The following is a 144,179-nucleotide window of genomic DNA, read 5'->3' on the forward strand; positions in this document are numbered from 1 at the left end:
CCCTGGCCCCAACCACCTCCTCTTCACCATGGACGTCCAATCCCTCTACATCTCCATCCCCCACCAGGATGGTCTGAGGGCTCTCTGCTTCTTCCTTGAACAAAGGCCCGAACAATCCCCATCCACCACCACTCTCCTCATCCTGGCTGAACTTGTTCTCTCACTGAATAATTTCTCCTTAAACTCTTCTCACTTTCTCCAAATAAAAGGTGTGGCTATGGGCCCCAGTTATGTCTGTCTCTTTATGGGGAATGTGGAACATTACTTGTTCCAGTCCTACTCAGGTGGCGTCCCACAACTCTTTCTCCGGTACATCGATGACTGTTTTGGTGCCGCTTCATGCTCTTGCCTGGACCTGGAAAAACTTATCAATTTTGCTTCCAATTTCCACCCCTCCATCACTTTCACATGGTCCATCACTGACACTTCCCTTCCCATCCTTGAACTCTCTGTCTCAATTTCTGGTAATAGATTGCCCACCAATGTTCAATACAAGCCCACCGACTCCCACAGCTACCTCAACTACCACTCCTCACACCCTGCTTCCTGTAAGGACTCCATCCCATTCTCTCAGTTCCTTTGCCTCCATAGCATTTGCTCCAATTATGCCACTTTCCAAAACAATGTTTCTGACATGTCTTCCTTCTTCCTTAACTGAGGTTTCCCACCCACTGTGGTTGACAGGGCCCTCAACCATGTCCGACCCATCTCCCGCACCTCTGCCCTCATGCCTTTCTCTCCCTCCCAGAACCATGATAGGGTCTCCCTTGCCCTCACTTTTCACCCCACCAGCCTCCGCATTCCAAGGATCATCCTCTGCCATTTCTGCCAACTCCAGCATGATGCCACCACCAAATACATCTTCCCTTCACCACCTCGTTGGCATTTCATAGGGACCGTTCCTTCTGGGATGCCCTGGTCCGCTCCTCCATCACCCCCAACACCTCAACCCCCTCCCACGGCACCTTCCCATGCAATCGCAGAAGGCGCAACATCTGCCCCTTTACTTCCCCCCTGCTCACTGTCCAATGGCCTAAACACTCCTTTCAAGCGAAGCAGCACTTCCCTCAATTTGGACTACTGCATTCGCTGCTCCAAATGCGGTCTCCTCTACATTGGAGAGACCAAACACAGACTGGGTGATCACTTTGTGGAACACCTTTGGTCTGTCCACAAGCATGGTCCAGACCTTCCTGTCTCTTGCCATTTCAACACCCATCCTGCTCTCATGCCCACATGTCTTTCCTTGGCCTGCTACAATTTTCCAGTGAAGCTCAACGCAAACTGGAGGAACAGCACCTCATCTTCCGATTAGGCACTTTCCAGCCTTCTGGGCTTAACATTGAGTTCAACAGCTTCAGACCATGAACTCTCTCCTCCATCCTCAACCCTTTTCGATCCCCTTTTTTCAAATATTTGTTTTTAAATTTTTATATATATATTTTTTTCCCACCTATTTTTAGTTTTAAAATTTACTTCCATTTTTATTCATTGCTTTACCCCCACCTTTTAACCTATTTCGATCTTTCTTCCCACGTCATCCTACCCCTCAACCCACCCCCACTTAGGGCCGTCTGTCACTTGTTCATCCTGCTTTTTACTCTTAATGTCACCATTAGCACCTCCTTTAGCCAGTATCACCACCATCGACACCTCTTCTCCCTTTTGTCTATGACATCTTTGGCAATCTCTCCTTTGCCTCCACCTACCACTGGCCTTCTATCCAGCTTTACCTGTCCCACCCCTCTTAAATATATATATTTATATTTAATATATATTTAAATATATATTTCACCATATTTTTACCTCTCCTAAGTTCTGAAGAAGAGTCATACAGACTCAAAACGTTAACTCTGTCTTTCTCTCCACAGATGCTGTCAGACCTGCTGAGTTTTTCCAGCACTTTTGGTTTTTCTCTCAAAATGCCTGCCATTCTTTTTCCTGATTATTGCTTCTAAAAAATTAACCACATGTCCTTTCACACTTTCTTGAACAAGGGTGTCACATTTGCCACTTTCCCATCCTCTGGCACCTCCCCCATATCTAGGGAAGATTAGAAGATTATGGCAAGCCTTTCTGCTATTTCCATCTCACTTCCCTTAGTAACCTGGGGTGCAAGTCATCTGCATCAGGCAACTTATCAACATTAAGCATAGCCAGCCTTTCCAGTATATCCTGCCTATCAATTTTCTGCCATCTCAATTCTACCGATATTTTTGTCTGTATCCTCTTAATAAATCATTGTTCCTTTAGATTTTCCAGTCAATCTTTTATCCTGGTTGATACATTCCATTGAAGTTAGCACTTCTCCAGGTTAGAAGTTCTACTTTAGCTTGTTCCTTGCTCTTCTGCATTACTAATCTAAACCCAATGTTACGATGGTAACTCTTGGCCAAGTGTTCTCCCACAGATACTTTAGTCCACTTGGCCCACTTCATTTCCCAGCACCACTAGTTGGAGTGAGGGCACACTGGTCAAGGAAGTTTTCTTGAACACATTTCAGAAATTGCTTCCCCTCTTTTCCCTTTACTCTAACATTATCCCAATTGATATTTGGGCAAATATGGTACCCGGTATCCCTACTCTTTCGTTCCTGCATGCCTCTGATCTCCCTACAGATTTTCTCTGCCATCTCCTTCCCGCTATGTAGATACCTATGGAATAACTTAAGTCGCATGATTGCCCCCTTCTCGCTTCTCCATTTTAACCAAATGGATTTGGTCCTTTCTTTCTAAAGGACATTTACTCTTTTCACATTACATTGGACGGAATCATCCCAGATTTGAACAAAATGCAGCAGTGGGAAAAAGGATGTTTTACCTGCTGGTTGTTATGGTTGGTTTTCATGCCATATCGTCCCATTCCTGGTGTGTCCTGCCTCATTAATAATGCATTCCCAGGAAACACACCAGATCTCTGTTGGGGCAGCCTCTGGTTCACCCGCCCCGTCATCACCTGAGGTAGGGCAGTAATCCAGGCAGTAATCCAGACACCATATTTAAAGCATGTCCCTGCACAGAACTGGCACTCTCTAAGGGATTGGAAGCTGCTGCAAAGTTATGGTTGCCAAAGGGAGGAAACATGCCACCCCTAAATTTGCTGCCACCTTCCTTGGGGGCTTACTGGACATGGTGGATGCCTGCCATGAAGTCCTCTAACCCTGCTGTGGATGAAGACCAGCAAGGTCACCAATCCAGCATGGGAAGCGGTGGCAGTGGTGGTCAGTGCCAATGCCCTGCGAAAGAGGACAGCCATCCAGTGATGATACAGGATGAATGATCCCCTCCGCTCCATCGGGGTAAGCCACTCTTGTCATCACTGTCAACTCTCACCCTCACAACCCCTTCACACATCCACAAGGCCTTCACTCACTACCAGTTCAAGGAACATCACCACTTACTCTCAAACACACACTTTTATCGGCCTATGGATCATGTCCTCATCCCGTCCATGGTGCCACTCACCACCCATACAGTCCAGGCATCCTTGTCACCTGGCCTGGCAGGCATCCTGCTTACACTGTCTCCATCTGTCTTTATGCAGGACAAGTTGGTGCACAACAAAAGGGAGAGGCCGCAGACTGGTGGAGGAATGGCTTCCAAAAGTATGTACGCGAGAGGGCTGCATGGTGCCCAGCAGCTCAATCTTATGCCAGCTTCACCTTCTCCTCAAGGAGTCAGGTAGGGCCCCTCGGGCACCCATAGGGAGGAGGATCAGCAGGTGCACACCATCCATCCAGGTGACTCCAGGAGTGCCCGGCCAATCCGAATCCTATCTTCTTGTGACCCCAGCAGATCCAGCTCCACGGGCTGAGGGAGGTGTCCACTGCCACATAGCAGGACTCCGAAAGCAGGCCAGAGCCCTCCAAAGAATGCCCGCCAAGTCATCACGGACAGGATGTAGCAGTCAGCAGGCTGCCTCCACCTCCACTGTGGATGTCGGGGGAGCACCAAGATGTAGCGGCAGGGTGAGGAAGGTTAAGAAGTTGTAGTTGCACAGCCTGGGCACGGGTGTTAATCACATGTACTTAATGCTCACTGTTGTCAATAAACTCCTAAAAATGTCTCCTTGCCTATGGCTCCTTGTTCTGATGAGCAGTGTTCATGCCATGCAGATATGAAACTTTGGTTCCTGCACAAGATAAAGGCAGGTGTCTCAGTCCAGGGCCTCTTCCCTGTGCAGTGTGTAACCTTCAGAACACAGTGATGGTCCTGCTTAACACTCACTGGACACACCTCGATGATGCTTGTCATTGCTGCCAGAATGTCGTGGGCAGGCGGCACAGAATTCCGTCATTATGTCTCTGCTCTCAGCACCTTTAAGTGAGGGCTGCCCCCTATTTCTTCAGCATCTGTGACTGGTGGTGCCGTGCTCATGAAGGGGTCAGCTGCTAAAGGCTGACAAAGGATTAGATGCATTTAAAGTTTCACAGCTGCATCTTTATGATATGGCCCTGTGGGCGCCACAGCCGGACAGGAGTCAAACATTCACAGAGGCTATGTTAAGATCTCTGGAGTGTCCTCACTGCATGTTGTCATCATTGTCCTGGAATCTAGCAAGTATTAGGGCCTCCGTGGTGTCTCTAGGACATGAGCCTGGAAGCTGAGGGTATGTGCACTGCCATCAGCCACACAGGAGTTAAATGTTCATAGATGCAGGATGAGGATGTCAGGGCTGTCCTCACTGCATCTCATCATCATCCTCCACGAATCTTGCGGCTATGAGGGTCTCCTGAGCGTGCCTGCTCCGGCCAGTGCGATGGCCTGGTCACTGGCATCCTCACATTTGGGGACCTCATTATCATTATTACCTTCAAAGTCGTCCTCATCAGAGGATACATGCTGCTCCTTCATCTCTTCCTCAGCCATATCCTCCCCCTGTTGCAGCACCAGGTTGTGGAGCACACAGTGAGCGATGATGATGCGTGACACTCTCTGGGGACTGTATTGCAGTGCTTCACCGGACCTATCAAGGCACCGGAACCTCATTTTCAAAGGGTCGATCATTTTCCCCACCTAAGTCCAGGCATGAACCTCCTTACACCATCACTCTGCTGCAGTCTGAGGCCGCTGCACAGGCATCATCAGCTAGGTCCCCTGTGGGTAGCTCTTGTCCCAGAGGAGCCAGCCTAGCAGCCTCTCTGGGTCCTGGAAGGTGTCAGGCACCTGAGACCTACTAAGGATGTAGGAGTCGTGGACGTCCCTGGGAATTATGTGCAGACCTGTAGGATGCATTTGTGGAGGTCGCACACCGGCTGAACATTCAGCGAGTGAAAGCCCTTGTGGTTAATGTATTTGACTTCTTGTTGCCAAGGAGATCTAAGCGCCACATGAGTGCAGTTGATCTTGCTTGCTGGCTTTCCTAATTCTGGGCGAAATGGACAAAGTTCTGTCCTTCACAAAGATGGTGCCCATGACCTCCTGGATACACTTGTGTATGGAGGCTTGCGAGATCCTACACCAGTCACCTGCACAACCTTGGAAGGAGCCACTGACGTAAAAATTGAATGCTGCTGTCACTTTCACGGCCACTGCCACTGGAAGTCCTTGTGGTGCCAAATCCTGCAGCAGGTGGCATATGTGACCCAAGACATGCGCAGTCTTCAGTGACACTGGTTCCTGGTCATCTGCAGGAATGTCAGGCGCTGTCTATAGACCCTGGGTCTAGCAAGGCGCCAATGAGCGATGGTTTGTTGTGGATCTTCAGCTGCGTGTGCAACAGGCCCTGCCTCCCCTTATCATTTTGAGGGAGGTGCTCCTCCCTTTGCTGAGTCAGGCACCTCCGCTGCTCTCTTCTTCTTCTTCTCTGCTCTCTGTTAGCCATGAGGCATAACACTAAATCACCAGGCTCCATGATCCTGATGTTCTCCTCCTGCAGGATCAAAGAGAGACACATGGGTTAGCATGGATGCACTAAGAACCTCTCTTGGTTAAGTCTGAAGGTCTCTTCATGCATGCAGGAGAGTGCTGGCCACCACTTGGATGGCCAGTGTGTAGCGCACTTCATGGCTGTCCGAAACCCCATCCTCCTCCACCCTACTCCACCTGACCAATTGGCGGCAGCTTTGCCCACTGGACTGCATGCTGTGCTCTCAGCTCAGGCACAGGCATTCTCCTAACCCGCACTGCAAGGTCGCACTGTTAGCTTGAAACATAATGGATACTGGTCCAAGCCTTAATAAAGACAAGCAGTGTGAGCACCTCCACCAGTGACTGCACCATGACCACCTTTTGCAAGGGGATTGTACAACTTGCCCAGTTGGCCAATTGCTCTGCTGCCCCCTAAAATGCACATTAATTTTCAGTTTGCACCCAAAGGGTGAAAGGTCTGGAACGTTTGGTGGCACGTTCATGCTTTTGCGTTGGTTGAGTGGCAGGAAAGCTTTACAGGCATGACTCCAAGCATGTCAATGGAGCTGCAGCTGAACGGTCTCAGCTGAGGAAGAATGTTCACTTTTGACAAGCTTTTCCAAGTATCAGGCTGCTTCTATCAACCACCACCCCCCACCAACCCACATGTACTTGACTATTTCCTTCAGCCTGTGCTGCCATGCCCCACCACTCCCACTGTCCTGACCTGCACTAGAGACACTGCCTCAGCCCTGCACTGATATCTGGCTGGGTATAAGCGACTTGCCTGTGTCCCCTGCGAATGTGTGGCACCTCTTCCTTGATGTCCTACAGGCGCTGCTCATGAGTGCTACACAAAGTTTTGTACACACACCTCCGAGTTCCTCTTGAAGTTCAGCTCACCAAGTGCACATCTTTGAAAGGCAGTCATGAAGGACGCCATTCTAAAGTCACGTCAACACATAAATTTGTCGTGGCAGCATGATTCCAGTGAGTAGGGCTTATAAATAGATGCAAACGTATTAAAATGATGTTCCCGAAATGTGGCGGCGTGAAACATGGCCCGACATTGATGGGTGGAGTGGACGTTCGCAAACTGGTTTCACAACAACGTAAAACTGATTTTTGGCTTTCTCGCAATAATGTTCCCCCGCGGTCCGCCATGATGCCCGACAATGGGGCCGGAAATTTCTGACCATTGTGAATTTTGAGCATGCAGTTTTCAACATTTTTGAGTTGTTTTTCCATGATTGCCGATACATCATATTCCCACACTGTTATTTGTGCTGACAGCACACCAACCTTATTCACTGCACTTTCTATGTTTACATACGTGCATTCCAACACTGCCTTTGTATTCCTTGTAGTCCTTCTTAATCTGCTCCTGTCTAATATGGTCCTACTTTCTTCTCTGGAAGCTATCCAACATTCTCACTACTATAGGCACCTTATTTTTCTTTTCTTCCAAATGCAGGTGCCCAACCCCTTGCCAATTTACTTTAAACCTGTTGTATGTTGCATTGAGTAAGACTAAGGGCGGAATCATTGCAGATTTGCACTAAGTGCAATAGTGGGTGGAAAAAAGGATGTTTTACCCGCTGGCTGCAACAGCGAGTTTCAATGATATATTGCTCCAATCCTGTCTCATTAATCATGCGTTCCCAGGAAACACTCCATTTCGATGGCAGGCGGGCTCTCATTCACCCACTATGCCGTCACCCTGCTGCTTCCTCATGCCTGGCACCAAATTTAAAGTGCAGCCACACGCACACCTCTCAGTGCTTCCAGCCTTGGACTGCTGCACAGGAGACATGGCAAGAAGGCTGCAGACCCCCAATTTAATGACTCATCCCTCGAGCGCCTTTTGGACGCCGGGGAAGCCTGCTGTGATGTCCTCTACCCCCACTCTGAGCGAAGGCAAGCAATCATGGGAGGCGATGGCAGCGGTGGTCAGTGCCAATGCCCTGCAAAAGAGGACAGCCACCCAATTCAATGGTCTCATCCATTCTGTCAGGGTAGGTCACTCTTCTCATCACTCTCAACTCACACAAGAAGACTGCAGCCCCCCGATTCAGTAACACCTCCCTGGGATACCCTCTGGACACTGTTGGAGCTTGCCGCAATGTCCTCTACCTCCGCTCTGACCAAAGGAGGCCTATCAGTGTCACCACTCAGGCTTGGGCGGCAGTGGCAGAGGTGGTCAGTGCCAATGTTGCACAGAAAAGGTTCACCATCCAGTGCAGAAAGAGGATGAATGATCTCATCTGTGCTGCCAGGATAAGGCAACTAGCTCATCCACTCATCCACTCACAAGTGCATCACACATTCACTGGCATCTCACTTACTGCCAGATCATGGGACATCACCAATCACTTTCTAACACACACAGCCTCACATCTTCACTTGGAATAATCTCCTCTGGAGGCTGCCTCCTCAGTCCTCACCCTCTTGAGGCCACTTACACAGATCAGCATATGTCCCCACACACCCCCTTCCCCAGTACAGCCATCGCCCTGCAGCCTCTTCCCTTGCCTGAGACCACTCCTCCCCCTTCCCCAAGCAAGCCTTAGCCCTGCAGCTGTTGAAAAGCTATCCCCACCTTATGGCTGGTCTGGTAGGTAGACACCTGCCCTTGAGCCTCCCTAAAAGTGATGTGGTGCTGCCTGCGAAGCATGGTGCTGATGACCGCAAGTGCTGCCAGAAGCAAGGTAGGCAAAAAAGCCTCAAAGTCCTAAGCAAAGGGCAGTTCACTTAGTGCATGTTGCTTTTGTTCAGTTATGAAACACGCTGGCGTGATTGGATGATCCAGCGTGGGGGAACGGTTCTGGCGAGCTGGGCTTATAATGATATACAGATGTATTATAATGAAGTTCCCGATGTCTGGGCAGAGTGGATAGTCATAAACATTTTCACAATGGCATGAAACCAATTTTTGGCCTCCCCGCCATATTGTCCACTCACGCTCACTATGCTTAGCTGCAGGCAGTCATTGAACTAACTTTATTTGCACTTCCCCAACCAGAGAGGGCAGTAGAGAGGGCAACATAACAACATGTTCAGATCTTACAATATACTACACTCCCTCCCCATTTAAGAGAAACTATACATTAAAATGTAAAATGGTACATGTACATAATTTTCCAGGTACAATTTGACTAAAACAATATCAAAAATATTTGAAAATATAACAGGTTGGGTTGCATGCTTGTTTTCACTGTAATCACAACCAAAACATATATAACCAATAATACCAGTGTAATTTACAAGTAAAAAATTGTTTTTTTTTTAACACCACTGTGTGTTTAACAAAAATATCATCATTTGACAAGAAATAATGAAAAGAACATTTTTTCTTTTCCTTCCTACAAACTTTCAATTAACCTATCTGGCTTCTTTCTCTTTCTCTCTGGGTATCGCCTTCCACTTCCATCAGCTTGACTCGGCTCGCTCAATACCTCTGACTGTGTCAAACCTGAACCTTGACTTTGGCTACCAACTCCACTTAATGGGTGGGACTGTGACATTGATTGATTTGTCTTAAAGACCTTGAGTCACTTTGCACTACTGTTGGATTCTGTGAAACCAGCAAACTTTCAGTTTCTTTGTGACATTCACTTTTGATTGCAGGAGAATTTGGACCACAGGACCATAGGAACAGGAGTAGACCATTCAGCCTCTTGAGCTTGCTCTGCCATTCAATTAGGCCATGGCTGATCATCTACCTTAACACCACTTTCCCGTGCTATCTCCTAGACATCATTAGTCTCCAGAAATCTATCGATTTCTGGCTTGAATATACTCAACAATGCTTCCAAGGCCCTCCTGGGTAGAGAATCCAAAGATTTATCACCCTCTGAGTGAAGAAATTCCTCCTTATTTCAGTCTTAAATGACCTACCCCTTATCCCGAGATTATGTCCCCTGGTTTTAGGTTCACCAGCCAGGGGAAACATCTTATTTACATTCACCTTGTCACACCCTGTAAGAATCTTTGAAGTTGCAATGAGGTCACCCCCTCTTTCTTTAAAATTGAAGGGATCTCTCCTTAGAAAAGGGGACTAAAACTGCACACAATACTCCAGCTGAGGTCTCACCAAGGCTTTATATATCAGCAGCAAGACACCTTTACTCCTGTACTCAAATCCCCTTGTAATGAAAGTCAATGTACCATTTGCCTTCCTAATTGCTTCTGCACCTGCATTTTAACTTTTAGTGACTCAGGTCCCTTTGGATACCCACACTTTTCACTCTCTCACCATTTAAGAAATATTCTGCCTTTATGATTTTTTCTACCGAAGTGAATAACTTCACACTTATTCACATTATATTCCCTCTACCATGTTCTAGCCCATTCACTCAGCCTGTCCAAGTCCTCTTGAATCCTCCTTGCATCCTCCTCACAACTCAAATTCCCATCCAGTTTGGTGTCATCAGCAAACTTGGAAATATTACAATTGGTTCCCACATCCATGTCATTTATATAGATTGTGACCATCTCCTAGCACAGATCCTTACGGTACCCCATTAGTAACAGCCTCCCATTCTGAGAAAGGTCCATTTATTCCTACTCTCTGCTTTCTATCTGTTAACCAATTCTCAATCCATAAAAGTATATTTCCCCCAATCCCATGTGCTCTAATTTTACTTACTAACCTCCTGTGTAGGACCTTAACAAAAGTTGCCTGAAAATCCACATCTACCAGTTCTCCTTTATTTATGCTATAAGTAATATCGTCAAAAAATTCCAACAAGTTTGTCAACCATGATTTCTCTTTCATAAATCTATGTTGACTCCCCCAATTTTACAATTCTTTTCTAAATGTGCAGTTATCACAGTCTTTGTACTAGATTCTAAAATTTTCCCTACCAATGACGTCAAACTAACAGGTCTGTATTCTCCATTCTCCCTCTTCCTCCCTTCTTAAATAATGGGGTTACATTTGCTACTTTCCAGTCCACATGAACCTTACCAGAATCTATAGGCCAGGATTTTATCTACAGCGGGTGGGCTGTTCAGGAGCAGGTTTGGGCGGGCGCGGAACCAATCGCCACCCATGGGACCAGGCCTGGCAGGAGGGTAGGTAGGCGGGGCAGTGTGCTCCGAGATTTTCAGATGAATGCTTCGCTGCCCTCCTCGAGGAGGTGGCAGCATGCTGCAATATCCTTGTGCCAAGGGACAGGAGGAGGAGGCCCTCCCACATGATGAAACGTGCCTGGGAGGAGGTAGCAGAAGAGTTCAGCTCCCACAATGTGGTGAGATGCACCTGGGTGTAGTGCCACAAGCGGTTTAATGACTTTTTGCGATTGGGAAGGGTGAGTACCATGTTGGCATGGGTCACTTAGCACAGCAGTTAGGTTGCCCCCCCCCACCCCACCACCCTAAACTCAGAATTTTGTTTTTGTATTCATTTGTTCACGGGATGTGGTCTTTGCTGGCTGGGCCAGCATTTATTGCCCATCCCTAGTTGCCCCTGAGAAGGTGGTGGCGAGCTGCCTTCTGTATCTGCTGCACGTGGTGCAGATACACCCACAATGCTGTTTGGGGGCGAGTTCCAGGATTTGGACCTAGGCACAGTGGTGGAACGTCGAAACATTTCAAAGTCAGGATGCTGACTGACTTAGAGGGGAACTTCCAAGTGGTGGTGTTCCCATCTATCTGCTGCCTTCGTCCTTCTAGGTGGTAGTGCTTGTGGGTTTGGAATATCTTACAGCGTGAGTGGCAAATGTGATGGAGGCAGCATCTGGGCAAGGGGGTCAGCCCTGCCTGCTTTCAGTGAGTGTATGGCGGCTCCAGGATCACAAATCGGATGAGTCCTGCAATGTTTCACTCAGGTGGGGGGGGTGGGGGGGCAGGGCTGCAATGGCAATGCAGGTACAGGGTGGACTAATCAATGCTCCTCTCTCCTTTCAGGAGAAGACAGTATACAGTAATGCAGAGCGGCTGTGGACTGATGGAGGGCAGCCCCACCTACACATACTGGCCAGATATAAGCAGGAGGCACTGGAGCTGGAGCTGGAGAAGGCACCATGCGCCCAGGTCAACCGGCCGCGGTGAAGTTGGGGTGTCACTGGGAGGTAAGAGTGCTATGCACTGAGGTCACCAGTGTCTGTCTGCAACCATTCCACTGTTGACTGTTTGGTGAATTCAGCATCCAACATGGGTTTCCCATTGATTATGGAAGGAGGAACGCATCCTGATCCGGGTGCCAGGCATGCACATTAACAGTGTAATGACTCCGACTAATCAAATGTCCTTGTTCTTCCTTTCAGCCTCACCAGAGCACGCCTGGACTCAGGAGGCAGAGGGACCGCTACTGACCCCTGAGGGCCCAGAAGATATAAACGCATCAGCATCACTCCATTTCAGCCAGGCAGGCACCAGCGCAGATACTGGCACTACGGTGGGGATAAGATCATCGGCTAGTATCTTGGTGCACAACGGTGAGGGCACTTCACACTCGCTTGAGGTGCAGGCGGAGGCAGAGAGCACCCAGGGCACCGGCAGTCAGAGGAATGCTGGGGGCCAGGAACATGCTCAGTCGGTGGCTGTCGATGAGCCTCTGGACTCACCCCTGAGGCAGCAGATGCTGGAAGTCCAGTAGGGTGTGTGGGAGGATCTGGTGGAGATTCATGAGGGAATGTGTGCCATGGTCTCCTTGATGGAGGAGTCCACGTGGAGCATGAGCAATGCATTGACCCTCATGGCCGAGTGCAATGCCTCCTCCATGGAGAGAGAGGCGACTCTTATAGAGAGGCTCCTCCAGCAGAACAATCAGGGCTTCCTGGGGATGCATTCGGACCTGCAAGCCCTCACACCGGCATTGACCTCAGGTGGTCAGTGTCGGTGTGGGAGATGGATTGGGCACCCAGTATCCGAGCTAGGTGCCCATCCCTCAATGGTGGCAGGGAGGTCCAAAGCGACCTCATGTTGGCACACGAGCTACCTGTTGTCTCTGCGGGCTCTCTCGGGGTGCTCCGGATGAGGGCAGCAGCTCCTCCAACCCTCTGCCAGTGGCTGTGGCATCCGATGAGGCTGCGGTGACTGGGGAGATGCCAGCCCTGCCACTGGCCGCTCCCTCCCATTTAGGGCCAGCACAGATTCCACAGGCCAGAAGACACCTGCCGAGGTCATCAAGGCCAACAGAACAGTAGAGTGAGCAGGCTGTCTCCAATGCCAGTGCCAGCAAAGAGGGAGCACCTAGACAAAGCACCCGAAAATGTAAACGTAAATCACCTTAGGCATGCCATGGGCTTATCACTGGTGGTTTTCTTTTGTCCCCCGTTTCAGTTGTTTTTCAGTAGGGGTGCTGCTCAACACGTTTTAATGGACTTTCATTTCTGTACGCAAGTTGGCAATCATTAAATGTTTTGGTTCTCAACAAGCCTCTGGGTGCTTCATTAGTTCTGCAGCTGAAGGGGAAGCCATGATATAATGAGTGATTTGTTTGTCATTGAGCTTTATTGACAAGGCACATAGTTAATGTTGCTAACCTGGTAAATGTTGCTTTCAGGTATCGATTATGGACTCTGTGTTGGAGGTCCATCTGTGCTGAGCCAGCTGAAGAAGCATTGGATCAAAGCCTTCCTGGTGTCCCTGCCTCCCTGGAGATTGCGGGGTCAGTGTCTACCCCCTCAGTGTTCTCCTGAGTGTGCTCATCTTCGGACTCACTACTGGACTCATCGTTTCCAGCTGGAACATCTGGGTCAACATCTTCCTCCACTGCATCTCCCCTTTCCAGCACCAGATTGTGGAGAGCGTAGCATGCAACTATTATCAGTAACACATGATCTGGGGAGTATTGTAATGCGTCCAGGCATAGGAAGTGCTTCTTGAGAAGACCTATGGTTCTCTCCAGCACAGCCCTTGTGGAGACGTGACTCCTATTGTACCGCTGTTTGGCCTCTGTTCTTGGGTGGCGGAGAGATGTCATGAGCCACTTTCTGAGGGGATAGCCCTTGTCACCCAGCAACCATCCATTCAGCCGGGCTGGAGCACTGAAGAGCCTCAGCATGTGGGAGTGTCTCAGGATGTAAGCGTCATGGGAGCTGCCTGGGTACCTTGCACAGACTTGCAGAATCTGCATCCTATGGTCACACACTATCTGCACGTTCATGGAGTGGAAGCCCTTCCTGTTGATGAAGGCACCAGGCTCACCTGCTGGCACCTTGATGGCCACATGTGTGCAGTCTATTGCACCCTGGACGCGTAGGAAGCCAGCAATTGCTGTGAAGCCTCTAGCTCGCTCCACCTGGCTGGCCTCATCCGAGCAGTAGTGAATGAAAGTCAATGCACGCCTGAACAGAGTGTCTGTCACCAGCTTGATGCAACTGTGGACAGATGATTGGGAGACTCCACAAAGATCACCCACCGACCCCTGGAAAGAGCCGGAGGAATAGCAGTTGAGGGCAACTGTGACCTTCAGTGCCACTGGTATGGCGTGTCTATCCACACAGTTCGAGCTGATCTCTGGGCCAATCGTCTGACAGATGGAGGTCACTGTCTCGCTTGAGAGAAGGAGCATCCTTCGGCATTGAACCTCAAGCATATTGAGGTAGCTACATTGCTGCCTGTAAACACTGGCAGCAGAATAGTGGTTTTTTCAGCAGTCCCTTCCACCTTACACTTCCTGTTGGCCCTGTGCCCCTTGTGCCTGTGCCTGTCCTCCCAAAGATGTCTCCCTTGGAGGCTGAATATGGACTTCTGGCCTGCTCCCCCTTCTGGCCCTTTCTTCCTCCTCAGAGGAGGTGCCTCCAGTGGAAAGCACAACTCCCATTCTCAGAGTAAGGGAAGGCTTCCTCAAACCTGCAAGGCCCCAAGAATGATGTTTCCTCCAGGGTCTTGACCTGAAGCCTGTTTTTTCTGTCAAAGAAGCTCTGAAGAGATTTGAAGTTCTCCTGTTCACACAAGCAAGTAGCAGTAAGTTTAAAAAGTAAATTACCAACAACTCGCAGTCGCGAGTCCACTTACCCCTCTTATCCCGCCCGTGGATGAGGTTTTTAAAAATGTGGCCTACCTGCCTGCCTGTAGCACTGTGCATGCGACACACTGAAAATCGCACTGGCTGCAAGAATTCACAGTCTATTACTGCCTCGAGGGCCTTAACTTGCCCATTAAATAATGGCGGGCACGCCTCGGAAGTCATAGCCCGCTCACCCTCCGAAATATCGCGATGGCCCATGGTGGCACGCCCGACGTCATCACGCATCATTTTACGTGTTGGCATGTCGGGCCTGCTGCTGCACGCCAAAAGCACAATTCTGCCCATGGAATTTTGAAAGATAACTACATATGCATCCATTACCTCTCTAGCCACCTCCTTCAACACTCTGAGATGAAGCTCATCTATTTCAGTGGGTTTATCTACCTTCAACCCAGTTAACTTTACTAATACTAATTTCTTTTACTTCCTCAGTTTCCCAAGTCCCTTGGTCGCATTGTATATCTGGGAGATTATCTGTATCTTCTTTCGTGAAGATAGGCACAAAGTAAATGTTTAGTTTCTCCGCTATTTCCTTGTCCTCCACTATAAATTCTCCTGTCCCCACCTGTAATGGACCCACATTTGTCCTAGCTAATCTTTTCCTTTTCACATACCTGAACGAGCTTTTACAGTTTGCCTTTATGTTCCTTGCTAGTTTGCACTCATGTTCTCTTTTCCCTTTCTTAATCAGTTTCTTGGCCCTCCTATGCTGGGTTATAAATTGCTCCCAATCCTCAGGCTTACCACTTTTTGTGGCATCCTTATAAGTGACTTCCTTTGATCTAATGCAATCCTCAACTTCTTTTGTTAACCACGGTTGATTTACCTTTCCCTTTGGGCGTTTGTGCCTTAGAGGAATGTATATTTGTTGTAGACCATGGAGTATTTCTTCAAATACTGGCCATTGCCTGTCTACCCTCAAACCTTTTAGTGTATTTTCCCAATTCACCATAACCAACTTACCTCTCATACTTTCATAATTTCCTTTCTTCTGATTTAAGGCCCTAGTTTCACAATGGACTATATCACATTTAAACCTAATGCAAAATTCTAACATATTATGGTCACTCTTTCCCAAAGGCTCCTTTACAGCAAGTCTATTAATTAGCCCTTTCTCCTAACACAACACTAAATCGATAAGCAAATGATCTGCAAGTCATTGACAGAGTGTCTCTCCAATCTCCACTAGAATATGACAACTCCAATCACATATTTCTCTTTATTACCTTGATGGTTTTTCATTAAGACCTTCTGACCAGCATTGAATTCTCTAAGTTTCATGCCTGGTGCATCATGACTCATCTTCACTTTGTCTTGCTTTTCTCTTGCTTTGCTTTTTATGTCAGGCTTAAGCAATCAAAACCTTGTCCTAGGAACATTTAAACACTAACTTGTAAGATGAGCAACCTGCTGTAGACTGTGGGGTTATTCTGTAAGAGAACAGAAAGTTGTCCAGCTTGTGTTGAGAAGCATGGAAATTACAGCCTAGTTATTTACCTAGCAAATACGTCTACAGAAGTCTCTTCACACTCTGTTCCCTTCTTTCTGCAGCACCGTTCAATGCTGGGTGATATGGTGGTATTCGAGTGCGTTGGACTCCTTGTTGCTCGGAAATATTTCAAATTCTTCTAAAGTAAACTGCAGATCATTATCTGACACCAATACTCTGGCAACCCATAAATTGCAAACCAACTTCTCAAAATCTCAATAGATTTGACACTAATGGTATGGGCATACTCCACATTTATCCACTTGCAATAGCTATTGACCAAAATAAGATACTCATTCCCTTCCACTTCAAAGAAATCAACATGTTCCCACAGTTTTTGTTGAATGAATATTTCACATCAGTCTTCACCCAAGAGAATGAGGATGAATGTATCGAACTTGGGGGAGAGACTGCTAGGTTCATGAGCAAATTGATACAGGGAGTGACAAGGTATTGGAGGTGTTGGCAGGCTTAAAATTCGACAAATCTCCAGGATGATTTGTGTCCCACACTGCTGAGTGAGGCAAGGGAGGAGATCGCAGGGGTTCTGACCCAAATTTTTAATTCTGCTCTGGCCACAGGGGAGCTGCCAGAGGACTGGAGAACAGCTAATGTTCCGATATTCAAGAAGGGTTGTAGAGATAAGCCAGGGAACTACAGGCCAGTGAGTCTCACGTCAGTGGTAGGGAAACTATTGGAGAAAATTCTGAAATAGAGAATCTATCTCCACTTGGAGAGGCAAGGTTTGATCAGGGATAGTCAGCATGGCTTTGTCAGAGGGAAGTCATGCCTAACAAACTTGATTGAATTTGTTGATGAGGTGACCAGGTGTGTAGATGAGGGTAGTGTAGTTGATGTAGTTTATATAGATTTCAGCAAAGCCTTTGACAAGGTCCCACATGGGAGACTTATAAAAAAGGCAAATGCACATGGGATACAGGGTAACTTGATAAGGTGGATTCAAAATTGGCTTAGTTGTAGGAGACAGAAGGTGATGACAGAAGGATGATTTAGTGACTGGAAGCCAGTGTGCAGTGGCATACCACAGGGATCTGTGCTGGGTTCCTATTATTCGTCATGTGTATAAATGACATAGATGACTATGTGGGGGGTAGGATTAGTAAGTTTGTGGATGACACAAAGATTGGTCGGGTGGTTAACAGTGAGGTTGAGTGTCTTGGGCTATAGGAAGCTATGGACAGGATGGTCAAATGGGCAGATAAATGGCAGATGGAATTTAACCCTGAAAAGTGTGAGGTGATACACTTTGGAAGGAGTAACTTGACAAGGAAGTATTCAATGAACGGCATGACTGAGGAACAAAGGGACCTTGGGTGTGTGTCCATAGATCTCTGAAGGCGGAGGGGCATAGTATTGGGGTGGTGAAAAAGGCAAATGGGACACTTGCCTTTATCAATCGAGGCATAGATTGCAAAAGTAGGGAGATCATGTTGGAGTTGTATAGAACCTTGGTGAGGCCACAGCTGGAGTACTGTGTGCAGTTCTGCTCGCCACATTATAGGAAGAATGTGATTGCACTGGAGGAGGTGCAGAGAAGATTCACCAGGATGTTGCCTGGGATGAAACATTTAAGTTATGAAGAGAGGTTGGATAGACTTGGGTTGTTTTTGTTGAGCAGAGAAGAATGAGGGGCAACCTGATTGAGGTGTACAAGATTATGAGGGGCATGGACAGGGTGGATAGGGAGCAGCTGTTGCCCTTAGTTGAAGGGTCAGTCACGAGGGGACATAAGTTCAAAGTGAGGGGCAGGAGGTTTAAGGGGGATGTGAGGAAAAACTTTTTTACCCAGAGGATGGTGATGGTCTGGAAAGCGCTGCCTGGGAGGGTGGTGGAGGAGGGTTGCCTCACATCCTTTAAAAAGTATGTGGATGAGCACTTGCCATGCCATAACATTCAAGGCTATGGGCCAAGTGCTGGTAAATGGGATTAGGTAGGTAGGTCAGGTGTTTCTCATGTGTCAGTGCAGACTCGATGGGCTGAAGGGCCTCTTCTGCATTCTGTGATTATGTGATTCTGTTTTCTTGTGTTTGACATGAAATGAAAGGAATATTGGTTGGATCATTTCTCATTCTGAGACATACTCCACAACTTTTCATCAACTCTTCATTATAACTATTTACATTTGGATACCAAAAATAACTTCTTGCTAGAGCTTTGATACGGATTATCCCTGTGTGCTCTTGATGAAGTTCCCCTAACAATCCCTCTCTATACCTTGGTGGGAACTCTTGAACCCCATAAGGGACAGCCTTGACCTAAACTTAGTTCATTTCGATGTGTAAAATCTCTTGCAAATTCTCATCATCACACTCTTTAGACCAGCCATTCATGACAAAATAGGACACTTTACTGAGCATCACATCCTTTCAGGTTTCTTCACTAATTTCTCTGGCAGATACTGACATGCCATTTGTAAATGTAAAGAAATTCACAGGCAACTCAGCGGCTAAAAAGTGAATCAGCCTTCACGGGAAATCTTGAAAGAATGTTTACATTTGCATGACCTGCTGACTTATGATATTTAATATTGTACTGATGGACCATCAAAATCAATCCCATCTCTGAAGTTGTACTGCCACTAGGGATGGTATTCCCTTTTGTGAACCAAATATAATTGCAAAGGCTTGGTGGTCCGTTAACAAAGTGAATGTCCTACCATGCAAGTATTTGTGGAACTTGTTTTGACCCTTGGCCAGACCCCTAATTGTTTTGGCAAGATCCAGTTAGAGATAATGTTTAGTTTAAAGTAGACAAAGCTTGAGATTCAAGACACTTGCTAATAAAACAAAGCCACAAGATTCCATAGGTTTGAAAGAAACAAAAATAAGCTTTACTATACAGGTCAGAAAGATAAAACAATTTACAATGTTTATTTAATACTCTAACATTCAGGGTAAATGTGAGGTACATGTTAATCAACAAGCAAACTGTGGTCGGACACTCCACACTACTCAGTAAATGACAGATGTGACCAAAACAGGTTCTATGGATTTCTGAACAATCCATCCAGACATCAGTAGCACTAAGATAAAAGCAAAATACTGTGGATGCTGGGAATCTGAAACAAACCCCAGCATGATGCCACCACCAAACACACCTTCCCTTCACCCCTCCATTGGCATTTTGTAGGGACCATTCCCTCTGGGACAGCCTGGTCCACTCCTCCATCACCCGCAACATTGCATCCCCCTCTCACGACACTTTCCCATGCAATTGCAGAAGGTGTAACACCTGCCCCTTTACCTTCTCCCTCCTCACTGTCCAAGGGCCCAAACACTCCTTTCAGGTGAAGCAGTGCTTCACTTTCACCTCCTTCAATTTGGTCTACTGCATTCGCTGGTCCCAATGCGGCCTCCTCTACATTGGAGAGTCCAAATGCAGACTGGGTGACCTCTTGCGGAACACCTTCGGCCTGTCAGCAAGCATGAACCAGATCTTCCTGTTGCTTACCAGTTCAATACACCACATGTCCATCCTTGGCCTGCTGCAATGTTCCAGTGAAGCCCAACACAAACTGAAAGAACAGCACCTCATCTTCCGATTAGGCACTTTACAGCCTTCCGGACTTAACACTGAGTTCAACAACTTCAGACCATGAACTCTCTCCTCCATCCTCACCCCCCCTTTTTTATCTCCCTTTTTTCAATATTCATTTTTATTTAAAAATTTTTTTTTAATCCACTTATTTTTATTTATCTTTATTTATTTTAATTTTCATTCATTGTTTTATCTCCACATTTTATCCTATTTTCTATCTTTTTTTCCCACCAGCGTTCCCTCCCCCCATCCCATCCCCACAAGAGCCATCTGTCACTTGTTCATGTTGTTCTTTCCAGAGTGCTTACCCTTGTCCTGCTATTGCCACATTCTGCTTTCTGATCTTAATGCCACCATCAGCACCTCCTTTAGCCAGTACCACTACCATTAACACCCCTTTGTCCTTTAGTTCATGACATCTTTGGCAATCTCTCCTTTGCTTCCACCTAACACTGGCCTTCTATCCAGCCTCACCTGCTCCACCCACTTAAACAGTATAAATTTCATCAAATTTTTACTTCTCCTTAGCTCTGAAGAAGTCATACGGACTTGAAATGTTAACTCTGTCTTTGTCTCCACAGGTGCTGTTAGACCTATTGCGTTTTTCCAGCATTTTCTGTTTTTGTATCAATAACACTGTGAGTCAACCAATCTCACTGAAACTCCGCCTCCCTCATTAGGTTTTCCAATCTTCACGTTTGAAGATCTTGCCTTGGAATTCTCTCCAAAAGTCACTCCAACTTGAATAGCTTCAACGATAGCCCACCTTGCAGGGTTTCAAGCTCTGAGATTCTGTTCCCCTGGATTCCTCAAACATCAACTTACAAGCACAATATCAGCTCCTCAGCTCTGCCAAGCAGAACACTTCTGCTCCAAAGGGGTACCCTTGCCCCAACAGCTGTCAACATGGAGTTGCTAACCATTTGCTGCCTTCTCAGATCTTCAGGGCTTCGCTCAAGTTCACTTCACTTGAAGTCTGCTAGCTTCAGCCTTTTCTCTAATTGGAGCCTGTTTCTCTGCTCCTTCCAATTAACAGAACTTAACTGGGACCTCTTTCTGTCCTCTGTCTTTGTTCCTTACCTGAGGCTTTTCTTGGGACCTCTCCTTGTCCCCTCTCCCTTGTCTCTTACTTGAGAAACTTCTTGGGACCTCTCCTTATCCACTTCCCTCGTCCCCTGTCTGGGACACTTGCTGGTTATGTCACTCCATACTCAGTCACCTGACCTGGGCTTTTCATGGCCTTCTGCTTTGCACAAAAGGACTGGGCCAGTCCTCAGCCCAAAGAACGTAAAAGTGTCGATCTGCTCGTGTACATGCACAGGATGTTCGAAGTTTGTCAGTGCTTGGAGTTCCTGGCCTCCGTGCTCAAGATTAAGGTAAGTTGGGTTTCATAACGCACCATATATGATCACTAAAGCCCCTTTCTCAACTTGTGCGTAATTTTGCTCTGACTTTGTGAAAGCAAGTGAAGTATATGTTCCATCCTTCTCCACACCAACTTCCATTATGTGAGATAACACCACACCTAACCCCTGTGGCGAGGCATCGCATGTTAAAACCAATTTTTTCTTGGGATCATTGTGGCGTCACTGCATCACTAGTCAGTACTTTCTTCACTTCTTCAAATGCTTTCTGACACTTCATAGGCCACTCCCAATTTATTCCATCTTTGAGTAGTTGATACAGTGGAGCGAATGTATTAACTAATTTGAGGATGAGCTTAGAATATTACACAACAATCCCTATGAATGCTTTAGATTCTTCATTGTCCTCCAGTCTCTTTGCTTTCAAAACCCCCTCAACCTTCTCTTGTGTGGGGTGGATACCTTCACCATTTATTTGGTGATTCAGGTATGTTATACTTGACACCATGAAGCAACAGTTGTGCTTTTTAGCTTTGATGCCATACTTTTGAAATTGATTTAAGACATTGTTCAACCTTACAACATGCTCCTTCTTTGTCTTACTGTTAATTAGAATGTCATCTCAGACCTCCCTGTCGCTTGCCATTTTAACACTCCACCCTGCTCTTTTGTCCACATGTCTGTCCTTGGCTTGCTGCATTGTTCCAGTGAAGCTCAATGCAAACTGGAGGAACAGCACCTCATCTTCCGATTAGGCACTTTACAGCCTTCTGGACTGAATATTGAATTCAACAACTTTAGATCTTGAACTCCCTCCTCCATCCCCACCCCATTTCCGTTTCATCCCCCTCCCTTTTGTTTTTTCCAATAATTTATATAGATTTTTCTTTACCCACCTATTTCCAATATTTTTAAATCTATACCTTTTATGCCCTTTTAGTCTTATTTCACCCTACCCCCACTAGAGCTGTACCTTGCATGTCCTGCCATCCATTCTTAGTTAGCACATTCTTTTAAATAATATCACCACCTTCAACACCTCTTTGTTCTTTTGTCTGTGACATCTTTTGATTATCTGCTCCTATCACTGCTTGCTTGTCCCTACAACCACCACCACCCCCACTTCTCTCCCCCCACCCCCTCACCTTAAACCAGCTTATATTTCACCCCTCTCCTATTTGTACTTAGTTCTGTTGAAGGGTCATGAGGATTCGAAACGTCAACTTTGTTCTTCTCCGCCGATGCTGCCAGACCTGCTGAGTTTTTCCAGGTAATTCTGTTTTTGTCCTCAATACCTGTCCTATTTCTATATCCTTGGTACTAACATGTACCTCAACTTCTGGCTCATTCCCTTCTCCCTGCAGAAAAACTTTCACCTCTCTGTGGCGTCCTTTACTCCGGTACCTGGGAGGCGATGAACCATGCAGGACTCACGATGACGGTTACAGAAATGCCTGTCTGTCCCCCTAATTACAGAATCTCCTATAATGACTGCATTTCAATGCTCTGCTGTTCTCCCTGTGGAGCACAAAGAAATACCGAGTGAACCAGGCACAACAAAGGCAATGGACCGCAATAAATATAAAAATTCCTCCTTATGCCACTTTTCTATCATTGTAATCCACTTGCCTCTTACACCCTTGGGTAATTCCTTGTTTCACAATGCTGCAATATTCCTTGAAACCACTCCTTGAGTCACTGGACATTTTCAGCTGTTTACATCATTTCATTAGGTTTTTCTAAAGATTCTGCCAAAAGTACAGCAGGAGTAAATTATCCTTTTTATGCCATTTAAGTATTATTTTTCCATGGGTTCTGCTAATCTTTCATTGAGCTTACAGTGGGAGATTGGGTGTATTCCCATAGATGTTTTAGATGTATAAATTTGTAGCAAGTTTCTTATAAGAGGAAATTGTTAAAAGGGCACATATCCTTGTTAAACCTCTTTTGTCCTGTGGTCTCTTCAACTTATTTTCTAGCAGAATCCCTATGGCCCCAACTTTATTTTTTAGGAGGTCTGATCAAGAAACCCCCTTAGTCGCTTTGATCAAATTGAATTCCAAGGATGTTCAGGCTTTTTAATTGTGATAATAAAAGCAAAAGAAGAGTCACATTCAACTCAAAATATTAACTCTGTTTCTCTCCCCACAGATGCTGCCAGACCTGCTGATGTTTTTCCGGCATTTTCTGTTTTTATTTTATTAATAGGGAGTTCTACATCTGCTGAAATTGGAAAACTTATGGCAATATTTCTTATATCAAGGGTTTGTAGTCTGGCTGGATACTATAAAAAAAATTTGGTTTTCTTTCTTGTAACTTAAGTTCTTCTTGAGAAATTATTTTCTATTTCATTAAAAATCCACAACATAATTTGGAAAGAAACACCTAGCCTTGTTCCATCATGTTCAATTTATCACCCGGAAAACAGACATTTGGAAATGCTTGCTTGTGGAAAATTATTAAGGCTAAGTTTCAGTCATAAAATAATGAAGCAATTCAAGTTCCAGTGCTGTAAAGAGTCACTAAATTGTAATGCATGAATTAATTATTAAGAATTCCCGTCTCCTATTCCCTCGGTCTCTTTGGAAAGCCAGTCCATCTTAATTATTGTTACATCCATTCTCCTGATCCTCAATAATTGTTGGTAGTATTTGCACAAGTAATTTTAAGTAACACAGTTATTCACCCATTTCTAATTGTTGGTCCTCAATTTTTTGCTAAAGCCTTTCAATTTTGCATTCCCATTGCTTTGAACCTTTCTGCATGTATCCCATCAGTGGGCAAAATGATCCCAGACAACATTCCTATTGTACAAGGCTACCATGACTCCCTATGGTGTCTACTGTTGTGTGCCCTTTTGGTCTTGATTTCCTGCATTCTCCTATAGTGATAACAGGTTCAGAGGCAACTGTACCATGAACCTCGGTGGGGGGGGATTGTGGCGGTATTGTTGTAGGTTTGGTTGTGGGCTATTTCCTCATCACGGGCTTCCATTTGTTGGGGACTAAATGTAGTCCTCCATTTTCCGTTTAACTCCTTTGTCAGTAACTCCTCAACTCAAGTGCTTTAAAATTATGGCTTGGTTCCCTGAAGATGCAGCAGCAACAGACATTGCACTGACCCACCTGGTTACAGGCACAGAAATGGCTTCCTTGGCCCTATCAGCTACAGCAGCAACAGTGCTTGATTTTCCTCCCCACTCCAGAAGCAAAGAGTCCTTTCAGAGTACTAATAACACTAGGAATATATGGGCCCAGATTATGTGATCAATGGTGAAGCAAGGGCACTCACTGTTAACATCGAAGAAAGCTCTGCTGATAGATCTGATGACTTCTGCCATAATAGCTTTAATTCCTTCGCTTTGCAAATGATCATAATATTCTTTACTAAGGACTTCCAGCATCAAGTTGCAGTAATACCATCACAGCTGTCCAATCAGCCAATCACATGAAAGAATTCTCACAGTCAACCAGGAAATGAAAAGCACTAACAAATCACTTTTTAAAAACTTTATGGAGAGTGAAATAAAGATTGTGACATAGACTTGGGGTTAGGGCAGAAGCTGAAATGTCATGCAAAAACAGTAAATAATCATAATGGAGAAATTTAACAACACTCCAGAAATATAAGATCTTTTTCAGTGCCAGATTGATTTAACAGCAATAGTTATTAATTCAGATCACTGTTAAGAACCCAGTTAGACATTATTGAACAAGGTTTAACTTTTTTTTAGCAAAGGTGTGACTCACCAGATCAATTGATTTTGCTGATTGCTGGCACTGGGGTGGAGGTAGGGGTGGGCCCACAGCATAGGCTGTGGTGGAGCAATGGATGACAGACTGCAACTTCAGCATTTACGCGTCAACCTGCGTAGTCATATTCAGAAGGGTAATGATGGCAAATGCTGACAGTTCACAGTCAAAATCCTCACAAATTCTGGACCATAACGAAGGTTCAATGAGAAAAATGAATTAGGTATTACTTGTGATTTCCTGAGGATCACCTTCAAAGTGTACAGCATAACTTTCACCCTCTGTAAAGTGGATTCATTGAAGAGCTTATTTCCTGAACTTTGGGAGTTACTATATATTTGATGAAAGAGTACTCCTGGGCAGAGTTACACATGATGTGAACACATAATGGAAATTTGAGCACAGAATAGAGTTCTGAATGACATAGATGATTTTCTGCCTCAATAATTATGCACTCCTGTCTCACAGGAGTCTGTGCTGGGAAAACTACTTCATAAGGATTAATTTATGATGAAGTTTGATTCTGTAGGATTTATTTTGCTTTTTGCTTTGCACATTTGTTTTTTTTTTAACATTTTTTGACTTCTTAGTTCACTTGTTTGCTCACCCCATCATTTTTTAAGTCGTCATGGGATGTGGGTATTGCTGATTAGGCTAGCATTTATTGCCCATCCCTAATTGCCCTTGAGAAATTAGTGGTGAGCTGCCTTCTTGAACCGCTGTAGTACATGCCATGTAAGTAAACCTACAGTGCTAGTAGGAAGTTCCAGAATTTTGACCCACTGATAGTGAAGGAACAGCAATATATTTCCAAATCAGGATGGTGTGTGGAAACTTGCAGGTGGTGATGTTTCCATGTATCTGCTGCCCTTGTCCATCTAGTTTGTAGAGGTTGTGGATTTGGAAGATACTGTGGAAGAAACTTTGGTGAGTTGCTGCTGTGCATCTTGTAGGTGGTAAAAATGCTACCACTGTACATTAATGGTGGAAGGAGTGAATGTTTAAGGTGGTGGATGGGGTGCCAATCAGGTGGGCTGCTTTGCCCTGGATGGTTTTAAGATTCTTGAGTGTTGTTGGAGCTGTATGCGTCTCGGCAAGTGGAGGTTATTCCATCACACTCCTGACTTGTGCCTTGTAAGTGGTGGACAGGCTTTGGGGAATCAGGAGATGAGTTACCTCTGCAAATTTCCCAGCCTCTGACCTGCTCTTCTAACCACAGTATTTAAATGGCTAACCCAGTTCAGCTTCTGATCAATGGTAGGCGCCAGGTTGTTGATAGTGGGGTTTCAGAGGCTGTTGAATCTCAAGTGGAGAGTTAGATTCTTTCTTGTTGGAGATGGTCATTGTCTGGCATTCGTGTGGCGCAAATGTTACTTGCCACTTATCAGCCCAAGCCTGAATGTTGTCCAGGCCTTGCTGCATTTGGACATGGATTGCTTCAGTATCTGAGGAATGATACTGAACTTTATGCAATCTTCACCGAACATATGACCTTATGATGGAGGGAAGGTCATTGATGAAACAACTGGTTGGACCTAGGACATTACCCTGGTTAAGTCCTGAAGTGATGTCCTGGAGCTGAGATGATTGACTTCCAACAACCACAACCATCTTCCTTGCTAGGCTCCTTGATTCCACACTCAGTCAAATGTTGCCTTTATGACAAGGACAGTCACTCTCACCTCACCTCTTGAGTTCAGCTATTTGGTGCATGTTTGGACCAAAGCTGTAACAAGGTCAGGAGCTGAGTGGCCCATGCAGAACCCAACTGAGCCGCAGCGAGCAGGTTATTGCTGAGTAATTGTGGCCTGATAGCTCTGTTAATGACCCCTTCCCTCACTTTTCTCATGATCAAGAGGAGACAGATGGGGCGGTTATTGGCCAGGTTCAATTTGTTCTGCTTTTTGTGGACATACCTGGACAATTTCTTCAATTGCTGGCAAGATGAAAGTAATGTAACTGTACAGGAACAGCTTGGCCAGGGAAATGGCTATTTCTGGAGCACAAGTCTTCAATACTATTGCCAAAATATTGTCAGGGCCCATAGCCTTTTCAGTATTCAGTGCCATCAACCATTTCGTGATATCACATGGAGTGAATCGAATTGGCTAAAGATTTGTATCTATGATGCTGACCACAGGAGGAGGCCAAAATGTATCATCCACCTGGCACCTCTGTCTGAAGAAGATTACACTGTTTGAAAGAGTCGAAAATTCTTTATTATCAAGGAGCTTGGGGGTGAAGATATGTTTCAGTACAATGAGCAGAGTGAGATCTGAGATGGACTGAATGGATAACTATTATCCAAATATGTGGTTTTATAGAGAGCTAGATAGGCATGTTGTAGATTTGTCATTGTTGCCTATGTTTCACGAAGGACAAAATCTTAGAAATAATCCTTTTCCTCCAGTCTGACCTTCAAACTAAGTTGTACTGATAAAAATGACTACAGCTGTGAACTCTTAATGGGCTTATTTCAAAATGCCTCGGGTGAGATGCAGATTCAGCTAGTCTGCAGTGCAACACAGCATACATCAGAACAAGTGATTTCATCACTTTTCTTGTGTAAGATCATCAACAACAGGAGATTTCACTGCACTTTTTTAGGGTAGCTATGCTTCCAAAGAGTGGTGGGCCTCATCAGTCAAGCTCATGAGGCTATTTAGATACTTACCAACAAATCTGCAGTCTTAATGAACAACTTCCAGGTAGGTTGTTGCTATTGGCACAAAACCGTGAAGCATTATATTTTCATTCTGCTATGATCTTCACCTGATTATTTCAAATGTGATAGAAGGTTCCTGGGTCACTTCCTTGCAAGCTGTGGTTAATGATGCCACTGTGAATCCTGTGGACTGCAATGGAAAGAAAATGACTCACTTGCTCCTCCATACTCACTCATTTATGTGGGGTGGCCAGTAGTTCTCTGGCAGGTACCAGTCTGTATGCTCAAGAAAATGGCTACAAAGTTTATTTTAACTGGCAGGAGTTGATGTTAATAGACCCACTTTCTCCTTCCAGCTTACCTGAACAACATGAACATGGGCAATGGTCGTAAGGAAATTCTAAGCCCTTCATCTGGTTTGTAGCTGAAGGAGATCCAGCTTTCATCTACAGCAATAATTAATTTTATCACCTCAATTTTTGATGTTACCGACCATAGTTTGGCACCCATGGCAATGGGAACTTAGCCAAAAGCTGAGCAGAGAAATTAACTTTAGGTTTGAAATAAAGTATCACTGAAACTTTTGAGCTGCACTTCAAGTGCATGCTAGTTAAATTCATAAATTAAAAAACTAACATAAAACTCTCATTCAAGCTAACTAGACCAGTAACTATAAACTTGGCTGGGAACACTTTAATCCCTAAGCTACTTAAAGGTCTTGTGAAGCAAGGAAACTGGCATAGATGTCAAAAGTGATTCAATATTAAGTATTCACCCTTATTTTGATGTATAATAAATTCAGCAGCAGGTTGTTGGCAACCTTTGAAAAAGCACTGAAAGGACATGTTAGAAAAACCCATAAAAATATTATAAATTGTTTCAACCTGCTACTTAGATAATTATCAATGCAATCACAGAGAAACCTTTCCTGATGAAAGGATGATTGTTTACTTTGAGATGCTGTTGACTTCAACTCTGTCATAAGAATATTGTAGAGACTGTCAACCATGTTTTTAGTTGTTGGATTAACAGTCTCATTCATACACATCGTACACCACTGTTCAGTTAAAGATTCACCTCTATTAAATTCTCACTTATTTACGGTTCATTATATCTTTGTAGAATCATTGCTATATTTCCTCATATGCCTAGGATTTTTAAAAAATGCTATCTTTCTCTGAACAAATGTTCAATCCATAGGGAATTGTTTCCTGAGTTCAGCTAATATATTGGGCAGAATTTTCCAGGCCTTCAGCAACCTTACATTGGGATCAAATGGAGGTCCTGACCCTGCACTTGCTGGGAGGGACTCCAGCCAAGCAATCTTCCAGGAGGCAGCCTCTTGATTGGCCACCTCTACTCAAGCCACCCAATTAAGTATGGCAGGTGGGCTCAATGCTGCAGGCCCAATCACAGGGCCTGCTGGGATCACCTTGGAAGCCCCAGTGGGAGAGTTAATGAAAAAACAGTAAAAACTGGGAAATAAATAAATTGGTCCAAACTGGCCTTGTATACATTAAAACTGAGCACCAGTAAAAACTGGGAAATAAGGGTACAGGCCCGAACTGTTTTTTGGGAATTGGGTATTGCTGGGCAGGTGACATAACATACAGGCACCTCAACATGAAAGTGCCCTCATTGGCATAAATCTAAGTTAAAATTTCAGAGGGGCCAAGCTGATGGACCCCTCAGTGAGGATGGAAAACCCCTCTAGTGGACTGCAGATCTGCCCATTCCTAATGGTGGCCTTCTTTGGGGAATGGAGCCTCCAGCTCTGATGGCCCCCAGCTTGCCATACCAGAGTGCCTCCATGAAATTTGTGTCTACCGCAGGGGTGCTGCTCCAACAAAGTAGCACCACTACGGGACATAGGTGCTAGGCTGGGTAGAGGCAGGTGGTGAGGGACCAACAAGAGGGAAAAACATACATGACCTCATCCTCACCAACCTGCCTGCCACAGATGCTTTTCTCCATGACAGTATTGATAGGCATGACCACCGCACAGTCCTTGTGGCAACTAAGTCCTGTCTTCTCATTGAGGATACCTTCCATTGTGTTGTGTGGCACAACCACCGTGCTACATGGGATAGGTTTCGAACAAACCTAGCAACACAGAGACTGGGCAACTATGTGGTGGTGTGGCCTTCAGCAGCAGCAGAATAGTACTCAATCATAACCTGTAACCTCATGGCTTGGCATATTTCTCATTCTACCATGACTACCAAGCTAGGGGATCAATCCTGGTTCAATGAAGAGTGCAGGAGGGCATGCCAGGAGCACCACAAGACCTATCTAAAAATAGGTGTCTACCTGGTGAAGCTATAACACAGGACAACTTGCATGCCAAATAGCGTAAGCAGCATGCAATAAACAGAGCTAAGTGATTCCACAACCAACAGATCAAACATAAGCTCTGCAGTCCTGCCAAATCCAGTTGTGAATGGTGGTGGACAATTAAACAACTAACTGGAGGAGGAGGCTCCAAAAATATCCCCATCCTCAATGATGGGGGAGCCCAGCACAGCAGTGCAAAAGATAAGGCTGAATTTGCTACAATCTTCAGCCAGAAGTGCCGAATGAATGATCCATCTCGGCATTCTCCAGAGGTCCCCAGCATCACAGATGCCAGCCTTCAGCCTATTTGATTCACTCCACATGATTTCAAGAAATGGCTGAAGGCATTGGATAGCGCAAAGGCTATGGGCCCTGACAATATTCTGGCAATAGTAGTGAAGACTTGTGATCCAGAACTTGCCGCACCCCTAGCCAAGCTGTTCCAGTACAGCCACAACACTGGCATCTACCCGGCAATGTGGGAAATTTCCCGGGGTGCCTTGTACATAAAAAGCAGGACAAATCCAACATGGCCAATTAGCGCCCCATCAGTCTACTCTCGAGCATCAGTAAAATAATGGAAGGGGTCATCAACAGTGCAATAAAGTGGCATTTGCTTAGCAATAATCTGCTCACTGATGCCCAATTTGGGTTCCACCAAGGCCACTCAGCCCCTGCCCTCATTACAGCCTTGGTTAAAACATGGACAAAAGAGCTGAACTCCAGAGGTGAGGTATGTCACTGCCCTTGACATCAAGGCAGCATTTGACCAAATGTGGCATCAAGGAGCCCTAGAAAAACTGGAGTCAATGGGAATCAGGGGGAAAACTCTCTGCTGGTTGGAGTCATACCAAGCACAAAGGAAGGTGGTTGTGGTTGTTGGAGGTCAATCATCTCAGCTCCAGGACATCACTGCAGGAGTTCCTCAGCGTAGTGTCCTAGGCCCAACCATCTTCAGTTGCTTCATCAATGACCTTCCTTCTATCATAAGGTCAAAAGTGGGGATATTCGCTGAAGATTGCACAATGTTCAGCACCATTCGCAACTCCTCAGATACTGAAGCAGTCCATCTCCAAATGCAGCAAGACTTGGACAACATGCAGGCTTGGGCTGACAAGTGGCAAGTAACATTCGTGTCACACAAGTGTCAGGCAATGAATATCTCCAACAAGAGAGAATCCAACCATCGCTCCTTGACATTCAATGACATTACCAAAGCTGAATCTTCCGCTTTCAACATCCTGAGGGTTATCATTGACCATAAACTGAACTGGACCAGCCATATAAATACCGTGGCTACAAGAGCAGGTCAGAGGCCAGGAACCCTGTGTTGAGTAATGCACCACTTTCCTGGATGAGTGCAGCTCCAACAACACTTGAGAAGCTAGACACCATCCAGGACAAAGCAGCCCGCTTGATTGGCACCTCATCCACAAACATTCACTCCCTCCACCACTGATGCATAGTGGCAGCAGTGTGTCCCATCTACAAGGTGCACTGCAAGAACTCACCAAGGCTCCTTTGACATCACCTTCCAAACCCATGACCACTATGATCTAGAAGGACAAGGGCAGCAGATAGATGGGAACACTACCAACTGGAAGTTCCCCTCCAAGCCACTCAGCATCCTGACTTGGAAATATATTGTTCTTCCTTCACTGTCGCTGGGTCAAAATCCTGGAACTCCCTTCCTAACAGCACTGTGGGTGTACCTACACCACATGGACTGTAGTGGTTCAAGAAGGCAGCTCACCACCACGTTCTCAAGGTCAATTATGGATGGGCAATAAATGCTGGCCCAGCCAGCGACTCCCACATCCCATGAATGTGTAAAAATGATTATCTCTAAATGGGGCCTTAATTATTTAAGTTGTCTGCCAGTTTCTGTGGCAAGCGGGCAGGTGATCCGATACCCAGACCATGCGGAAAAACCTCCCCAGAGACAGGAATGCATTAGAAGCTGTCCCATTATGGTACCCCCTCATTTTCCTGGCCGCCACCCTCAAACACCTATGAACAAAGAACAAAGAACAAAGAACAAAGAAAAGTACAGCACAGGAACAGGCCCTTCGGCCCTTCAAGCCTGTGCCGATCATATTGCCCGTCAACTAAAACTAAAAGGGGCTGGAAAAAATGAGCGCATGGGCCTGAAGTTTCAGCTCTGTGGGCCCGCATGATCGGTGGGCCCAGGAGCGGATGGGAAACGGACCACCGACCACCATCGGCCCCCAACCAATTAACGGCTAGCCAGCGTGAAGCGTGCACTGAAAAGGTCAGCGCTGCTGGGGTGAGGGTGGGAGGAGGATGGGCAATGATGTCAACACAGGCATGGAAGACCCATCACAGCGCTTACCCACACTCTCTACCAGCACAGAGACACACACCTCGGTGGGACCTAGATCTAGAGCAAGCCCGGGTTCACAGTCTAGTGGTCACCACACAGAAGCGTGTCAGCAGCAGGACGGTTCAGCCAAATTCTCCGGCACTCAGAAGACTGCTGGGGAAGAGGCATCTGTGAGTCCAAGTTAGATGACAAGCCTCTGGATTTGGTCTTCCAACTTACCATGGATAGTCAGCAGAAGGTGGGGGAACATCACGCAGAACTGTTGGAAGCCCTCACCAGAGTGGCACGTGAGTTGAAGGAGTGCATCTGCTTGCTCTCTGATGAAGTGGTGTCCACATGTGCACGTATGGAGGTCTCCATGGGGAGGATGGTGGACATCTTGGAGACCCTGGTCTAGCAGAATGCGGAGACGCTTGCAGATCTGCACTCGATCGTGGTAGCCATGGTTGAGTTCCTGCAGTGACAACGCAAGAGGGAAATGGGGCATCTTGACATACCCCCAGGTGCTTCTTCCCCTTAAGGAGTTAGGCCGGGCCCTTGGGGACCCAAAGGAAAGAGGACCGGCAGCTGGGCACACCCGGGGCCATCCACTCAGGCATCGCAGAGGCATCCTCTCCCTCTGAGTCTCCTTTGCCTGCGACCACCCCCTCCCCCACCCCCTCAACCTCATCCCCTGTCACTGCAGAGGGAGCAGCTGGTCCACAGGAGAATTGCCGAAACAAGCAGGGCCCCACAAGGCCTCATCTCTTCAGAGGACCCACGCCAAAGTTATCAGAGGCAACAGGGCCAACTATTGCATAGGCTGTCTCCACCCTTGCTGCAGATGTCAGGTCAGCACCTAGAAGTCTAAGGCACGGAAAAGTTAAGAAATTCTGATCACGGTTGCATGAGTGAACACATTTTGTCACTTTTCGAATTGAAAGTATACTTACTTTCACTGAATAATGTGTAATGGTGTCTTTCAGCTTCATTTACAAGCTTTTCAAGCTTTACGTCTTGAGTTTATGAGTTCACTAGTTGAGTAAACCTGAATTGCACGCCTTCATATACACCTGTTAGTTGGTGCTCACTATCAATAATGGAGAGAGACCGACATATGAACAAAATATGATTGTTTATTGCAACAGAAAGCAGAGCACTGAATCCTTGTGTGCTCCCAGAACCACCTCCAACTCTACACTTAGTTAACCAGTAGCCCGCGCTGTACATTGAGTGGTTAGTCCACTTGCATTCTCTTAAAGGTACATGATACTCCACTTTACCACATCCCTCCCGCTTTACTTAAAAAATACAGTTGACAAACTTAATAACGTGAACTATTTACAGTAATAACTATATACAAATCAAGTCTCTCAGGAGGGTTTCTCAGACATGTTAAGCATTGCAGTTCAACAACCTTGGCTGGTTTTTCCAAGACCTCCTTTTCAGGGGACAGTTGTCCACTAGGTTCCTCAATGGATGATTTCACCATCTTCCGGGTGCAGTCTCGTTCACTCCTGGTGTCCCTCCCCTCCAACCTGAAACAGATAAAGCACAAAGCAACACAGAGAAGAAACGAATTATTTTTCTTTTAGAAGATTGTCAATAATTCCTCTTTTCCTTTCTGCGTGTCCTTTTCTTGGTAGCACTAATCCCTGTCTAGGTCTTCTCTTTAATTTTGCTATTAGCTGGGCTAGACTCAGGCGTGAGCTGAATGTGAGTGAGCTCAATAGTTGGGTTTTCCGACAGCTCTTCTGAGAACTCAGGGCCTTCTAGTTTTAAAGCTTCAGGGCTTTTACACAGTTGTGCTTCAGCTCGTTCAATTCTTTCCTATTCTCATTAACAGTTTTCCTGGAGAATCTCATATCGTTGCCCCTTCTCAGCTAATTTATTCCTTAACTTGGCCAGAGGCAGGTTTAACTCTTCCTTTTCTCCTTCATATCTTTTCGGTGGCACAAATTGGGAGCTGATTGAATTTTGTAGCGCACAAAAGTCCTTTAATAGGTTTTCCTTTTCTTTCGAAGGATGCTGATTTCAGCTTGAGCTCTGTCCTGGGTGTAACACTTCTACAGGCTCCTCCCGTTGGGTCTTCGTGCTCTCATTTTTTTCTGCAGGAACACTTCTGTTTTCCAATTGGGAACTTTGTGGGCCTTCAAGGTTTATCTCTCCCAGCCAGTTCCTTCCGGGGAGACTCGGTCCCCTGCCTGACATTACAAGTAGGGGTAATTTTGCAGACTGCTTCGCATACTGTGCTTTGACTTGACATATCCCTTTCAGTCTTATTTCCTCAACCATATATGTTTTCAGTTTAATATCTGAAACTTCCAATCTTAAAGGATGGGTTCCTTTATTCAAGTACCTGAATGTATGTTCTCCAATGACAGACATCCATGTTTCAGTATCAACTTCCATCTTAATGGGTTGTCTGTTGACTATGATAGCGACTTGGATTGGCTCGGTTCTATCCACTTTCAGGTTATATAATGAACGGATGTCTGATTCTATTTCTTCTGGTTCTTCCATGAGACATATTTCACGATTCTCCATTTGTCTTTAAGATGCTGCCTCAGCCTATCTCTGTAGTGCTGCCTTATGTGACCATAGCGGTGGCAGGAAAAGCATTCGACTTGTTTGAATTGTTAATCACCCACTGGATGCCGGGATGCATTTCTCTCATTCATTTTGTGGGTTTTCAATGTGATATTGCTGTTTTTTACTGATCTGTACATGGGGGCATTTCCTGCCTTTCTGTGGGGTCCGATGTTTTTGCACCTTTTGTTGCCGGCCTGTCCTGCCTTACCAGATGGACGTGCCATTTTGTGCATCTCTAATAGCTTCTGAATTTCTAACAGCTCTCTCCATGGCTCTGGCTAATTCTAATGCCTTATTGAAATCTAGATTAGCTTTGGCTAACAAACGCCTTTGAATAGTATCATCTCCAATCTCGCATATTAGTCGGCCCCTCAACATAACATTAAGGGACGTTCCCAACTCGCAATGCCTTTAAAACGATAACATAGTCAGCTATTGTCCCCCCTGGAACTGAACTTGAAGCACTGCATAGTGATTGAGGGCTTTGGTCTCCGTTGGTTTTGTACAATTTTTATTAACTTGTTGAAAGTCTATGAGTCGGGGGTGTTAGGTGATGTGAAGCTGTGGATCAGCCCATATGTTTTGCTCCCACATGTAGACAAAAGAATTGCCCTCTTCTTTTTCTCCCCGCAATGTTGTTAGCAGTAAAAAAGAACGCTAAGCGTTCAACATACAGAGACCAATCATCTGAAATGGGGTCCAATGATCAACATGCCTGAACTGCGGCATCATGAATGACTGCAAGGGGACTGCACTTCCAATGGCTTCCCAGTTAATGATGAATTCAGGTGTTTGGCTTACTGCGGCTTTCTTGACTGCCATCGATCAATTCGTGTTTTGCCTTCCGCAGAGTTGCGTGCTTTCTGGGATCTCTTATAATTTTCTGTCCATAGTCATTTTTCTTGCATGTACCCCTTTAAATTTATTGCACCTTTAAGAGCAGGCACCTTTATTTTTAACTCCATCTCTGCAGCTGTTGGCTTTTCTATGCAGTGTTTTGCGCTCTTTTTGAGTTTTGGCAGGATTCCCATGATTGCGATTCTGCAGGGGTTTTTTCTCATTTAAAATTGCAGCAATGCTTTATGCTCTGATTGCTGCCTATGTGATAACATAAGTACAGATTCTCTTTCTAATGTTTTGCTGTCGTGTCTTGTGGATTCTCACTCAGGGGTCCTGCAATTTTGCTATTTTAATCCTCATCACCAGTTTTATGTCTTGAGCTAGGAGTTCACTGGCTGAGTAAACTCAAATTGCATGCCTTCATATACACTTGTTAGTTGATGCTCACTATCAATAATGGAGAGAGACTGACATAAAAAGAAACTGTGATTGTTTATTGCAACAGAAGGCAAAGCACTAAATCCTTATGTGCTCTCACAACCACCTCCAGCTCTAGACTTAGTTAACCAGCAGCCCACACTGTATTAATTGGTCAGCACTGTCACATGTTAGTCCATTTGCATTCTCTTAAAGGTACATGATACTCCACTTTACCACCAGCAAGTCAAATCTTTGCATACCCCCTGCCCCCGCCACTAGCAGTAATAAGTGATTAAGGTTTATTCCATCCTAAGGCTCAAGATAATATACTTTGAAGGAGAGGTGAATGAGACAGGAAAAAAGGGTGGATCGAGAGGCCTACCTGCAGTGAGACCAGCGGCAGTGTGATGTCATGAACCACATCGAGTGCAGGGAAAGCAGTTGATTAGTGAATAGGTTTGGTGAGTATTTCTAGTCTTTAAAGTAAAAGTAATGTCTTTAGTTTGTGTTTAGGTCTCTAGCCTTTTTTTTCTCTCTTGTCCTTAAAAATAGTTTGTTAAGTATAAGATCGACACTGGGGAAAAAAATGACAAAGTGTAAAGAGTGGGGCATTCTTCAAGTGTAAAATATGATAGTGATGGCAGGGTAGGTGATGTGTTGCAGCTGCAGCATATGGGAACTGTTGGACACCAAGGCGATCCAGAGTGAACACATCTGTAGTAAGTCCTTGCATCTCAAGGAATTTCTGATGCAAGTTGGAGGAGCTGGAGTCCGAGCTGCAGACATTGGACCACATCAGGGAGGGGGAAAGTTACCTGGACAATTTGCTCCAGGAGGCGGTCACAGCCCTCAGATTAGGTCATTTCAATTTAGTCTGTGATCATGGAGAGGATCACAGGTGAAGTAGGTTTCGGGACCCAGGGGGTGCCGTTTGAGGAGCCTCGGCCTCTGCAATTGCCCAACAGTTATGAGGTTCTTGCAAACTGTGTGGATGAGAGCGGGGACAGCAGGGAGGATGAGCGAACTGGCCACAGCATCGTGGTACAGGGAGACATTCAAGTTGGGGGAGGAAATAGGAATGTAATAGTGGTAGGGAACAGTATAATTAGGGGGATAGATACTGTTTTCTGCAGCTGTGAGCATGAATTCCGAAGGCTGTGTTGTCTGCCCGGTGCCAGGGTTAAGGACATCTCCTCAGAGCTGGAGAGGAGCTTAGAGCGGGAGGGGAGGGATCCAGTTGTTGTCCACGTTGGTACCACTGACATTGATAGGGCTAGAAAGGAGGTTCTGCTGAAATAATTACTACCTCAGCCACGGGCCAACTGGCATAGGGTAAATAAAGTCAGGGAGTTAAATGCGTGGCTCAAAGATCAATGTGGGAGGAATGGGTCTCAGTTCATGGGGCACTTGCACCAGTACTGGGGTAGAAAGGAACTATTCTGCTCCCTTCTGCTCTAAGTGACGGGGGTTAAACAAAAGTAACTACATAGGTATGAGGGCAGATTTGGCTGTAGTGGACTGGGCAGGAAGACTACAAGGTAGGACAGTTGATGAACAGTGGCAGATATTTAAGGGGATATTCATTTCCTCCCAAGTAAAATATATTCCATGAGGAAGAAAGATGGTAAGAGGGGGAAAAAGCATCCATGGCTAAGCAAGGAAGTTAAAGATAACATAAGGGCAAAAATTAAGGCATACCAAATTGCAAAGGTCAGTGGCAGGCTGGAAGATTGGGAAACTTTTAAAGATCAACAAAGGGTTACTAAAAAAATAATAAAAAGAGCAAAGGTAAATTATGAAAGAAAATTAGCACAAAATGTAAAAACTGATAGCAAAAGCTTCTACTAGTATATAAAAGGAAAGAGAGTAGCTGAAGTGAATGTTGGTCCCTTGGAGGATGAGACTGGGGAGTTAATACTGGGAAACACAGAAATAGCAGAGACTCTTACTCAATATTTTGCCTCAGTTTTCACAGTGGAGGACACTACGTACCACCCCAATAGTCACAGATAGTGCAGAGGATATAGAGAAGGAGGAACTTAGAACAATCACCATCACTAGAGAAAAAGTACTGAGCAAACTATTGGGATTAAAGGGCGACAAGTCCCCAGGACATGATGGCCTACATCCCAGGGTCTTAAAGGAAGTGGCAGCAGAGATAGTGGATGCGTTGGCTATAATATCCCAAAGTTCCCTGGATTCTGGAAAGGTTCCAGTGGATTGGAAAAATGCTAATATAACACTTTTATCTCCCTTAGTCTCAGTGAGCTGTGCGCTCTTTTGTGCGCATGCGCGAAAGTGTGCACTTTGATAGTTGGGGAATCCCTCCCCCCACTCATTGGGTGGCCTGCTGGGTGGGCCTTAATAGGTCTGCCCACTCAAAATAGTGGTGGGGCCCGTTTCAGCGATGGCAATCGTCTACCCGCCCGCCGCTGAGCCAGTGGGGCCCGCCTGCCCATCAAGGGAAAAATTCTGCCCATAATATGGCAAAGATTAGTGGTAAACCAATGGGTTGGGAAAGTTTTAAAAACCAATAAAAAATGACCAAAAAATAACAAAGAGGGAGAAAATAAACTTTGAGGGTAAATGAGCAACATAAAAATGGACAGTAAGAGCTTCTTTAAATGTATAAAAAGAAAGAGAGAGGCCAAAGTGAACATAGTTAGAGAATGAGCCTGGCAAATAATAATGGGGAACCAGGAAATGGCAGAGGAGTGGAATAAATACTTTGCATCAGTCTTCGTGGTAGAAGACAATAATAGCATTACAAAAATACTAAATAATCAAGAGGCAAAAGTAAGGGAGGAAATAAATATGATTACTATCAGGAGAGGAAAAGTACTAGGGAAACTAAGGGGATGAAATGCTGATAAGTCCCCTGGACCTGATCGGCCTCATCCTTGGATATTAAAGGAAGTAGCTGCAGAGATAGTGGGTGCACTGGTAGTAAACTTCCAAGAATCCTTAGGGCAGAATTTTGCCCTTGGCATGTAGGATCGATGGGGGTGAGAGGGGGGGCTGGGAAGCCGACCGCCACCCGTGAACGGCAATGCTGTGCAATTTTACGCGGGTGGGCAATTAAGGCCCGTCCAGCGTGATAAGGAAGTGGCAGCGCTGAGCACTGCCTGTGCAGGCATGGGGAGGAGTGCGAGCTGGCCTCGCATACACTTTGTGCATGTGGCGAAAGAGCGCTGAGTAATCTGCCTGAGGCACAGAGCTGCCTTGAGGAGATGAAGAAAATATCGAAAAAATTATTAAACATCAGAAACATTTATTAAAACATGTCCTCTCATGTAATCTTTGATGGAAAGTGGCCTGCCTGCATATTTTCCAGATTACTATTCATTTTTATGTGACTGTATGAATTTGGGTCCTCTGTAAATGCCTACTCAAGATTAGTCACTCCCTTAAGTGAATCACAAACCTCTTATTTTGCAGGTAAAAACAAAAACAAAAAACTGCGGATGCTGGAAATCCAAAACAAAAACAGAATTACCTGGAAAAACTCAGCAGGTCTGGCAGCATCGGTGGAGAAGAAAAGAGTTGACGTTTCGAGTCCTCATGACCCTTCAACAGAACGGGGTGAATCCAAGGAAAGGGGTGAAATTCAAGCTGGTTTAAGGTGGAGCGGGGGTGGGGGGGAGAGAAGTGGAGGGGGGTGGTGTGGTTGTAGGGACAAGCAAGCAGTGATAGAAGCAGATAATCAAAAGATGTCACAGACAAAAGAACAAAAGAACGCAGAGGTGTTGAAGTTGGTGATATTATCTAAACCAATGTGCTAATTAAGAATGGATGGTAGGATGAATTTCGGGCTCGGCACGATGTTGAACTTTTCTTCCGCTGTCTTTGTCTCCCGGCTCACTTCTTTGGGCAGGAGTCCTCTCCCCATTCAACGGATCCTTTCACCCACCTCCAATATTCTCCCTCCACCTGGACCCCTCCCTCTGGATTCTTACCTTCTCTTGATCTTTTCATTGAGAACTGTCGGCGCGACATTAGTCGTCTCAATTTCTCTGCTCCTCTCACCCATTCTAATCTCTCTCTCTCTGAACTTACTGCACTCCGTTCTCTCAGGTCTAACCCCAACATTGTCATCAAACCCGCTGACAAGGGTGGTGCTGTTGTTGTCTGGCGCACTGACCTCTACCTTGCAGAGGCTGAGCATCAACTCGCAGACACTTCCTCCTACCTCTCCCTGGACCATGACCCCACCACTGAACATCAAACCATTGTTTCCAGGACTGTCACTGACCTCATCTCTTCTGGAGATCTTCCTCCCACAGCTTCCAACCTGATAGTCGCCCAACCTCGGACAGCTTGCTTCTACCTCCTACCCAAAATCCACAAACAGTACTGTCCTGGTAGACTGATCGTGTCAGCTTGCTCCTGCCCCACGCAACTCATTTCTTGTTATCTTGACTCCCTTCTGTCTCCCCTTGCCAAGTCCCTTCCCACCTACATCCGTGATTCCTCTGACACCTTACATCACATCAACAATTTCCAGTTCCCTGGCCCCAGCCAGGACGTCCAATCCCTCTACACCTCCATCCCCCACCAGGATGGTCTGAGGGCCCTTAGCTTCTTCGTCGAACTGAGGCCCGAACAAACCCCATCCACCACTACTCTCCTCCGTCTGGCTGAACTTGTTCTCACACCGAACAATTTCTCCTTCAACTCCTCTCACTTCCTCCAAATAAAAGGTGTGGCTATGGGTACCCGCATGAGCCCCAGCTATGCCTGTCTCTTTATGGGGTATGTGGAACATTCCTTGTTCCAGTCCTACTCCGGCCCCCTTCCACAACTCTTTCTCCGGTACATCGATGATTACTTTGGTGCTGCTTCATGCTCTCGTCGAGACTTGGAAAAATTTATTAATTTTGCTTCCAATCTCCACCCCTCCATCATTTTCACGTGGTCCATCTCTGACACTTTCCTTCCCTTCCTTGACCTCTCTGTCTCAATCTCTGGTGATAGACTGTCCACCAATATCCATTACAAAGCCATCGACTCCCACAGCTACCTCGACTACAGCTCCTCACACCCCGCTTCCTGTAAGGACTCCATCCCATTCTCAGTTCCTTTGCCTCCGTCGCATCTGTTCCGATGATGCTACCTTCAAAAACAGTTCCTCTGACATGTCCTCCTTCTTCCTTAACCCAGGGCCCTCAACCGTGTCCGGTCCATCTCCCGCGCATCCGCCCTCACGCCTTCTCCTCCCTCTCAGAAACATGATAGGGTCCCCCTTGTCCTCACTTATCACCCTACCAGCCTCCGCATTCAAAGGATCATCCTCTGCCATTTCCGCCAACTCCAGCATGATGCCACCACCAAACACATCTTCCCTTCACCCCCCCCGGCAGCATTCCATAGGGATCGTTCCCTCCAGGACACCCTGCTCCACTCCTCCATCACCCCCTACTCCTCAAACCCCACCTACGGCACCTCCCCAGACCCACGCAAAAGATGTAACACATGTCCCTTCACTTCCTCTCTCCTCACAGTCCAAGGGCCTAAACACTCTTTTCAAGTGAAGCAGCATTTCACTTGCATTTCCCCCAACTTAGTCTACTGCATTCGTTGCTTCCAATGTGGTCTCCTCTACATTGGAGAGACCAAACGTAAACTGGGCGACTGCTTTGCAGAACACCTGCAGTCTGTCAGCAAGAATGACCTAAACCTCCCTGTTGCTTGCCATTTTAACACTCCACCCTGCTCTCTTGCCCACATGTCTGTCCTTGGCTTGCTGCATTGTTCCAGTGAAGCCCAACGCAAACTGGAGAAACAGTACCTCATCTTCCGACTAGGGACTTTACAGCCTTCCGGACTGAATATTGAATTCAACAACTTTAGATCTTGAACTCCCTCCTCCATCCCCATCCCCTTTCTGTTTCTTCCCCCTTCCTTTTGTTTTTTCTAATAATTTATATAGATTTTTCTTTTCCCACCTATTTCCATTATTTTTAAATCTTTTATGCCCCCCCACCCCCACTAGAGCTGTACCTTGAGTGCCCTATCATCCATTCTTAATTAGCACATTGGTTTAGATAATATCACTAACTTCAATACCTCTGTGTTCTTTTGTTCTTTTGTCTGTGACATCTTTTGATTATCTGCTCCTATCACTGCTTGCTTGTCCCTACAACCACACCACCTCCTTCATTTCTCTGCCCCCCCAACCCCCCCCCACCCACCTTAAACCAGCTTATATTTCACCCCTCTCCTTGGATTCACCCAGTTCTGTTGAAGGGTCATGAGGACTCTTATTTTGCAGGGTTGTCTCACATTGCCCAATACCTAATTATATAAGTTTGTTACCAGGGAGTGTAGCAATGCTTCCCCAAACTGGTAATCGTGGCCTAGAAATTCACTGGGGCCACACCAGCTTTATAGGCTTAAAATAGGCATCTCATCCACTATGACGGTCTTTCTGTGCATCTGCCCCACATTGGAAGTCCTCTTCTCACCATATTGGTTTGGCATAGTCTGTAGTTGTCCAGGATGTGCACCATTAGTATTCAACCCACAGATTAAAATATTTAAGTATGAGTCTTGCAATTACTGTTTAGACCCTTTTGTGAAATTGGCTGCCCAGTGCCTGACTCACTACCTGATAATCTTGTGGCATTAACAGGTAGGAAGGATTTGTCAGGAACACCATTTGAAGGACTCATCCACTACATATGGATTAGATGCTGATTTGCCCTCTTAGGCTGCTGGTTACATTTTGTCCTTTATTTTCTCCTTTCCTCACTTCTACAAGCGATTTCTCATGTCTGAGAAGATGTTTTAGCTGATACTGCATCGTTTTTGGCTGCCTTCAAAACATGTTTTACTGTCGTCATGGGTGGTGGATGAGGTTATGCAGCTAAGGTAACGAGAGGGTAGGGGGTTCTGGGAGAAGAGGGAGGAAGGGGACATGCCTCTGTATATTTAACACAATATCAAGATATGTGGTAGTTTGCATGTCGGTCTGCCACTAACTGCAGTTACAGTGCAGTGACAATGCAGTGCTCTTATCCTGAAACCAATCCGTAGCAGCAGTTTAGTTGTAATTATATTCAAAGGAGTGGAGAGGAGCCCTGGGAAGTCACAGACTTTACCTGAAGGCCCTGCTGTGGGATCTGAAGAACTGCAGTGATGAGAGGTATCCCAAGATTGGACAAAGAGGGCAATCTCTTTGTCCAAGTAGGATGGAAGTAGCTGAGGAAGTCAGCAGCAGGAGTGTGACTCTTCTAACTTGATACACCAAGAAGAATTAGGACTTCAAGAAGGCATGACAGGTCAGTGGCTCAATGCTTTCAGGTCTCTAACCCCACAATCAGACTTCTCCAGTATTGTCCTACATAGTACATCTCAGGCCAATATACCTTGTGGCTCCATTAATTCCTCTGCCTGCAGGTACCTCACATCCCCATCTGAGCAGCCAAGATTCATACTCACCCTTGTCCTCTTGCACCTATGCTTCACAGTCATCCTCCAAAAGTGGTCTCCTTTCCTTGTTTGCTTCCTAAGAAGTTGGCAATCATCTGTCAAGCAGTGATAGCACTCTCTGAGAGATGAGATGTAACAGCAGCCTCTCAATGACTATGGCTGCAGCTCTTCAGTGTAACTGATCAAAGGCTTTCCAGATTGTCAGGTTCACTGAAGAAACCCTTGCCACTGTAGTCCTGGCGAGTTGCTGTCGCATGGGAAACAGATACCATGGCTGGGAAATTCAGAATTCAAGGCTAAAGCACCTCATAACTGACTTCCTACCAACCTCAATAACTGCTTAATTACTTAAAATTCAAGGGAGTCCCCAGTCTCCTTCAACACTGCCCTGGGGAAAGCCAGAGTAGGGTGGCATCACATCAGGGCCCTGACTCAATGTCTGTTTCTGGGACTTTCCCACCCTGTGTGTCACTGAACCTTCCTCTCATGGGCTGGAAAGATTCTGCCAGTGGCTTCTGTTTCAATCACTGACCTCTGTAGCGCAGTCCATAGCCTTACCATTTTCTGTTTAAAGAAGTTTCTCCGAGCCCTGTGTTCCAAATCTTATACATTTAATCTGGTAACTATAGCCCCTTGATCACTCAACTACAGAAAACTTTGATTTTTTTCATAATTTTAAACACTTCAATTGTATCACCATGTAATTTGTTCAGTTTTTTAAATTCATGTTCATAATTTCACTTCTCGTTACTGGTCCGCATGCTAATGAACCTGTGTTGCACCCCCTGTAAAACCTGGGGCTGAATAGTACAGAGGTGGGGGGGCTTGGTGGCCGGACATGGCACCACCCCCCTCCCCCCACCCACCTGAAGGCCACATCAGCATGGAGCTGACATGCTCCACACCGACCTGCCCCGCTGCCATAAAGTGCTGCGGGGCTGATTAATGAGGGATAAGTGGGACTTCTGCCCCTCATTGGGGTGTTAGTCCCACGCTCTTGGCCAGCAGCGCCATCAGTCCTGGCAGCGCCAAAAAAGTGTCAGTGACCATGGCTGGGACTACTGGTGAAGAGAAGGTCCCGAGGCCTTGGATCCCTGGAGCAGATAAGTCCGGGGTCTTGGGCCAGGAGGGTTTGGATATGCTAGGGAGAGGGGTAGTGGTGGGGGGGCAGGGGAAGGGGATGGGTTTAAGGGAGGGAGTGGGTAGGAAGGAAGAGAGAGGGGTCAATCTAAGGGGACCGTCCCGTGATCGGCAAAGGGCAGCCTCCAAAGAGCGACCTCCCCCCCAACCTTCCTCTCTGCCCTTTAACAACTTGATGTGATAAACCGGCTTCCCATTCCCACCCTGCTGCCCATGCTGAACATTTTATGGGATTATCAGGGTCAGTTGGTTTGATAACAAACCTAATTGACCCTTAATTGTTCATTTAAATATATTGGGCAAGCTGCCGATTTCGGACCCCCTCCCTCCCCCTGCAGAAAACAAACCTAAATATCCTTCCTGTGGTTTGGAACTCAAAATCACTCCATATAGATTGTATAGATTCACCATCATATTTCAACTTTTATCTCTAGTCATAAAACCAATATTCCATTATCTTTATCTCTATGGTCTTTTACACTTGAGGTGTTTCTTTTAAGTTTTTGTGAACATGAATCTTCAAATTCCTCTGCTCTTCAGTATCATCCAGCTTTTCCCAATTTAAAGTAAAGTGATTTTCAAAAACATTCCACCTCACATATCATAGACATTGAATTCTATCTGTCACTATTTTATCCATTATCAGTAGCTCCTGCAATTTCCTTTAGTTCCCACAATTATTTATTACAACTCATACTCTCCTACTTCTCCACCTTGTATCATCTATGGCCTCCTGCCCCAAGATTTGAAATACTTCATTCTCATAGGACGTTACAAGAAAAATAGTACAGAAATGAGAATTATCTTTTGTTCCTAGAACATGCACCAAATCCAAGTGCAAATATGCAGTCCATTATGGGTGCCATAACAGTCGAGTGCAACAAGCATTTAACTTCCATTTGTGGAGTAAATACATGTAAAGATGTGAGTAAAGGAACACTACCGAGTGCAGTCTAGGGTGCGCATGGCAATGTGTTAACGTATGGGAAATGATAGTAAATAATTCGAGCAGTTTAAAACAGTATGAGGCTCCTCATTAAACTTTTCCCAACATTGACTGACAATGTGTGGATGTTGCGTTGGCACTAACTATCCTGTCCACCTCCTTCCTTTGGGCCTGAGCAGAAGCTATTAGGGATATTGCATGATTCTAATCCATAGAGGCTCTCCCTCTCATGCAGACTTTCTTGCAACAGTATTTCCTCAGCAGAATCCATAAAGTCAGGGTGGTAGTGGTGAGGGGAGGGGGTTGGTGGGGGTTGGTGGTCAGGCATTGGAATTGGAGAGTGGAGGAATATACAACACTGTAACAGACTTCATAAATATTTTCAAAGTAAATGCATTTTCTGCAGGAGTGACAGGCTATGGTTGGCCTTTAAAATTGCTACAAGCTGTAACATCTTAATGGCCCTCATTCATCTTCTCAGTGTATTCCTTTCACGCTCAGTTTCAGACAGTCAGTCACAAACTTGTGAACTGGGGAAAACAAGCTTTTAAAAAGAAGTTAGACAGAATTAAGATTTTTAAAAATTTTTCTCATTCCAGGGGTTCACTAAGTTCTAAGTCATGAAGAGTTCCTGATCAGTAAACTGTGACATACATTTTGAAATGTATTAACAATAATGGAAATGGCACAAAGCATTGAGCCATTTGTGCATTATTTAAATGTTAATTAGATGCATATTTGCATGTAAAAGATAAATCAGCATACAAAGTAGAAAGCTGGGTTTCCATTTCCCAATGAGGGAACAATAATGCAAGTTTGAAGATTGTCTTTTTATTATTGAACCATGAGCTCTGTTGGATGGTTTCAATGGACTATGCTGGATATTGTACTCAAAATGTAGAAGGGAATTGTGATATTAAAAATTGGATCAGAGTTTATATTATTGCAATATATGTTTTTATACAGTGGAAGTGTTACTTGAGTTATTTTGCAATATGCAAGTTATCCCAGGTGTGATGCACACGTGACCTTATGTGCTGTTGTTGAGCCATTGAGAATGGAGAATGTGAAAGTAACCAATGTCAGGAACTAGACATTTATTGTTTATATTTCATTTTCATAAAGTCTAAGGTGAACAGTTTGAAAGTGTTTTATAGAAGTGATGTTATAGCTGATGTAGCAAATCCTGCAATGTTTGTGCTATGAGGAACAGGAGAAAGGAAAGGTTAACATATGATGCAAGACCTGAGTTTCCAGAACTGAGCTTCTTTGAAAATTCCTATTGAGGTGATAATACTCTTCTTAAGGGTTATATTTTCTGTTTTTCCTCTTAAAATAACATGCATATTAAGGGAACAAGAATAGGTTAAGGATTGCATTCCACAATATCTCATTATGTGTTTTGTTCCTACCACCTACCAGGAGATAGAACTTTTACTGTCAGCATCTTGGCATAGAGCTTCACATGCCAGGTGTGCACATAATCAATTTGGGTGCATACCCACCTTGACTTTCCGTGCACTAAGGCAAAAGTTTCTCTCTAGGTAGGTAATTAAAGCAACAAAAGCTGTTTCTAACATGAGTTGCTTCATAATCAAGAGAGCTATGAATGGTGCTGAACACGAGCTTTTTATCAAAAACAGAATGAATCTGCCAAAAAGAAAAGGGAGATGCTTTTTCTCTTCTGTGCACCCAGGGAACAATCATTTTTTTAATCCTCATTGCATTGCCTGGGGATCCCCTGGGACTGTTGAGGTTGAACACTTGTGTCAACAGCAGCTGCATGCAAGGAAATCCCATGCTAATGAGGGAGGAGTAACAGGGTATCTCCCATCTCGTTTTCAATGGTCTATTCAAGGAGTAACCTATTCAGTGATGCACTTACAGCAAATGCGCTTTGTAATAGGCATGCTCAGGCAGCAAGTAGTTGGAAACCAAAAGATTTAAGTGGATGTTTTTCTTCGCCTGGATGCCTTGGAGGTCTTGAGCTCCCATGGAAGTTTGTGTTAAATATTTCGTGCTTGGGCCCTCAAGTTTAGATGGTTTGCGGCTAAGCAGCTGATCCAGACAAAAAAAATTTGAAAAGCTTTGGAATGGCTTTATCAATAAATTCATTGTGAATGGATGCTTTATGTGGATGGTTATGTGTCTGTTCTACGCATGTATGCAAATTCGATTCCTGTGCACACACTGTTTAATTGTCAACTAGGATATAGTTTTTTTTTAGCCAGCCGCTACCATCACCACCACTGCTGAGCATGAATTTTACGTACTGCAGTATGTAATAAATCTTGTGGAATAATAAAATTATATTGCTGCATTATACTTAAAGCAGGTAACAATTAATGTATGGAGGTGAGGTGAGTTTTTGAAGTGCTGCACTGAAATATCAACTTGCCTTAGTAATATCACTCTAATCACTGAATTAGACGATTATATGTTCAAAGTCCAGTCCTGAACTTGAAAATGTAGAATTCTGGGTTAATAATTATGGTAATAAAATAGTGCTGTATGCTATGATGTAACAGTGACATCAGCAGTCATGTGCATGAGACTAAGAAGGTAAAATGGAATAGCCTGCACAAGAGAGCGATGTACTTACCTAGAGGCTTATTATGTATTATAGCGCAACTAAAGTAGTTTTTGAAGAAACCTACTGGAGTTAGACCCAAGTCACTTATAAGTAGAGGGAAGCCTTCCCAATATCAATTAGGCCACAATTTACCCAAAGTGAGACTCAAATACTGTTAAAAGTGGAAAGCAAAGCACAAACCAGTTAATCCATAGAACCATAGAAAAGTTACGGCACACAAAGAGGCTGTTTAACCCAATCGAGGCAGACACTTCAATATTGAGAAAGTCAAAGGTTCTGCCTTTCCAATAAAATGCTAAACCAAAGCACTGTTCAGATGATTGTAAAAGATTGCATTGCATCATATGAAAGAGGAGATATCCTGATGAACATTTATCCTTTAACTAACTCCATCAAAAGCAGAATGTTTGGGGACAGTGTGGGGCTGTAGAAGGTTACAGAGCCAAGGAGGGTGGCACTATGGAAGGATTTGAATGGAAGAATGACAGATTTAATTTGAGGTATTGGATGACCAGGAACCTATATAGGTTAGTGAGGAGAGGGCTGATGAGTAAGTGTTACTCGATATAGGTAGGCAGCAGAGGAGGATTAGAAAATGCAAAGCCAGCCATAAGGCCATTGGATTCAAAAGCTGACAATTAGGCACAACTGAGAGTTTAAATGGTAAATGGGCTGTGGTGGGGCAGAGGTGGGCATTGCTACGGATGTGTAAGTAGGTGATCTTCGTGATGAAGAGGATACGGGGTCAGATGTTCAGCTTAGGGTCAAAAAGATTGCAGTCTGATTCAGTGAATGTGGAGGACAACTGATTCGATTGCGAGAATACAGAGTCTATGGTGGAGCCTGAAGACCATAACTTTGATCTTCCTAATGTTTAGCTGGAGAAAGATTTTGCTCATCAAGGTTGGATATCAGACCTCAGTCTGTCAATGTAGAGACAGTTGAATTATCAAGAGAAGTGATAAAAGGGGTCAAAACAAAATTGATCTGAGAAAGACTGTAACCAGAATAGCTTCAGCCATGAAATAGTGTGTTTACGTTACTTCGTAACTTACTATCTCATTAAATTTAACTTGACCTGCTGAACATCATGCACTCTTCATTTGCCACTCTCTGAACTCTGCTGAAAATTTGCTTGGTTAAAACTCCTTTTTTATGTTCTCTATTTTATCAACTTCATCTGCTCTACTGAAGTCCTGAGAATTTTTCAATTGTTGTTGGTTTTCCTATAAATGAGAGAGCAATTTGGCTAGTTTGGGTTCCCATAAACCTGATAATCTACCAGCAAAATTGGCCCCAATAATAACAGGGAATCAGGGAGTAGGAAAGGACTGGATTTAATGGCTGGGAATCATGGAAAGACAGGTTCCAAAGAGGTCCTGTTACATTTAACTGTATGACCTGATTTATACTTTTTGTGTGACTTCATACAGCCAGATTAAAAGGTTTCCTGGCTGTTGGGCAGGTAGGCAGCCAAGAGAGGGAGTGGATTTGACTTGGGGGAGTGAGGGGAGTTGGAACTCGCAGGTTGGGGAGGTAGTTGACATTGCAGGGTTGAACATTGCAGGAAGGTAAGTCAGACAAATGGAATCTACATGGGGGTGATGGAAGAGTGGTTGGCTAATCGATCAGTTCAGATCATGGTATGGTTTACAGGATAGCTTGCCTTCCTCAAAACCAGAAGTGTTGGAGTCAGGTTTGCCATTTTAAAATGTTCAAGTTCAATTTCTGAGTATTCAGTACCAGCTCATGGTCAGGCATTTGCTTTTCTTTGGTGAGTGCCTGCACCAGTATAGGCAAATATTGGGATTCCAGTGAGTGTGTGTGTATGTGTGTGTGTGTTGGGGAGGTAGGGAGGCATCAGGAAATGTGGAGCTTGATGACTACTTTATCTTGACTTTTCTACTGATAGACCATCTTTATAGGAAGGGAGTTCTTCCAAGCCATGAGAATGGGGGATATTTGCATACCCAGGTGCCTGCTCTACATTGGCAGTGGTGCAACAAAGGTACCAACCCCCTGGTGCTGATGGAACATTGGAATGGCACCAGTCACCATGAGGGGGTGAGCCCAAGGAGCCGCTGTTGGAATGTGAGGGGAGGGGTAGATGAAAGATGCACCTAATTTCCTCGATCGGGATGCTTCTTGTGGAGCAAATTGAGTGGAAACTTACTGGATTCTGCTCTTACCCTAAATGGTAACCCCGTACACTCTCATGACTCCCCTTGCTGACATTTCCACCCTCCTGAGCCCCCAGAAATACGTTGTGTTTTCTCTTCAGTCACTTGGAGAACTTATAGAACTAGTGGCAAGTAGTTACATTTTTTGCTAATTTCTTTGCCAATTATTTCCTCTCCACTACTCTCTTAAGATCATTGCTGCTCCAGCAAAGGTCACTGGAGAAGGATCAGAAATAAGAATCATTGACTATTTTTTTCCCCTTGTTTTTCATTTCTACAGCTCAGGCTGCTATCTGAAGCTAAGGTGATGTTCTGCTCCAACAAAGATATTATATAAAATGCATGAAGTGCTTTGTGAGCCAATATGAGCTGATGGTGATAAGACTGGCTCCATTAATCTAATCTTTATTTCTATTCACACAATCAAAGCATTGCGCAACTGGAGTGGGGAAGAGCAAAATCATTTAGCAGATTGGTATTGTTGCCAACTTGGCTCCTTGTAGACCTTTATCTGACTGTTGCCAATGCATTTTAATCAAAACTTATTATAAACCGGCTCCTGACACTATATTGTAAGTATGATTTAATTATGTTCTAAATGATGAAGCAGTCAAGGTCAACTTTTATCTGGCCTTATCTGGAATATCAATAAAAATAATTTAAAAAAAAATCACACCAGCTGGCAGGTGCACTTATGAACTGAACTATTCAGGGAGCACACTGGTAAGACAAGAAGAGTGTTACAATGATGAATCATTCATCATTGACCACTCGAAAGCCCTTGACAGAGTTTGGCATTGTGTATTTCTAAACAAATTGCTATCACATAGCATGGATGCACTTACACCACATGGACTGCTGCGGTTCAAGAAGGCAGCTCACCACCACCCTCTCAAAGACAACTAGGGATGGTCATTAAATGCTGGCCCAGCCAGCGAAGCCCACATCCTGTGAATGAATAAAAAAAAACTTACCAAAACTATGATCCTGCTCATCTGCTTTCTTTCCTGGTGCAGATGCAGATTCATTATTTGCCTCTTTCGTTAACTCAAGGGTTTCCAAGGCTCTGAACTCTCTTTCATTCTGTCCCTTCTTCTAGCCAATGGTCTCCACCACTGCCATCAAGCTCTGTATACTACCTATGAACTGAAGCATGACCTGTAGCGTAAAGGGTTAATGTTAAATATGTCAATAGACAGTCTACATCATCAGTGATGTAAGATCGCATGATAACAGAATATGCTGGGAGATAGTTCTATTTAAAGCTTCATGCTAAGCTTTGTACTGTACATAGTTAATAGAATGTTCACTATAAGGTAAAGTTTACCAACAGCTCGTACCTCCAGCAGTCTCTACCAATCCCGACTAAGGACAACCTCATCTAAGACCCACAACGATGATAACAGATGGTGTCAGTGGAAAATCTTACCCCTACCAGAGTGCTTTGATCATGAAGAAGGCCCGGATCAAGGCAAGAAGTGGAAGAACTGGCATTGCAGATTTACCAGATACAAAGTCGATTCAGGACTAGCAAAGAAGATGAGTAAGAAACAGGTCAGTACACTTCTCTACGCCATAGGCAGTAGTGCAGGTGATGTAATGGTTAGGCAGGGCATAAACAAAGAGATGACAATATACAATGAGGTTATAACGGCCTTTGATACATATTTCAGCCTTAGAAGGAACACCATCATAGAAAGGGCAAAGTTCAATAGATGTACTCAAATGTTGGGAGAGAATGTAGATTCCTTCATTAAGGATTTATATAGGCTAGCTGAGAATTGTGAATGATGAATTAATTTTGAATTTCATTGTTCTAGGAGTCTTAGAGAAGACTTTATCAGATTTTCTGCCATTGAGGGAAGAATGTCGAAGACTGTGTAGTTAACAAGGCAGGCAGAAGTGAGAAGGCAAAGTCATACATTTATTTGAGATGGCATGGAGACTTTGTGGGGATAAACGACTGACGTAGTGCAGTTTGTAGACACAGAAGTAGCAGCCCGCCTACTTAAAAACAAGGAAAGAATGAAGAGGGTATGGTAGCCGCCACTGCTCAGTGTTTTCATTGTGGTGGGAAAAGGCTGCATCGGGGCGAAGAATGCCCCCCAAAATGCAGAGTGCTATTCCTGTAAGAGGAGAGGACGTTTTAAAGCTGTATGTTGGGACAAAAAACTCCTAACACAAAAATTTAAGGAGAAGCCAATTAAAACATGTAGCATTCAAGAAATAGAAGACAATGAAGTGCCATTCTTGGAGAAATTACAGGATCTAATGGGAACTATTACAGGACAGACGCTATGATAAATGGGCTTAAAACAAACTGCTTGTTAGATACTGGAGCAGAAGTTTCAGTCCTTTCAGATACAGAACAAGGGCTAAAGCAAGACTCCCTCCAGCCATCGACCATATGACTCCACAGTCCAGGAGGCATTCAACTGAAGGTGAAGGGACAGTTGACTGCTTAACTTAAGTACAAAGGAAGGGCAATCACAGAAACTTTGTGTGTGATCCAAAACCAAGAATGCATAAAAGGATAACCAGAACATGTTCCAAATAATCTATCCTGAAACAATACTTCGAGCAATAAAGATCTCTCAGTGTTGTGGATGATTTGCTGATTTATGATGAGTCAAGACTCAGACTCAAGATCCTTCAAAGAATACACCAGGGACACCTAGGCATTACAAAGTGTGGTGCAAGAGCACAGCATTCTGTTTGGTGGCCAGGGATCTCAAAATCAGAGGAAATGATTTCAAGCTGCATGACCTATTCAATCCATCGGCAGGAGAAAAGAGAACCACTGATGGTATCCTCATTTCCATCCAGACCATGGGAATGTCTAGATATGGAGCTTTTCGAGCTCAAGGAGAAGACATTCCTCATAGTTGTTGAGTATTATTCTGGATGGATTGAGGTTAAATGTCTACATGATCCTTTGGAAACAGCCATTAAATCACTAAAAGAAACTTTTGCCACACATGGCATTCCAGATCTAGTCATTTCAGACAATGGCCCACAGTTTGCAAACAAATGTTTTAAGCAGTTCACACAAGCCTATGGATTTGTCCACATATCTAGTTCACCAAGCTGATGGAGAGGCCAAAAGAGGAGTAAGGAGAGTGAAAGCATTGTTGAAGAAAAATTATGATATCACCTTGGCACCATTGAGCTACCATTTCACAGCACTCCAGAATGGGTTTGGCTCCGTCTGAACTTCTAATGGGAAGACGACTACAGACTCAACTTCCTGTTCTTCCACACACACTCATGCCATGTCTCAAAGCAGCAGATATACAGAGAGTAGGGAAGAAGGAGGATGAGAATTGTGCAAGTCAAATCAGAAACTATAATCAATGCCATACTGTGTAGGATTTACCAGAATTCCAGCTAAGTGAATCAGTATGGATTCATGACCAGAATTGGGAAGGCCAAGTTTTGGAAAAAAAGACAACATCCACAATCTTATCTTGGAGAGACTGAAAATGCAATAGTGAGAAGAAACAGAAGCTTACTTGTATCACAAGAAGAAGACCATCAATGGACCAACTACCCAAATGATCAGGAAGACAGCTTGAACAGAGAACAAGTTGCCTCCAATGATCCACATGCTACTTGCCTGAGTTCAAACCTTTTTTTATTCATTCATGGGATGTGGGTTTCGCTGGCTGGGTCAGCGTTTATGTCCATCCCTAGTTGCCCTTGAGAAGGTGGTGATGAGCTGCCTTCTTCAACCGCTGCAGTCCATTTGATGTAGGTATGCCCACAGTGCTGTTACGAAGGGGGTTCCAGGATCTTGACCCAGTGAAGGAACGGCGATATATTTCCAAGTCAGAATGGTGAGTGACTTGGAGGGGATCTCCCAGTTGGTGGTGTTCCCATGGGTCTGCTACCTTGCCCTTCTAGATGGTGGTGGTTGTGGGTTTGGAAGGTGTTTTCTAAGGAGCCTTGGTGAATTTCTGCAGTGCACCTTGTAGATGGTACACATTGCTGCTACTGTGCGTTGGTGATGGAGGGAATGAATGTTTGTGGATGGGATGCCAATCAAGCGGGCTCTTGTCTGGATGGTATCAAGATTCTTCAGTGTTGTGGGAGCTGCACTCATCCAGGCAAGTGGGGAGTATTCCATCAAACTCCTGACTTGTAACTTGTAGATGGTGGACCGGCTTTGGGGAGTCAGGAGGTGAGTTACTAACCTCTGACCTGCCACTGTATTTATATAGCTAGGCCAGTTCAGTTTCTGGTCAATAGTAACCCTTAAATATACCCCTTTTTGGCTTTAAAAACCAAGCTGGCAAAAGGGAAGAACAGGAGACTATATTTTGCAATCAAATACAGCTGTAAATCTCAAATGGGTTTGAAAGTATCAGTCTAACAAGTAACTGTAAACAATGACACCGGATTTCCAGTGAATTGATGGCATTTGCCGCTTGAAGAAAACTGCCCACAATGATCCAATGATATCTGCGGCATGGATTTCACCTTCCCTGACATTCGTTTTAATCTGATGCCAAGTCTAGAAGGTCTCCAGGCAGCTAACAACAGTGAAGCAGATTAAACAGCAAACAACGATGAAGCATTCTCATAGGCAGCAAAACAGAAAATAGAATGCACTGGCCGGGATTTTCTGCTCCCATTTGCGACAGGCGTCATGGCGGGTGGGAGCGGAAAATCTTGCGAGATTGCAAACATCAGTTTTACGTCATCGTAAAACCAGTTTGCAATCATTTGCCCCTCCTGTCAGTGGGTTGCGTTTCGTACCAGTGCATGTCGGGAACATCATTTCCATAGACTTGCATCTCATTATAAGCCCTGTTTGCTGGAATCATCGCCCCACATAGATCATGAGGCCGTGTTGGTGTGCAATTACGCTGATGTGTTTCACAATAGTATATAAACGACGTGCATCTGGTGACCTGCACTTTGCTACTCACTTTGAGGTTTGTTTACCTACCTTGTTTTGGGCAGCGCTCACAGCATTCGGTGCAAGGCTTTGCTGGCAGCACCACATTGTTTCATGGGGAACCACAGGCATGTCTCTATCTAGTAGACCTAGCAGGGGTGCCATTTCAATGGCTGAAGATGAGTGCTTGCTTGGGGAAGGGGGGAAGTGGCCTCTGGCAAATTAAGAGGCTGCAGGGCGAGGCCTTGCTGGTGTAGGGGGTGAAATCCGAGGGTATCTGTGGGGCTACATGTTTAACTCTGCGAGTGGCCTCAAGAAGGTGAGGACCAAGGTGAGGACTGTTCATAGGCATCTCCACTTCAGAATGTCCATGGGCTAACAAATGGATATCCACTACAAAAACAATGGGATCAAGGGATACAGGGGTAGTACTAAGAGGCCTTTGAAGGAGGGTAACCTTAATGCTCAGTCCCTGGGTGACGATGAGGAGGGGGTACAGCGGCAGTTCCATACTCACACAGGGAGGGTTCAAGCTGGTCTGGCAGTGCGAGCTCACCACCAGAATCTTCCAACCTGCAGTGATTGCGCAGAGGAAAAGCACAATAAGAACAAACCCTGCTTCTGGGGGCTCTGCATACATCTTGGATACACTCGGGTTGGTGAGGTTGGAGGGCACCCAAGTGAACTGTGCACTCCCACATGAGCAGACACACAAAGCTGAGAGATGTTAGTGGTCTCTCACTGACATTGCAGGGAATCACCAAAGCGAAGCAATGGTGCACATTCATGTGACACTACTTGCGCAAAGTGGCACTTATCGATCCCCTGGGTTTAACCCCATGCTCACAGCATAGCAATTCCCCATACTGATTAAGAGGTTCAGAGCAATTGGGCACCTGGACAAGCTTTTAAAGCGTGTTACTGTAGTAGCGCTGGACGGTTCCCAAAAGATAAGCCTCAGACCATCCTCAACATATTTCATCACCTGATTAAACATTGATGTTCATGTACATTCCAAAGATTGTAGTGTTACAGTGCTGTGTATGAGGATGCGAGCACCTGGGCTGAAAGCAGCACATCCAGGCGCTTGGCCAAAGCAATGCCACAGCAGTTGCTCATGAATAGGGAGAGGGGAAGCATCTTGACATGCACCCCGCATTGTAAATTGTTTGTGGGCAAGTAGCTGCTGACATGGGAACCAGGGCTGTGAACCCTGAATCACCCACGAGTCATTGACAGGAAGATTAGTTTTGCAGACAAGTTCTGACCCTTGTCTGTATCTCATTGATACTGCAGAGAGGAGGCCATCAGGAAGATGAAGGCTGGATTCATTCTGCCTGCTGAATTGCATATCGGCATGAGAGAAGAATGAGAAGATAGTGACAGAGGCACTAGGCTCCGCAAAGGGAGAAGCTAAACCCTCAATACCAAGGCCCAGCATGGTGCCCTCTGGATGCAGAGGATGTGGAGAACAGAAACGTCATGCGTAGGCACCTAGCTGGAGCTGGGGTGTACAGACATGTCCTGTCTTATCTGCAGATGAGCAAGAAACAGTGTCATCGACACCTCTGCATGTCCAGGGATATGCTAACTCACATTTGCCACAAACTCACATTTTGCACAAAGTGGTGCCACTTGGACTGGAGGACATCCATTGCCAGTGGCTGTGAAGGTGAAACAGCCACTCTCAACTTCTATATCTCTGGCTCCTTCCAGCACCTGACTGGGGACCTCTGTGGGATCTCTCAGGAGTCCACACACAAATGCACACATGAGGTCACAGACCCACAATTATGTCAACTTCGACGGAGATCAAGTGTGGCAGGACACTAGAGCGCTGGCTTCGTGGAGATTTCCAGGTTTTCACAGGTGCAGGCTGCCATCGACTGCTCTCCTGTGGCTATCAAAGCTCCCTGGCAACTGGCACTCCAACACATAAACAGGAAAGGCTTCCACTCACTCAATGTACAGCTGATCTGCAACCATAACAAGCAAATCCTGCAGGTTTGCGACAGATATCCAGGTAATGTCCACCACTCATACATCTTGAGCAGATTGCAGATCCCATACGTCTTCGAGGGGCCACATAGGATGCAGGGCTGGCTCCTTAGGGACAAAGGGCACCCAGAAAGGACGTGGTTGATGATGGCTGTGCGGCGGCCTCAGACTCCCACAGACATAAGGTACAACGAGGCTCATGCTACTACCCGAGCATTGGTGGAGCACATCATAGGGATCCTAAAGATGCAATTCTGATGCTTGGACAAGTCTGGCGGAGCACTCCAGTACAGTCCCCAGAGGGTGCCACGGATTAGCAGGGCTTGCTGTGCACTACACAACCTGACTCTGAAAGGGGGGAAGGACATGCCAGATGCTGAGATGGAGGAGCTGCACATCTCCTCCGATGAGGAGGACCACGAAGAGGCTGAAAGCGATGGGTTTGAGGAAGCTGAGGCTGCAGATGAAGAGGACATTGCACGGGCCAGATGAGGTAGGTGTGCACCGGAGGACCTCCTAGCCATCAGATTCCAGGAGGAGGATGACAAGTTGGAGTGAGCATCCTCTTGGACAAATACTCTACATGAGGGGCCGACATGAACAACATCTTTGCTCTTCCTATCTATTCATCTATACACTTCAAAATGAGAGTGAGTCATTCCACATCAGGTGTACTTTGTTGTGATCCTCTGAAGGTTGATGAAGCTTTGCGAGCATGCGTCCTTGCTGAGATGAGGTGCTACCTGAAAGAGAGTATGCCACTGCCATCAGCGGTCTGAAGGTGCTGACTCTTCAAGTACCTTTGCAGCATCCTAGTTGAAATTGCAGCCTACCTGAGGCAGGAGCTGATCCTCTATTGTGAATGGGCTTGTAAGTGGTAGCCTTTAATTGGACAATGCTCTTTGAGGCGATCCATCTCCAGCAATGAATTGGTGAAACTTGGGCCAAGGCAACTGAGGAGTTTCGGCAGGTCCCAATCCAAGTACAGATGAGTCAGTGCTCTATGTTATCTTCTTCTCAATCCCTTTGACACCTGGCAATCTCACTCTGCGATGGTGGCCTGCATTTCTCCTCACCTTACTACGGATGTGAGGATGACAACATTCAAATAATTGCATGCCGGGCATTAACATGCCTCCTCTTAATTGCAGACATTGTACCCTCATGGCCAGCCTGGCCCTGGCAACGTGAAAAATCTCTGAGATTTTTCCCGAGGTCACGCGTTATTTCTAACATAGAAAACACTTCAGCTTCAGTACATTATTGCTCAGACACCATTTCTCCCAACAACATTGTCTAAAGCTACAATGTGTGGTTCCAAAGCATCCATGGTCCACCACATATGACCATTTGGAATTAGCATTAGTGACCGCAGCCAATGTTCATGTGAGAGGATGTACAGCGCTGCATCTATAAATCGAAATGAGATTCCTGTGGCTGCAACACAGACAACTACAAGGTGAGAGACTGTTAGGCCTTAGTCTTGAGCGCTAGGATGCTAGCTTGCCTGTGAGGGCCAGAGTCTCATCGTCGTAAGGTGGCAGATACTTGCACTTATTGCTCAGCTTATTAGATGCACAGTCAGAAAGTTGGACATGCAGTTGCCAAACAGGAGTGCACACTATCTTTGAGCATGAGCTCATAAGATGGAAGCCCTGGCAGATGACAAAGTGCATGGAGTTCCAGGATATATCACCCTTCTCCAGGCATTAACGCTTCTATCCTTCCACTCTACACCTTCATGTTTCAATAATGCGTATGACATGGGAGACCACCTGTGCCTCAATGTCACAGAGTCAAGAATGAACATGAACTGACCCTGCAAAGATGTGAACAACATGCCTTCCACAAGCACACATAAAATTACAGATGAGGCATCACTTATGTTGGAACTGATGCGGAAACAGCCAGGCATTGTGGTGAAAAGTAAGCAGACTACAAGGCTTACATCAGCAGGTCTGGCAGCATCTGCGGAGAAGAACACAGTTAACGTTTCGAGTCCGAATGACCTTCAACAGAACAGTTCTGTTAAAGGGTCATGGGGACTTGAAATGTTAACTGTGTTCCTCTCCGCAGATGCTGCCAGGTCTGCTGAGTTTTTCCAGGTATTTTTGTTTTTGTTTTGGATTTCCAGCATCCGCAGTTTTTTGCTTTTATACAAGGATGATGTGCCCATCCACATAAGACCACGGTGTGTCAGCTGATTGACTGCAACACAGCTCTTAATAAAAATGAGGCTCACATAAGAGGAGATGTGGAATAGGTGATATTCTATTTACAGCTGTGCACTTTATATACAAATTCTGAACACTGTGCAATCTTTGTGCTCCTAAAGTTTAGGGGCTTTCCAAATCCTATCGTCATGTATAGGTGCAACGCCAACTTCCACATCGGAAGTGGAGGCAGCCTGTTGACTGCAACGTCCTGTTGTCCGTGATGCCCTTGGCGGACATCCTCTGGAGGGCTGTGACTTGGAAGGCCCAGGCCTGCTTTGGGTGTTCTGTTGTGGGGCATGTGCACCCTCCTCAAACTCAGCAGATCCCTGGCCCCCAGCATTCCTTCAAGTTCTGGTGACATCGGATGTCCCCGCCTCCGCCTGCGGTGGAATAGATTGTGTGCTGTGCTCACCAAATTGTGATCCTGAGGCTGGTCTAGATCTAGATCCCACCAAGGTGTGTGTATCTGCGCTGGTGTGGTTGAGCACTGTGACGGGTCTTCAATAGTGCTGTCCTCAGGGTCCTCATCTGAGGTGTCATTGGGGCTGGAGCCAGGGGCTTGGCTGGGTAAGGGTGTTAGCGCTTGAGAGATGTGCCTCGGAGAGAAAGTGGAGATTATTAGTGCAAGGCAGCCGAGTAACACATAGCACATTACACTAACAGTAGCATTGACAGAGGGATGATTTGGGGCAGGGTCCGTACGTGGGTGCTTATTGCTGAACTCACTATTGGCACAGGAATGGTCAACATCATTTCTGGCTAGCATGATGGCTTTGTTTTCAAATTCTGTGCGTGGCTTGAGTTCTGGCATACCACCCCCGGTCTGGAACCTTGCCCTTTTACTGTGTGCCAGCTTGTCCTGCATAAAGATAGATGGAGAAAACATGAGAAAAACTCATGCCAGAGCAGATGAGAAGGATGTCTGGCACTTGTGGGTAGCTTGTGGAGTCATTGACGGAATGAGGATGTGATCAGCAAAGTGGATGAGGCCAGCTTGAGATGTAAGGGTGTCTGTGAGAGAGTGAGTGGTGATGCCCAGTGAGTGAGATCTCTGTAGATGTGTGATGCCCAGTGAGTGCTTGAGTTGAGAGTGATAAGATGGTTTACTTACCCTGGTGGGAAGAATGAGATCATTCATCCTCTTTCTGCAATGGATATCTGACCTCTTTTGGGCAGCATTTGCACTGACCACCACGGCCACCGTCTCCCAAGCTGGATTTGAGATGTTGGTGGACCTCATGCGGTCAGACGGGGGAAGAGGACAACGCGGCGGGCCTCCACAGTGTCCAGCAGGCGCTTAAGTGAGGCATCTTAGGCTTTTATTAGGCTTTGGGCCAATATTTTCAACGGAGCAGTCCTGGGCTGCTAGCATTAAGAACTGTGCGCGCTGTGGCTGTTTAAGTATGGCATCTGGAGTGAGGTCACGTTGGGGTGGTCAAATGGGGGCTGTCTGTCAGCAATCTGGCGGGTTTCATGTGGATGCATAATTAATAAGGTAGGAAGGCAACGATACAGCACGGAAAACCACCATTGCGGCTGGTGGAAAAAGTGCTGATTCCCACGCCCGCTACAGTACTTAGGTCATTTCAGGGAAAATTCCATCCACTGATTCACTTTTAATTAAATTTTACAGACAGAAAAATAAATGATTAGGTCATATATATGGGCCAAAATTTTCATGTTGGTGTGTGGGGGCGGGCCCAGCATGCTGATGCATAAAATGATGCACGGTGACGTCGGGCATGCGTCTCAGCGTCACCGCGCGTCATTCAGATCTTTCGCTCAGTGGGCACGCGCCAGAGGCAGCTGCGTACCCACCGAACTGTCAGAGGCCTGTTAAGGTAATTAAAAAACCAATTAAAGTAGTTATCAATGCTGCCTGTCCAACCTTAAGGTTGGCGGGCAGGTGAAGTGCCCAAGTGGCCTTTGCGTTTTTCAGGAAACCTCATCCCCGGGTAGGGTGAGGTTTCCTGAATGTTTTATTAAATAAATAAATCTCTTTTTCACAATTCATAAACTGGCCTGCCCGACAGGCAGAAAATTCTGCCCATGGAATTAAGCAGAATTCTGTCCATGGAATTAGAAGCTGAAAAAAGAAACCATTAAAAAAAAAATTTAAACATCATTGAGAATTTGGACATTCCACAAATATAATTAAGTTAATTTTCGAAGGCCAGAAAGGATTTTCAGTAGTAATTCTGAACTTAGTGTGGGTTTAAAAATCCAGTCACACCTCATTCATCGAGGTTTAATCTTTTTAAGAGTTTTAGCATAAAAAGGGAAATTTTCATTCAGTGATTTCTACTTGATTGCACCAGTAGGTTTTCAACAGCACAGCTTATGGAGAATCACTGACAGCAACTTTTGGATCTCTGCATTTAACTGTGCATTCATGGACTTCAGAAGTTGCTATCCATTTCAGAGGAATGCCACTGCAAAATCTGGCCGTTATGTTAGGAAAAACAATAAAGGAATCAACTCTCATCAAAGAAAGATTAACTTTCTCTCCCACTGGTGACCTGGAAAATGATTAACTCTAGCTCCTTCTTGCAGCCAAGTAATCGATTATATATGTTTTTGATACCAATATGGGTTTGATAACTTATGCTTGCTAAACAATTCAACTAGATAAAGATGACTCACCCCTTTGAAGTGTGTTTGGCACATGAGATAAATAATGTGTACTTCAGGTCATGCACAGATCAAAGAACAAATGTAAATCAGCAAACTCATCGAAACATTGTTGGACAATCTGGAATGCTGGATCTTTCCCAACTTTGCATATCACATGCTTGAAAAGAACAAGAGTAGGAAGCTCTACTGAGTAGGAGTACAAGAGTAGGAAGCTCCAAGTGGAGTTTTATTATGTTATTTAAATGTAGGTTGAGTGACATAATTTTGACATGCATTAAGCCTTCTGATATTTCAGAATCAATTATGTATCTTGTTTTCCATTATATTATGATTATTCAAAAATGAGCAGCAGATGGATATATGTTTGAAGAGCTTAGTAAGAGGAATCAATAAACAGTTTTGAGGCACTTTTTGTACAATTGTGTGGATTTAATTCCGTTGCCACTTAGGTTTTCAAGAGCTTTATGGTAATTGTTCTGTTGCCTTGTTTCCCCTACAACCTCAACCATGCCACAGTGCATCTCCCTATGACCAGGATGGATTGTATGCATTAATCTTGATCTTGGCGGATGCCCTCGGGAGGCCTGAGGCCTGGAGTGTTGTTGGAGCTGCACTCATCCAGGCAAGTGGAGAATATTCTATCACATTCCAAACTCATGCCTTTTAGATGGTGTACAGACTTTGGGGAGTCAGGAAGTGAGTTACTTGATTCCTAGCCTCTGACCTGCTCTTGTAGCCGCTGCATTTATGTGGCTAGTCCAATTAGTTTCTGGTCAATGGTAACTCCCAGGATGTCGATAGTGGGGGATTCAGTGATGGTAATGTCATTGAATGCCAATGGGTGATGGTTAGATTTTCCCTTGTTGGAGATGGTCATTGCCTTGCATTTGTTTGGTGTAAATGTTACTTGCCACTTGGGAGCCCGCCCGTATCCGCTCCTGCCCAGCCCGCTCGACTGGGAGAAAATTCTCCCCTTGAAATATCTCGGGTTAATGTGAATTGACAGCGGATGGGGTCTTTCACACTCCCAGGGGATTGAGTGTCTGTTTTCATCCCACTTGGTGAAATGTGAAATTGTGTGTATTGTAGCAGCCTGGGCAGCTTTGTCATTGCTTCCAGAGGGCTCCAGTTTTTTAAATCCAGCCAGAAAAAAGACAAAAGAGAAATTATATCTTCAAAAGCGCATCCTCACAACAGATGTCATTCATTAATAGGTAGAGACTAGGTACTGGTGATGAGTTATCTATCTGAATTGTTTGCTGTTCCCCAACTTGTTCAGCCAAAGGTATATGAACATTTACTGGAGTAAAAGGGCTGTGAAGGGTATTGAAATACCTCCTGCAGGTAGGTGGTAAGTCCGCAGATGGTGTTCAACACACTGAGGGCGAAGTGGCTGCAACTGAAACATGCCTATTACAAAGCTTTGTTACAAAGTATGACTGTTGGAGAGGGCAGGGACATCTTCTGGCAATGAGTAGGGGGCTTCTGAAACTGGAACTCACGGCCAGTGTTTCCATAGATTCTGGGCTTCCTTAGGCTTCCTCTGAAAAGAGCCAGAATTAACAAGCTTTTTGGTCTTTCTCTTTGCAACAGCACCAAAACTGGTCAAAGTTATCATTCGTAAATGTACTTGTGACAAGTTATCCCTCATTATACCCCTCTTCATATTGTTGAACACAGTCAAACACTTCTTCCTGCTTCATTTTCTCTCCTTCTTAAAGTCCTTCCTGACTTGGTTCCAATTTTATTTGTCTCAAACCAGCCAGCTCATATCTAGCAATAGCTTTTACTCCAGCTTCGGCCTAGTAATATCCCAAGGCTCCATCCTTGAATCCCTTCCCTTTCTCTGTTTTCACATTCCCATCAGAAACAGGGTTTACAGAGGATGGGGTCAGTTTGCACATGTGCACTGAAAACACCCAGCTTTATCTTTTCACTGTCACCCTCAACTCCACAACCTCTTCTGTATTTTCAGATTGTCTGCGTGGATCCACATCAAATTGTGGATGACCGTGAATTTTCTCCAAATGAATAGTGGGAAGACTAATGTCATTCGATTCAGCTTCTATCAAAAACCTCCATATTTTTGTCTTCAATTTCATCCCTCTCTTAGCTGCACACACTGACTGAACTATATTGTTTGCAACCTCAATATCCTGTTTGACTCCAGGATGAGTTTCAAATCCCACACCCTGGCTATCATCAAGACAATTTACTTCCAGCCCCCCTGCATCACCTGTCTCCTCTCTAGCTGAAAACATATGCTTTTATTCCTTCCACTTCAGATACCATATACAAGCCTCAAATTGTCCAAAATGTCATCTACATCCTATGCTAGGTCCCAGTTGCTTATCTCTTCTTTTTTCTCTGCCTTGTGTTAGAGGATATACCATATTCTATGCCACAGGATGTTGTTGTCCTTGAGTACTCAATTATGCCCAGGCATGTTTATAAACTTTTTGAACCTTTGAATCTTGAACCAGCAGATGAACTTGGCTTTTAATTTTTAATCCGTGCTTCATAGGAGAATCATTCTGTACTAACATCTGGATTCCCTTATAACTCCATATTTATTGCTGGGTTCTCTTATAGCTCTCTACTTATACCTGCATTCCTTTACATGGCCAAATCCCTGGATTAAACCAGCCCATGTGAAAAAGTGATAATGGGCAGAATTTTCCTAGCTTGGAGGTGCCTCCTTGTTGAGGCATGCTCAGGGTCCCTGACTTCCATTCGCAGCGTCACCTCCCTGTCCCAGAGCTGCTGCCATGGTGGCAGAGGTGCCAACCCTCTGATTGGGCTGGCAGTATTGAAAGTCAGGCCGCTATTCTTAATTGGATGAGGGTGCGGGGAGCTGGCCAGTGCGCCATTTGGTCCTGACAATGGAGTCCTGAAGACTGCGGCAAGATTCTACCCATCCAGAGGTGCATTTTTAGAATTTTGGCAGTGATAGCTGTAAAGATAACACTCTTCTCAATGTTAATAATATTTGCATAAGTTTGTATGCTATTCATTAAAATATATAACAATCTTAAAAATGAAAATTACCTGTTCCTTCTTAAATGGTGAAACAAGGCTTGATTCGTAACTTATTCATATTTTCTCTTTTTGTTGGAAAGGTTTAATAACAGGGTTATTGCAGGAAATGGACCATAAAATTTTATAAAATAGTCCTTGATGAACTTCTAGAATTATGAACTTCTGTCTACATTCAAAATTTTTATTAATGAAGTAATAATTTAAAAATATATAACCGATGTGATGCTACAGGATGCAGGGGTGTTGACATGCTGTGCATTATACAGAAACTTTGAGGTTAACAATAAAATCCAGCTATGAAAACGAATTTGATTGCTCCAAGCTGTCAAAGTAGTGGGAAAATTCACTCAGATTTGCTGAGAAATGCATTATTCAATTTGGCAAATTTGCATCACCATGGATTCTACACAAATGAAGTTTTAAAACTGTAAGGCATAAAACATTCAAAATATCTGAGAACTGGAGTGAGAACACTCTCAGCTAAGCACTAATGAAACAGGCCAGAGTGGTTGGCTTAGGGTGGAATCGTCTGGTCCCATTGGCATGGGGCATCATGGCAGGCGTGAATGGACAACGTGGCGAGAAGGCCAAAAATCGATTTTATGCTGTCGTGAAACCAGTTTGCGATTGTCCGCTCCACCTGTCAATGGTGGGCCGCGTTTCCCGCTGCAACACATCAGGAGCCCAATTTCAATACTTTTGCGTTTCATTATAAGCTCTGCTCGCTGGAATCATACCCCAAGCCAAATTTGCCACCCACATCGGCGTGAATTCGGAAAGGCATGCATCACGCTTGCCTTTAAAAGGCATGCACCTGGAAAACTGAAATTCGAGAGGAACGAGGAGGTGAGCGCACACAACCTTGCACAGTGCTCGTGACCATCGCCCATAAGACATAAAGTTACATGCGCTGTGCATTCGGGTGGGGCACAGGCAAGTCGCTTTTTCCCAGCTGGCTTTCATTGCAGTGCTGGGGCAAAGGCTCCAGTGTGGGTGAGGCCTGGGAGGACGGGGGCAAGGCAGCACAGACTGAAGGAAGTGGACAAGCACGTGCTGGGGTGGGGCGGTGGTGGAGAATGGAGGGTGGAAAAGCTTGTCAAATGTGAGCATTCTTCTGCAGCTGAGACCGTTCAGCAGCAGCTCCATTGACATGCTCGGAGTCAGGCCTCTGAAACTTTTCTGCCCGTTCAAGTAATGAAAAAGAATTAATGTGCCACCAACTTTCCCAGAACTTTTCACCTCCTGGGCACAGATGCAAATTCATGTGCGTTTTAGGGGGCAGCAGAACAATTGGCTGACAAGGAAAGTTGTAGAATCCCCTTGAGGAAGGTGACCATGGCACAGTCACTGGTGGAGGCGCTCACCGCCCCTTGCAAAGTCTTTATTGAGGTTTGGACCAGTATCCCTCATCATTCAAGCTAACAGCGCAGCTTTGTAGTGCAAGTGCCTGAATTGAGAGCACAGCATGCAGTCCAGCAGCCGAAGACAGACAAGTCAAGGGCATATGTAAAGTTACAGTACACTATGGAGGTCAAACAGTGAAATTACCCTTGGTGGTGGTAGCAGGCAGAGGACCAAGCATACTGGAATGAAACTGGTTGAGGGAAATCAACCTTGATTTGTCAGAGATTCCAAAAGAAAAGTGAAAACCAGCAGAAAGACCTCACACACTGTCAGTTTCCCTCCTGTCTAAGTATGTACTAGAAAAGTATGAAGAGAAACAGAGTTCTGCACTTCTCTAAGTAAAATGCAGGATGAGTTGGCAGAGAAGGCTTAACAATGCTTAATTTCCCATGAGGCAGTACACCAATGCAAAAAAGAGATGGAAGAGCTGAAATATCAGCTACATGAAACCAAAGAAGCCATGGAGGTAAAAGCTGCAGAATTTTCTAAGAAGCAGACAGATGATGAAATTCTGGAAGACTCAGCCACTGAGTTCACTCAAGTTGAGCTTACATCTGAGATTAATCTGGCCAATACGGAAGTCAAAAAGAAGGTGGAGAATAAAGTCAGTGTCAGAAAGAAGAAAGCCCATCGAAAGAAGACACAGAAACACAAATAATACCATTGATCTTGGCAGTATGCGAGTATACTTTCATCCATAGACTCAGAAGTCAAATTGCAAGTGCAGATGCACTCAGTCATTTACCCTTGCAAGTAAAAGATGAGGATGTTCCAATTCCTCAAAAATTCATTTTATTATTTAACTTCCTGGACTCATCACCGATATGTACTAGACAGATTAAAGATTGGACAAACCGAGACCCAGTCTTATACCAAGTGAGAGATCAATTCTTCATGGTTGGTCACAAAAACAAGAATATGATGAAATGAAACTGTATTTCCAGAGAAGATACAAAATAACCAGCCAAGAAGGTATTTTATTGTAGGGAGTTCGAGGGATTTTTCCTCCACAAGGACGAAAGTCATTGTTATCTGAACTTCACAGTGCACACCCCAGAATTTCCAAAATGAAGGCAATAGCACGCAGCAATCTATGTTGGCCTGGAATAGATGGAGGAATAGAAAACTTAATGAGAAGTTGTATGCAGTGTCAGCAAGTATAAAAATTGCCTGCAACAGCCCCGTTACACCCCTGGGAGTGGCCAGGAAGGCCATGGGTACGAGTACATATCAACTATGTGGGACCTTTTATGGGAACACTGTTTCTACTTATCATAGATGATCATTCAAAATGGATGGAAATGTATGAAGTGAGGTCACTGACATCTTCCTCTACAGTAGACAAGCTACGACAATGTTTCGCAGTCTGAAGTGCTTGTATCAGACAATGGAACAGTATTCACGAGTGCTGCATTTAACCAATTTATCAGCCTCAATGGTATTATTCATGTGAAAACATCACCATTACACCCTTCTTCAAATGGACTAGCTGAGAGAGCAGTTCAGACATTCAAATATGGTATGAAGAAATTGTCTGAAGATTCTATAGTGATTAAATTAGCACAATTTCTTTCCCATTACTGAACCACCGCAACAGCTGAGATGCTCTACACACATAAGAAAATCCCCAGAAAGGCTGACTTTGTAGATTATTTATCTGTGTGAATAATTTGATATTTTGAAAAAATTTGAAAATGTATTTCTGAGTAAAAGGGAAGGGGCATAGTAATCTGATATGTAATAGACCTTTAAGACAAATGTTGTAATATGAGATCACATGATCTTGATACCCAATAGCAGACTAGTGCGGGCTATTTCTGAAGAGTAGCCTTAAGTTAGACTCTGAAGATTGGAGACAGACATTTGAGTTGTAAGCACACAAGCATAGCTGCTAAGTTCCTTTTGTAAATAAACAGAATGTGTTTCTTCTATGAATTGTCTACAGATTTTTGCTGCCTTGGTACCAACTCGGTCACCCCGAAACAAGCGTGCAACCCGTTTCCCTTAGCCCCAACAAACCAGGGCTGGATCCATCAAACACCCAAGCCCACTCTGTGCAATTACATCTTCTTAAATTCCCTAACCCTGCAACTACATCTTGTTGCTCCTTTGCCATCCACAGGGGACGTGGAGGCAGCCTGCTAAATGCGGTGCCCTGTTTGTGATGATTTCGGCTTGGGTCCTCTGGGGGTCAAAGACCCAGAGGGTCCTGGCCTGCTTTGGGTGCCCTGTTGTGAGCCAGCTGCAACCTCCTTGGCCTGTGGAGCTGGAGCTGCAGGGGTCACAGGAAGAGGCAATTTGGATTGGTCAGATATTCCCAGAGTCATCTGGGTGGATGGCCCTGGGCTGTTGATCTTCTGGTCTGTCCCCCTATGGGTGCTTGAGGGCCCCTGGCTGACCCCTTGAGGAAAAACGGAAGCTGGAGTGAGCTCAAGCTGCCCTGTACCCCTCCCGTATTGGCACTGTTCAAGGCCAATTATGGAGTCAGCGATGGAGTTCAGCCCGTGCAACAGTGCAGGACAGATGTCCTGGACCAAGGTCTCCATGGCAGCCACCATCCTACCAGTGTTGAACTCGGTGTGTTGGCATGCCAGTGCTATCACCCCAGACTGAAGGCAGATGGACTGCTCCATCGTCCCTTGCAATCTGAGGAGTGCAGCGGACATCCTTTCTTGATGTTCCCGAGATTGTCTTTGCAGCTCTACCAAATGACTGAGGACAAGTCCAGAGGCTTATCATCTGCCTCAGATTCCGCAGATTCCTTGCCTCTACCAGTCCTCTGAGTGCCGGTGCCCAAGCATGTCCCACCTCCGCTGGCTGTGGAACAGATTGTGTCCTGTGCTCACCAGATTGCGATCCTGAAGCTACTGTACATCTAGGTATCGTCGAGGTGTGTGTCAGTGCGCTGGTGTAGGGTGTGAGTGAGCTCTGTGATGGATCTTCAACACTGCTGTCCTCTGTATCCTCATCTGAGGTGCTCTTGGTGAGGGGGTTGGGCTCAAATTTGCTTAGGACAGAAAGTGGAGATTATTAGTGCTTGGCAGCCATGTTGAACACTGAACTGTGGACTCAGAGTAATGTTGAGAGACGGCTCATGTGGTGCAGGATGCTCACTTGGGTGTTCGACACCGACCTCACCAATGGCCCAGGAACAGTCGATGTCCTCTCTGGCCAGCTCCAAGATGCAACTCTCAAACAGAGTGAGGGCGTTGATGACCAGCACTCCACCCCTGGTCGGGGACCTCTCCCGGTGAATGTGCGCGATCTTGTCCTGCATAAAGATAGGTGGAGAGAGTGTGAGCAAGGTGCATGCCAGGCTAAATGAGAAGGATGCCAGGCGTCTGTGTGTGCTGAGTGAAGTCATGGACATGATGAAGAGACAGTCTACAGAGGAGATGAGGCCAGATGGACATGTGAGGATGTGTGTGAGAGAGTGAGTGGTGATGTCTCTTGAACTAGCAGTGAGTGAGATGCCAGTGAATGTGTGATGGGCTTGTGAGTGGGTGAATTGAGATTGATGAGATGGTTGACTTACCCTGGCGGCACGGATGAGATCATTAATCCGTTTTCTGCACTGGATGGTTGACCCCTTGTGTGCAGTGTTAACATTGACTACTTCTGTCACTGCCTCCCAAGCCAGAGTGGTGAGACTGATTGGCCTCCTGTGGCCAGAGCAGGGGTAGAGGACTTTGCAGCGGGCCTCCATGACATCCAGAAGGTGACCCAGGGATGCATCCCTGAATCAGGGGGTTGCAATCTTCCTGGTTTTGGGGGCCTATCTTCACCAGAGTAGTCCTGCACTGCAAGCACTGAAAAGTGAGCGCGTGGCCACACCTTAAATATGGCTCCCGGCATGAGGAAGCAATGAGGTAACAGCGTGGTGGGCCAACTGGAGGCCTCCTGCTAGCTATCTGCCTTGTTTCCTGTGACTGCATAATTTATGAGGCGGGAAGGTGGGGTGATACAGCACGAAAACCCACTGTTGCGGCTGGCAGGTAAAACGTTTTTAACACTCATTGCCACACTTAGTGCAAATCTGAGATGATTCTGCCCTTAGTCTGGGGTTGACTTAGAGGGGTTCATGGTCCGATACAAGCAAAAATGATATGTCAAAACCACAGACCCCGTTTTGGATAGCAGCTGCAGATAGCTGCCAGACCTGCTGAGTTTTTCCAGGTAATTCTGTTTTTGTGCAGGTAATAATTGTTTGTTCCTATCCACATCTCCTCTAGACCCAGCTTCTGTTTCTTTACTGGACATTGCGCTATCTCCTTTTGCCTTCAACCTTCATCCCTTTTGTTATGTAATATCTCCTGCCATCCATCCTATCACAGACCTTCCCTTTTGTTCTTCCCTTACTGCCCAAAATTGTTACAACTCTACTGTACTTTAGTTCTGCTGAAAGACCATCGGCCTGAAATGTTAACTCTCAGTTGCATGGTCTGCCGAGCATTTCTGGCATTTTTAGTTTTATTTCAGATTTGCAGCAAGTGCGGTATTTCATATGTGTGTTATTGATATAAGTGTGCTACATTTCTGCAGTGCTGTGATACTTCAATGGCAATGCTTCCTTCTGTCTCCAGCTTTAGTTCAGGCTCCTGCTGATTTAAAATTGTAGAGTTGCTGTTTAAATATAACAGTATTGGAGGCACAGCATTTATTTGTATCAGCTGTTGCACTTCGTTGGTCGACAAATATGAAATAATACATAAAAAACTGTGCAGCAGGGTGTGAAGTGGAATAATCCACAACAAAAGCTGGAAGAGATGAGACACTGTCCTTTTGCAGTCTATATATGGCAATCTTATCCCAATCTCCTGAAATCTGATGACTGATAGAAAGGTGGAAAAGTGAAAAAGGGTGGTTTAGTTTGTGATATATTATTTGTAACCAATTGGCTTTTGGCTTGTTTTAAGCATTTGAATATAGGAGTTGACTGAACCACTTACTACGAGAAGTGTCAAAGATTAGGATATGAGGAAGTGCATTAGGCATGGTACTCAAGCAAAATGTAACTCCTGAAATCCACAATGGAGCTAATAAACCAGCTAAAGAACTATTATTGATGGCACCAGAATGCCTGAAGCCTGTGAGGGCTATTGAAGAAGAAAACCTTTTTGTGGACTGTTCAGGTAGAGGTTGATTAATAGTATGCTCTGTAGCTACCAAGGTGGTAGTTCAAGTCGGGAGATGCCCTGATTCACTGGACTTGCCTTGGTAAAAAGTACACTGAATTGAGAGATTTTTCTCCTGGGAGGGTAAGTGTGGGATGGAGTCAGGCCCCTCAGAAGCAGACCTAAAATGGCCATGGAGGTGGAGAAATGCTGAGGTGGGCTGGTTAGAAGGCCAACCTCAGTTCTCTGCAGTCACCGTCGCTGTGAAGCAGTCTGGAAAGAGTGTCCTCTGCAGTCACCATCGCCGTGAAGCAGCCTGGGAAGAGCGTCCTATGTAGTCACCGTCACTGGGAAACAGTCTGGGAAAGGTGACCTCTGCAGTTACCGTCGTCGTGAAGCAGTCTGGGAAGAGTGTCCTCTGCAGTTACCGTTGCCGTGAAGCAGTCTGGGAAGAGTGTCCTTGGCAGTCACCGTTGCCGAGTGAAGGAAAACAAAGAGTGACATCACAGGAAAACTGTAAGTTCATTGGATGGTAAGTAACTGCTAGTTTGTACTACCTAATCTAAATTGATTTCAGATTAAAGGTGACTACTGGGGCGCAGGATCAGAGGCCTAACACTTCACCTTCAACTCAGCAGAGGGAGCGAGTTCCAGTTGATTGTAAAAAGTGTATTTTGAACCTCTATTCTAACTTGCTTTAGGTTAAAGGTAAATAGGAGAAATATTTTACAGGTTGATAAACTAAAGAGGAAATTTAAAAACAAATTTAAAAAGTAATTAAATAAAATGGAGATGCAGGGCCAGATGATGTGTTGTAGCTGCACGGTATGGGAGCTGGTGGACCCTATTGTGGTTCCTAGTGACCACATCTGTAACAAATGTTGGTTGCTCGAGGAACTCTGGCTTAGGGCTGATGAGCTGGAGTCTGAGCTTTGGACACTGTGACACATCAGGGAGGGGGAGAGTTACCTGAACGCTGTGTTTCAGGAGACAGTCACACCCCTTAGATTAACTACCTTAAATTCAGTCAGTGGTCAGGGACAGGAGGGTGTGACTATGAGTGAGGCAGGTAGAGGGATCCAGGAAATAGTGCCGCAGGAGCCTCAGCCCATGCCCTTATCCAACAGGTTTGAGATTCTTGCTCCCTGTGTGGACGAGAGTGGGGACTGTAGGGAGGATGAGCAAACTGACCATAGCACCGTGATACAGGGAGCTTCTCAAGTGGGGGGAGAAAAGAGAAATGGAGTTGTAATTGGGGATAGTATAGTTAGGGGAATAGATACTGTTTTCTGTAGCCAGGATCGAGAGTCCCGAAGGCTGTGTTGCTTACCTGGTGCCAGAGTTAAGGATATCTCATCTGGGCTGCAGACGGACTTGGAGTGGGAGGGGAAAGATCCAGTTGTCATGGTCCACGTAGGCAACAACGATATAGGTAGAACAAGGAAAGAGGTTCTGCTGAGGGAATATGAGCAGCTAGGGGCTAGATTAAAAAGCAGAACCAAAAAGCTAATAATCTCCGGATTACTACCTGAGCCATGAGCTAATTGACACAGGGTCAATAAGATTAAGGATGTAAATGCGTGGCTCAAAGATTGGTGGGAGAAGTGGGTTCGAATTCATGGGACATTGGCACCAGTACTGAGGAAAGAAGCGGCTATTCCATTCGGATGGGCCCCACTTGAATCAGACTGGGACCAGTGTCCTGGCGAATCGCATAAATAAGGGTCGTAGATAGGGCTTTAAATTAAATAGTGTGGGGGAGGGTTCAGTTGCATGGAAATATAAAAAATCAAAGTTTAAGGAGACAGTAAGAGTGCAGGTTAGTGACGAGGCTGATTGCTACCAAAAAGTGAAAGGAAGGGACAGAGTGTGAATGCCATATTGCACCAAAAATCATATAAGAGTAGGGAAAATTGACAATAGGGCAAACTTAAAGGCTTTGTATCTGAATGCATGTTGCATTTGGGATAAAACTAATGAGTTAACAGTGCAAATAGAGATAAATAGGTATGATTTGGTGGCAATTATTGAGACGTGGTTACAGGGAGAACAGGTTTGGGAGTTGAATATCCAAGGCTACTCAGTGTTTAGGAAGGATAGGCGGGGAGATAAAGGAGGTGGTATAGCTTTGTTAGTAAAGGAAGAGATCTGTGTTATAGTGAGGAATGATATAGGCACTGGAGAGCAAGACATAGAGTCAGTATGTGTAGAAATAAGAAATAACAAAGGAAAGAAGTCCCTGGTGGGAGTAATCTACAGGTCTCCAAACAGTAATTTAGCAGTAGGGCACAGTATAAATACTGGGAGCGTGTAAGAAAGGCCTGGCAATAATCATGGGAGATTTTAATATGCATATAGACCGGACTAATCAAATTGGCAAGGGTAGCCTCGTGGGAGAGTTCATAGAGTGTATTACAGATTGTTTCTTGGAGCAATATATTGTGGAATCAACCAGGGAGCAGGCTATTCTGGATTTGGTTTTGTGTAATGAGATGGGGTTACTTAATGATCTCATAGTAAAGGGTCCTCTACGGAAGAGTGATCATAACATGCTACAATTTCAAGTTCAGCTTGAAAGTGAGAAACTTGAATCCACACTAGTGTTCTGAAATTAAACAAAGGTAACTACATAGGTACGAGGGCAGATTTGGCCCTAATGGACTGGGCAGGAAGACTACAAGGTAGGACAGTTGATGAACAGTGGCAGATATTTAAGGGGATATTCAATTCCTCCCAAGTAAAATATATTCCAAAGAGGAAGAAAGATGGCAAGGGGGGGAAAAAGCATCCATGGTTAAGCAAGGAAGTTAAAGATAACATAAAGGCAAAAACTAAGGCATACCAAAATTGCAAAGGTCAGTGGCAGGCTGGAAGATTGGGAAACTTTTAAAGATCAGCAAAAGGTTACTTAAAAAAAATTAAAAAAGCAAAGGTAAATTATGAAAGAAAATTAGCACAAAACGTAAAAACTGATAGCAAAGGCTTCTACAAGTATATAAAAGGAAAGAGAGTAGCTAAAGTGAATGTTGGTCCCTTGGCGGATGAGACCGGGGAATTAATAGTGGGGAACGCAGAAATGGCAGAGACGCTTACTCAATATTTTGCCTCAGTTTTCATGGTGGAGGACACTAAGTACCACCCCAATAGTAACAGATAGTGCAGAGGATATAGAGAAGGAGGAACTTAGAACAATCACCATCACTAGAGAAAAAGTACTGAGCAAACTATTGGGATTAGAAGGTGATGAGTCCCCAGGACCTGATGGCCTACATCCCAGGGTCTTAAAGGAAGTGGCAGCAGAGATAGTGGATGTGTTGGCTATAATATTCCAAAATTCCCTGGATTCTGGAAAGGTTCCAGTGGATTAGAAAAATGCTAATATAATGCCCTTTTTCAAAAAGGAGGGGAGGGAGAAAGTATGAAACTATAGATCAGTTAGTTTAACGTCTGTCATTAGGAAATTGTTGGAATCCATTATTAAGGAAGTAGTAATGGGCCATTTGGAAAGTCAAAATGCAATCCATCTGAGTCAGCATGGTTTTATGAAGAGTAAATCATGTTTGACTAATTTGCTAGAGTTCTTTGAAGATGTGACAAGCAAAGTGGATAATGGGGATCCTATAGATGTAGTATATCTGGACTTCTAGAAGGCCTTTGGTAAAGTGCCACACAAAAGATTAATACACAAGATAAGATCACACAGAGTTAGGCATAATATATTAGTTTGGATAGAGGATAGGCTAACCAACAGAAAGCAGAGAGCCGGGATAAATGGGTCTTTTCCTGGATGGCAAGCTATAACTAATGGGGTGCCACAGGGTTCAGCCCTTGGACCCCAACTGTTTACAATCTATATTAATGACTTGGATTCAGAGATAGAAGGTACTGTAGCTAAATTTGCAAATGACACCAAAATAGCTGGGAAAGTAAGTTGCAATGAAGAAATAAGAAATTTACAAATGGATATGGACAGGTTATGTGAATGGGCCAAAATTTGGCAGATGGAGTTTAACATGGATAAGTGTGAGGTTATCCATTTTGGTCGGAAGAATAAAAAGGTGACTTATTATTTAAATGGTGAGAAACTTCAGAATGCTTCAGTGCAGAGAGGTTTGGGTGTCCTCATGCATGAATTGCTGAAAGCTAGTATGCAGGTGCAGCAGGTAATAAGGAAGGCAAATGGAATTTTGGCATTTATTGCTAAAGGAATAAAGTATAAAAATAGGGAAGTGTTGTTACAACTGTACAAGGCATTGGTGAGACCACACCTGGAGTACTGTGCACAGATTTAGTTCCCTTACTTGAGGAAGGATGTAGTTGCACTGGAGGCAGTTCAGAGGAGGTTCACTAGATTGATTCCAGAGATGCAGGGCTTGTCTTATGAGGAGAGATTTAGCAGTTTAGGCCTATACTCACTCGAGTTTAGAAGGATGAGAGGGGATTTAATTGTATATAAGATGCTAAAGGGACAGACAAAGTAGACGTGGAGCAGATGTTTCCCCTTGTGGGCATTCTAGAATGAGAGGCTTAATTTTAGGCTAAGGGGTGGTAGATTTAAATTAGAGATGAAGAGGAATTACTTTTCTCAAAGGATCGTGAATCTGTGGAATTCACTATCTCAGAATGCAGTGGATGCTGGGACGCTGAATAAATTTAAGGAGGAGATAGACAGATTTTTAATTAGTAATGAGTTGAAAGGGAGAGGGCGGGAAATTGGAGCTGAAGCTGATATGAGATCAGCCACGATCGTAATGAATAATGGGGCAGGCTTGAGGGGCTGAATTGCCTACTCTTGCTCCTAGTCCTTATGTTCTTGTGTTCCTATGTTCTCTGGGACTTTGTCTCAGTCGTTTCAGAAACTGTTAGGTCCTCTTGTCCTCACCTGCAGACAACCTTAACCCCCAAGCCCAGTCACCTCCGATGGCAGCTCTTACTCTCCATGCCAGCTCAATGCCTCTTACTTAGGGGATGAGATGGCATAGTGGTATTGTCACTGGACTAGTAATCCAGAGACCCAGGGTAATGCTCTGTGGATCCAGGTTTGAATCCTGCCACGGCAGGATTTGAATTCAACTAAACTCTGGAATTAAATGTCTGATATGACCATGGACTGCCCTTTAGGGAAGGAAAATCTGTCATCCTTACCTAGTCTGTCCTTCACATGACTACAATCCCACAGCAATGTGGTTGATTCTTAAAATGCTCTCTGAGATGACCTAGCAAGCCACTAAGTTGTAACAAACTGATATAAAGTCACAAAAAAAGGAATAAAACTGAACTAGGCAATGGAAATGACCATGGCAATCCTGTTGACCCTGAAAAGTCCTCCTGACTAACATCTGGGCTTGTGCCAAAATTGGGAGAGCTGTCTCACAGACTAGTCAAGCAACAGCCTTTCATAGTCATCCTCACTGAATTATACCTTACAGATAATGTCCCAGACATCACCATCACCATCCCTGGGTATTTCCTGTTCCACCGGCAGGACAGGCTCAGCAGAGGTGGTGGTACAGTGGTATACAGTCAGGAGGGAGTTGCCCTGGGTGTCCTCAACATTGACTCTGGACCCCATGACATAAGGTCAAACATGGGTAAGGAAACCCCCTGATAAATACCACGTACTGCCCTCCTTCAGCTGATGAATCAGTGCTCCTCCACGTTGAACACCACTTGGAGGAAGCATTGAGGATGGCAAGGGCACAGAATGTACTCAGGGTGGGGGACTTCAATGTCCATCACCAAGAGTGGCTTGGTAGCACCACTACTGATTGAGCTGGCCGAGTCCTAAATGACATAATTGATTACAACTGGGTCTGTGGCAAGAGGTGAGAGAACCAACAAGAGGGAAAAGCATACTTGACCTCATCTTCACCAACCTGCCTGCCGCACATGCATGACAGTATCAGTAGGAGTGACCACGACACATTCCTTGTGGAGATGAAGTCCCGCCTTCATACTGAGGGTACCCTCCATCGTGTTGTGTGGCACTACCATCGTGCTAAATGGGATAGATTTTGAACAAATCTAGTAACTCAAGACAGGGCATCCATGAGGCACCATGGGCCATCAGCGGCAGCAGAATTGCACTCGAACACAATCTGTAACCTCAGGGTCTGGCATATTACCCAACTTTACCATTACCATCAAGCCAAGGGATCAACCCTGGTTCAATGAAGAGTGCAGGAGGGTATGCCAGGAGCAGAACAGGCACACCTAAAAATGAGGTGTCAACCTGGTGAAGCTATAACACAGGACTACTTTCAAGCCAAACAGCATAAGCAGCAAGTCATAGACAGGGCTAAGCAATTCTACAACCAATGGATCAGATCTAAGCTCTGCAGTCCTGCCACATCCAGTCGTGAATTGTGGTGGATGATTAAACAACTCTCTCGAGGAGGAGGCTCCACAAATATCCCCATCCTCAATGATGGAGGAGCCCAGTGCAGCAGTGTAAAAGTATTTGCTACAATCTTCAGCCAGAAGTGCCAAGTGGATGATCCATCTCGCCCTCCTCCGGAGGTCCCCAGCATCACCGATGCCAGTCTTCAGCCAATTTGATTTACTCCACATGATCTCAAGAAACGGCTGAAGGCACTGGCTATGGCAATATTCTGGCAATATTATGGCAATAGCACTGAAGATTTCTGCTCCAGAATTTGCTGCGTCCCTAGCCAAGGTGTTCCATGCAGATACAATGCTGGCATCTACCTGGCTATGTGGAAAATTGCCCAGGCATGTCCTGTACACAAAAAGCAGGACAAATCCAACCCAGCCAATTACCACCCCATCAGTTTACTCTTCATCATCAGTAAAGTAATGGAAGGGGTCATCAACAGTGCTAAGAAGCGGCCCTTGCTTAGCAATAACCTCCTCACTGGTACTCAGATTGGGTTCCGTCAGGGCCACTGAGCTCCTGACCTCATTACAGCCTTGGTTCAAACATGGACAAAAGAGCTGAACTCTCGAGGTGAGGTGAAAGTGACTGCCCTTGACATCAAGGCTGCATTTGACCTAGTATGGCATCAAGCAGCCCAAGAAAAACTGGAGTCAGTGGGAATCAGGGGGAATATTCTCCGCCTGTTGGAGTCCTACTTAGCACAAAGGAAGGTGGTTGTGGTTGTTGGAGGTCAATCATCTCAGCTGCAGAACATCACTGCAGGAGTTCCTCAGGGTAGTGTCCTAGACCCAACCATCTTCAGCTGCTTCATCAATGAACTTCCTTCCATCTTAAGGTCAAAAGTGGGGATGTTCATTGATGATTGCACAATGTTCAGCACCATTCATGACTCCTCAGATACCGAAGCAGTCCATGTCCAAATGCAGCAAGACCTGGACTTATGTCCAGGCTTGGGCTGAGAAGTGGCAAGCAACATTCACGTCACACAAGCTCCAGGCAATGACCATCTCCAACAAGAGAGAATCTAATCATTACCACTTGATGTTCAATGGCATTAGCATCACTGAATCCCCTGCTATCAACTTTCTGGGGGTCACCATTGACCAGAAACTGAACTGAACTAGCCACATAAATACTATGGCTACAAGAGCAGGTCAGAGGCTTGGAACCCTGCATAACCCCTGAGTAACACACCCCCCTGACTCCCCAAAGTTTGCCACCATCTACAAGGCACAAGTCAGGTGTGTGATGGAATACTCCCCACTTGCCTGGATGAGTGCAGCTCCCACAACACTCAAGAAGCTTGACACTATCCAGGACAAAGTGTCCTGCTTGATTGGCACCACATCCACAAACGTTCACTTCCTCCACCACCATCGCACAGTTAGCAGCAGTGTGTACCATCTACAAGATGCAGCATAGGAATTCACCAAGGCTCCTTTGACAGCATCTTCCAAATCCACAGCCACTACCATCTAGTAGGACAAGGGCAGCAGTTAGTTGGAATCACCACCACCTTTAAGTTCCCCTGCAAGTCACTCACCATCCTGACTTGGAAATATATTGCCAGTCCTTCACTGTCGCTGGGACAAAATCCTGGAACTCCCTTCCTAACAGCACTGTGAGTGTACCTACACCACATGCACTGGAGTGGTTCAAGGAGGTAGCTGACCATCACCTTCTCAAGGGCAACTAGGAAAGAGTAATAATGCTGGCTCAGCCAGTGAAGCCTGTATCCTGTGAATGAATAATAAAAAACCCACCCCTCAAAGCCCCCTTATGCCTCCATGCCAATTCATTGCCAACTCATTCCGCCGCCCCCCCACCTCATTGCTCCTCATCCATCCATGCCATCTCATATAAACTTATAGACATATGAATTAGGAGATGGAGTAGGCCATAATGCCTCTTGAGCCTTCTCCATTATTCAATAAGATCATCATTGATCTGATTGTGGCCTCAACTCTACGTTCCACCGTCCCTGGATACCATTTGACTCCCTTGTTAGTCGAGAATCTATCTACCTCTGCCTTAAAAATATCCAATGACCCTGCCGTTATGTCTCTCTGGGGAAGAGAGTTTCATAGACTCACGACCCTCTAAGAGAAAAATATTTCTTCTCATCTCAGTCTTAATAATAGGAGACCCCTTATTTTTAAACTGTGTTCCCTATCTCCAGTCTCTACCACAAGAAGCATTCGCCCTGTCAAGTCCCCTTAGGACCTTCAAAACAAAAACAGAATTACCTAGAAAAACTCAGCAGGTCTGGCAGCATCGGCGGAGAAGAAAAGAGTTGACGTTTTGAGTCCTCATGTTCTGTTGAAGGGTCATGAGGACTCAAAACGTCAACTCTTTTCTTCTCCACCGATGCTGCCAGACCTGCTGAGTTTTTCCAGGTAATTGTGTTTTTGTTTTGAATTTCCAGCATCCGCAGTTTTTTTTTTGTTTTTATCCCTTAGGACCTTAACTGTTTTAATAAGATCACATCTGATTCTTCTAAATTCCAATGGATACAGGCCCAGTCTGACCAAACGTTCCTCATAAGGTAAGTCCTTCATCCCAGGTATCATATGCTTGAACCTTCTCTGAACTGCTTTGCACACATTTATATCCTTTCCATCTGGCAGTTGGAATGCACATTTCTCTTTCTTTAATTATATGCCAGCTCCCAAGAACCATCTTAGCACTTCCAGATTGGTCATGTGTTCAGTTTCAGTTGACCCTGTGATCAGAACATCATCTAGGTATACTACTACTCGGGGAAGTCCTTGCAAAGGACTCTCCATTTCCTTTGGAAGATGGCACATGCAGAATATACTCCAAAGGGTAGGCAAGAATATAGATAAAGACCCTTGTTTGCGTCAATCATCACATATTCTCTTGACGCCCTATCCAGCTCTAATTGTTGGTCAGCATGGCTCATGTCCAGTTTTATATAGGACTTGCCTCAAGCTAGGTTTGCATATAAGTTGTCTATCCTCGGCAAAGGATAGTTATCTAGTTTGGTTGCCTTGTTCATGGTCAATTTATAGTCCCCACAAATGCATATAGTTTGGTCAGACTTAATCACTGGGACTATGGGCTATCCCGAAAATTGGACAGGTTGGATGATGTCTAGCTTTTCTAACCAGCACAGTTGTGCACCCACCTTCTCCCTTAAGGCATAAGGCATAGATCTTGCCTTAAAGAAACTGGGTGTCGCCTGAGAATCCACATATATTTTTGCTTGTGAGCCTTTTAACTGTTCCAATTCATCATGAAATACACTGTTGCATTTCCTTAGCAGTTCAGGAACTCATCCTGTTCTCAAGTGAAATATTTCAGACCAGTTAAGCTTGAGTTTTTGTAACTAGTCTTAGGCCAGGAGACTAAGTCTTCTACCTGTCACTATGATCACTGGAAGCTGGGCTGTCTGTTTCCTATAAGACATAGGTTCTGTGGCGATGCTCTTTACCTGTATGGATTTTCCAGTGCATTTCTTCAATTTAGCAGTTATCTGCTGCAGATTCAGCGGATGAGTGCCTTCATTTAGGCATTTGAACGTGTGCTCTCCCACCACTATGGTTGAGGCTCCCATATCTATCTCCATTATTGGTGGCTTCCCATTAACTTGGATTGTGACAGTAATAGGTTCGGTTTTTACTGCTGTGACGCTATACAAGGAATAGATGTCAGTGTCAGCAGCTTCAGGCTCTGTTGTATTTTTCAATTCAATCTTGTTGGTTTGCTGCTTTATGGGTTGTTTCAATTTCACCCTGCATTGCTTTATTACATGACCTTTCTTATGGCAGTAAGGGCATTCTGCCTCCTTGAATCTGCAGGTGTCCAGTATGTGGTCATCCCTACATCTATAACAGATTAACCTTGGAGTCGCTGCTGAAATGTTTCTACAAGGCCTTTTCATTATGCTAACAGTGGACATTGCCTCTCACTTCGATGCTGCATCTCTGGTTTTCGAGCCTTGCCCGGCGGTAGGTTTCCAGCCCAGATGAAGAACAGCGCCATGTTGTACGTATTGTAAAGCCCGTGAGTCTCTTGCAGAACTTTCCATGGTTAGTGATAGTTCCATGGCACAATTCAAATCAATGTCGACTTCTATGATAAATGGCACTGAATGTCTTTGTCATGAAGTCCACAAACTAATCAGTCCTACAGCGTATCATTCAGTGTTTCTCCAAAGCTGCAGTGTTCAGTCAGCTGCTTCAAATTCACATGATAGGTTTGATGGACTCTCCTGGGGCCCTAACTCTGGAATTAGACTGAAACTGCTGAATTATTATGGATGGCTTCGGCTGGTGATGCATTTTCATGAGGTCCGCTAATTAATTAAAGGACGTAGAATTGGGTGCGTCCGGGGCCGTCAGAATACGAATGAGATTGTATGTTTTGCTTCCATGTACGCTCAAAAGGCTGGCTTTCTGCTTTTCCAACATGCTAATTTCATTCACGATGAAATAAAAATCAAGGCGCTCTACATACTGGCTCCAGTCTTCCATAGTTGCATTATAAGGATCGATGCTGCTGTAGAGTGGCATGACTGGTGAGTATTCTTTTCTTTTTTCTTAAGACTCAATGTACTTATGTTAACAAGGTGAGGTGAAGGGTCGGAGCTATTTTGTCCTTGCCACTAAATGTAATGATTTGAATAGCCAGGTTTCAACAAGAAACAGTTAACTTTATTACAGAGAACTTTTCAGGTTCCACATGCTTTAACCAGGTCCCTGAGAAGAAGCCCCGCCCTCCTGGATTATGTGCGCTTAGGGCTCATTGGTTGGAGCCTCCAAGTACAATCACGAGTAGGAGAGGCTATACCATCAGTTACTACAGCACTCCAGATGTGGTCTCACCAATGCTCTGTACAACTGTAGCAAAACATTCCTGCTTTCATGTTCCATTCCTTTTGCAATAAACATCAAAATTCCATTTGCCTCCCTAATCACTCGCTGTATCTACATCGTAACTTTTTGTGATTCATGCATCAGATTATTCTGTACTGCAGAGTTCTGCAATCTTTCTCCATTTAGATAATATGCTGCTTTTCTATTCTTCCTGCCAAAGTGGATAAGTTCACATTTTCCCACATTATACTCCATCTGCCAAATTTTTGCCCACTCACTTGAAAGTCACTTTGTGGAGTCACTGTATTTTAGTACAGGTGCTTTACTGAGAAATAGGTGGTTTTATTGAGAGAAAAGATTTTGAAATATTGAAGGCGTCATATTTTTCAGATGCATAACCAAGGGAGGACAGCCAGCTAGGGTTGAATAGAAAGGAGTTTTGCCTGTGTTTGTTGATTAGGAAATTTCTTGCATGACTTCATCTTAGAATACTGAATAGGTTAAAGTCCACAATCAAGTAGATGGGATCTGTCCTGTATAAGAAAAGGACTTCACTGGCTAAAGAACCTAAATTTATTCCATGATTTCTTATGCTCTTATTAGTATTATATTTATTATTATATATCATACATGAATCATGGGCAGCATAGTAGTGCAGTGGTTAGTGCTACTGCCTCATAGCTTCAGGGACCTGGATTCAATTCTGACCTTGGGTGTCGGTGTGGAGTTTGCATGTTTTCTGCCGGGTGCTCCAGCCTCCCCCCACTGTCTGAAGACGTGCTGGCTAGGTGGATTGGTTATGTTAAATTGTCCCCTAATGTGTGTGCTCTGTGATGGACTACTGTCTCATCCTGGGTGTATACCACTTGGCACCCATTGCCTGTTGGGATAGGGTCTGACTCCCAGTGACTCTGAATTAGATAAAGAGGTTCTGGAAAAGTGACTGATATGTGAATCATTAATAGCTCTCAAGATTAATTGTCATTTTGCATTTGCTCACCCTTTAATAATTTAAGTGGTACACAATAAGAAAAAACCTAGCTTTTGCGATATGTCCATCTGAATAGGTTACCATGACTTTTGCAATGTCCTTTGTGCTATTCCTGAGATGCACATTTGTGGATGTCTAAGAAGCACTTATGACTCAGGCTTTTGGAATTTAGCTACCCAATTATCAGCCTTTACCTTATGTTGCTGCTGGCAGTCATTGGGAATCAGATATATTTAACCTGTCAATTTGAATAAATTAGCTGTCATTTCTGTGCTGTACTTGAACATGGAAAATAGCCTGATATTCATAATCTGTTCATGCCAGAGAGTTCCCTATAGTACATAATTTTTAGTGCTGCAATTGCTTTCCTTGAAATGGAATTGCTTATGTTTCAATGGGATAGAATTTTCATGAAGGCTCTTGGGATTTCCTGTGTTACGATTGGTCCCTGGGTAAGGTCCCCCAATTTGTTAACTTCCTGAACAGGACTCCAATTTTGTTATGCTCCTGGGTGAGGAGGAATGAGCTGGCTCCCCTTCTTCATTCAACCCCCTCATTTGGTAGCAATAAGGTTAACTGAAAAGGGATCTCTTCCACCCCCCCCCCCCCCACCTCGCCCCAGTGGATACATTTTCCCAGTCCAAATGTACTTATGTTTTAGAAGGAACCAATTTAACCAGTCAAAGGAAGGGTAAGTTTATTAGTTCCTAAAACCTGAAAAGAAATAAAAATGCAACACACACACACAAATCAGAAATGAGAGTTGAATGCAAAAATAAAAGTCGCAAAAGATATCTGAATCAGTTTTTGTCTTGTCTGTGAGGAGTAGATGGTAAAACGTTGTAGCCGTTAAGTTGAGTGATTCTGGTAGAACTGACTTTAGCTGTTGAGCAAAAATAAAAACAAAAAACTGCGGATGCTGGAAATCCAAAACAAAAACAGAATTACCTGGAAAACTCAGCAGGTCTGGCAGCATCGGCGGAGAAGAAAAGAGTTGACGTTTCGAGTCCTCATGACCCAAGGGTCATGAGGACTCGAAACGTCAACTCTTTTCTTCTCCGCCGATGCTGCCAGACCTGCTGAGTTTTTCCAGGTAATTCTGTTTTTGTTTTGGCTGTTGAGCAGTTGGTTTGGAGACACTTAGTTCTGCATTTTAGCTGGGAGAGCTGCCCTGTTTCTTTTTTGACTGTGGCTTTGTTGACTTGCCTCCAGCCACAGAGAGAGAGGAGAGATAGACTTTTATCTTCAAGCCTCAGGGATGCCTAGTTGCTGTTCTTCTGCTGTGACTTTCACAACACACGCTCACATACCAAAACTAGAGCAATAGAGCACACAGATCAGATTTTCAGCTGGCTTTTTAACCCCTTTTCTTGTGTATTCCTGGAAGGGAAAAAAACAAACATGTCTTTCACCCGGATCTGCTTTCTTTCCAATCAGATCATGTCCACATTCTGAGACATTACTCAACAGGAGATGGTTTCTGCTGAGATGGTAATCAGTCTCCATTGTCTTCACAACCACAGGAGACTTAAGTTCAGTCTTTTGCATTGCATCTTTCTCTTTCAGGTGTCTCTGTCTGACCTGGGCCTTGATGCCTCTTAGGTGCAACACTCCAGGGCCTCTCTGGACTAGTCGGTCAAATATAATCCACATAGGAATTTTGCAGGAAGTGGTTACAGTCTCAGCCAGTTTTTGCTTGTATGTCCTCTTTTTTCACAAAACACATGTCTTCCTCAAAAAAGTTCAATATGTCTGTAAGTTTTTTGGGCTGTGATCTGCTGTTATGACACCTGCAAATAACTCTGGTGGAAACCCAGGAGAAATTCGGTGAATGCTCAATTGCACCATTTCGCTGGTGTTTTGGTGACCTTTTGTTGAAGATACAGAACTTCAGTTGTAATTTCTGGCACTGATTCTTTGCCACAAGTTTTGACATTTTCTTTGTTGAGCAAATAATTGCACCATATATTTTGCCACTAAACCCAAAAGACCAGGCACATCAGAGGTTTGGCCTGATGTTCCTGCTAAGATTGCTGATGCCGACAAGTGTTCTTACCATTCCAGGTTCCATTAACTTCACTGTCTCCCAGAATAGGGATAGGAAAACCAGGTTGAGTTCAGCTGCCTGTATCCTATCTTTCATCCTTTTCAAGGATTGTCACCTTGCCATAGTGGAAAGGCTTGCGTGTCCCAAAGAACCTAAGAATGATGCGGCCTGGACCTCACATTCCTGATAGGGTCTCCCATGGCAGCAGTAAGGTCGAAGGGGAAGTTTCAGACAAAGAATGATCCAAGAAGTCCTCAATGGCAGAGCAGGTGGAGGAGGGCTGCAGCCGCAATGGCTATGAAGGCGGAAGAAGGCTACAATGGGGAAATGTCCTCAGTCGTCATGGTCCACCATGCCACTGAATCTGGCCACTAACCGCCAAGGCCTTGTGGAACCTGGCTGCGCACTGGAGTCCTCATGCTAAACTATGCCATGCGCAGGAATCTGTCAGGTGAAAAACCCTGTGGTGATGGAGGATTGGCGACAGGGGCAGGGTTGTGATATCAGGAAGGCCCCAGCCAAGGTTCTGCACATAGGCAGCGGCGGATGTGTGACGGTGGTCAGGCACCTGTGTCGGGACAGGAGTCCCTTTTGGCAGCTGTCTTTGTGACTAAGCAGTCTTTTTCAGGATACCATTGCTGCAAATACACAAGATGACCCAAAAAGCCACCTGGAGAAAGCTGAATGTTGCATCATTGAACAACCTGGCACTGTGTGAAGAGGTCCAGGCTCAAATACTCAGTGCACTGGAGCAAGTGCCCACCACTGATGCCATTTCCATCCAGGCTGTCAGGACGAGATTAATGTCTATAATGTTATCGGAAATTATTTTTAAATTGTAATTGTAGTAGGGTCTGTGTCTATGTGTGTGTCAGTGTGTGTCTTAATTGGATTAAAATCTGGGTGTTTTGATGTATAGTAGTTTGAGACATCAATTAGATAAACCTAAGGAGTAAAAGGTAAAGTGCAATTTGCATTTGTTGAATAAATCATTCAAAAGAATGGGTAAAATCTTGCACCTAGCTGGGAGACACCAAGCAGTGTGTTTATATTACTAATAAAATTGGTGGAATGAAAGGATTATTGTTGAGAAAGGTAAAATTAAAAATAAACCTAGTGATATAATGGACAATTTACATTCAAAGGGGAAGCTAGGAATAAACTGAAAGGAGTTTATATGGGTGAGTCAGAGGCATGTGAGCTCTAACCAGCCTGTAAGCCTACCAAATTGAGAGGAATCTCATTTTGAATTTGTAATGTCAAATGTGCTTTGCCTGGTGTCTGTTTAAAGTCTATGGATTATTGTTGCTTTGGTGAATATTTACCTGGGAGTGATTAATTTGGGGATTTGTTTAAAAGTTATTATAGTAGTTATTCGTAGACATGTGTTTGTGTTTAAATTTATTGTTAAATTAATAAATGTTTAATTTAGTTTTACATAAAAAACCTTTTGAGGCTTGGTGGTTTTATTCCTGAATTCAGAGCTGCATCTCAAAAATACCAATTGAAAATATAGGTTATGACAGTTGTTCAAGTTTCCCTCTGGGAGTTAAGCAACTCAGCCTTTGCCAACTGCTGGATCATAACACTATATATTGGGAACAGGTTAAGTTTGCTATCCTAGACACCTGCACACAGGTCATCGGGTTCATGTCGTGATGGAGCCAGGACTGGTTTGACACAAATGATGCCACGATCCATGATCTCCTTGAGCAGAAGCGAGCAGCCTTCATTGCCTGACAAAGTCACCCATGGTACTTGGTGAATGCCAGCAGTGTACCACCAACTGAAGGCCAAGGTCCAGCCACGCATTTGAGATATAAAGAACAACTGGTGGGTAGAGAAGGCGCATGAGATTCAGGCCTATGCCACCCAGCATGACATGTGCAACTTCTTCCAGGCTAGCAAAATGATCTATGGACTCTGCTCAACCAGACAAAATCCTCTCCAATCACAGGGGGCTCCCGGCTTCTCAAGGACAGTGACGCCATCCATCAACTTTGGAAGAAGCACTTCGAACTTCTCCTCAACCGGGACTCCACCATATAGGAGGAGGCCATCCAAGCCGTCCCACAATGCCCTGCGGAGAATTCCCTTGGCGATCCACCAACCATCGATGAGCTTAAGTGGGCCACCCAACAGATGAAAACCAACAAAGCTTGTAGGCCAGATGGTATATCCGCAGATGTCTACCATGCTGGCAGTTATCAGCTTACGTCACGACTTTACCAGTTCATCCTCCACCTCTGGGACAAAGAGAACATTCCCCAGGATCTCAAGAACATGACCATCATTGCTATCCACAAGACGGGGGACAAAACTGATTGTGAAAACTACAGGGGGATTTACCCCCTGTCCATCACGAGTAAGATCCTGGCCCGCAGCCTCCTGAGCAGCATTCGTCTGGTCAAAGAGAGGATTCTTCCGGAAACCCAGTCTGGCTTCTGACCATCCTGGGGTAATGTGAACATGGTCTTTCTGGCTAGACAGACCTAGGAGAAATGTTGGGAGCAAAGTCAAGAATTGTTCCTCACCTTCATCGACCTGACCAAGGCGTTTGATTCTTTAAACCATGAAGCTCCAAGGATTGTCCTCCAATGCTTTGGTTGCCCATTAGGTCTGTCACCATCCTGAGACGTCTACATGGCAACATGACTGTAACCGTCCTGAATGGAGGATCTGAAGAAGAATTTCACATGCTGAACAGGAACAGACAAGGTTGTGTGATTGCACCCACCTTGCTTACCATTTACCTAAACATCATTGTCCACCTCATCCGAGATGACCTACCACCTGGTGTCAGCATTCATTGTCTGGATGGGAAACTCTTCAGCCTTGGCCACTTACAGGCAAAAGCAAAACTCACCACCATGGACATGCACAAGCTTTAGTTTGTGGATGACTGCTGTGTGATGGCTCACTCTGTACAGGACATGTAAAGGATGCTTGGCCACTTCAACACCTCGTATAAGAGACTTGGCCTATCCATAAACATCGCCAAGACAAAGGTCCTTCACCAATCTTCCCCAGGCCAGTTGAGCATTCCTCGGCTCCATCCACGTAGTTGGGGTGGCTCTGGAGTATGTGCAGCACTTCCCTTATCTCGACAGCTGCCTCTCCCAAGAAACTACCATTGATAAGGAGGTCCAACACTGAGTCAACTGTGCCAGTGCTGCCTTCTTCAACCTGCGCCAATGTGTCTTTGATGACAGGGACCTTTGCAAGTCAACAAAGGTTCTGGTTTATAAGGCTATTGTGTTGACCACTGTGGTAATCTGAGGTGCAAGATAACTTTATGCGAATGTGAGCAGATTGACCAGGTGACTGGATTACCCAATTGCTGTGTAGCATGGGCTAATTTTAGGATAGGGTCCAGTTGGAGAAGCACAATTCCATTAGTGCTCTGTTACTTGTGATAATAAACAGCATGTACTTCATCTTATATTGATCTCTGCATCTGCAGTATATTGTTTACCAACTCACTCACCAGTAGATAGGCGTGCAACCGTGTTTGCTGAGCAAAGCGACCCGACAGAAGGAACATAACAACTGGCGACAAGGTAAAACACAACCAATTGACGACACCAAAGAAAGCTGCGGAAATTCAACAGAGGTAAATCAGCCGTACCTTGCAAGGCAATTGTAAGTACAGCTTTCACCATAGTTGTCGAAGTTATCTCCCTCCAGTATGCCACAGTTTGGCCATATTGAACCATTTGATCAGACCACTGATGACTGGTCACATGTTTTTCTTTTTGGCCAATGGCATATCAGGGGGAGAAGAGGTGACCAGTCTTCTTATTGACATGTGGCAGTGAAACATACGGCCTAATTCTTGGTCTAATGGCCCAGATTCCAAGAGCTTTGCCACATTGGTAAATCTTGTGAAAAGTCATTTTCAGCCAAAACCCTAGGTAACAACTGGGTGTGTTAAATTTAATTCAAGGTGTTGTTCCCCTGGAGAGACTGTTGCTTGCTATGTAGCAGTCTTAAAACAACTGATGGAGCACTGTGAGTTCGGGACATCGATAAACAACATGTTCAGAGACTGATTAGTATGTGGGATTAACGAAGCCGCCATTCAAAAAAAGTTGTTGTCAGAAACGAATTTAGACTTAAGCAAGGCGCTGGAGTCGGCGCTCACAATGGAAAGCGCAATCAGGGATTCAGAAGCAATCAAGGGAGCACAAAATGGCACCATCCTTCGGGTCAGGAGGGATCCAAAGGTGGGCACTAATTCTAGCTGCTTACTTTATACCTTTATCTACTGGCTGGGCAGGCAAATTGCAAATGCTGACGTGGTGAGCTGATTACCTCTAAAAGACAGCAATGTGAACGTTCCAATTCCTCAAGAGCTTGTCTTACTATTAAACTTTCTGGATTCGTCACCAATACATGACAAACAAATAAGACAGTGGTCGGACCATGATCCATTTTTGTCTCAAGTAAGGGGACAAGTCTTGCAGGGATGGTCTAATGAGCCAAAGTCGTGCAAAATGAAGGCCTATTTTAATAGTAGATATGAGCTCACCTGCCAGGATGGCATCTTGCTGTGGGGAGCGAGAGTCATTGTGCCTCTGAGAGGAAGAAAGCCATTATTGACTGGATTGTACAGAGCTTACCCTTGCATCTCTAGAATGAAAATGTTGGTGCACAGCTACTTATGGTGGCCAGGGATGGGCACTGCAATCAAAAACTTGACCAAGAACTGCATTCAGTGTCATGAGGTACAGAAATTACCCCCTTCTGCTCCATTACATCCTTGGGAATGGCCAGGAAGGCCATGGGCCCACATCCATGGTAACAACATGGGGCCTCTTTTGGGCACAATGCTCCTCTTGATTATAGGTGTTCACTCGAAGTGGATGGATGTATATGAAGTGAGATCACCCACATCTGCCACCACCATAGACAGGTTGTGTCAGAGTTTTGCAATACATGAGTTACCAGAGGTAATAGTGCCTGATAATAGAATGGCATTCACTAGCAGGGAATTCGAAAGATTTACAACTCTTAATGGCATAACACATTTCAAGACCTCACCATACCACCCAGCGTCCCATGTGTTGGCTGAGAGGGCAGTCCAGACCTTCAAGTCTGGAATGAAAAAACTGGATAGAGACTCTATTGCAACTAAATTATCATGTTTCCTGCTCAGCTACAGGGCTATTTCACACACAACCACTAGTCTTGCCCCTGCAGAGTTATTAATGAAGAGACATCTCAGGGCATGTTTGAATCTCATAAAGCCGAAAATAGGGGGAAGGTAGAGAGAAGTCAGGAGGCCCAGAGAAATGGACACGATTGCCACAGTCGTGAAAGAAACTTCACTGTTGGAGACACAGTTTTTGCAAAGAACTTTGGAGATGGGCCCAAATGGCTATCAGGTGAAGTTAGTGCTGTGACAGGACCCCTGTCCTACCTCATATTGGTCAAAGGTTGGATAACTAGGAGACATGTAGATCACCTCAGGAAAAGGGAAACAAATCTACAAAAAAGGATGCGCCAAGCATTCCTGTTGGAGTCTACACGACATGTGGAAGGAACTCCACTTGGTTTGGAAGTATCTGTAGGATCCGTTGAGCCTGAGAGAGTCGAAGAGACAAACTTACAGGTTCCTACTGGAGAGCCTAGTGGACAGATGACTCCTGAAAGGGAGGCCTCAGATAAATCATCCAAAGTCGTAGAACTACGATGTTTGAAATGTTTGAAGAAGCCTCCTGAGAGACTGAATTTGTAAATAGCTTATTTATGTAAACAGTTGATATATTGTAAAGATTGTATTTTCAAGTAAAGGGGGAGGGATGTGGTAATCTGAGGTGTAACACACCTTTAAGAGAATGTGAGCAGATTGACCATGTGACTGTATTACCCAACTGCTGTGTAGCCAGGGCTACAGTGTTAATCAGTAGTTTAGAATAGGGTCTGGTTGGAGAAGCCCACATGTGTGAGTGCTGTTACTTGTGTTAATAAACAGCATGTGCTTCATCTTATATTGGTCTCTGTATCTGCAGGATAATGTTCACCAACTCACTCACCAGTAGATAGGCGTGCAACCGTGTTCCTGGATATCAAATGGGAGGACCACCGGACTAATACGAGCATCCTCCATGACCTGCATCTACCAGCATTGAAGACCTGCTTCTGCGGAATCAACTCCGATGGATGGGCCATTGCACCTGGATGCCCGAAAACTGCCTCCCTCGGCAAATTCTTTTCTCACAGCTCTCCCTTGGCCAACGATCAAAGGTGGGGCCAAGGGAAAAGGTATAAGGATAAGCTCAAGGTCACCCTAAAACATGGAGGCATTAACACTACTGACTGGGAGCAGAATGCTGCTGAGTGCTTGGCATGGTACCACCTGGTCTGTCCAGCCATTCGAGGCTCAGTGACTTGACAGCATGGTGGAACGGCGCTGACAGAGGAAGAAGGAAGCCAACCCAGGGCCGTGATTTCCACTCCCCTGCGCAGCAACCTGCTCCCACTGCAGAAGAATATGTGGATCCAGAATTGGACTCATTAGTCATCTGAAGTCTTACCAAGCCTGACGGACGTTATCCTCAATTCTGACGGACCACTGATGATGATCTTGCATCAATCCTTGAAACTCATCATTCCTCTGCTCGTTGATCTAAATTGGTTCCTAGTCCAGTAATGCCTTGGTTTTAAACATACATACAAACATATGAATTAGGAGCAGGAGCAGGCCACTTGGCCCCTCGAGCCTGCTCCGCCATTCAATAAGATCATGGCTGATCTGATTGTAACTTCAACCCCATATTCCTGCCTACCTCGATAACTTTTCACTCCCTTGCTTATCAAGAATCTAACTCTGCCATAAAAATACTCAAAGATCCTGCTTCCATCACCCTTTAAGGAAGAGAGTTCCAAAGACTCACAACCCTCAGAGAGAAAAAATTATCCTCATCTCTGTCTTAAATGAGTGACTCCTTAATTTTAAGCAGTGACCTCGTGGTTCTAGAATCTCCCACAAGATGAAACATCGTCTCCACATCCACATCCTGAGACCCTTCAGGGTCTTAAAAGTTTCAATCATGTCACCTCTTACTCTTCTAAATTTCGGTGGATACAAGCGTAACCTGTCCAACTTTTCCTCATAAGACAACCCACCTATTCCTGGTGTTAGTCTAGTAAACCTTTCCTGTACAGTTTCTAATGCATTTATCTCTTTCCTTAAATAAGGAGACCAGTACTGTACATAGTACTCCAGATGTCGTCTCACAAATGCCCTTTACAACTGAAGCATAACCTCCCTATTTTGGTATTCAATTCCCCTCACAATAAGTGATAACGTTCTATTAGCTTTCCTAATTACCTGCTGTGCCTGCACACTAGCCTTTTGTGATTCATGCACTAGGACACCCAGATCCCTCTGAATCTCAGAGCTCAGCAATCTCCCACCATTTAGATAATACGTTTCTTTTTCATTCTTCCTGCTAAAATGAACAATTTTACATTTGCCCACTTTATACTCCATTTGCCAGATCTTTGCCCACTTACTTAACTTATCTATGCCCTTTGTAGCCTCCTTATGTCCTCTTCACAATTTGCTTTCCTATGTATCTTTGTGTGGTCAGCAAGTTTAGCAACCATTCCTTTGGTTCCTTCATCCAAGTCAATTACATTAATTGTAAAAAGTTGAGGCCCCAGCACTGATCTCTGTAGCACACCACACATCACATCACGCCAACCAGGAAAAAAAAACATTTATGCCAACTCTGCTTCCTGTTAGCTAGCCAATCTTCTATTCTTACCTGTATGTTACCCTCTATACCATGAGCTTTTATTTTCCGCAATAACCTTTGATGTGGCAATTTATCAAATGCCTTTTGGAAATTTAAGTGCAGTACATCCACCAGTTCCCCTTTATCCACAGTACATGTGACTCCTTCAAACAACTATGATAAATTGGATAAGCATGATTTCCCTTTCACAAAACCATGCTGACTCTGCCTAATTGCTCTGAATTTTTCTAAGTGCCCAGCTATAACATCTTTAATAATAGCTTCTAACATTTCCCCTATGACAGATGTAAAGCTAACTGGCATGTAGTTTCTTGCTTTCTGTTTCCCTCCCTTTTAGAATAAAGGAATTATATTTGTTATTTTCCAATCTAATAGAACCTTCCCCAGATCTAGGAAATTTTGGAAAATTAAAACCAGTGCATCAACTATCTCACTCGCCACTTCTATCAAGACCTTACGGTGAAGTCCATCCGGACCTAGAGATTTGTCAGCCCGCAGCCCCAACAATTTGCTCCATACCACTTCCCTGGTGACTGGAATTTTCCTGAGTTCCTCCTTCCCTTCCATTTCCCGGGTTACAGCCATTTCCGGGATGTTACTTGTGTCCTCTATAGTGAAGACTGAAGCAAAATACCTGCTTAATTCATCCGCCATCTCTGTACTATTCATGGTCTTATGCATCACCAATTTTCTTTGTTCCATTGTTGTTGGCCATGCCTTCGGCGGTCTGCTTTGGAATTCCCTCCCTAAACCTATCTGCGTCTCTTCTTATCACTTCTCCTTTAAGTTGCTCCTTAAAACCGAAATCTTTGACCAAGATTTATGTTACCTGTCTTAATACCATCTTATTTGGTTCAGTAACAAGTTTGTTTATGCTTATGTAAACCTCCTTGGTGTTTTACTATGTTGGAGGTGCTGTATAAATTCACAGGTTGTTCTTGCTTATGATTGTTATCCAATGACTCTAATTTTTGCATGAGTATTCAGTGAAGATTGGTCTAATGCAATGCCCTTTACAGTAAAATACTGTAAGAAACATATTGTAGCCTCATGTGCGAACAATGTCCATTTGAATAAAGTACTGCAGGACTACCAGCACCTAGTATCCAGCAGCATAAGAGCATAAGAAATAGGAACAGAAGTAGACCATATGGCCATTCAGCTTGCTCTGCCATGCAATGCGATAATGTCTGATCTTCTGCCTCAACTTTACTTTCCTGTCTGCTCCCAATATCACTTGATTCTCTAACCGAATAAGCAAGCATCTGTCTCAGCCTTAAATATATTCATTGATGACGCATCCACAACCCTCTGGGATAGAGAGTTTTAAAAATTCACAACCTTCTGAGTGAAGAAATTTCCCCATACCTTCATCTTAATGATCGACTCCTTATTGAGGCTGTGCCCTTTTATTCCAGGTTCCACAGCCAGGGGAAAGCAATCTCTGAATGCTTACTCTACTCCCTCAGAATCTTGCATATTTCAATGAGATCACCACTTTTTCTTTTAAACTGCAGAGACTATAGGACAATTTACTCAACCTCTCATCATAGAACAATCCTCTCACCTGAAGGGGCTAATTTAGTGAAACAAAAACAGAAAATGCTGGAAAAGTTCAGCAGATCTGGCAAAACCTGTGGGGAGAGAAACAGAGTTAATGTTTCAAGTCCTTATGACTCATCTTCAGAACCAACCTAGTGAATGTTTGCTGTACTGTCTCCAACACAAGTATATCCTTCCTTAAATATGGAGATCAAAACTGTGAACAGCCCCCAGGCGCAGTCTCACGGATTGTTGCAAGACTGCCTTATTCCTGTACTCCAGTCCTCTATTAATACAGGCCAAATTGCCATTTACCTTCCTAACTGCATGTTGTACTTATCTGCTAACTTTCTCCCTTGTATGAGTAAAGCCAGCTTTAATGCCTTTAAAAAAAAAATTCTGCTTTTTTAATCTTACTGCCAGGGTGAATAACCTCACAATACCCCACATGATACTCCATAAGAACATAAGAACTAGGAGCAGGAGTAGGCAATTCAGCCCCTCGAGCCTGCCCCGCCATTCATTACAATCATGGCTGATCTCATTTCGGCCTCAACTCCAATTTCCCGCTCTCTCCCCATAACCTTTCAACCCGTTACTAATTAAAAATTCGTCTATCTCCTCCTTAACCTTATTCAGCGTCCCGGCATCCACTGCACTCTGAGGTAGTGAATTCCACAGATTTCCGATCCTTTGAGAAAAGTAATTCTTCCCCATCTCTGATTTAAATCTACCACCCCTTAGCTTAAAACTATGGCCTCTCATTCTAGAATGCCCCAGAAGGAGAAACATCCACTCCATGTCTGATTTGTCTATCCCCTTTAGCAGCTTATATACCTCAATTAGATCTCCTCTCATTCTTCTAAACTCCAGCAAGTATAGGCCTAAACTGCTTAATCTCTCCTCATAAGACAAGCCCCGCATCTCTGGAATCAATTTAGTGAACCTCCTCTAAATCACCTCCAGTGTAAACTACATCCTTCCTCAAGTAAGGGGACCAAAACTGTGCACAATACTCCAGATGCGGTCTCACCAATGCCTTGTACAGTTGCAACAACACTTCCCTATTTTTATACTCTATTCCTTTAGCAATAAATGCCAAAATTCCATTTGCCTTTTTTATTACCTGCTGTACCTGCATACTAGCTTTCAGCGATTCATGCACGAGGACACCCAGATCCCTCTGCACTGAAGCATTCTGAAGTTTCTCTCCATTTAAATAATGTCACCTTTTTATTCTTCCGACTAAAATGGACAACCTCACACTTATCCAAGTTAAACTCCATCTGCCAAATTTTGGCCCATTCACCTAATCTGTCCACATCCATTGTAAATTTCTTATTTCTTCATTGCATCCTTGCCACCTTGTTGCCCACTCACTTACTAGTCTATATCTGGTAGCCTCTTTGTGTCCTCACAGCTTACATTCCCATCCAGCTTTGTATGTCAGCAAGCTTGGATAATAACTGCCTTTAGGAGAAAAGGGAACATTTTAAAAAAGTAGAAACAACCCTACTCTTTTCAAATATGACCAGGGCTCATAACTCTAGACAGGTAGGCCATCCCATTGTACATCTGATGTAAAAGAAAAATAATACTTTTAAAAATTAACAATGCTTGATAAAGTTGCTGAAAACATGGATCCTGTTATAGGTAGGGGTAGTCATTTCCATAAATCAGTCAGTATTTATTAGATGGCATTTGTGCTGCGTAGCTCTTTTAAGTATAACCCATCCCTTAACTGTAATATTCATGCAAGCTAAATTATCATTCAAATGTATTATTGTTAACAGCAATGAAATACTAAATTGAAGGTGGTGCCCTTTTTCTGTGTAATAAGTTGGCACCCCTGAAGCTAGGCTGCTGTTTGGCTTTGGCTTTGTGACTATGCATTCAAATCATTTAACCATGCACACTTGTCAGTGATTTACATTACATCTAGTACTTCAGATATTACTACATTAAATAGTTTTGGTGCAACAGCCACAAAAGACCTTGGTTCCTATACCTTTGAAGGGATGATTGTGAAACAAATGGACAATTTATTTCAATCAAAGATCTGGGACATCACTATTTTTGATCCTTTCAGTCAGCAGCTAGACAACCAAAGAGCCACAATGTACTGTTCTTATCTGCATTCGCCTACATTCAAATTCTCCCAGGTCATCTGTTCTGTGTGGGCTTGCAGATCTAATGCCGTTTCTAAAATTCTTTGACTTCTCAAGTGTCAAAACCACACTTCCTTCATAATTGTGCAACTTCAAAATCTGACAGACAGACATTTGTTACGAATAAACTACCCTTGGAGGCCTCAGACTTTTGACATTTCTGTTAGAAATGTACGTGGTTGACAATTCTGCTGAGTATTGAAACTCCAACTCTAGATGACATTCCTAATGTCTTCCATCAAATTTTAATTTTTAGTCCAAACCGCAAGGGATACAAAAGAGAAAAAGGTGAAAACTGAAAATGTCATCCAAAAAGTTTGATTTTTTCCTTTAAAAAGGTAACCCCTCCTCCAATTTCCATTCAACAATTTAACAAAATGACAGTTTTATATTCTATATAAATGCAGATGGCTGGGTGCCAAGCTGGCATTCTTACATATTGCTGCCAGTTGTTTTTTAATATGTAAATAATATTCTAATAGGTGTGTGTAGTCAGTATGTCATATTAAACCAATCTACCGTTAGAAATGTGCATTGTTAATTACATAGAAGATTAGCTTTATTGTTGTTCTAGTCTGGCAACATTTATTCTTTTCTGAAATGTTTATGTTCTTCATGCCGCAGATTTTATCACCTAAGGTGCCATATGGCATATGAGACACCCAGTTGCTCTTTTGAATACCTGTGCAGTGCAGCTTGCAATAAAATTGTGCTGTTACGATCATTATTATTATAGCTGTAAAGCTTAACAGACAGGAATAGAGAATTTCTGGGAAATTGGGGCTAAGTGTTAATATTGGGCCACCATTAGACAGATTTGCTTTATAAGGCAAAAGCCGATAAGTAGAAGTTGTAGCTTTGTTGTATGTATCAATGGATTGCTAACAGTTAAGTAAAACAGAAACAACAACTTTCATTTATAAAGCAAAATATTGTGGACGTTGGAAACCCAAAGTAAAAGAGTGGATTTTATGTCTGGAAATTGGGACAGCTGCAGTTCCCGCGCATGCGTAAACTCTGGCTAGACGACATTGAGTGCTCCATGGTGGTCCCCTTTGATTGGAGCTGAGCTGGAGACAGGTTGCTGCACCTTATGCCCCTTTGCCTCCAATGATTTTGGTGCATGTCCTCTGGTCGCCTGAGGCTGTGAAGGCCCTGGCATTGTGGGCACCTCATGCACAGTGACCCTGGCTCTGGGCTCTGGAACTCAGATTCAAGGCAGTGAAGTGCAGGTCAGCAGACATGCACAGTATCCTATCAGTGAGACTCTGGGTTTGACCTCCAAGAAGTTGTCAGACTCTTAACGAAGGAAGCCATGGGTGTAATAAGTGGGCTGCTGTTTGGCTTTGGCTTTGTGACTATGCATTCAAATCATTTAACCATGCACACTTGTCAGTGATTTACATTACATCTAGTACTTCAGACATTACTACATTAAATAGTTTTGGTGCAACAGCCACAAAAGACCTTGGTTCCTATACCTTTGAAGGGATGATTGTGATTTGCACTATGTGCGAAAGTGTATAGTTAAAACAATGTTTTACTGCTGCTGTGATGGTGGGTTTTCATGCTGTATCATCCCAAACCTGCCACATTATTTATGCATTCCCGCTGTTTCCATGATGGATGGGGTCTCATTCAGCCGCCACCCAATCACCTCACCTCTTTATCATGCCCAGTGCCATATTTAAAGTCCAGATGTGCACACACATCTCATTGCTTCCAGCCCACGACTGCTGTAGGGAAGAAGTTCACGAAAGGCAAGAAGATTGCAGCCTCCAGGTTTAGTGATGTGGATTTTAGATGCCATGGCATCCTTCCGGGATGTCTTCAACCCCCACTCTAGCGCAAGATGGGTTGCGGCATTACCAACCAGGCCTGAGAGGCAGTGGCAGTGGTGGTCAGCGCCATTGCCCTACAAAAGAGGACAGCCACTCAGTGCTGCAAGAGGATGAATGATCTCTGTTCACCAGGGCAAGTCACTCTTCTCATCACTCTCAACTCACAATCACAAACCCATCACACATCCACAGAGATCTCTCTCACTGCCAGTGCAAGGGACATGACCTTTCACTCTCTCACACTCACTGTCATTGTCCTTATCCCATCCATGGGACCACTCAACACTCACACAGGCCAGGCATACTTATCATTTGGCCTGGCAGGCATTCTGATTACACTCTCTCCATTTCTATTCATGCATGACAAGCTAGCACACAACAAGAGGGAGAGACTGCAGACCGGTGAAGGAATGCCTGAAATCAATGTCCTCACTGACTTTGAAAACATAGCCATCCATCTAGCCAACGACAATTTGCACTGGTCCTGTGCTGACGGTGAGGTCGGTGCTGCTTTACCAAGTGATGATCCAGCAGTGTAACATCCATCAGACAACCATACTATGAGTGATGTGCCCTCTTTCACAGGCCACTGCTATGCACTGATTATCTCTCCTTGCTTCCGCAGGCACATCTAGGAAACAGCTGATGAAGCCCATGGCCCAGGACCTCCAATCAATCTCTGAAGAACCCTCTGAAGAGGAATCTGAAGGCACCCTCCCTGAAGTCCCATCACAATGCTTATCCACACCCTCCATCAGCACAGAGATACACTCCTCAGTGGGACCCAGCTTTAGAATAGCTTTGGGATCACAATCTGGTGAGCACATCACACTGTTTGATCCACAGCAGGTGAAGGAAGGGACTTCCCAGGTGCCTGGCACTCGGACGACTGCTGGAGGCCATAGATTTGCTGAGTCTGAGTCAGATGAAGACTCTGGACTCGGTCATGTCACAGTTGCAGGAGCTGCAAAGTCAAGCTTGAGAACATCAGGAAGCAATGTCTGCTGCACTCCTCAGATTGCAAGGCATGATGGAAGAGCCCAACTTCACTCGGAGGTGATAGCGCCAGCATGCCAATGCACAGAGGACAACCCTGGCAGGATGGTGGCCGCCATGGAGACCTTGGTCCAGGATGTCACTCCTGCACTCCTGCGTGGGCTCAACTGATGCCATAGTCCGCCTCCAACAGTGTGTACACGAGAGGGCTGCATGGTGCCGGACAGCTCAATCTCACTCCAGCTTCCCCTTCTCCTCAAAGAGTTAGCTGGGGCCCTCGGGCACCCATAGGGAGGAGGATCAGTAGGTGTGCACCCGGGGATCACCTCTCCAGGTGACTCCGGAAGTGTTTGGCCCATCTGAATCCCCTCTTCCTGTGAACTCAGCAGCTCCAGTCCACAGGCCGAGGAGGGTGCCACTGCTACATTGTAGGACCCCAAAAGCAGGCCGGGGCCCTCTAGGTCTCGACCCTCCAGGACGCCCGCTAAGGTCATCACAGAGAGGGTGTGGCAGTCTGCTGTGGATGTCCAGGGAGTACCAAGACGTAGCAACAGGATTAGGAGGGATAAGAAGACATAGTTGCATAGCCTGGGCTTGGGTGTCAATCACTTGTACATACTGTTCACTATTTTCAATAAACTCCCAAGAATGTCTCCCTGCCTATGGCTCCTTGTTCTGATGAGCAGTATTCTTGTCACTAATATGTGAAACCTTACTGCACAAGATAAAGGCAGGTGTCTCAGTCCAGGGCCTCTTCCCTGTGCTCTATGCAGCCTTCAGACCAAAGTGATGGTCCAGCCTCACATTCTCTGGAAATGTTACTGATGCCTGCACCTCGATAGTGCTGGCCATTGCTGCCAGAATGTGACCAGTGATGCTGTGCTCCTGAAGGACTCAGGTGCTGAAGGTGGACAAAGGATCAGATGCTTCTAAAGTTTCATGGCTGCGTCTCTATGATATAACCCTGATCATAGAGCGCAAGTGAGCTGCTCTTGGCCAGACAGGAGTCAGACATTCTCAGAGGCTGTGTGAAGATCTATGGAGTGGCCTCACTGCATGTCATCATTATTCTCCTGCAATCGAGCGGCTGTTAAGGCCTCCACTGCATCTGTATGACAGGAGCATTCTCGCAGAGGGTATGTGCACTGCCATAAGCCAGACAGGAGTCAAACGTTCACAGATGCAATGTGAAAATATATGGGATCACCTCACTGCATGTATTCAAAATCCTCCACAAATCTAGCAGCTATGAGGGCATCCTGAGTGCGCCTGCCTTGTCTAGCCAGTGCAAGAGCCTCAACCACATCATCGTCGCCTTCGAGGACCCCCTCACCCTCATCCTCATTGATGTCTTCCTCATTGGAGGAGGCCTCCAGCTCTTCCATTCCCTCCTCAGCCAGCTCCTCTCCCCATTGCAGCGCAGGTCATAAAGGGCGCAGCAGATGATGACGATGCGTGACACCCTCTGTGGTCTATTTTACAGGGCTCCACCAGACTGGTTCAGGCACTGGGACCTCATTTTCAACATCCCAATGGCCTGCTCCACCAAGTAAGTTGTGAGTTGCAGCATGAGCCTCATTATACTGTCGCTCTGCTGCAGCCTGAGGCCGCCGCATGGGTGTCATCAGCCATGGCCTCTACGGGTAGCTCTTGCCCTCGAGGAGCCAATCCTGCAGATTCTGTGGACCCTGGGAGACTTCAGGGACTTGTGACTGACTGAGGATGTAGGTGCACACTCCCTGGAAACTGTGCGCAAACCTGCAGGATGTGTTTCTGGTGGTCGCACACCAGCTGCACATTATGCGAATGCAACTCCTTGCGGCTGATGTAGTTGACCGTGTGTTGCAACAAAGATATGAGTGCCACATGAGTGCAGTCAATCACACCCTGCTTCTGTGGGAAACCTGAGATCTGGACAAACCCAATCGTTCTTGCATCCTGGCTGTCCTGGCCCTAGGCGAAATGCACAAAGTTGTGTGCCCTCGCGAAGATGGCACCTGTGACCTCATGGATGCATTTTGGGTGGAGGCTTGTGATATCCCACAGAGGTCACCTGTGGAGCCCTGAAAGGAGCCAATGGTGTGGAAATTGAGTGCCACTGTCACTTTCATGGCCACTGGCAGTGGATGCCCTCCATGTCCTTGTGGCGCCATACCCTGCAGTAGCTGGCAGATATGATCGACCAGTTCCCTAGACATGCGCAGTCTTTAGTAAGACTGCTTCTTGGTCATCTGCAGGAATGAAAGGTGGCATCTATGGGCCCTGGGTATCACTAGGTGCTCACCAGCAATGGCTCGCTGTGCTCTTCTGCGGTGTGTGAGGGAGCCCCAGCCATCTTTTCTTCCGGAGATTGCTGCTTCTGCCTCTGCATAGCCAGGAGCCTCAGTCTCTCTCTTCTCCGCCGTCTTCATTCTCTGTACACAAGGCATACAGCTAGTTCACCAGGCTCCATGGTCCTGATGTGCTCTCCCTGCAGGATGAAAGCGAGAGAGACACATTGGTTAGCATGGGTGTACTAAGAAACTATCCTGGTTAAGTGTGAAGGCCCCTTAATGCTTCCCAGAGAGTGCTGGCCACCGCTTGGATGGCCAGAGATTAGTGCTCTGCATGGCTGCCCAAAACCCCACCCATCTCCGCCCCACTCCATCCGGGAGCTTTGCACATTGGACTGCATGCTGTGCTCTCAGCTCAGGCGCAGGCATTCTCGTAACCCACATTGAAAGGCTGCCTGTTAGCTTGAACCATGGGGGAGACTGGTCCAAACTGGGATGTTGACAATGTAAGGGGCTGTACGCGCCTCCAGCAGTGATTGCTCCAAGGCCAGCTTTAGCAAGGAGATTGTACAACATGTGCAGTCATCCAACTATTTTGCAGACCACAAAAATGCTCATGGCTTTGCAGTCTGTACAGGGGGATGAAAAGCTCTGGAGCATTGCCTCTGGGTTGCTTGAGTGGACAGAGAAGCTAGAGACCTGATTTCAATCATATCAATGTGGCTGCACCTGAACTGTCTCACATGCAGAGGAATGGTCACTTCATATAGGTTTCCCTAACATGTGGCCGCTTCCCTCGCCCACCCTACCCCTCCAACCCACAGGGCTGCCCGTGCCTTCCTCCCACAAGCCGCCTCAATGGCAGGGCTGTCCTTGACCCCCCACAACTCTCCTCAAGCTTGAATTCCAATAGGCAACCATGGCGAGTGCTGCACATCGTTGCTGTGTAAGCATCTCCGAGCTTCCCTCAAAGTGCAGCCCGCCAAGGGCACGCCTTTTACTTGCTGTTATGAAACACCTTGGTGCGTTTTCTCACTGACGTGGACAAATGATCCAACGGGGTGGGGTGGATGATTCCGGCAGGTTGGCCTAATAATGATATGCTGATGTACTACAATGGGGTTCCCAACATATGATGGCGGGAAAAGTGAAGGGCTGAGCGGATGATCGAGAACTGGTTTCACGCTGTTGTGAAACTGATCACTCCCATTGTCCGCTCATGCCACCGATCACGCCTGACACCAGCGGGCAGAGAAAATCCTGGTCAAAGAGTTCTGAAGAATGGGTGATTGCAGCACTTATGGCCAGGATGGACTCTTCTACTATCTGTGCTAGTGTGTGCAACTCCTCTGGAATCTCTGCCATATCCGCAAATCTACCGTCCTTAACAGGTCTGACCTGCATGTAAGTCCAGACCCATAGAAATGTGGTTGACTTTTAATCGGCCTCTGAATTGGCAAAACAAGCCACTCAGTTCAAGGGCAATTAGGAATGGGCAACAAATGCCGGCCTTACTAGTGACATGCAAATCCAATGAAAGATTAAAGAAGATTCTTGCACATTCATATGAAGATACGAATTAGGAGTAGGAGTAGGCCACTTGGCCCCTTGAGCCTGCTCCACCATTCAATAAGATTATGGCTAATCTGGTTGTAACCTCCTACCTACCCCCGATAACCTTTCGCCCCCTTGCTTATCAAGAACCCATCAACCTCAAACTTAAAGATATTCAAAGACTCAGCTCCACCGCCTTTTGAGGAAGAGAGTTTCAAAGATTCAGATACATGTGCGTGGGTAAGTGCTGTGATGGGTCTTCCAGGCTGCTTATTTCCAGCTCTTCAATGGACCAGGTGTCCTCTTGGCTGGAGGCGAGAACCTGGATGGAGCTGAGGGACTGACTGGCTGAGGGTGTCAGTCTCTTGGCAGAACTCCCTGTGAACCAATGAAGAGATAATTAGTACATGTCAGCAGAGTCAAAAGCAGGCGAGGGAGCACTCACAGTTGCATTGAGAGAGGGATGATGTGGTGCAGGATCCTCATGTGGTTTTTCGCTGCCGACCTCACGGTCAGTGCAGGCACTGTCCAGGTCCTCACCAGTCAGCGTGATGGCACGCTCCTCAAAGTGAGTGAGTGGCCTAATGTGGACTACCCCACCCCCAGTCTGGGACCTCACCCTGCTTTTGTGAGCCAGCTTCTGCTGCATGAAAACAGATGGAGAGAGGGCGAGCAGGACACAATGCACTGCATGGAATGTTTGTGTGGTGAGCAGAGCCATGGACAGGATAAGGATGTGAGTTCCAGAGGATATGAACCTGATGGAGATGTGAAGGTGTGTGTGAAAGTTAGTGGTGTTGTCCCTTGAGGTGTGAGATCCCTGTGGATGAGTGATAGATTCGTGAGTGTGAGTTGAGAGTGATGAGGTGGTTGACTTACCCTGGTGGAACAGATGAGAGCATTCATCCTCTTCCTGCACTGGTTGCTGACATTCTCTGTGCTCTGATGGTGCTGACCGCCGCTGTCACCGTCTCCTGCAGCCAGAGCTGGGGTAGAGGACATTGTAGTGGCCTTCCACTGTGTCCAGAAGGTGCCCCAGAGAGGCAGCACTAAATTTTGGGGCTGCTGTCTTGTTCGCTTTCAGGGCCAACTATTGCCTGTGAATACATAACTTATGAGGCCGGACCCACCAAGAATGGGATAATATGGAGTGAAAAGCCGCCATAGCAACCAACAGGTAAAATGGCCTTTTTTTCCACTTGCTACGGTACTTTGTGCAAACCTGGGATGATTCCGACCGTGGTCTCACCAGTGCCTGGTACAGTTGAAACATAACCTCCCTACTTTGGTATTCAATTCCCTCTGAATAAGTGTTAACATTCTATTTGCTTTCCTAATTACTTGCTGTACCTTCATACTAACCTTTTGTGATTCATGCACCAGGGCACCCAGAACCCTCTGCAGCTCAGAGCTTTGCAACCTCTCATCATTTAGATAATATGCTTCTCTTTTATTCTTCCTGCTAAAATGAACAATTTCATATTTTCCCACATTATACTCCATTTGCCCATGTAACCTATCTATGTCACTTTGTAGTCTCCTTATGTCCTCGTCACAATTAATTTTCCTACTTATCTTTGGACCATCAGCAAATTTAGCAACATAACTTCAATCCATTCATCCAATTCATTGATATAAATTGTGAAAAGTTGGAAAAGTTGAGGCCCCAGCACTGATCTCTGTGGCACACTACTCGTTACATCCTGCCAACTAGAAAAAGACCCATTTATGCCAACTCTCTGCTTCCTGTTAGCTAACCAATCTTCTCTCCATGTCAATACGTTTATGCAATAGCCTTTGATGTGGCACTTCATCTAATGCCTTCTGGAAATCTAAGTATAATACATCCACAGCACATGTGACTCCTTCAAAGAACTCCAATAAATTGGTTAAATATGATTTCCCTTTCACAAACCATGTTGACTCTGCCTGATTGCCTTGAATTTTTCTAAGTGCCCTGCATAACATAATAATAACTTCTAACATTTTCCCTATGACAAATGTTAAGCTAACTGGCCTGGACTTTCCTGTTTTCTCTCTTTCTCCCTTTTTGAATAATGGAGTTACATTTGCTATTTTACAATCTAATGGAACCTTGCCCGAATCTCAGGATTTTGGAAAATTAAAACCAATGCATCAACTATCTCACTAGCCACTTCTTTTAAGACCCTAGGATGAAGTCCATCAGGACCTGGAGATTTGTCAGCCCGCATCCCCAACAATTTGCTCAACACCACTTCCCTGGATATTGTAATTTGCCTGATTTCCTCCCTCCCTTCTATATCTTGATTTACAGTTGTTTCTGGGATGTTACTTGTATCTTCTAGAGTGAAGACCAATACAAAATTAGGGGAGGCAGTGGCACAGTGGGGTATTGTCACTCACTGGTATTCCAGAAACCTAGGTTAATCCTCTGGGGATTTAGGTTCAAGTCCTGTCATGGCAGATGGTAAAAATTGAATTCAATAAAAGTCTGGAATTAAAAATCTGATGATGACCATGATACCATTGCTGATTTTTGTAAAATCCCATCTGGTTCACTTTAGGGAAGGAAATCTGCTGATCTGGCCTACATGTGACCCACAGCAATATGGTTGACTCTTAAATGCCCTCTGTATAAGGGCAATTAGGAATGGGCAATAAATGCTGGCCTAGCCAGTGATGGCCACATCCTATGAATGGATAATAAAAAAAACCTGTTCAATTTATCTGTCATCTCCTTATTTTCCATTATTACTTCCTCAAACTCACTTTCTATAGGACTAATGCTCACTTTGTTAATTCTTTTCTTATTTAAATATCTATAGAAATTCTTACTATTCTGGTTTATGGTTCTAGCTGGCTTTCTCTCATACTTTAATTTTTCCCTCCTTATTAATTTTTTTGTCATTCTTTGCTGTTCTTTATATTCTTTCCAATCTTCTGACCTGCCACCCATCTTTGCGTAATTATATGCTTTTTCTTTAATTTTGATACTGTCTTTAAGTTTTTTTAGTTATCCACAGATGATGAGTTGTTCTTTCTCAATGAAATATATCTATTCTGTATATTCTGAAATACCCTTTAAATGCCTGTCACTGCATCTCTATTGACCTATCTCTTAATCTCATTTGCTAGTTCACTTTAAAATTCAATCATATTATGATCACTGATACCTAGTGGTGCCTTTACTAAGAGGTCATTAATTAATCCTATTTCGTTGCACATGACGTGGGGAATGAAATAACTCTATGTTAAAACTGATATTAAGATGTACATTAACAGCTTTAAAATAGGCAAATGTAGTTATGAGCATTAATAGCTTTAAGTGTAGTTGTAAGAACTCTTCCTAGGCATGATGGGATATATTGCCAACACAAAGGCATGATGGGATGGTACTGTGGGAACCAACTTGATTACCTTCACAGCTTGGGTAAACAAAGCACTAAGGAGATAACAAAAACAGGCATGGAGTCATTAAATCACAGGCACAAACACATTCCCGTTAAAGCAGAAATCCCACAACTGTTGAGATAATGAGATATTTGCAGAAGGCTTTTGCTTAAGTGATGTATTGTGTTTTGCTATAACCCAGATCTATAAATATGCTACACAGATGTTCCATTATTGAGAGAGGTCCTCGGAAAGGCAGTGAGCTGACTTCCCAGTATATGCTTGAAAATAAAGACCTTGGTTACTGGAACTCTCACACTTAAGTGGTCTCATCTTTAAACCACAACACACAATACCAGGCCTAGTAAAGCCTGCTCTCCAGTTGGCTCTAGAACACGCTGTCCTAAGAAACTATCCTGAAAACATTCTATGAACTTCTCATCTAGGCTACCTTTTCCATTTTTCCAGTCTATATGTAGATTAAAATCCCTCATGATTATTGCTGTACCTTTCTGACAAGCTCCCATTATCTATTCACTATACTCTGTCGTACTGTGTATTTACAGTTAGGGGCCTGTACACCACTTCCACAAGTGACTCCTTGCCTTTAACATTTCTCTTCGTATGTTTGCCTGTATGTTCGCACACTCATACGTATGTTCTCAAACATCTTTGAGACACGCATTCATTTCTCTAATCTTATTTGTCCTATTCCAATTTGCAAGTGGCTCAGATAATAATCCAGAGATTGCTACCTTTAAGGTTCTGCTTCTTGGTGCCTAGGTCACACTCTCTATGCAGAACTTCTTTCCTAGTTCTACTCATGTTGTTGGTACCTACAGCTCCTCCAACTTGAATGACTTCCTGTACAACAGTGCCATGGTCAGTTAGCTCGTCTATCCTGCAGCCCTCACTCTCATCAAAACAAGCTGAGATAACCTCAAACCTGTTGGACACTTTTGTACTCCTGCCCTCTGGGTTCCCTTACCTACCTCAGCTGTAGTCACACCCTCTTGTCCCTGATCACCTTTCAGTCAGAAGACCCTATCCTGAGGGGTGTGACCACCTCCTAGTACAAAGCATCCAGTTAACTCTCACCTTCCCTGCGTCGCAGTATCTGCAGCTCAGCCTCCAGCTCAATGACTCTGAACCAAAGCTGCTCAAACCGCAGGCACTTACTATAGACGTGTTTGCCCTGGATCACAATGTTATCCTGGAGCTCCCACATGCTGCAGCCATGACAGATCACCTGTATTGTCATCCTTTTGTGTTTTAATTAACTACCTAAATTATTTTGTTTAATTATTTTTCTTTTATGCATTTTATAATCTTACCAAAAACCCTTTACTATTTTAAACCTTGGGAATAAAATAGGCCTTAACCACTCATCAGATAGTTATCAGATACCTGCCAAAGAGCTGGCTTCTTTCCTGTAGTAGAGCAAGATCCAATTCCTACAGGATGAAGAAGTTAGAAAAAGCAAAGGAGCACCTTTCTCCCATCTTCACTGAATTCCCTCAGTCACTAAGCTGCCAGCACTCCATTGAGGTTGTAGTCCAGTGCTAGGCCACACTGAGAGTTCTGAATTTATATGTTATGAAACTTACGGCACCAGCTGAGCCCTGTTACAGAAAAAAACAGTTCAGGCCATTTTCCCAAATTGTGCAAGGTTCCACAGTCAAAAACCATCAATGTCACCTCACCGACAGCCTCCCCAGTTTCCAAGATAGTTGTCCAAATGCAACCCTCCTGCTCATGCACAGTTTGCAGGAGAAAGCTATGCGCCCTTGAAATCTTCCTCCAACCTCACCCACTAAATCTGCTCCAGCGAGGGGCCTCTCACTCCAGGAGCTCCTCCTCTCATGGGATGAGGATGGCCTTACTGAGCTGACCACCTCTTGCCTTGACCTTTTCCCTGTCATTGCGTGCCTTCTGCTCCTGGAAATGAAAAAGGACATTGTAATGACTATGCTGTGCTGCAATCATGCCTTCAAATGTGTAGCCAACATGTACTTTGTCGGGGGCTAACATGTCTCAGTGTTCCTTGCCAGCTAACAGCTGTTGCAGTTCAGAAGCCCCCCCTCACCAAGCCCCAGGTTTGCCAATGCAGAGTGGCATGCCTGCACCATGCCACCTTCTACACTTGGAGGCAACTCCACATTTGAGCCACTTCACACCGTTCTATCCAGGTCTATCTCTGAAATAGCTACACACTCACCCTGGCAGATCTCAAGAGATCGTTGAGCCTTCTCCAGCACTACAGCCTGGTTCTCTGGAGAACCCCATAGGTGCTGCCCTCCGTGGCTTCCTCTAACCAGACTGCTTTGGTTTGGCTGGGAGGTCTCATCTTCCTGCCTTCCAGCATAAGGACATCTTGCCTATTAGACACAGTCTGGAGGAGGACTCGCAGGGAGTCATAATCAAACCATGGGGCCGCCCTGGGTATGCATTCTTCACCAGCTGGTGGCGTCGTTCTGTCCTGCATCTGTGGAGAGACAAAGTGAATTAAATGAATTCAGTCATTTCAATTAATTTCAATTCAAGTCTTCTCACAAACGCTTGCTGTTCATAAGGGGAATGGGTCAGATGTATCCAAATGTCCTTTCCTCCCTGGCAAGGGCCCTCAATAATTCACTACTAGCATAAATGGTGAAACCAAGCTCTTACCTGCTGTAATACTTCAAATGATTAAAAGCCATCTTGCAAAAAGTTTCAGCCTTCAAAGTATGATTTCTGGTGCAGCTGTTTCCGGTTCACAGCCTACCCCTTCCGCACCCAGACATGCCTTTCCATCCCTGATTGGGCAGGCTGCCCATCCTTCCTCTGTACTGTTGGATGGCTTCCTGCTGGGCAGCTGTTAATCAGATGAAAGGTGCATTATCGGATGCCTTTCAAAGGCTGGAGTGAGAGTTGGTGATTCTCCCACTTCTGGGTCAGACTCTTGTCCACTGCCATTCAGCATAAAATTCTGCCCAAAAACAAAAAGTGCTGAAGACACTCAGTAGAACCGATATCCTGAGTGGAGAGAGAAAAACAGAGTTAGTATATCAGATTGATGACATTTTGTCAGAACTGAATTATGCATAAATTTTGAGGCATAAGGACTAGTCATGCAACAATGACCGAGAAGGGGCAGCATACATGTACATTTCTGGCAATTTTTTGTGTGTTTATCTATTTTTTCAGGGAGATCTCGCATCCTGATTTTCCTTTTATGTAATGATTAATGTATCTAAATGTCCTTTGTCAAGAGAGAATATTACTTATTAGTTTAATAGTTTTCTGAGAGCAGTACAAGGGATTTACTGAGTCATACTAACAGAGGGCTTTCTTCTTTTTGGAAAAACTCAGCGGTCATCTCCTGCTTGTTGGCATGTGTCACAGGCAGTGAGGCACAGTAGGCCACCTTAACCCTTTCCTGAATTCTTTATTATGAGCAATGGAGCTCTTTCTCCCTCTTCATCTTTTGCGCCGGAAGGCCGGCGACCTTTGTCATGACCAAATCACGATGGATGCAGCGAGCCACTGCAATTCTGGAAAGCCTTGCATGAGCAAAATGCAGCGCTTCCACTGACCTGCCCAAGCAGCAGATATTGGGCTTGAAAATTCTGACGGTTCTTGAGCCTGTCTTGGTTGGCTATGCTTGGATTCTGACAAGGACTTGTCAGACAAGGCTGAAGCAGATACCGCTGGTCTCAAATTAGCCCTCTCCCTGCCACTGTTGCTGTGGAGGAGCAGTGTTGATCTCCTGGATTGCCTGAGAATAAATTGGTGGCATGCATTGATGTGCAAAATGAGGTGGTTAACATCACTCTCCACTTAGACATTGAGGGAATGAAATCCTTTCCCATTCATGAAGTTGATGGGCATGATAATTATGGTTTTATTTAGTGTGTAATATACCTTTAAGAATAATGCTTGTTAAGGAAAATCACATGATCTTTAGTAGCCAATAAGAGTGTAGTGCAGGCTACCTTAGTAGTTAGTAGTGAGTAGTCAGTAGAGATAGAGTTTGAGTTGAAAGCACATGTGTAGTTGCTGCTGAGTACCTTGTAAATTAACTAAAAGTTTCCATCGAAGAAGTGTATGCTGATCAACTCTATCAATAGTACCAACTTGTCCACTACTCACAGCAAACTGGCGACAAGGATAAAATAAGTTTAACAAAATAAATGAAGTGACAAGAAATTGGCACTGTACCTTGACCAGTAATTGTAAGTAGAAGTTCTGTTTGAATTGACAAAGTAATTCCCTCTCAAAATGCCACAATTCAGAAGAATTGGTCCTTTCGATCCAGCCATGGATGATTGGAATCATTGCATTGAACATCTCATTTTCTTTTTCTAAGCAAACGAGATTGCAGGGGAAGAGGAGAGGCAAGCAATCCTCTTAAGTACACATGGGAATAAAGCCTACAGCTTGATTCAAAGTTTGAGGGCACCCAGTGCCCAGATTTGAAAACTTTTGAAGGGCCATTATCAACAGAAGCCCTCAAGTAATGATGCAAAGGTTCAAGTTTAACTTGAGAAATAGAGCCCCGGGGGAGGCAGTTGCATGCAATGTGGCAAGTTTGAAGTAGCTAACAGAACATTGTGAGTTTGGCACATTTCTAAACGACATGCTCAGAGGTCATTTAGTGTGCAGTGTGAACGAGAACACAAATCAGAAGAGATTATTGTCCAAAGCAAATTTGGATTTTAAGAAGGTGCTAGAGATGGCATTGGGCATGGAAAGCACAGTAAGATATTCAAAAGCAATATAGGTTGCGCAAAATGGCGCCGTCCTTCACATCGGGCAGGAAACCCCAGCCAAAAAGGGCGAGAACTTGCAAGACTCTGCCAAGAATTGGGAAACAGCCTTGCTAGCCAAAAAATGAGGAAAAATTACTTAGCAGTGAAAACAAAGAATAATTTCAATAGAGGTGGAAACAAGCAGCATTTTAATGAACGGCAATTTAAAGAAATCGAATGTTATTGTCATAAAAGTGGACATATATTGAGACAGTGCAAGGAAAGATTCAAACAGGCTCTTAAACAAAAGCAAAAAGCCACTGAGACCTGGAATGTAGAAGAGCCTGAAACAAAAAGTTCAGATATTTACTCATTGTTTAATCTGAGAGTTGGAAAGATAGAACCAGTTTGTTACAGTGAAAGAAAATGGCAAATCTATTAGAATGGAATTGAACACAGGTGGTTTCCACTACAGTAATGGGGAACATACCCTCAGATATCTGAATAATGTGGAACATTAATTAAATTTAGAAGAAACAACTGCCCTACTAAAAACATACACGAGTGAAGACATTCAAGTTAAAGGCATAGGCCTTTATGGGAGTCAATTGGTAAAAAACTACCCTTGATGGTGGTAGCAGGCAAGGTGCCAAGTCTCCTGGGGTGAAACTGGCTAAAGGAGATTAAGTTAGAATGGGCTGAAATTTTCAGTTGAGAGCTACTTCAAAAGTACGCGCAGTCTTCAAGGACGAACTTGGGAAGATCCAGGAGCTGCAGGCAAAAATTTATGCAGGTCTGGAGGCAGCTGACCTGATTCATAAAGGTGAGACCTGTACCTTACGCACTGCGAGAAAAAGTCCACACTGAACTGGACAGACTATATGCAGTTCTCTGAATGGGCAGCACCCATAGTCCCTGCCCTTAAACCCAACCAAAGTGTCCGAATTTGTGGACATTACAAATTGATGGTTAAAAAAGTAGCTAAGCTAGACAGACACCCCATTCCAAAAATTGAAGAATTGTATGCCAAGTTGGCAGGTGGAACCAAATACACGATGCTCGATGAGTCATGCTTATCAACAACTAGAGTTGGATAATGCCTCTTAGGAATTTGTCACAACTAATACCCACAAAGGGTTGTACCAATATACATGATGGCCTTTCAGTGTCTCCTCAGCTTGTGCCATTTTCCAGAGAACAATGGAAAGCTTACTGCAGGGACTGCCCCAGGTTATAGTCTATTTAGATGATGTTTTGGTGACAGGATTCACTGAGAAAGAACAATTTGCAATGTTTCTTGCAAGCTGGAGTGCATTTAAAAAATAAAAGTGCATGTTCTAAGTGAGACAGGTAATCTATTTGGGTCACCAGATAGATTCACATTGCCTCCACCCAGTTGAGGAGAAAGTGAGAGCCATAGAAGGGGCACCTGCGCCAAAGAACGCCTCAGAGCTTAAATTATTCCTAGGAATGGTCAACCACTATGACCAGTTGTTACCCAATTTGTCTGCAGTGCTGGTACCCCTGCATTCTCTACTCAAAACAAACCAACGTTGGTCATGGGAGGCGTCCTAGAAAGAAGCTTTCATAAAGGTGAAACAATTGTTGCACTCGTCCAATCTATTATTGCATTAAGACCAGACGAAAGAATTGGTGCTGACATGTGACGCATCCCCCTATGGAGTGGGAGTATTAGATGGATGCAATACAGAACGGCCAATAGGTTATGTATCAAGAATGCTCACCATGGCAGAAAAAGGATACTTACAGATAGAAAAAGAAGGCCTGTCCATCAGCTTTGGTGTTAAGAAATTTCACCAGTTTGTACACGGTCGCCATTTTACAATTGTTTCAGACTACAAAGCATTGCTAGGATTGTTCAGTGAGGACAACCATAGCCTCAGCAAAAATACAATGATGGCCTTTAATTCTGGAAGCATATGAGTACATTTTCATACACGGGCCTGGCAATCAAATTGCAAACGCCGATGCACTTAGCTGTTTGCCTTTATGAGAAAATAACGAGGACATCCCAATTCCACAGGAACTTGTTTTATTGATAAATTTCGTAGAGCTGGTATGTGCTCGACAGATCAGAGACTGGACAAGTCAGAACCCAGTCCTATCTCAAGTATGAGAACAAGTGCTTCATGGTTGGTCACAGGACCCTGTATCCGACTAAATAAAACCATACTTTAACAGAAGGCATGAAATAACCAGCCAGGATGGCATCTTATTGTAGGGAGCAAGAGTGATAATTCCTCCAAAGGGAAGGAAGCCACTTTTAAGTGAACTAGACAGTGTCCATCCAGGAATTTCCCGAATGAAGACCTCAGCGCACAGCTACCTATGGTGGCCTGGGATGGATGGTGAAATAGAGAGTTTGGTGAAGAATTGTGGGCAATGTCAGCAACTGCAAAAGTTGCCATCAACAGCTCCATTACACCCTTGGAAGTGGCCAGGTAGATCCTGGGTGCGGTTACACATTGACTATGTAGGACCCTTCAATGGGACAATGTTTCTGCTCATTGTCGATGCCCATTCAAAATGGATGCACAAATGTGAGGTGAAGTCACCAACGTCTTCGGCTACAATTGACAAGCTACAATTTGCCATTAATGGACTACCAGAAGTAGTCATTTCTGAATAACGGCACACCATTTCCGAGTGCTGAGTTTCAACGGTTTATCAGCCTCAATGGTATCACTCATGTAAAAACCTCACCATACCACCCTTCCTCAAAAGGACTGGCCGAAAGGGTGGTTCAAACATTCAAGGCAGGCATGAAGAAACTAAATGGAGATTCCTTAGCAACCAAGCTAGCTTGCTTTCTTTTCCATTATAGAACTACCCCTCACATAACACCTGTGGAGTTATTGATGAAACACTGTCTCAGGACGAGATTGAGCTTAATAATACTGAATTTAGAGGGGAAGGTGGAAAGGAGCCAGGAAAGCCAGCAAATGAGACACAACTGGCATAGTCATGAAGGAAATTTACAGTGGGAGGGATGGTATACATGAAGAACTTTGGAGAAGGACCAAAGTGGTTACTATGTGAAATAAGTGCAGTGACTAGGCCTCTATCTTACTACTTGAAAGAGACACGTGGATCATTTAAGGAAGAGTGAAACAAGTCACCATGAATTGATTCCACCAGTGTTCATGACCAGGTTAGCGTTTCTTGTTGACAGAACTCAACTTAGTATAGGCATGTCTGATGTTCCTGTAAGAGTTGAGGATACAGAACTGCAGGTGCCCCCTGAAGATCTGATGTTCGGACAACACCAGAAAAGCAGTTTCCTGACAAAACATCTGAAGCTGTAGAGCTGAGACATTCTACATGCATAAGTAAACCCCCAGAAAGACTGAACTTGTAAATTACTTACCAATGTAAATAATTTGTTGTCTTGGGAAATTAGTATTTGTAAATATAAAATGTATATCTGAGTAAAGGGGGAGGCTTTTGATAATTATCGTTTTACTTAGTATGTAATATACCTTTAAGAATAAGGCTTGTTAAGGAAGATCACATGATCTTTAGTACCCAGTAGGAATGTAGCATGGGCTACCTCAGTAGTTAGTAGTCAGTAGTGTAGAGACAGAGTTTGAGTTGGAAGCACACATGTAGTTGCTGCTGAGTATCTTTATAAATAAACTAAAAGTTTCCACCTAAGAAGTGTGTGCTGATCAACTCTATCAATAGCACCAACTCTGTCATCACTCACAACAACAGGGCTTCCAGACAGGGCCTTAATAGCTATTTGGCAGACACTAACAACAATGATGCATAATGTGCAATGGATCCTATACTGTCCATTTTACACTGTCTTCATACGTTTAAATTACCCCCATATATCAGTATATAATCAACAGGGAGTTGCTTAGCAATGCTGCATAGAAACAATGGGGATGTTCTTCCTCTTCTGTCCTGGTTATTTTCTGAGCTGTCAATGTTTATAAAATTCCGCACTGTCTAGATGCTGCAGTGTACTGAATTTTAAAACTCCCGTTCACATTTTGAGATCCTCAGCCATGCAGGATGCTGAACGATCTCGAGTGAATCTGGGGATTATGTGCCTGATGTTAATATAGCTTTCTGTGTTGGTTCTCTGGTTTTACAGTAAAGTCAGTTTGTGTAAACAGAAGGCGACATGGCCAGTAATGCGATATAATAGTCATTTCCATTTAGTAGAAATGGAAATAGTTAGTGGAGGATGACCAAATTCACTTGAGACTTTGGCCGGGATTTTCCATGCCCGCCGGTGTCTGGCATGTTTGGCGGTGCGAGAGGATAATATGGCGCAATTGGTTTCACAACAAGTCATGATCGTCTGCTCATCCTGCCGATGGTGGGCCATGTTCTCTGCCATCAGACGTCGGGAACTTCATTGTAAAACATCAGCATATCATTATTAGGCTAGCCCACCAGAATTGTCCCCTCCACTCCTGCTCATGTGGATCGTCCGCCCACATCAACCAGAAGACACGCTGATGTGTTTCACATCAGTACATAAGTGATGTACACCTGGTGGGCTGCACTTCGCTTGGGATTTTGAGGCGTCTTTGCCTACCTTGTTTCGGTCAGCACTCGCAGTCATCAGCACCAGGCTTCACAGACAGCACCACATCACTTTTAGCGGGGCTCAAGGCACATCGCTACCCGAGACGTTTCCACCCTTTGTCACATATTGGAGATCTAGTAGGAGAAATAGACTTGCACCAGAACAAAGTACAAAATGGGCATAGCAATTGCTACATGTGCCCAGTGATGTCAGTGAGAGATACGGGCCAAAACAGTGCTTGTGGATCATTTGATTGTGACTAGTGAGTTGCCAGTGTTAACAGTGTTGTTTATTGGCAGCTTGCTGATCGGGAAGGGGGGATGCTGCATTTGGGGGAGGGAGGGAAATCAGTCAGCAGCCTGTATCTCTTTAAGGATTCTGAATCATTACTTTGAATTATTCTGTAAAGTGAAGCTGGGAGCTGGAAGCTGGAAGCTGGAACAAACTTTGCAAGGATACCCTGATATTCAGACATTGCTCTGGAGGCCTTCTGTGCGCAAGAGGGACCTACTCTTTCCAACTGATGGGAGAGGAGTTACAAGTCAAATAGCCCAGCACCCATTGGCAGAGGTGGCAGCAGAAGTTAATGGGATGAGCACTGCATTAATTAGTTCCTGTACTGGAACACATTTCCAGGCTGAAGTTATTTCATGGGCAAAAGAGTTGGAACTCTTTAGGAAGGAATATTATGCTAAATTAAACAGGTTTCAACACACCAATGATATAACACCAGAAAATTAGAAGATGCTGGCAAAAGTGTTCAATGTTAAATGGAATTAACTCTATTTTAGTGGTTTCGATTTTAGGGAGACAATGCACACCACGTTCGTCTAAGCAAAAAGATTTAAAGGAATATACGCATTCTACTTTTTTTCTAGGCTGGATTTTACAGTTTTTGGTGGGGTGGGGGGGGGGTTGGAAAGGAAATTGAGTGGTCTACTCGCTCCTGCTGTCCCAGCACAGAAGATCAAATGTTGGAGAGTCAATTAGCGGCCGCCAGGCGGGAAGGCAGTCAATTAGCAGTGCGAAGGGTGGTGGGGAGTGGGGGCGGGGTTGGTGGGTGGGAGGTGGCGGCTGTGCGTAGGCCAGGTTATCAGGTGGGAGAGTGGTATGGTGTGAACAAGAAGTCAGTCATGGCCACCAATTTAAAGGTCCCTGCCCTCTCACTCTCTCCACATTCCTTATGCCAGGTTCAAAGCCGTGAATAAATGAAATAAAAAATGTACAAACGCTGCCACCTTCACCAGCAGCCTCTGCTGCTACATGTAGCCATGGCCCTGTTGGCAGGCCTTTCCTTCCACTCCTGTGCCACCTCCTCATTCTGGGCATAAAGCACTTCCAAACCTTTTCCCATCCTACGCCCAAGAAATGGAATGGGCAATGAAAAGTTACACGTAATTGGGACTTTAAGTAGCTCAATAGCTGGTTAATTGGTTATTTTAAAATGGCAGATGGGCTTCCGATTTCCTCAGCTGCTCACCTTCTGTAATATCAGAGATTGGCATGGATTGCCGACCTGACATCATCATGCCATTTTTCACATATACGCAGGGGCATAGCATTTGCAGCTGTAAAATCCAGCTCTGTGCCTCTGCATTGTTAAAGCATCTTTCTGCTAAATGCAGTTCATCAAAGTAACAGAGTTGACAGACTCCAAAGGAGGACACTTTCAGCTACAGGAAATGGATCAACAAACCCGTCCCTATGTTAAAGCCCAAATCTCCCTGCCTTATGCATTTTTTTCTGCACATAAGTATATATTTTTTATTCTTTCTTGGGGTGTGGGCATCGCTAGCAGGGGCAGCATTTGTTGTCCATCACTAATTGCACTTGAACTGAGTGACTTGCTAGGTCACTTCAGAGGGCAGTTAAAAGTCAACCACATTGCTGTGAATGTCAGATTTCCTTCCCTAAGGGACATTGGTGCACCAAATGAATTTTTTTACATCAATTGACAATATTTTCACAGTCACTATTGCTGCAAATAGCTTTCAATTGCAGGTTTATTAACTGAATTCAAATTACACCAGCTGCAATAGTGGGATTTGAACCCATATCCCCAGAGTATTAGTCCAGGCCTCTAAATTACTAGCTCAATGACATCACCACTACACCACTTATGAACTTGATACACTAGATCGGTTTCTTACTTGAAACAAGTAACTTTATTTCAGAGCTCTTTTAGAAGCTACACGCTTAAACGAGGTCCACAACTAGAAAGCTCTGTCTCCAGGATTACCTGCGCTTAGAGCTCATTCGTCAATACAATCACGTGACCCCTAATGGCAGTAGGAAAGGTTATACCTTCAGTCACTACATTTCCTCCCCCTTTAGTTTTTCTCACATTTATTTTTACAAAGAACATTCTAATCCACAACATATACATATATACACAGTCATGTGATTAAAGATTACATCTCTGCTGTGGTTTTCTAATTCAGTTAGAGCGACATAGCTCTACCACTTGACACTCTTCCACTGGATCAACATGATCAGGAACTGTAGCATCAGGTACATCTTTAGAAAATGGCAGGTCAGGGTTAGGCAACTCAACAGAGACATCAGACATGCCTATTCTAGGTCGACCTGTCTCCTCAGGGATTAAAGGTTCACCATCAATTACAGGCAGAGAAGCTGGTTGTTAGAATGTCTCTCTACTCCTTAGATGATCCACATGTTTTCAAACAACCAGGCCTTAAACTTCCATTTGGAATGACAAGGTCCAGTTTCAGAGACAATTATACCAGGAACCCAACTAGGACCATTCCCAGAATCTCACCATAAATCTTCAAGCTTTGCTATGACAAAAACAAAACAAAAAATAACAAAACTATTGATGGAGTAGAGCTAGGGGTAGCTGGGAAGAAATATACTGTTTCTCAATATGACATCAGAGAGGCTGCAACGGCAACTAGAATCTGTTCTTTTCTTAAAAAAACATATAATATTCATAAAACAAAGGATGTGTTTTCTATTTCCATTCTTTAATTACTTAAAAAATATTTTCTTGGTAAATTTTGCATTTTTATTAAGTGCGAATGTTGGAGAATGGAAAATCTATCCAATGACATTACTGCCCCATTTAGTATATTTGCATTCCATAATTGTCCTTTTTGGCATTTACACTCTTTTTCCTCCCCATTATCAATACCATTGAGTTTTCTCATGCTTTATGACTCTGCCTCTGAACTTCCTCATTTAAATAGTTACAATATAACTACTTTTACACTTGTCATGCACCTGGGAGTAAGTTAGACTGGGAATGACAAGCACACCTATTGCCAGATGGAGGATTTTGTGAGCTTGAAGTATTTGCAGTTTCAGTAGCAGTTCCTTCAGTTGGGAATTAATCTATGCAGTGATATTTGTGGCATTCTGCTTAAGATCTAGACTCACTGTAACAGAGCGAAGATTTCACCATCCACTCGTTTCACCCCGTCCCATCTATTGATAGCTCCTGAACAGCAGGTTATGGCATTCCCAATAGGAATACCCTTGCAGGGTATAATTGTGAAAGGAAGAAAGAGCGGCATATGATGGAGAAAAGAAGGATCAGGCAGCGATAGGAACATAGGGAGGGTTTTACGGTGGGGAAACGGATTACCTGCCCCACTAAGCTAAAAATCGGTTGGCACCTTGTTGTTGTGATATCTGGCTCCTCTGCAGAGATAAAAAGCTGGGGACAGCCTTAATTAATGCAGAGTGGGATTTCTGCCCATCAGTGACAGGAAGTCCTGCCCGAGAGAGGTGCAGGCCAATCTGATTGGCTGGTAGTCTGTAGTCCCAGCAGCATCACAAAAGAGCAGTAGCTAATACTGGGACTACAAGCAGTTCTGAGGAAGAAGTGAAGATGGATATGGGTGGGTATGGCTGGGAGACCCCAGCAAGGGAGGTTGGAAAGGTCAAATGGGGGTGGAACTATCTTCGGGGAGTCCCCCCTTTCTTGCACACTGGTAGCTCATGCAGTAAAAGATGTTCTCCATGCCCATGCCTTCCCTCACAGACTGAAATATTGTTGCAGAGGAGGAATGAGGCCTTTAAGTGGCAGTTAATTGTCCACTTAAGGACCTCAACAGGCCTAAGGGTGGGCAGGCTGTCTGATGCCCTGTAATATGGAGACAGGTTGGAGGTGGGCAGGAAGGTGGCAGGCTGGCACCAGCTTTATTTTATGTGACCCCCCACCTGCAATTAAACATGTGGAGAACCATAAAATTTACCCCATAAGAACAGGAGGAGGCCATTCAGCCTCTCTAGCCTGTTCTGTCACCAAATTAGATCATGGCTGATCCGTATCTTAGCTCCATTTTCCTGTTTTGGTCCATAATCCCTTAATTCACTTGTCTAATTAAAGGATTAATTGTCTAATCTGGCAGTCTACCAGACATTACTACCCCAATAGAATATTTGGACTGTACAGAACTTACTCTTACTGAGGAGAAACGTGCTTCCTCAAAGAGGCAATAGGGTAGTTTTGCCATTAACTGCATGATGACCTGCAGTAATCTGCTCTTTCTGTGGCTAAGGTGATGATTGCATTTAACTATTATGCCACTAGTTCATTTTCAGCTACAGGTATTCTTTGTAAAATCAGTCAGGCTGTAGTGAAGGGATGGGTTCCACAGGAGAGTTTTTACAGGAGACTCTGGGAATTCACAGAAAGACAACAGTGAGATAGGGCCATCCAGTTTTACAGGCTGTTCGGCCTTCCTAAAATTCTGGCTGCAGTCAATGGGCGGAATCTTTCCCTCCCACCATCAGCGGGATTCGTGGCAGGCAGAGGGAGAAGATATGGCAAGGAGCGAAAAATTGATTTTCTGTCATTGGGGAACCAGGTTGGGATCATCCCCTCCCGGCATTTATGGTGTGTTGATGGCAAGTTGACTTTCCTGTTGAGGCTCAGTGGGAGCCTACTTTGCATCTCATGCTTGCTCATTAAAACCCCAACAGACTGGAATCGTGCACCCCCATTAAATCTTCTGCTCCGCTAGCAGGAATTTACGCTGCTCTGCAACCTGATTGGTCATTCATGGTGCGCAACCAGCGAGGGAGAATTTTAAGGCACTTACCTTGGAGTCGAAGCTGGCTGCAGGTATGGTGCGTGCGAAGGCATGAAGTGGGAGGTGGGAAGCTGGGGGGTGCAGAGGAGAAGTGGGGGGGCATCCAGAGTAGAAGAAGGGGATGGACCAGAGTAGAAGAATTGGGGGGGGTGGGGTTCAGATGAGAAAGATGCAGTGGGGGGGTGGTTCTGGATGATAAGTAGGGAGGGTGCGGATGGGGTGAGGGGGGAAGGAAAGCGTGAAGGGGAATTGGGAGGAAGGAAGGCGTGAAGGGGAAAGGGGAGGGAGAGGAGGTGGGGTGGGGCCAGAGTGCTTCAGTGGGAGGGGTCAGTTGAGTCGACATTGGAATCCTGGGGAGGCGATATGAAGGGACGGTGATTGTGAGAGGGGAAAGTGGGACGCGGTAGGGCGGGAGAGTCAGAGTCTGGGTATGTCAGATACAGTTCTCATTCGGGAGGTCATTGAGGGGGACATGGATCACGGGAGTGGGGGGGATCAGGGTGGGCATAGGAATGGTGATTGAGGTGGCTCAGCAGGGAGGGACGGCATGTCCAAATTTATTGCAACAGGATTAAGGGTGATGGGGGGAGGGTCAAGGGTTACCAAGGGGAGAGTGAAGGTGCCATCAGGGGGTGTCATGGGGGGAAGTTGTTGGGTGACGGGGAGGGTAAAAGGTGGTAGAGACAATTTGAAATGAAATACACACCATCCTGAGACAGAGCCAGATCCAAACCAAGACAACGCCCTCGATGTCCAACTGCAAAATATCGAGGTGGGGAAGGGTCTGATTAGGTTGGTGGAGCTGAGGGTTAGCACAACTGGACAACTAAAGGGAGACCATAATAAACATGTGGAGAATGTATGAGAGTTTTCTCAGTTGCTATTCCTCACTATTTGGTGAAGGCCACACAGCAGCAGGTCTGGCCCAGAGGGTTCTCACACAACGGGATCCAGCAAAGTGTAGAGCAGCCACTCACCCTGAGCCATTGGCCATTAGCTCCAGGCAGAGTTAGGGGAGAAAAGCGGTGGGGTGGGGGGTGGGTGTAGAGGGAGGGGGATGCCTACAAGGTGCATGCAGGTGAATGGCAGCCAAGTTGCAACTGCAATCCTCCATCCCCCTGGAGGAATGGACCTGCCTGACAAGGGCTCATACAGTTAGTCTTTCCATGGTGAGAAAGTCTGTCCATAGAGTCTTGAGGGCAGTGGATACAAGCTGACTAGTGTGTCTGGGAGGCTTCTCACACATGGCAGTCATCACCCTTGTCGAAGAGCGATGTCTCCATGCTCAGCCATATATTAGGAGGAGGAAGGCCCAAAGACCCATCCTGGGCCCTTCCCTGGAAGGGGTGGAGTGTGCACATAAAACTACTAGGAGCAAGAATGAATCCAGGAGGCTTCTAAATAATGCAACATAGCATATATTTGGGAGTGCAAAAACTATTCACAATGATTGAACACATGTTCAATACTTCTTAATTTTCCTTACTCTACTGATATGTCTAGGTCCTTCCATGACACCCGCAGCAGAGGTGGAGGCAGCTTGCTGACTGCTATGCTTTATTGTCTGTGATGACTTCAGCGGGCATCCTCTGGAGGGCCGAGGCTTGGAGGTCCCAGGCTTGCTTTGGGTCTCCTGCTCAGTGGAAGGTGCACCCTCCTCAGCCTGAGTAGCTGGAGCTGGTGAGCAGGAAGAGGGGATTGGGAACACCTGGACAACTTGGAGATTCCTGGGTGACCGTCCCCAGGGTATCCGCCTGACGGTCTTCCTCTCTTTGGATGCCTGAGGGCCCCTCCCTGACTCCTTGAGGAGAAGGGGCTCCTGGAGGGAAGTTGAGGTCCCCTGTCCCACTTTTGCGTAGCCACTGCGAAAGCTCGTCCATGACTACAGCGATGGAATGCAGGTCTGAGCGCATTTCTGACAGAAAATGGGTATTATGCTGGACCAATTTCTCCATGGCATCTGCCATCCTCCCCATGAGATTTCATTGTGCTCACATATCAGGGCCACTGCATTAGAGAGCATGCAGATGCATTCCTCTGCCTCATGTGCCACTCTGTTGAGGGCCACTGACACATCTGCCTGATGTTCTCCTGCATCGCTGATATTCCAGCATCCTCTCCATGGCCGCTTCCAGCATCTTGCCATCTGATTCAGGCTCATCAGAGGCCTTTTCTCCAGCAGTCCTTCGAGTGTCAGAGACCTTGGCTGTCACTGCGTCCTCCTGCTGTGGACACATGTCTGTGCAATGACCACCAGCGTGTGAGCCTGAGCCTAAACTAGATCAATGAGCCACCGAGGTGTGTGTCTCTGGGCTGGTGGATGGTACAGTTGAATGCTGTGATGGCTCTACAGGTGATAAGTCATCCTCATCCTCTTCTGAGGTCTCCTGTGGGCTGGGACTGACTTCAGGTGCAGGGGCAGGCTCCACCCTCTTCCTGCCTGCACTTAGAATGGAGAGAGGAAAGAATGGGTGACTGCTTAGGCTGGCTCAAACTTGGAACTCATCAATCACCTTGATTTTCCGAGGTTGTCTCGATTATGAAAGCTATCTCATTAGATGGTTGGGGAACAGAAACCTCACTGTCAGCACTGGCACAGTCACAGTCCTCCCCTGCCAACGTGGCAGCCTACTGTTCAAACTGTGTGAAGGGCCAGAGCTCAGGCATCCCCCCTCCTGTTTTCTCTCTCTCTATCCTGTTGTGGGCTACATTCTCCTGCATAAAGACATATAAATGAATTGTGAGCACATATGACGAAAGAGCAGGTCACAGGCTGCTAATTCTGTGGCTGCTAACTGATCTCGTGATTCCCCAAAACCCGATCACCTTGTGCATAGAAAAAGTGAGGAGTGAGATGGAATACTCTCCTGTTGTCTGGATGAGTGCTGATCCCGGCACACTAAGGAAGCTGGACACCATGCAGGACAAAGCAGGCCGCTTGACTGACACCCCATCCAGCAACTCAGCATTCAATCCCTCCACCACCAATGCACAGTGGCAGCAGTGTTGTATCTTGTGCAAGATGCACTGCAGAAATTCACCAAGGCTTTTTCAAGAGCACCCTCCAATCCGTGAGCTCTTACCAGCTACAAGGACAAGGGCAGCAGACGTATGGGAGCAGCAGCACCTGCAGTTGCCTGCTGTGCCTTCACTGTGGCTGGGTGAAAACCCTGCAGTTCCCTCACAGATATTAGCACATGGACTGCAGAGGTTCAATCAGGCAGCAGCCCACCACCTTGTCAAGGCCAATTAGGGATGGGCAAGAGAAATGCTGGCCTTGCCAATGATGGCCAGGTCCTGTGAGACAAATACAGATATGGTGAGGTGGGTTGGAATGGTAGAAGGTTCACTTATCCTAGTGGCATGGATTAAATCATTCATTCTTTTCCTGCACTGCAGGGCTGTCCTCCCTGCAGAGTGGATGAGGGTAGAGAGCATGTGGTGTGCCTTTATTGAACCTACAGCAGTTTGCCTTGTGTAATGTTACTGGATTTCTTTATAGTTAACATTTATAAAGGACTAAAAACAAAAAAACTGCGGATGCTGGAAATCCAAAACAAAAACAGAATTACCTGGAAAAAGTCAGCAGGTCTGGCAGCATCGGCGGAGAAGAAAAGAGTTGACGTTTCGAGTCCTCATGACCCTTCAACAAAACTAGGTGAATCCAAGGAAGGGGTGAAATATAAGCTGGTTTAAGGTGTGTGTGTGGGGGGGAGGTGGTGTTTGGGTGGGGGTAGAGAAGTGGAGGGGTGGTGTGGTTGTAGGGACAAACAAGCAGTGATAGAAGCAGATCATCAAAAGATGTCACAGACAACAGAACAAAAGAACACATAGGTGTTAAAGTTGGTGATATTATCTAAACGAATGTGCTAATTAAGAATGGATGGTAGAGCACTCAAGGTATAGCTCTAGTGGGGGTGAGGGGAGCATAAAAGATTTAAAAATATTTAAAAATAATGGAAATAGGTGGGAAAAGAAAGCCTCCACCAGCCTCTGCATTCAAAGGAACATCCTCCGCCATTTCCGCCAACTCCAGCATGATGCCACCACCAAACACATCTTCCCTTCACCCCCTTTATCGGCATTCCGTAGGGATCGTTCCCTCCGGGACACCCTGGTCCACTCCTCCATCACCCCCTACTCCCCAACCCCCTCCTATGGCACCACCCCATGCCCACGCAAAAGATGTAACACCTGCCCCTTCACTTCCTCTCTCCTCACCGTCTAAGGGCCCAAACACTCCTTTCAAGTGAAGCAGCATTTCACTTGCATTTCCCCCAACTTAGTCTACTGCATTCGTTGCTCCCAATGTGGTCTCCTCTACATTGGAGAGACCAAACGTAAACTGGGTGACCGCTTTGCAGAACACCTGCGGTCTGTCCGCAAGAATGACCCAAACCTCCCTGTCGCTTGCCATTTTAACACTTCACCCTGCTCTCCTGCCCACATGTCTGTCCTTGGCTTGCTGCATTGTTCCAGTGAAGCCCAATGCACACTGGAGGAACAACACCTCATCTTCCGACTAGGCACTTTACAGCCTTCTGGACTGAATATTGAATTCAACAACTTTAGGTCTTGAGCTCCCTCCTCCATCCCCACCCCCTTTCTGTTTCTTCCCCCTTCCTTTTGTTTTTTCCAATAAATTATATAGATTTTTCTTTTCCCACCTATTTCCATTATTTTTAAATATTTTTAAATCTTTTATGCTCCCCCCACTCCCACTAGAGCTATACCTTGAGTGCTCTACCATCCATTCTTAATTAGCACATTCGTTTAGATAATATCACCAACTTTAACACCTATGTGTTCTTTTGTTCTGTTGTCTGTGACATCTTTTGATGATCTGCTTCTATCACTGCTTGTTTGTCCCTACAACCACACCACCCCTCCACTTCTCTCCCCCCACCCAAACACCGCAGCACCCCCCCCAAAACACACACACAACTTAAACCAGCTTATATTTCACCTCTTTCTTGGATTCACCTAGTTCTGTTGAAGGGTCATGAGGACTCGAAATGTCAACTCTATTTATAAAGGACTGTTGTTTTCTTGTGGGTCTGACCAAGTAGAGAGCCTTTTTGAGGAATGTTTTGTAAGACTATCATTAATTGTGTAACTGTAATCTTGTGTGCTTAAGTTTTCTTTTATTCTTGTTAATAAAATGTTTACTTTTAATTTTTAAAATCTGAAGAGTGTTACTGGATCTCTTACTGCTGAGATCAATACATCTTCTCATTTTCAAAATACAAAATAAAAGGTTATGGCTCATAAGCCAAGTTTCTCTCCTGGATTTGGTTTGAGCTGCAGTTAACACCAGCTGTGGTCATAATGCAAACTTAAATTGGTTGCCAGCGTGACTTTTAGCACCCTGAGGATTATTTAACAAATGTTGTCAAATCGCAGAATCACATCTAATGTTGGACACTGTGTTTTGTGTTTCGCAAGCACGGGCTGGTTGAGTATGGTCTGTACCTGGCCCATTACGAACAGCTGAAGGCACATGTTGTTTGATATGATCCGCCCGTCTTTGGGATGTACAGCCTACATACCTAACGTCATACTGGCACTGAAATTCATAAACCACATTACTTATTTGTGTGATAGGCAGAATGTCTTTTTGGCTTGATGGCAGCACCCTGTTAGTGGTGAATATCACTTGTATTGCTACTGCATAGTAGCAGCGTGAAACAGCTAGCTTCACCAGTTGCTCAAATTTTTGAGATACCTTGTCCTTTCAGGGTAATCTGAGGTAGACTGGGTTCTTTCCATGGCTGAAAGTGAAGGCCTTAGGCCTGTTCATGAGTTTGATATACAGAGTGAAATGATCTGATCAGGGTAGCCATTATCCCGCAGGGTAACTTTGATGTGCCCTATTTCAGCATCAAGCTTGCATGGTGAACAAATAGCTCGGGCCCTATTTATGAGGTTGCCAATAAGGCCAATTTTATATAGCATGGAACTGTAAGAATCCCAACATATGTATTGACCAGTGAAGGTAGGCTTGCTGTATACTGTGGTAGAGAATCCCCTGGCAGATTTCTCATCTAGTACATCAAGGAAAGGGAGTTGATTTGACTGCTTCATTTCAAAGGTGAATTTGAGCGCAGGATAGAGCCCATTAAGACATTCAGGAAAATTATTATATGCAGCTGTGGATTTAAATATAATGAACATATCATCCATATATTGGAAATATGCAAGTTTCCAAGTTTGCAGATGACACAAAGTGTGAGTTGTGAGGAGGATGCAAAGACGCATCAAGGGAATTTGGAGAGGCTAAGTGAGTGGGAAAATATTTGGCAGATGGAATACAATGCGGAGATTTGTGAGATTATCCACTTTGCAGGAAAAACAGAAATACAGGCCAGGAATTTCTGGCCCTGTGGGGGGATGCGGCAGGATAGCCAAAAGTCCATTGACTTTCAGCAGGACCAAAAGATCCTGGCAACAGGCGGGGCTGGAAAATCCCGGCCACAAAGTATTTTTTAAATGGTGAGAGGCTGGTAAGTATTGAATTTCAAAGGGACTTGGGTGTCCTTGTTCATGAGTCATTGAAAACTAACATGCAGATACAGCAAGTATGTTGGCCTTTACTACAAGAGGATTTGAGTATAGGAGTAAAGATATCTTGCTGCAATTATATTGAGCCTTGGTGAGACCACACCTGGAGCATTGTGTGTAGTTTTGGTCTCCTTACCTAAGGAAAGATATATTTGCCATAGAGGGACTGCGACAAAGGATTTAGAAGAATGAGAGGTAATCTCATTCAAACATACAAAATTCTTACTGGGCTTGACAGAATAGATGCAGGAAGGATTTCCCTGGCTTGGGGTCTAGAACCAGGGTACACAGACTTAGAATAAGGGGTAGGCCATTTAAGACTTAGATGAGGAGGGTGGTGAATCTTTGGAATTCTCTACCCCAGAGGGCTGTGAAGAGTCAATCATTGAGTATGCTCAGGACTGAGGTTGATAGATTTCTACACATTAAAAACATAAAGGGATATGGGGATAGTGCAGGAAAATGGTGTTGAGGCAGAAGATCGGCCATAATCTCATTGAATGACGGAGTAGGCTCGGAAGGTTGAATGGCCTACTCCTGCTCCTATTTCTTATGTTCTTATCTACTTATGTAAAAGCAGCTACTGGTCTTCTGTAAAGTAACTAGGCAGTTTAAAGTGTCATGCCTGCAGAACAAAAGCAAGGAACCTTCTCTCCTCCTTGTAAACTTGATTCTACCAGTGAAACTCACTTGTTAAAGCAACCACAACAATTCAACAGTGGAAGCAATCACACTGCAGAGACAACCCTAAACCTCAAGACCTTCACTTCAGACAGTGCAGCACCTCGACTTGAAAACATATCCGGCCTGTACCAAATATGGAATAATCTTGGTTTAAATTTAAAAGTATTGTTTTAACTTGATTTGTAGCAATCTTTGCATGTGTATGTGTAGTAGCTTTATTGTTTCTTAAGTAACTTACAGAGCAATAGTGTGAAATAAACAAACCTTTTCCTTTTTAAGTAAAAAAGCTTTGCTGCTGGGTTATTTTTAACATTGGATTACTCAGTCTGAGAATAAAATATACACAATCACTTACAAATACATTGTTCACAGTGGACTTTGGGGAAACACCTTTAAAATATCCATGACGTATGATATAAATAGGACTCCAAATGCCCTTTTTGTTTGGAACTTGCCCAGTGCCAAATGGAAGATGGGAATAAGGTGGCTCACCAAAGGAGGTGCTGAACTATTTTTGTGGGCACAGAGGAGCAGGAATGCTTCTTTGGGGCTCACAAAAGTAATCTGGGCCACTGCATCATCTTGCCCCAGCTCCCCACCGCCAACCTGGGACCAACACCATCCTCAATTGTGACGCCCAACCCTTGCAACCTATTTTACCAGTTTACCAGATTTACCAGTTTACCAGATTACCAGGTTTTTGCACTCCACAGCTTGACTGCCAGGATCAAATAAACTGGGACAGCTAATTATGACACAACTGCAATAATGATCCTTAAATGCTTCTGAAGTAGTTAATGAGCCGCTTAACTGCCGCTTAACTGATATAAATGTCCAAAGATTTCAAAATGCATCTGTGGAAAGTGCTATCTCTTGGGAAAATAACGATTGAGAAATACTGGATTTATTGGTGAGACCCTTCATGTGATGATAACTTCCAGATCTGACCATTTTAGCTCAGTAAGCATGTGGCTCATTGACTGACCAGAGTTAAAAGCATACGCTTTCATCGACAGTAGCAGCTGAAATTCTCACTCTGCTTCCTTACATGGTGATAATCTGTAGTGCTGCTTTAAATGGCTGTGGTAGCCACACAAGACCACAAGATATTTTCAGATGAGGAAGGCCATTCAGGCTATCTTAGTTCATGTATTGAGAAAAAATTTAGCAACAACACCATTCTGGTATTTAAATGATTTTTAAGTGATTTTGGAGGTGGAAGTTATTTTCAATTTACTTTATGATGGAAAGGTATTGGAGGAGCAGGGTTCAAACGATTATGTTAAAAATTGCAGAACAAGAAGCTCATGGTGGAACATGTGGACAGATAGTGCACCATGATCACAGTTGCAAAGAATGTCATTTGTGGCTTTGATAGTGCTATTTTGGTGCTGTGGCAGGATAAAAACCTGGTTTAAGTGATTTAAGCAGAGAGTTATGGCAAGCTGATTTGACATCACATTCAAGGACTTTGAAGAGGAAAGGGAGGTTGAGGATGAATGGTAGTTTAAAGGGAGAAAGACTTGATAGCCTTGCATTTACATGGTGTCTTTCAGGATCTCAGGACATCCCAAAGGGCGTTACAAGCAATGGGTTTACAAGGACAGAAGGGATGAGTGTGGGTTTTCTGAGGAAGGAGTTGATGATGGAGGTTTTGAAATGGAGAGAGATGATAGTTGAGGAGAAGGGACCATTTATATATTGGTTAACCTGGAGACCAATGGTATCAAGGGAGAAGAAGGTAAGTCTCTGGGATGAGGTGAGCTCAGAGAGGGTATGGGTGCAAATGAGAATGAAACAAGAAGGCAAATGGCATGTTAGTGTTTGTTACAAGAAGATTGGAGTACAAAAATAGGGAAGTCTTGCTTCAGTTGTATGGGGCATTGGTGAGACCATAACTGGAGTACTCTGGGCAGTTTTGGTCTCCACTTGCATTGAAGGCTGTACAGCAAAGATTCATGAGATTGGTTCCTAGGAAAAGGGGTTGATCTATGATGAGAGGTTAAGTAAATTGGGCCTATAATCTCTGGAGTTTAGAAAAATAAAAGGTGATCTCATTGAAACATTAAAGATTTTAAGGGACTTTACAGGGTACATGTTAAGAAGTTGCTTCCCCTGCTTGGGGAATCGAGAGCATGGGGGCACAGCCTTAGGATAAGGGGCCGATCATTTAGGACTGAGATTAAGAGAAATGTCTTCATTCAGAGGGTTATGATTCTTGGAATTCTCTATTCCATTGTTGAGAATATGTAAGGCTGAGATAGCCAGATTTGTATTCTCTCAGAGATTCAAGGGATATGGGAAGCAGAAAAGTGCAGCTGAGGCAAAAGATCAGCCATGATCGTATTGAATAGTGGAATAGACTCAAGGGTCTGTATGGTTTACCCCTTCCCCTGTTTCTTATGGATTGATGTTATTTTTTATATGAACGAGTGATGGGGGTTGAGCACAATGGAGGAAGTGAGTCATAGAAGTGGTTTTACTTGGTGGACAAATGGAAGTGGAGAAAACTAGCAGAGACAGTTGAATGGATTATCTCAGTCTTGGAGACTAAGACATTCATGAGCTTCTTGTGCGTGGTGTTGGAGGTGCGGGCAGGAGGGGTGGCGAAAGAGAATTTTTAGGAAATGGTTGGTAGTGGAGAAAAAAAGTCATGCTCTCCAGAATGATTTTGGAATGGAGAGGAGAGGGAGGCTCAATAGCATAGCTGTAATCCAGCTAGATCTGGGAATAGATAGCTAATTAGATACAGTCACATCTGCACTTTTTGGATTTGAGGGAACAAAGGTGGGACTACGTGAAGGTGTAAGAGCAGGCAGGGAGTGAGTAAAGATATTTCTGGATACAAGGACATCAAAGGTAGAGGGAAGGGAGTGGTTAAGCAAACTGGCAGCTGCAGAAATATCAGACTGAACTTGGGGAAGGGGTTGATAATCAAAGGTTAGGTAGTTGGCAGTGTGAAAGTTAATTGTAAATCACTTGGATTAGAATCTATTTTATGAGTTGGATGTAGAAGGAAATATGGTTGGAAAAGAAATTGGGGAATGTAGCTAATGAGAAATACAAAATAGTGGTCAAAGATGGATGTCAATGCAATTATCCACAATAAAGTATGGATGGTAAGGCCCTGTTCACTATTAAACAAAGATTTTTTAGGGAAGTGCAGAGAGGGACTGTAATTGTTGATCTACTGCAAACTTCCAAGGAGGCTGCAGTGAGTGGTGAATGAGATGGGAAAGATGTTGTTGAAGTTAGTCTTCAGTAGATGTTCTAGGCAGGAAAGTTGGTAAGAAAGGGGACTAAGGCAGCTGTGGCTGCTTGTAAGGAGGCAATGATTAGTGCCTTTGGAGAATGCCAAAAGAGTAGGTCAATTTTTTAGTAGATATAGTATTGAAAATTGCACTGTGCAATTTATCCACTGAAGGCTAACATATGTACCAACAGATGGAGTCTAGAAGGAGAATAAAGGAATCCATGTTTCAATAGCACATGTAGCAGTTCTACTTCTTACTGAATCTTATTGTTTCTTCCCAAGGACTTCACAATGTTGACGAAGATGGTGAGAAATAGGAACCATTGCTTTCAGGTATGAAACTTTTCTAAGGTCTTTGTCTACTTTCTGCAGACAGTATTTTAATGTTGTTTTAATTCTTTCACAGGATGTGGGCGTCACTGAGTAGGCCAGCATTTTTATTGCCCATAATTGATAGCCCTTGAGAAGGTAGTGGTGAGCTGCCTTCTTGCACCACTACAGTCCCTGTGCTGTTAGGGAGGGAGTTCCAGGATTTTGACCCTGTGACTCAGTCAAATGGCAATATGGTTCTAAGTCAGCATGGTGTGTGGCTTGGAGTGGAACTCACAGGTGGTGGTGTTCCTGTGCGTCTGTTGCTCTTGTCCTTCTAGATAGTAGAGGAACACATGGAGACTGTAGCCTGTTGTTTGACAAACAAGAGGCACTCCACCTCAGGGTTAGCAAGAGGAAGGCCTGCAGGATGTACACACACAATATCACCATTGAAAATGAAAATAACCATCCAATCAAAAAAATTAATCTTGGATCATTACAGAGAAGTTTTTTCTTTGGAAGAAATGCATTCCCAGATCTTTGATTACGCTGTGAACATTGTCTATGCCCAATCTACCATGTTTTGAAGTGCATTTGGAGCCATCAGCTGTAAAACTGCAGGTTTTACAATCGCAGATGACAAAAGAGTAAAGGTCTTACTTCTCCACTATGGACGTGAAGGTTTGAAAAATGTTTTTCAGACATTTACACCTGAGCAAATCAACTCATCCAAATATGCACTAACAACCTACTTCACACCCAAGAAAAATACAATATATGAAACAATTGTCTTCTGAAGAAGCAAATGAGACAATTGACTAATATTGCACACGATTGAGGAAACTAGCAACTAAATGTGACTTTGGTAATGTTGAACATGTTAAATGGGAGATCAAAACACAAATAATCAAAGGTTGTCTCTCTAGCCCACTATGCCGAAAAGCACATGAGAAAGACAGAAAGCTGTCAGAGCTGCTAGAGTTTGCAAGATTGCTGTTGCTTTCAGAGTCCAGAACTACTGAAGTTGAGGCTGCCAACAGTAACTACCACATTCTTATGTTTAATTCCACTCACCTGCAGTATTCAATGGTTTAATTGATATATGGGTTGATTATAATAGTCTGTTGACTGATGCCTACTGTGCTTGATTGATTGAGCCTGAGAGTTGCCTCTGGGAGCTAAATGAAACAGGGAACTCCCAGAAAGATCTGAGCTGTAAATGTGTGTAGAAATCCTGTGATTGAAAAGATAATTTAAAGCACTGTAAATAAACCTATTGTAGACTTAGAATTAGTATTATCTCTGCATTGCTCTGAGGTAAATCAGATATATGAAATATACAACAAATCAGTGAATATACAACAAAATTGGTGACAAGGATGGTTAAGAAAAGTTTACCTTTACCAGCTCTAGCAGCATTTCTTTCATTGCCAGCACATCCTCCTATGTTGTGGGACTGATGGATTTCGGGGTTCAAGACCTACTTGCTCACTACAGGAATGGACAGTCCAGATGTAGCAGTGAGTTTAAGAAGGTGATGCTCATACATTGTCTTGGAGCAGAAGGCCAGTGAATATTTGAGAATCCCATAGGAGAAATGTTTAAGTTGTTACGGTGGCAAGTGCTTTCGAAAAGTACTTCAGGCCAAATAAAAACATGATGATCAAATGGTGTTCATTCTGCTAGAGATGCCAGGGAAATGGTGAGCCATTAAACAATATGTGGCAGTGCTGTGGCATTTGGTTTCTATATGTAAATTTAGCACACAAACCAGCAAACAAATTTGTGACCAATCAATTGAAAAGACTTCAATTCCATAAATTATGGAATGTTCCTTATGGAGGATGATGATTTCACCTTGGAAAAAGCCACAACCTTGGCAATCCAAATCAAATCTATCATGTTAGGTTTGAAGAAGTTACACAGAAATTCACCCTTTACACGCAAGGTTGCAGACACAGCTTGCCCAGCCAGCTCAAGTGCAAGGGTTATGGACAAAGAGATCTCAGCAGTTCCATCAATACATGCCCCATCATGGTCAGATACCTTCAAAACTATCCAAATCGTGCCTCATCGAGTATCAACAAAATGTCCAGCTTGAGGGAAAAAGTGTAACTCATGCTTAAAGTGGAACCATTTTGTAAAGATGTGTAAATCATTGAGGAAGAAGACTTCTTGGTTTGACACGTGGAGGAGTTGCTTCCTGAGAGCACATATATATACCATCACGACTGATAAAGCACCAGGCCATTATAAGGGATATTCAGTCGAGATCATGGGCATTTTCATGTCGATTCTTATTGATGTTGATGTATGTATTTTGAGCAAGAAACTCTACCATATGTATTTTGCACAAATTTCTCTCACTGGGAGACAGATACTCTTCAAACTTATAATGACTCTATCATTCCAGTTTTGGGAATGGTCACAGTTCCAGTGCATTACAAAAACATCACCCCAGAGAGATTTATACAGAGCTAAAGGCAGAAACCTTATGAGGGTAAACCTTTTCGATAGGCTTGGATTCAAACTGGAAGGCCCCACTAGAGCATACATTAACATGATTGATGATGCAGGCTATATACACCAGTAACCCTCCTTATTTACTGGATCTGTGGAGATTAGGTGGTCCTGTCATGCTGCTCACAATGAAACATTAATTCTGACAATTTCACAAGATTTGAGCTGGTTGCTATTTGCAACCCATGCTGAAGTGTCACCGGAGCTGAAATGACCAGAAGCAGTTGATATCATTAAGCTAATTTACTTATCACCATGGATATCAAACCTAGTTATTGCATGACAAAAAAATGGTGAGCTTAGGCTACGCATCATCCATAAGATGATCAACAAAGCTATCATTCCTGACAAGTATCCAGTTTCTACAACCCAAGAATTATCAGCATCATTTCATGAATTCACAGTCTTCACTAAGCTCGATATGTGATGGAGCTATCTTCAGATATCTCTAGCAAAGATATTACAGCCTTTGTAATTTGTGAAGGTGTGTTTCAGTACTGGAGAAGACACTATGGACTAAGTTCAGCACTCACCACATTCCAGATGATCATTTTTTCAGTCTTGTCAGATGTTGAGGGGATGCTCAGCCTACTTGATGATGTCACTGTCCATGGAAGAGAGAAAGTAGAATATGATCAATGATTATCAGCGGTGCTTGCTTGACTTGCAAAGCACAATTTGATGCTCAACAAGGACAAACATACATTCCTGGCACCCAAGATTGACTTTCTAAAGTACAGAGTGACAGCAGCTGGAGTAAAGCCTACATATGACAATGTCAAAGCTGTTCATGTACTTCCAAGCCCATCTAATGTGAAAGAGCTGGCATTGTTGCTTGGTACTACCAATTTTTATCACACATTCGTTCCTAAGAATGCAGAGTTGGCAGAGGCTCTTCTGAAATTATTGCGCAAAGGTGTAAAATGAGAATGGACAATCGTGCAGCGAACAGTGTTTGAAACATTAAAGGCAAAGATAGCATCTCTGCCAGCCCTCACGCATTTCAACCTACTTGTGGAAATGTATGTCACAACAGATGTGTCAGGAAATGCAATAGAAGATATACTTTCACAGTATACTGAAGGAAGTGAATGACCAATCGCTTAAGCATCATGCCTGTTGTTGCAAACTGAATGCAAATAGTCTACTGGAGAGCGGGGAGAGTTAGCCTGCATCTACACATGTGAACATTGGTACATGAGAAAGTTCACTCTCCGCACCGATCACCAAGAGCTAACTACATTTTTTGCCACATCAGGATCAGGTCATTGACCTCTGCACATCTACAGATGGTTAACCTGTCTTCATCAAGATAACTGAGGTTTTTAGAATTCTTTCACAGGATCTGGGCATCACTGGTTAGGCCAGCATTTATTGCCCAAGCCTAACTGCCCTTGCGAAGGTGGAAGTGAGCTGTCTTCATGAACTGTTGCAGTCCATGTGGTATACCAATAGTGCTGTTAGCAAGGGAGTTCCAGTATTTTGACCCAGTGACGCTGAAGGAACGGTGATATATTTCCAAGTAAGGATGGCGAGTGACTTGGAGGGGAACTTGCTGGTGGTGGTGTTCCTATGCATCTGCTGCTCTTGTCCATCTAGATGATAGAGGTTGCAGGTTTGCAAGGTGCTGTTGAAGAAGCCTTGTTGAGTTGCTGCAGTGCATCTTGTAGATGGTACACACTGCTGCCTCTGTGCATCGGTGGCAGAGGGAGTTAATGTTAAAGATAATGTTTGGGGTGCCAATCAAGAGGGCAGCTTTGTCCTGATTGGCGTGGTGCCTCTTGAGTGTTTTTGGAGCTACACTTATCCAGCTAAATGGAGAGTATTCTATCACACTTTGGACTTGTGCCTTGTGGATGGTTGTTGGGCTTTGGGGAGTCAGGATTTAAGTTTCTCGCCCCAGAATTCCAGGCCTCTGATGTGTTTTTGTAGTCACAGGCCAGGACTTTTTGTGCCCGCTGGGGTCAGTTGTGTTCGGTGGCATGAGTGGACAATATGGCGAGAAGGCCAAAACTTGGTTTCACAGTGTCATAAAACCAGTTTGCGATTGTCTGCTCAGCCTATCGATGGCTGGCCGCGTTTCCCGCCATTGGATGTTGGGAAGCTCATTGTAATACATCAGCATATCATTATAAGGCCAGCCCACCAGACTCATTCCCCCCCACCACTGGACTGTCAGCCCATGTTGGCGGGAAAACACACCGACGTCTTTCACAACAGCATATATATATGGCGTGGACTTGGCAGGCTGCACTTCACTCAGGACTTCAAAGTTTGTTTGCCTACCTTGCTTCGGCAAGCACTCACAGTCATCAGCGCCAGGCTTCACAGACAGCACCACATCACTTTTAGGGGGGCTCATGGGTAGGTCTCTACCTACCAGATCAGCCATGTGTGGGTGGCTTTTCAATGGCTGCGGGGCAAGGTATTGCTTGGGGAAGGGGGAGAAATGGCTTCAGGCAAGGGAAGAGGCTGTAGCGCGAGAGCTGTACTGGGGAAGGAGGTATCCCAGGGTATGTGTGGGGACACATGTTGATCTGTGCAAATGGCCTAAAGATGGTGAGGGCTGAGGAGGCAGCCTCCAGAGGAGATGAGACCAGATGGACATGTGAGCGTATGTGTGTGAGAATGGGTGGCGATGTCCCTTGAGCTGGCAGTGAGTGAGATGCTAGTGAATGTGTGATGGGCTTGAGTGTGTGAGATTAGAGTGATGAGATGGTTACTATACCCTGGCTGCATGGATGAGATCATTCATCCTCTATCTGCATTGAACGGCCAACCTCTTCTATACAGCTTTGGTACTGATCACCCCTGCCATCACGTACCAAGCTGGAGTGGTAATGTAGCTGCCCCTCCTGCGGTGAGAGGAGGGTAGAGGACATCACAGTGGTCCTCCACAGCATCCAAAAGACAAAAGACGCTCAAGGGCTGTAGTCTTCTTGCCTTTTAGGGTCATGTCTTTCGTGCAGCTGTCCTGGGCTGGAAGGACTGAGTGCGGCTGTACTTTAAATGTGGTGCCTGGCGAGATGAAGAGGTGAGGTGATGGCGTGGCAGGCGAATCAGAGTCCGCCCACCATGGAAACAGCATATATGCCAGGAATGCATAATTCATGTGGCAGGTTTAGGGTGGTACGACGTGAAAAGCCGCCATTGTGGCCAGTGGGTAAAATGTCATTTTCCCTGCCCACTATCGCACTTAGTATAAATCTGGGAAGATTGTGCCCACAGTATTTATATGGCTGATCCAGTTCAGTTCAGTGGTTATCCCCAGGATGTTGATAGAGTGGGTGGTTCAGCATTGGTAATGCCATTGAATGTCAAGGGCAGATGGCTGTATTCTCTCTTGTTGGGGATGATCATTGCCTGGCACTTGTGTGGTGTGAATGTTACTTGCCACTTATCAGCCCAAGCCTGAATATTGTCCAGGTCTTGCTGCATATGGACACAGTTGTGAATAGTGCTGAACATTGTGCAATCATCGGCGAACATTCCCACTTCTGACCTCATGATGGAGGGAAGGTCATTGATGAATCAGCTGAAGATGGTTGGGTCTGGGTTGCTACCCTGAGGAACTCCTCATGGGAGTCAAAATATGTCACAGGAGACAAAACCTTCAACAAACTTCAGGACTGCCTCATTTTTGGCAAACCAGGGAATACAAAAAAATCCCCTTACAAAAGTGACAAACGGCTGAACACTGAAGGTCCTTTGGACTTTTGAAATGTTAGTCTTGTTCAAAGATACCAGAATGAATGCTACTGTCTGTATCATGTCTGGGGAATGTGACACAATTATTAGTTTCCACATGACAACAGGTTTGCACATGATTGTAGTCACATACGCTATTCCTACATATGCCAACAACTCTCTCAAATTGAATCCTAGCAGCTTCACTGGTATTGGCAAATTGAAAGGTATTGCGTGCAAGCTGCATGTAGACGCTAAATGATGCTGAATACTATTTCATGTCAGAAAGGAGACAAAGAAGGAGCTTCAGCACTTACTTGACATTGCCATAGGAACATAGGAAATAAGAGCAGGAGTAACCCATTCGGCCTATCGAGCCAGCTGTGCCATTCAAACAGATCATGGCTCATCATCTATCTCTTGTGCCATTTTCCCCCACTATCCCATGACATTATTGAGAAAGTTGGGGATGAGCCTATCCCTTGGGTCTCACCCAAACAAGTCATCAGTAAACCCAGGATTGAGAACCAGATTAGAATCTGCCTTGTTGCGGCCATAGAACGAGAAAAACACTTAACACCGACAATAGATTATATTATAGAGAAAGTGAATGTTGATAAACACTTTGTTAAACTTGACCATAAAATCAAGCTCGCAGAAGAATCCAGGTATCTTATAGTGTTCTACACTCACATTAGAATTTTTCAACTTTAGAGTCAATTCAGCATCTGAGTTATTTCTGCACATGATTCAGTCTCCACCTCAAGGCCTTGAAGGCATGCTGAACATTAATGATGACATTATCTACAGTCACACTGAAAGTGAACTCGAGTCATCCCTACATACATGCCTACAACATCTTAGAGAACGTAACCTCACCGTGAAGCAGAATTGAATTCTTTGGTCATGTGTTCAACAGTAAAGAAGTATCACTTGATACGTAGAAAGTTGAAGCCATTGCAAGTACTGTGGATCCTACAAATGTGCAGAAAGCCTATTTGTACTCATCATGTACTGCAGTTGCTACATTGCCGACCTCTCTATCTTATTTGTCACCTTACAGGACTTGCCAAAGGAGACCACCAAGTCGGAGTGGACTAAATCACACAATATTGCTGCGCACCAGATCATATAACAGTTGATAGCCAGTTACACAAATGCCTATTTCAATGCTGAGAAAACTACCCATCTAGCCATGGATGCAAAGCTGTTTCTTTTTTAGGTGCATTTCTCATGCAGAAGGCAGGCAACTCATCGGTCATTGTGATGGCATCAGATTGTTAACACCTGTAGAACAACATTATTTGTAAACAGAGAGAGAGGCACTCTCAATCACAGGGGTATCTTACACTTTCATCTCTACTAGTATAGAAACAAGTCTGAAGTAATAACTGATCATAGATCATGAGTAAGTTTGCTCACCAACCCACATAGCAAACCACCCACTCATATAGAGCACTGGATACTCAAACTTCAAGAGCATGACTCCATGTTGAGTACCAGTCAGGCAAACTCATCCTGACGGATTATTTTTCATGAAAGCTGTTGCTGACAGTCTTACTAGTCATGAGGAAAAGGTTACTGAACAACATATACCAATGATCAAGATGTATGTGAACACAATGAAGAATGGAAGGATTGAATGAAAGTAAATGCAGAATGAAACATGAAATTCAAATAACACTTCTAAAGCCAGAAGATAAAATGCTTGTGAAACGTGATAATCAAGTGGGGAAGCAAACAACCCTTTATGACATCCAGCCATTTGTTGCGACCAATGCAAAATGATCAATGATCACTGCTAAACATGGTTTGCAAATCATCACATGAAATGCATCATTCTTCAAAGTACTCAAAATACCATTCAAAAGCATTGATTCCAATTTAGACATTGACATCTCAGATGAAAAACGTGGGTTAAATGAGACCACCCTGGATGTCAGACAATATCCTACTTGTGAGGGAAGATGTCCACTATACAGAAGTTGTTACGTTACGAAGTGAACTATTTTCAGTTGGTGCACAAATCCCATTGTATATGACTGAGTGCATTGTTAAATTAATACAAATTAGAATATATAATAGCATAATTGGTGACAATGCATGTTCAAGTTATGTTTGTTTATTGTTTACACTTATTGAAACAGACCATTGACATAGGCTATACCTCACATTTACTAAGAGAAGGAGTGCAATGTATCAAAAATTGCATTGTGCATTTTGTCCACTTAAGGCTACCATACACATATACCAGCAGAGGGAATCTAGAAGGAAAATAAAGGAATCCATGTTTTAACACTGTATGCAGGGGTTCTACTTCTAACTAAATCTTACTGTTTCTTCCCAACTTCATAGTGGATATCATTAAAGTCAAGAATGTGCAAATTTTTGTGTTTGCTTTAATTGATGCTTAACTATCAAAAACATGGATAATGCAGGCATGTGTATTAGTGTATTAAACATGTTCAGACCTGAAATAATTTTGAAAGTATGGACAAGAATGCAAAAGTTTGTATTAATATCAATGCATCAAACTATTACACATTAACACACTATTAGTACACATATTAATTGCAATGTACAGATTATTTGCATCTATAAACAGAAGTTACTTGGTTTTTTTTGACATTTTTTCTCAAAATAATGAGCAGAATATTGAATTCAGTGGGTGGGCACGTGTCTGACCCGGCCGAATGTAAAATGTTGTGCGATGATGTCGGGCGAGCATCCCAAGTCATTGGGTAGTCCCATGATATTTTGTTTGGCAGGCGTGCGCTGGAGTCAGCAGCGTGCCTAACAACAAATAAAAGGCCTATTAAGGCCATTAAAAAGGTAATTAAATTCAAATTTACGCTGCTTGTCCAACCCTACGGTTGGTGGGCAGACAAAAACACTAAGAAACCTTTGTACTTTTTAGGAAACCTCATCCATGAGCGGGATGAGGTTTCCTAAAGCAAATGAATAAAAAACATTTTACATTTGAATTAAAAACATGTCCCTGCTGATGTGACAGAGTTTTTTTTGTTCATTAGTTTTCTTAAATAGTGCTTCATCTCCCTGAAGCAGCTCTGTCCTACATTTCCGCAGTTAAATTTCCCCAATCTAATTGTCTGCAATGTTCATAAAAACAATATTTATAGACACATGGATCAAGTCTAATGCTATTACTAAGATATATGAGTTTAGTCAGTAGCCACTGAGGAAAGTGTCAATATAAGTGGCCTGGATTTATACTGAGCAACCAGTTTGAGACCAATAACCCGAGATTATGATTCATAGCCAGGAACACTTGGGTGCAAGTCATTACCTGAGAGCCAGGAGAGAGCACTAGTATTGGTCATTAAATTATGATTGTTTTGAGAACATGTATAAGTATGCCCACTTTCTTGAAACTTTAAAAGGATCTCTCTGCTTAACGTTACACAATGCTATGGAGATCCAGTGGATGCCTGTCCTTTTTTAAAACTTTGCTGACATATTACAATGATACTCTGTTCAGTGTGAATCCCAAGTTGTGTGGGGTGACCCTCACAAGAAGGTCTCCCAGTGCAGCAATCTGGAGTCAGAATCATTTTTGCATCATTGTGCAATGCTTTGCTTTGTCACTGCTTTGCAGTGACATAAGAACGATCATAAAATAGTACTCTTAAACTGGCTTTTCGTGAAATTGAAATTGGATTTAAAAAACAGAATTAAAACCTTTCTAATGACACTTGAAAGAACATTTTACAAACCTTCCCCTGTTTATCAGAAAGCAAGTCATGTCCTAATGAAAGGTCACAGATCTCAAAAATTAACCCTCTTCCTCTCTCCACTGATGCTGCCAGACCTGATTAGTATTTTCACCATTTTTAGTTTTTATTTCAGAATCCCAACATCTGCAGTGCTTTGCTTTTGTGGATCAAATCACTCCGAACCTGTCAGAAAGTTTAATCCAGGATAGCATTATTTGAGTTTTTTTGGAGCCATCTCTATACCACAAAAAGACCATCTTAGACTGTAGCATGTCTGTATACCAGTCAGTTGTTAATAGTTATGTAATTAATCTGGGGCCTTGCAACAGTGCAGGACAAGCAACAACATTTTCAAAGCAGATTTAAAGTATTAAAGTTGACGGTGACAAATTTATTTTTAGGGTGCCGAGGCAAAAGAAATAACATGGATAAGTGAGCTCTGTGGAAAGACAACATGATGATTATCCTGAGAAACTAGAACCTTTGGGTGTAGAGAGATAGAGGCTACTCTAGGACAGATCCCGCTCATGCTGGTCCAAATTCTGAATAAATGTAGAATGAACTGACCAGGTAACGGGCCCAGAATTTTCATGGGGTCCAGACAAATATTGTAAACAGATCAAATTGCTGCTAAAGATGGTTCTCTGGAGGTTCTGTTGATCTCCTGCCATATCATGGCATGTTGACTAGGATGACTGCTGTGGAAATTCAAGACCAAGTCTCGGAAATCTAATTTTCAAGTTAGAATTTTAATTTTTCAACCCAGTATTAATATATTTCTCAGGGGGTTTGTGCTCAGGTACACACTGGCCTTTATTTCAATGGCTGTTTGCAGCCACTGAATTTCCATATTCCCCAGAGAACCTACATTCACTCTGAGTTCTTCTGTAACTCAGTGGGAGCCCTGGAGAAATGGCTTGGATGGCCATATTTACCCATTTGCACCGTTTTTATGATGTTTCCCCTGATCTTCCTCCAGAGAACTCCTGTAGCGATTCCAGGTAAACAAGGAGCAATTCTATATAAAGGGAACAGAGCAAATACTGCTGTAATGCATAGCTGAGGAAAGGAAAAGCTAAACTTGAAAGAGACTAAAATATTTTTATAACCTGAACACTAGTTAGGGAAAAGAAAGAGTTATAGCATTGGAGATTGAACTGCAATAGATTAGTACCAAGTAGCATATGTTTTTCATTATAAAGGTGTGCCGTTTTACGGATTAAAAAGCATTTATGGAAAAAAATTCAATATAAACATAAAATATAAAATAAATGCTTGCAACTGAGAAAAGCCAAATTTGCAGTGTTTTTTGTGATCCTGTAATCGTAAATCATGATATTGTAAAATTTATTAAATCAGGCACATGTGCTTCAATGCACAATCATGAGATTTACGGTGCAGAAGTAAGATATACAGCTGGTTTATGGGCGCTCTTTACTCTAATACTAATCCACTTCTCTTTTAAATTATATCATGGATGTCGAAATGCCAATTGTTCTCCTAAATTACTGGAGATGTGAGGCCCACATAT

Source organism: Carcharodon carcharias, chromosome 1, assembly GCF_017639515.1.
Source record: "Carcharodon carcharias isolate sCarCar2 chromosome 1, sCarCar2.pri, whole genome shotgun sequence".
In the NCBI taxonomy this organism is placed as follows: Eukaryota; Metazoa; Chordata; class Chondrichthyes; order Lamniformes; family Lamnidae; genus Carcharodon; species Carcharodon carcharias.